The sequence below is a fragment of the Artemia sp. Qi Xiang Cuo genome, chromosome 9 (genome assembly GCF_049724085.1).
Source record: "Artemia sp. Qi Xiang Cuo chromosome 9, ASM4972408v1, whole genome shotgun sequence".
Lineage (NCBI taxonomy): Eukaryota > Metazoa > Arthropoda > Branchiopoda > Anostraca > Artemiidae > Artemia > Artemia sp. Qi Xiang Cuo.
The window spans coordinates 39,750,504-39,894,682 of NC_142802.1; the positions used below are offsets into that span (position 1 = coordinate 39,750,504).

The following is a 144,179-nucleotide window of genomic DNA, read 5'->3' on the forward strand; positions in this document are numbered from 1 at the left end:
GAAAGGAAAGCAATTTTCTGCTCTGATAAAGCCATTTTATTTCAATCTACTAGTTTTATATAGCCCTCTCGACCAAGTTTTCCAGCGACAACCGGTTGTTGTGAAGTGTATTCTATGGTATTTGAGTGGTGTAGTCGTAGATGCATTTATTTTCCCTTTACAGGGGAGATAAACTATGGCCCTAAGGTAATTAAACTTTGGTAGCGTGCCATAGGCTGTGACCGAACTAATGAGGCATACCGACTGGGTATGTTCGAGGCGCTAAAGGTAGATCGTAGAGAGGTTGTCTAAAATACAATACTTTAATTCAATTTACATATAATATTCCAGATATAGATATTCTACTAGGACTGGCTGTCCCAAGTAGACTAAAAGTCTCAGAAACTACAATAATAGATAATAAGATACAGACACTTACAATGATCCGACAAGATCCCAAGGTATTTCTAACAAGATAATAAACGGGCAGAGGTTCGCCCTGCAAGTCAAATAGTCTGTCTTAAGTCTCAAAAATCTGGGTATATATATAAATAACCAACCACGTCCTTCCGGTTCATTGACGCATTTAGCCAGGAAATTGGTTATTGAGCAAGTTCCCTCCAAGCTTACACATTCCACGATTTGTATCTTTATCTTAATAAAAAGTGGTATTTTGAAACTTTGTATTTGCGTCTTAATATATTTTTACTAAATTAATAATTAACTAAATTAGAAAGCTTTACCACACCTACATAGCTATACCAGTCGATTTATGTTTCAAATGTCTGTAAATAAAAGTGAACACTGGCCCACTATATATTTTCTTTGCTTAGCCTAACAATTAATGACAATTATTTACTACAAATGTCCTTGCTTTTGTGCGTGGCAGCCGGGATCGAATCCCAGGTCTCGTATTACGAAGCAGAGGTCCAATCCACTGTGCTACCTCAAGCATAAGTATCGCTACCTTCTCTTGATTTTTCTCATATTATTATACTTTGAAGAAATAGAAGATCTTTCAGTTCGTTGAACCGTTATTTAGCTGAGAGCCTAGCTAATATTATTACTGAAACTGCTTAAACCGGTTCTGACTGGCTAGCTGATTTAGGTACTGGTATTACACTCATGCTTTTTCTTAACCAGATAAGATATTACGTAAAGTTAATAAGTCTTTGTAATTTTTCTTTTGGAGTTTTGCTTAAAACCCATGGTTGTCAAGTTTTTTGGTTTAGCTTTGAACCAGGCCTATGTATAAACCTCAATAGTGGTAAAGCGGGTGACCCAATCCCCCTATTGTGCAAACATATAGCCAGAGTTTTATATTTCTGTTGTGTTTTTCTGTTGCTTGATTTTGTCAGTGTAGCCTATATTCAATTTACTTGTAGGCTAGGCTACATGGGTTGAAACAAGATCAATGCATTATGAAATATATAATTTGGGTTTAATCCTGGTAAAGGTAAGATTCTAGTTTAGCTACGTTTTGCTATCTTGGAAAGGGGTTAGGTTAGGAAAAATGAAACTTTCAGGGATTGGTCTATGGACTATAGTGTGGGTAAATATCTACCAAATCATATTATTGAGTTAGGACTAAAGTGAATATACCACTTGATGCCTTTTTTGGTAAATTTCTACCAAATCATATTATTGTGTCAGAAATAAAGTTAATAAACAATTCGTTGCCTTTTTTTATGATTATTATAAATATAATAATCATTTATATTGGAATTGATTTTCCGCCCCCCCCCCTATATATACCTAACCTAACCTAACCCTCCATTGCCAGATATCGGGGGGGGGGGCTGAAATTAATTTCCGATAGAAATTATTATTATATTTGTAATCAGCAAAAAAAAAGGCATTGAATGGTGTATTCACTTTTGTCCTAACTCAATAAATTGATTTGGTAGAACTTTACCACCTTTTTTTATGCTGATTACAAATATAATAATCATTTCTATAGGAAATGAATTTGGTCAATATATACCAAATCATATTATTGAGTTAGGAATAAAGTGAATACACCGTTCAATGCCTTTTTTTATGCTGATAACAAATATAATAAGCATTTATATTATAAATTAATTTCCGATAGCCCCCCCCCTCAGACGCCTATACCTAACCGAACACGGACGGGACATTGATAGGGGGGGGGGCTGGAATTCATTTTCGATGGAAATGATTATTATATTTATAATCAGCATAAAAAAAGGCATCGAATGGTGTATTCACTTTAGTCCTAACTCAATAATATCATTTGGTATATATTGACCATGAATTTTAGCCCCCCTATATATGCCAATTCAGGGTATATATTTCTACATTAGGGGGGGGGTTGGGGGTAAAGTTTAAAATTACTCCCATTTACATAAGAAACAAAATTTGCCCCCCCCCCTAATTTAGAAATATATAACCTGAATTGGCATATATAGGGGGGGGGGGGGGGCTGAAATTCAATTATGATAGAAATGATTATTATATTTGTAATCAGCAAAAAAAAAGGCATTGAATGATGTATTCACTTTATTCCTAACTCAATAATATGATTTGGTATATATTTACCAAAGTGTGTCATGGGAAGGTATTTTGAAGTACCTTCCTCCACTTCTTCTCCCTCTAGAGAGTAGTGACCATTGATGACCCTTCCACTTTTGTGTGTTATAAAAGAGAAACATTGCAAAATAGATCTTCTGATTAAATTAAGTAGGCCTACAACAAAACTGTTTTCAGGTTCACGACTTTGCTCAATCCCATTTATGATGTTTCAAAGATCTGAAAATACATTTCCTAAATGTATTCAAAATCTGTTGATATGGCTTAAAATTTGGTTAATATTTACCAAATCATATTATTGAGTTAGGAATAAAGTGAATACACCCTTCAATGCCTTTTTTTATGCTGATTACAAATATATTAATCATTTCTATTGGAAATGAATTTCAGCCCCCCCCCCCTAACCTAACCCCCACCCCCATATATGAAAATATATATCCTGAATTGACATATATAGGGGGGGGGGGACTAAAATTCATTTCCGAAAGAAATGATTGTTACATTTGTAATCAGCATAAAAAAGGCATCAAATGGTGTATTCACTTTATTCCTAACTCAATAATATGATGTGGTAAATATTTACTGTAAAATTCTACTCAAATAACAGGAATTGTATTTTCAGAACTAAAACCAGAGAAAAACAAAGTGATTACTGAAAATAAAGATAAATGGTGTCTTGTCAAAATATCAATAGGTTTAGACCTGTCAAGCAGGCACATTTCAAAGACTTTAAATCACAAGAGGATAAACACAGAAGCTTGATAATACCTTCCCAGAGTATATCTTGGGCTGGGATTCATTACTGAAAGTTTCATTTTAATTAACTAATTCCTTTCCCAGGTAGCAAAAAGTAGCTAAACTAGAATTTCACCCCTGGTAAATATTGAGCAGGTCATATAATTGACCTACAAATAAAGTGAATATACCATTTCTTATGCTCTTTCTGAATTTAATAGTTGCTTTTCTTGCAATTTCAATTTTAAGCCCTTTTAGGACCCTTGAAAGTAATAATTTCTTTCTGTATTTTTGGTTATAAAAATGGGTTTAAACATTTGTTTCAAAGTTACTATTTCATTATAAATCCATTTTGTAAAAGTTGTATAATTCACAAACATTGGTTTGTCAAGATTAAGTTTAATAAAAAAAAATCAATACAATTCTGCCATGTTTTCTTCTTATATTGTTTTCTTCATATGGCAGATAGAAAATGGAGAAGTTGTTTCAATTTTTTTATCCAATTTAATTGTGACAAATCAATGCTTACAGATTATAAACTTTAACAAAATGGATTTTATAATGAAATAGCAAGTTTGAAACCAATGTTTTAACCCAATTTATATACAAAAAAACATAGGAAGAAAATATCATTTTCAAGGTTCCAAAAAAGGCTTAGAACTGAATTTGCAAGAAAAGTAATTATTATATTCAGGAAAAGCATAAAACATGACATCTAGAGGTATGTTCACTTTATTTGTAGGTCAATTATATGAACTGCTCAATATTTGCCATAGTCCCAGAATTAGGGCTATTGGGAACAAAAAAAAAACAATTGTTACTTCACAATATGCAGAAAAATTATTTGTAGCAAGTTTTAAAAGCAGTTCTACTATATTTTACCCCCTATTCCTAATGTGCAAACATATAGCTTAAATTATATATTTCCCATTCATTATCACTCCTGTTTCACCCCATGTGCCTCTAAATACAATCAACACTGACAAAACAAAGAAATGGGAAATGTACAATTTGGGCTATATATTTACATATTAGGGGGGGGGGGGGAGTAAAGTATAGTGGAATTACTTTCAAAACTTGTGAGCTATAATTCTTCTGTATATTATGAAGTACAAATTGTTTTCTTTGACATATATACTTCTCAAAAGCCCCAATTCTAGGCTTATGTCTATATTTGCACATTAGGATGGGGGAAGCATAATGGAAACACTTTTAAAATGTGTTAACTACAATTTTTCTCCATATTCTGAAGTAAGAATTGTTTTTTAACATTATCAATAGCCACAACTCTGGGCTCATGCCAAAGTAAAGTTTTTGTAACCTAAAAAATTTCATTAAAATTTATATATCCTAAAAAAATTTGGTGAATTTTACTGACAGCCTAGGACATAGCCTAAATCAAATAAAGTTAACATCCTAGTGTTACATCTATTCTGAAAAAAAAAACACTATAGTAAAAAAAGGTATTAAAGTTAATTCATTTTTATTTCTTAGCTAGGTAGAATATGAAAATACCTTAAATGCTCTTTACAACAAATGCTAGTCACTTCCTTCACAGTTTTTTTTAGTCCTTAAAATGACACCTTCCTCTTTATTATTTACTGGTAGAAAATAGGGTGCATTGGCAGGTTAGCAACAATTATGCTGTGAGGAGAATAAAGTAAGAAGTCTAATGGTAGAGCTACTAGGCTTTTTTATTTTATTAAGATGTTTCCTTCTGGACAGCCACTAATATATACCTTTACCTTCTGAAAATTACTTTAAAATAATCATAAATAGCATACTTACACATGTCAGTAACAAAACTGCACCCCCATCCCTTGATGGGTAAATATACAGCCCACTAAGTATTCACACATATTTTCAAAATAGGCCTTGTGCAGCTCTTTTCTTTCTGCTGATTGGTTAGTGTTAACTGTAAAATAGGCTAAAAAAGAAAAGAGTTGTGCCATTGAAAAATTTTGCTTCAATGTATATAAAATATGATAGACTTTATATTTGTATAGCAAGAGGGAAGGGCAAAGTATTACACTTTTACAAATAATATAAATAATTACTTATAATTATTTAAGGTAGTCTTCACAATTTCTGGTAATCATTTGAGGCTTTAAGGGCTCAAAATCAAATTTCAAAAGAAGCAATTAGCCTAGTATGTTTAAAAAGAGAATAAAAAATACATCCACTGGTGTGTTCACTTTCTACCTAGCTAAGTAATAGAAAAATTCCTATTTTACCAAGAGTGATACCAGTTGATTTCCTAGTTAAAGCTTTTTCCAAATGTAAAGGTTGTATCTCTGACAATGTACCTCATCTCCCCTAACAGCCCCAGACATAGCCCTAGGTTATGTACAAAACGAAAAGAAAACAAAGAAACGTGTACTTTACAATATGCAGCATGCCTCTATTAATGGGATCAAGCTATCATGTATTCTTCCATTACTATCTATGCTTTTAATTAATAGTTGTTTTGCAATCAAGTAATACTTTTGACAGGTCAAGAATACAGCTATTAGTTAATAATGAAATACACTCATTACAAGATGGAAAACAATAGAGGCATCTATTATTTAGGACTATACCTGGGACCATTTTCGGGGGGGGGGGGGGTGCATTGTCAGAGTAGCACTTCAATACTTGTCAAGGGTCTATTTGATGGTTGGAAATAGACAAAAATTATGATTTTGTATATATTACCTTATGATAAGGTAGGGTAATTTACATCTATCCACATACTCTTGCAAACATCTAACTTGGATTACATTGTAGTTTCTTCTAAAGGTGGTGTAGTAAGTATTTTTGCTGATTATAAGTTATCTGACCTTCTACTAATAACATGCTCAATTCCAGTGCCTTTTCCAGGCTACTAAAATATTCTATCTGGTCTCTAAGCACCTCAATCTTGTCATGATTGGTGAAAAATCCAACCAAGCCTTATTCACTGAATCATTGCCTTTATTCTATAATAAAATTCAATTTGCCATTTAACCCCATTTGGAAATTGCCAAGAAATGAGATCCAAACCTTTTTAGATTTGTACTATGTTGGTATTTGCCTTGCTCCCCATTTTGCAGAAAGATAAGCAGTTCATTTGCATCAAATTTGGAAATGAATCATTCCTGGGCCAAACTTCAATCTTTAGACTTAATGTACTCAAGTAAATTATGGTTTTCTGTGTGAAAAGAATGTGGTCATCCAAATTCTGGGTTTATCAATAGGAAAGGATATTCACAAAAAGAAATTATTCCAGTTGGCTTGAAACTTCCAAGTATTGCTTATTTTGTTAAGGGAACCAAACATTTTGTTGGGAAGGAGAAAGCCATCAGGGGTCCATAAATGGGTTAAAAACTTGTTGCACCTGATTAGTTTTAAAGTTGTAGGCACATGTCCTTGAATCAAGGCTAATCTACTATAAAAGGAACAGTTTGAGGACACATTTCCCTAAAAAAAGAACCAAAAACTGTTTGGTTTTCTATTGTCTCAAAAATTCTATCCTCAAGTCTTTGGGTCTAGAGGACCCCAATCAATGGTATCAATAGGGGGTAGTACAGGCTTCCTAAATCTCCCATGAAAAATGCCTTTTTTGGGGTGTTGTCTTTGATAAATGATTTTTTATTATTATTTCACTGAAGAAATGACAATTTTGCCCCCCTGGACTTTGAAAAGCATTATTTGCCCCATTCCTACTAAATTTTTGTGAATTGGTGCTGCTGACCCCAATGCAGAAGAAAAATAGTATTAGCTCCACCAAAAAGGGTCAAAAACGTTTTTCTCCCAACAGCTTGAAACTTACACCCATAAGTTCTTAGGCCAAAGGAGCTGTCATGTACAAAAGAAGTTTAGGCTGGGGACATGGACTCTCAAAAACTGGAACCAGAAAATGTTTATTTTTAATTTGGGTTTAAACTTACATGATTTAGATGTATATCGGTTTTTCTTAGTTTTTCGCAGCTTTAGGCTGCTTTTTAGATGGTTGCTGTTTGGCATATAATGACCTTTACTTTGGGGTAGCTAAAAATTACATGGCAGCATTGTTTATGTAGGAGTTAGATTGTTATTGTTTAAGCCAGAAGTTTCAAAATTTCTACTGTTTCCAGTTTTCAATTATATGTGTTTCTTGAACTTTTGTAAGCTGCAAGTCATCTTTTTACAGTCAATACCATATTTCTACTTGCTGGTATCTGGAGTTTCACCTTGAATCAGTTTTTATATGCAGGCAATATTCTGTTGTAATGTTAATATTCTTCTTCTAATTCACAGCAGGCAGGCTATTCAGTTGGTACTATTTAGCCCTCTTCTTTTTGCTTCACTCTGTGGGCTACAGAGCTACTGTCTTGGTTGTCTCTTATTTATTAGATATTCTCAGATATCTTTCAGTAGATCTTTTCACTCAAGGAGTTCAAATATAAGAAGATAGATATTGATTTCTGTGCTCTGTGTCCAGGTATAGCTGGTTCTTGGCTGATAGTGAGATTTTGTGGTGTTTGAAGCATTTTAACAGTTTACAAAGCAAGGTATGTTGTGCTGACGTCAGCATATTACATTCAAATAGGCAATGGTCAATTGTTTCATTATTTGTATTACAATGCCTGCAAAGAGGGGACAGGGGAATTGAACCACTTGAATTAGATAAATTATATGAGAATGCAAGAAAATTTAGTCCATTTGTTCCAGAACGAATTCTATGATAAATTTTAGAAAGATACTTATTGGGAAAGGGGGAAAGGATAGGATTAATATTATTAAAATTAATATCTGATAGTCTTCATCGGTAAATATCTCTAATTGGGATTGGTCTCCCACTTGGCTGATCAATATTTATAGCATTTTTTGCTATTTCATCAACATGATGATTACCACTTATGCCAGAGTGGCTAGGAATGTACTGAAAATAAGTTTTTATGCCACTTGAAGCAAGATTATCAATAATACGGAGACAATGATAAGTGTCAATGTCCAACTTATATTGAGGAGCTGAGGCCAGCAACTCAAGGCTTGATAGAGAGTCGGAATATATGATAATATTATTTGAATTTGCAATCAAAGGTTGGTTTTCCTTAAGGTGTTCTAATGCCATGTTATGGCATTTAACTCAGCAGACATTATAGATAAATTATTATATAATCTCTTGCCCATTGCAATTTTCAGGTGAGGAAGGAAAACACCACTTGCAAGCTTCTCATTCATTTTTGACCCATCAACAAATATTTGGAAGTTATTTTTATAGGTAATTGTATTAAGTTCTGTAAATTTTTTCTGGACAAGAGCAATGGGGGTTAAATCTTTATTCCACTTTGAGAATTCATTATTTATTATGGGACTTGACCAATTCCATGGGGAGGGGATCGGGGGAAAGTGGGTGCAATAGACTTTGCTGGTATGGCGAACTTCTTCTGAATATTGGCATACTCATCTGCAATGCCTCTATACATGGCTGGATTTCTTAACCAATTATGTAATTTAGGTGAGCTATTTGATTCAATTTTTGTATGATGTTTTGTCAAGAGAAACCTACATCTCTCCCTTATTGTTGTTAATCCACTCTCCGTAAGCAGAAACTTGGTGCTTGTGGGTTTCCTATGACCAAATATGAGACGTAGTATATCATTTTTTATTGTTTCAATTTTTTTCATCTGGGTCTTTGCACATGCACCATAGACGATGAGCCCATAGTCAATATGGGGTCTTATATGTGATTTATAAAACTGGATTAACGTTTTCTCCTTACATCCCCAGGGTGTGGAAAGAAGTCTTTTTAGTATAATTGTTTTTCTATAGCATTTTTTTATTGTGTTCGAAATGTGGAGGTGGAAATTAAGTTTTTGGTCAAGCATGAGACCTAGGTAATTAATATGATTACCTTCTGGAATAGTTGTTTTATTTAGAGTTAGTTTTGCTTTAACATGGTTTTGCTTCCGGTGAAATTGTATTATTTTTGACTTGGTGGGTGCAATGGGTAAATCTGAATGTTGAGAGAATTTTTTAAACTGGAAAAGTGACTTTTGCAGATTTGACTGTGCTATCTGAAAGGTGTTGCCAGATGACCATAGCACCAGATCATCAGCATATTGTAGATTCGTGTGGTGTAGGTTCATGTCCCAGAGATATAGGGCAAATAGGAGGCAACTGAGGACTGCTCCCTGAGGTAGGCCTTTGGTTATTGTCTTTTGGGGTGAAGAGGCTGGACCAACACAAACGATGAAACTTCGCACTTCTATGAAGGATTTAATAAAAGATACTAGCTTAGGGGGTACTCCAAGGTTTGCAAGTTTGTTTAAAAGGATTTGGTGGTTCACATTGTCATATGCCCCTTCAAAATCTAGGAAAGCTCCAACTAGGACATTATTTTTTTAGAAAGATTCATTTATTGCATTTGTTAGCAAAATGAAAGCATCTGTTGAGGAGTGGTGTTTCCTGAATCCAGTTTGAGTGTGAGGGATCATATTATTTTTTTCAACAAACCAGAGGAGTCTGTGATAGATCAATTTCTCTATTATTTTCACCATCACAGGTGTAATCATTATGGGCCTATAAGACTCAGGTTTATATTTTGGTTTATTTTTCTTTAGGATTGGTAGGATGGATGAACATTTCCATATATTGGGGAACCTAGAAGATGCCAAAGCGTGATTGTAACAATTTAGCAGTTCTTGTTTGTATGAAGGTGTGAGATTTTTTATCCATGTAGGGTCTATATTGTCATAGCTGCTACTAGTTTTGGTCCTAATATGATATATTGCATTATTCAATTCCTGGATTGAACATGGATTAGTTATGTACTCGGATCCTGGGCGTGGTTGGTAACTTGGGTTCATAGGAATTGTGGACAGTTTGCTTTGATTATTTGATGTTAGCTTATTAACAAAAAGAGTTGCAAATAGGTTAGCTTTTTCCTTATCATTGTCATAATGGGTATTATTATATATAAATATGTAGTAGGTGATGTTTTTTTTATGAATTCTGTCCTAGCTGCCTTTTTTATCCTCCATTTATTTAGGCACTCATTTGTCCACCATGCTTTATGAATTTGTTTAGGGAATGTTTTCTTAGGTGTTGTCCTCTGGATAGCATGATTAGCTGTATTTATTAGTAAATATGTCAAGGCTTCAGCATGTGTGTCAACTGTTGTGTTAGAAATGCATGAACTTTGGGTGAAACTTGTAATTTCATCATTTAGCTTAATTTGGAACATAGACCAATTTGCTTCAGTGTTGATATATTTGGAGGTATGAGATAAAGTTTCAGCAGGTTCATTTAGGGAGCAAACTATAGCAAAGTGGTCAGTACATAGACTATCAATTTTATTTATGTAAATTTTGTTCAAAAAATTTAATGACACAACTTGTAGGTCAATTGTGGAGAATCTGCCACTTTTGGGGTTGAAATATGTATTCAGGTTTGGAGGGGTAGCAACAGCTAATCCATTATTATTTGAAATCATATGCTCAATGAATTTACCAGCTTTATTTGCTGGTTTATTCCCTCACAAAAGGCTGTGGGCATTGAAATCTCCACAAATAATGATATTTTTTAACATATTAGAATTATTTATATAATTAAAGAAATCCGTGGCATCTGTAGTTTGGCCATTAGGGTTATAAAAGCTTATTATGTAGGTTTTTAAATTATTCAGCCAAACACTGATGCCAATTACATCAACATCATTTGCAAAATCTGGAAAATTGATGCCACAAAATCTTATATTATTTTTAACTAATAAAGCTTTAATATTATGGTAGCAACTATGGCTATCTTCTTCTTCTTCAGTCTTGGCTGTAGTCTCTGTGGTTTAACTATTTAGCCAGCTTTTTTTGGTGGGCGTAGTCCCTCTTGTAACATGCTGCTGCTCCACACATGCTGAAGTGCAGTAGCCTAGTGGCCTACGTACTTTGACAAATACACTGGAAGAGACAGTGCCATGTGTTTCATTGAACTGTTGTTCCCTAGGGGATAGGATGGGATGGACATAGCTCAATATGCATTTTAGAAGAAAATGAGGATAGCTTGAGAGGGATGTTATTAGCCAGAACCCCCCAACAAACACTAACAAAAACCTAATCAGAATAAGACTGCCTTTTGCTTGATCAGAAAATACTTAATTTCTACTGATGGAAAAGCGTCATCTTCTGGTTTTTCCTCGTTTTGCATCTATTATGCTACTTTTATGTTGAAGTAATCACCTTTGAAACTATGTGCACTATTATTTTAGATACTGCTTGAAAGACATTTTTATATTTTAACAGCAAGCGTACAAACTATTTAATAACATATTTATTTTCCTCTGGGGGTTAGTAACTATTCTGTTGATAATAAAACATTGCTATTGGGGTTTCTAAAGCTATTAGTCTCTGTGAACTTTGAGCTATGTATTCTTTATTTTCAGACCAATTTTATTATCTCCATGGCAATTGTAACAAAGAATCCCATAGAAGCAACTGGAAGCCCCAAAGCAACTGAAGTCAGGAAAAGGAAGGGGAATAAAACAGAGCCAGAAAAATCAGCTCTAAATGAGCAGAAAACAGAAGAAATAGAAGAAGTGTCCGTAAAGGTAAAGATGCTATCGAAGAAGTAAACAGAATTATTTCCAAAACTTTGCTGAATTTGCAAAACTTTGTTGAACAGCAACAGCAACCGTACAAGAAAATCGAAATATATTTTCTTGATTATTATCGCTTCTAATCAGTAGTTGTGCCAAACCTATCCTGCTCAAGTCATCCTCAGGGCTATACTGTGGTGTTTATCCTTCCCATAGTATAGTGCAGACGGTTTGATATCATCTATTTTCCCTTCTTATTTTAGTCTTATATTTGTGCTTAAAGCTTTTTCCAATAGGCAATGTTCAGAAGTCCTCCAAAAAAAACGTCCCCCCAGATCCCAAATCAAATTCTATAGTGAAAGATACCCATCCTGGCTGGTCAAGCACATTATCTGAAAGTTCTAATGGTGGCTCCGATTCGGAGAATAGGACAATGATAACTTTAGGTCCTAATGCAACCATAAATGATGATAATGGGTTTCAAGAGGTCCTATCTAGAAGCTCTAAAAAAAGGAAAAAAATCTCCCCAATTAAAAGCATTTCCCCTCTCCCTGCCCAATATCCTCCCTCCAAAACTTACAAATTTACCTTAAAATTACACCCACTACCCCCTTTGAAATAAAAATGATCACTGCAATAAGAGTTGCAATTTTTAAATTGCTTAAATCAATGTTCTCTCTTAACATTAACCATGATGGATCTCTGCTTATAGCTGTAGAAGATCAGAAATCAGCAGATACAATAATTAACCTTAAATCCCTTCTGAATATCCCAATTATTGCATCTAATTGGAACCCAAAACAATCACCAACAAAAATTGTAGTTTATAATGTTCCCCCAGAGATATCTACTCAGGAGTTAAAAGAAGGCCTCTCAGATAGGGCTGGAAACACAATCCCAGTTGAGGATGTTACCCAACTTGGAAAACCTAACTCTACTGGCCTAAAAACTAGTAGATCCTTCTTATTCACACTAAAGGATAAAATTGATATCCCAGAAAAATTAATCCTATTTGGGCAAATCAAACCACACAAGGAATACAAACCTAAGCCTATTCAGTGTCAGAAGTGTTTCAAACTGGGACACACGACAAACAAATGCAATTAAATTCTCCAAGAGTGTAGTAATTGTAAATCTTTCCATCCTAAAGAGCTGACAACTTGCAAAAACACCCAGCCTACATGCATCAATTGCAAAGGTCCACATGAATCTACAAATAAATCATTATGCCCTGCATACAAGAAAAGAGCTCTAACACTCCAAATATTAACAGAGAAGGCCATCCCATACCCCTTGGCAGCAATGGAAGCAAATGCTGCCCAACAATACCAAATAAAGCCTGTAATGAAACCAACCAAAACCCCCAAGTCAACTGCCCCAAATGCATCAAGCACCCCATATAAAACAACATCTTCTAAGCCCCCTAGCTCAAATCCCTATCAGAAGGAATCACCAAGCCAGCAAGCCTTGTTTTCCGGTGAGATGAGGCCAGCCTGGCCCTCCCTCCCAAGAAGAAACAAACCAGAAACACTACCAGGAATCAATCCCTTAACCAACAAACAGGATGCACTACTAAAAATGCAATCCCCAAATATATGCTTATTCATTCTAAACTGTAATGCAGTTCAGGCCATGAACATACATCAACTACAGAAAACAAAAATTATTGCAGAATTGGCAAAAATCTACATCCCAGATGATATGCTCATTCAAGCAAAAAAAGATCTTGCGTTACTTTTAACAAAGCTGAACATTGATACACAGTCATATGAAGAATAAATCAACAACACAACATTTATCAATACTCCAATGGAATGTAAGATCACTGACAGAAAATAAGCTAAACGAACTAATATCATTTATGAATAATAATTCCATTAATATTGCTTGCCTCCAGGAAACTCATTTAACCCAAAATCAACAAATTAAGTCTCTGGGATACACTATCCTGAGAAAGGATAGATCTTCAGAGAGAAAAGGAGGTGGTGTAGCTTTATTAGTTAATAATAATATAAAATTTTGTGGCATCAATTTTCCAGATTTTGAAAATGATGTTGATGTAATTGGTATAAGTGTTTGGCTGAATAATTTAAAAACCTACATAATAAGCTTTTATAACCCTAATGGCCAAACTTCAGATGCCAAGGATTTCTTTAATTATATAAATAATTCTAATATGTTAAAAAACATCATTATTTGTGGTGATTTCAATGCCCACAGCCTTTTGTGGGGGAATAAACCAGCAAATAAAGCTGGTAAATTTATTGAGCATATGACTTCAAATAATAATGAATTAGCTGTTGCTACCCCTCCAAACCTAAATACATATTTTAACCCCAAAAGTGCCAAATTCTCCACAATTGACCTACAAATTGTGTCTTTAAATTTTTTGAACAAAATTTACATAAATAAAATTGATAGTCTGTGTACAGACCACTTTGCTATAGTTTGCTCCCTAAATGAACCTGCTGAAACTTCATCTCATACCTCCAAATATATCAACACTAAAGCAAATTGGTCTATTTTCCAAAATAAGCAAAATGATGAAATTACAAGTTTCACCCAAAGTTCATGCATTTCTAACACAACAGTTGACACACATGCTGAAGCCTTGACATCTTTACTAATAAATACAGCTAATCATGCTATCCCAAGGACAACACCTAAGAAAACATTCCCTAAACAAATTCTTAAAGCATGGTGGACAAATGAGTGCCTAAATAAATGGAAGATGAAAAAGGCAGCTAGGACAGAATTCATAAAAAAACCAACACCTACTACATATTTAAAAAAATTACAAGCAGAATCTAATCTAAAAAGGACTATAATAGATGCTAAATATAATTACTGGAATAATTTTGCAAATAATCTCTCCAGAGAAACACATGAGCCAATTATACATAAAGTCATAAGCCACATATGTGGGAAAAAGACTTCTCCCAACCCACTCCTGTATGAGCTTATACATAATAATACCCATTATGACAATGATATTGAAAAGGCTAACCTATTTGCAACTCTTTTTGTTAATAAGCTAACATCAAACAATCAAAGCAATCTGTCCACAATTCCTATGAACCCTAGTTACCAACCACGCCCAGGATCCGAGTACATAACTAATCCATTTTCAATCCAGGAATTGAATAATGCAATACATCATATTAGGTCCAAAACTAGCAGCAGCTATGACAATATACACCCTACATGGATAAAGAATCTCACACCTTTATACAAACAAGAACTGCTAAATTGTTATAATCACGCTTGGGCATCCTCTAGGTTCCCCAATATATGGAAATGTTCGTCCCTCCTACCAATCCTAAAGAAAAATAAACCGAAAGATAACCCTGAGTCTTATAGGCCCATAATGATTACACCTGTGATGGGGAAAATAATGGAGAAAATGATTTATCACAGACTCCTCTGGTTTGTTGAGAAAAATAACATGATCCCACACACTCAAACTGGATTCAGGAAATACCACTCCTCAACAGATGCTTTCATTTTGCTAACAAATGCAATAAATGAATCTTTCTCAAAAAATAATATCCTAGTGGCAGCTTTCCTTGATTTTGAAGGAGCATATGACAATGTGAACCACCAAATCCTTTTAAATAAACTTGCAAACCTTGGAGTACCTCCCAAGCTAGTATCCTTTATTAAATCCTTCATAGAAGTGCGAAGTTTCATTGTTTGTGTTGGTTCAGCCTCTTCACCCCAAAAGACAATATCCAAAGGCCTACCTCAGGGAGCAGTCCTCAGTTGCCTCCTATTTGCCCTATATCTTTGGGACATGAACCTACCCCACACGAATCTACAATATGCTGATGATCTGGTGCTATGGTCATCTGGCAACACCTTTCAGATAGCACAGTCAAATCTGCAAAAGTCACTTTTCCAGTTTGAAAAATTCTCTCAACATTCAGATTTACCCATTGCACCCACCAAGTCAAAAATAATCCAATTTCACAGGAAGCGAAACCATGTTAATGCAAAACTAACTCTAAATAAAACCACTATTCCAGAAGATAATAATATTAATTACCTAGGTCTCATGCTTGACCAAAAACTTAATTTCCACCTCCACATTTCAAACACAATAAAAAAATGTTATAGAAAAGCAAATATACTAAAAAGACTTCTTTCCACACCCTGGGGTTGTAAGGAGAAAACCTAACTCCAGTTTTATAAATCACATATAAGACCCCATATTGACTATGGGCTCATTGTATATGGTGCATGGGCAAAGACCCTGATGCAAAAAATTGAAACAACACAAAATGATATAATACGTCTCATATTTGGTCTTAGGAAACCCACAAGCACCAAGTTTCTGCTTATGGAGAGTGGATTAACAACAATAAGGGAGAGACGTAGCTTTCTCTTGATAAAACATCTTACAAAAATTGAATCAAATAGCTCACACACATTACATAATTGGTTAAGAAATCCAGCCATGTATAGAGGTATTGCAGATGAGTATGCCAATATTCAAAAGAAGTTCCCTGTACCAGCAAAGTCTATTGCACCTACTTTCCCCCAATCCCCTCCATGGACTTGGTCATCTCCCATAATAAATACTGAATTTTCAAAATGGAATAAAGATTTAACCCCCATTGCTTTTGTTCAGAAAAAATTTGCAGAACTTAATACAATTACCTATAAAAATCACTTCCAAATGTTTGTTGATGGGTCAAAAATGAATGAGAAGGTTGCAAGTGGTGTTTTCCTTCCTCACCTGAAAATTGCAATGGGCGAGAGATTATTTAATAATTTATCTATAATGTCTGCTGAGTTAAATGCCATAATCATGGCATTAGAACACCTTAAGCAAAACCAATCTTTGATTGAAAAATTGAATAATATTATCATCTATTCCGACTCTTTACCAAGCCTTGAGTTGCTGGCCTCAGCTCCTCAATATAAGTTGGACATTGACACTTATCATTGTCTCAGTATTATTGATAATCTTGCTTCAAGTGGCATAAAAACTTACTTCCAGTACATTCCTAGCCACTCTGGCATAAGTGGTAATCATCAAGCTGATGAGATAGCAAAAAATGCTATAAATATTGACCAGCCAAGTGGGAGACCAATCTCAATTAGAGATATTTACCGATGGAGACTATCAGATACTAATTTTAATAAGAACAATCCTAGCCTTTCCCCCTTTCCCAATAGGTATCTTTCTAAAATTTATCATAGAATTCGTTCTGGAACAAATGGACTAAATTTCCTTGCATTCTCATATAAGATTTCTAATTCAAGTGGTTCAATTCCCCTGTCCCCTCTTTGCAGGCATTGTAATATGAATAATGAAACAATTGACCATTGCCTATTTGAATGTAATATGCTGACGTCTGCACAACATACCTTGCTTTCTAAACTGTTAAAATACTTCAAACACCACAAAATCCCACTATCAGTCAAGAGCTTAGCCAACTATACCTGCACACAGAGCAGAGAAATCGACATCTATCATCTTATATTTGAACTCCTAGAGTCGAAAGATCTGCTGAAAGATATCTGAATATATCTAATAAATATGAGGCAATCAAGCCAGTAGCTCTGTAGCCCACAGAGTGAAGCAAAAGGAAAAGGGCTAAATAGTGTTACTGAAAAGCCCGCCTGCTGTTAAAAAGAAGAAGAAGGATGCTATAAAAAGTAAAAAAGAAAAAAAAAACATACTTTGATTTGTAAGAGTAAATATATGTCCGTTTTTAATGCACTGTCGTTTTCTGCTACTTTGCAGCATGACTTGCCCACAAAGTAGGCTAAACTGCAGAGCATCAAGAATGCACAAAAAGCCCAGAGAGCTGGTTTTTAAAAAATAAATGACTTTGCTACTCTGTAGCAGCTGATAGTGAGTTTATTACCATTTAAAATGAAGCTTCATTTTAGCTTTTTTTTATTACTGTCACATGCTGGTTGATATATTATAACAAGGAGGTGAAAGAAACTTCTGTATGCAATCAATTTCAATTTTGAAATTGATTTTGGAATTGAAAACATTTTTCAATTCTAATAAGATTTATTACTGTTAAATTATATTTAATATTTTTAATTGTTGTCTTAATTGTCTTTATTGAGCAAAGAAAAAATCTTTTTCGCTTTTTTATTGTATTTCAATCTCCATTGTAATCCTTTTATGAAGTAGATTCAACACACATTGAGAGATGAGTTAAAATATACATGTCTTCTGGTTATTGTGCTTAATCTATTTGAAGGTGTTTTTTGTTTGTCTTTTGAAGGGTATGATTGATTAGAGTAATGTAAATACTCCTTTGTTTACTGTCATTTGGGTGACAAAACTAATTCCACCAAAACACTATCACTGTCTTTCTTGATTATGAGAATAGTAGACTATTACATTTTCAAATTCAAATTGGCTTTTGATCCTAAAGTGCTTATTGGTAAACTTTACATTAATTTCGTGTTAATCATTACTGTGATTCATAGCATTGGTGAAAATCCACTCTGTAAATGGAAATACGTTGATATATATCTGTTGGAGAAGTTAGCAAGAAATCTATAAAAAGCTCGCATTTAATATTCTGGGTGACATTCCCAATAAAGCTTTATCTCGCAAGATGAAACTTAATGCAAATAAGTCCTTAATTCTCACATTTAATTTCCTGAACCCCCATTTTTTTTAACCGTATACCACCCAGATTGACTACTTTTCAAATTAGAGTTCTTAGTATTAGTAGGCTAACCTATTCCTTATTCTATTCAAGTCTTTTTTTTTAAGTTTCGATGCCTGCTAAATTATGTTGTTTGTATTCAAATATATTTTGCTTCCCTTTTATTGGAATGTGAATATAATTCAAGTAGTTCAAAAGAGAGCTCTAGAGATTGTTTACAAGCACAAACGACGTACGGTATGCTTATTGTTTAAAGAGGGTGGATTTAATCACCCTACATGATAGACATGATACCCGTTATGTCAGCTTTGGCCAAAAGGCTTTAATTATCTTGTTGACCCAGGAACTATTTCCTCCCCTCCCACAACTTAAACCAAAGTTGTTTTCCAAGGAAGAAATGTCCAAAGACCCAATAATTAGAAAGGTACAAGACAAGTTTTATGTTAACTTTTGTTTTGAATGGTCATATTTAACTCTATTGTTAATTATTTTAGTCCTTTTTAACTGCATATGCTCTATTATTTTTAAGCTTCATCCTTTATCATGTCACAAATGTTGTAATATATTCGATTTTGTGGGAAGGGGAATATAGGCCTAATGATTTAGGGAGTAGATTTATATCCAAAATATGCTGATTTTCATGTTTCTTAGCATGGTTTCCTGAGTAATGCGGTTTTGCACGTTCCTGAATTTCTTAGTTCGGTTTTCCGAATAGCATAGATTCTCTGTTTTGCGGGTTCTTCTATGGAGGTATGCTTGAAGGTATTGTTATTTTACTTTGAAATACTTCATGTTGTTCAATGGATGAGTTGCTTATTCTTCCCTTTTGTATTTCTTCAGGAGCATGAAAAAGAAAAATTGAAAAGGAGAAACTCAAAAGAATTGCCACTCTCAACAATATGGCGGCCAGGCGTCATGATGGTTCTATTATTTGCCATTGCAGCAGGGCTACGTTTTTATCGACTATCTGAGCCAAACAGCATTGTGTAAGTTTTATTTTTTCTTGAGCTTTTTATTCTTATTATTCCAAATCAAATGTTGTAACTGGGCGGCATCCAATTTTCTCCTTTGAGTTGGAAGTTCTACTGGTTTTCTTTGAATTTCTTTTTATGAATTTTGATGTAAGACATTGCTGAGTTCTGTACTGACATAGTGTTCTGCATTTCTATTTGTGGCTTTTTTATGACAAAGTTTGTATCTACAATGAAAAGAGTTTACTTATATGCAACGTTTGGACAGAAATAAAGGAATAGTTTGGATGCTGAGGAGCAAAACCTATCACATAGACTTGGTTGAATATCCTTTATTTTTGTAATGATTGGGACATGCTCATCCTATACTAATAATGCTCTACTTCTAAGATGTTAACTAATAAGGCTCTAATTTTAAGTGTTGTCCTAGCCAAGTGGTTAGATGCTAGAATTGATTTCCTTTGTTCCTGAGGACAAGGCTCGAGACCTGGTATCACTGATTATGTTAAAAATAACATAAATTTATGTTAAAAATGAATATTTGTGCTTTCTATGGAATAAATCAAGCCTTTTTTGTGGGGGGCTCCTCGTCAGGAGTTTAGATTTTGGGATTTGGCGGTGTTTTTAGCCCCTCCTTGTGCCAATGTTTGCATCCATGATTCAATAAGTAACATAACATGCTTGGCTAGCTACGAAGTTTTGATATAATAAAAACACGGGGCGCCGTGGAAATTATTTTACTTAACAATTAAATCACTATTGAAAACAAGATGTACTTTCATAGGCATGGCCCAAACATGGTATCTTTAAGAAAAAAAATCCAAAAATTTTAAGTTTTAGCCAAAACTATAAAAGATACTATAATAATTAGAATTGGTCAAAACATAAAAAATTACCCAAAGTAACTAATTATTAAAAATATGAACAATACTCGGCAGAAAGCTGCGTGAATAGCGCTGGGATCTGGAGTAAACCTGTGTCAATTTCGAAACTTTCGCAGCCCCTTTTCTGGGGAGTCAGGATCTAATAGGGAGAAAAGGAGACGATAGGGTTTTCCTATCACAACAGATATTCAGGGGTTCAAATTTAAATGCCTTTAGATAAAAAGAGTAAGGTAACAGGAAAGGAGGGTGGTTATATTTAACAACTAGTAACTGAATTAACACCATGAAAACTTTTAAGTGTCACTATCGTTAGAAATTTGAATATAAGTGTCAGGCACCTATAAAGCCCCCCCCCCCCCCCAGATTCTTGTGATTTCTATTTTACTTGTAATATTTTAAATTTTTTAAATGATTCACCACTTTTTTCTTTGAAACGCCCCTTCTTTCTTCTTAAATAACAAACTGGACATGGGAATCATAATACTATGACAACTTCCTTTATGCTGTTTATATTGGAGGATTGACCTTGTCAGATATTTGTCTCAGTTTTGGGGTCTTGGGACTATTCTATTGTTCTCAGAGTAAGAACTTTGAAATGTTCACCAGCTCTTGACTTGTCAGGTACACAAAAAAGATCATTAGTTTTCTGGTGACCAAATAATAAGACAAATTTGCTTTTTGATTCAATATTAGGTGTCAAATAATAGACTGATCATATTTCTTTATGAATTAGAGAGGTATTTCTTTAATAAATGTGGATACCATGATATAAGGATGAACTAAAAGAAGTAAAATTGAGTGCCCTGGAGTGACTTGAGCCTCCATTGGAAGACCAAAAATAGAAATATAGAAGTTTTATTTCAAGGAAGCCTTTTTTTTAAAGCTCTGCCCCCCGAAACAAATTATACAGCCCCTCCTCTTTGGAGTTCTTCCAGAAGTAGTTTAAATGGTGCTTGGTGTTTCTCTGCTACTTTGTCTCCTAAAAAGCTTTCACTGTAATTTCTATGGTTGCTTGTTTTGTTTGTTTATTTTTAACCACTTATAAGAAACTGTTTACAATTATAAATTCTTTTATTAAGCTGTTGAGTATAAGTGAAGTTTTATTGAAATTTTACTCCAGGGATACTTCTTACATTCATAAAATACTTCATAAAATGCTTCATGCATGGAAAAATAACTGCTAAGAAGAATAATCACAGCTCATTGATCTGAAAGAGGAGGGGATTCAGAGATTTAAAGTAAGGGAAAAAGAGCCGTTGATAACCGAGGAGATTCACAAAAGACGTTGGAAGTATTCGGCTGTATGACTTAAATGATGGAAGAAATTCCACCTTTTCATCTGTGTAACTGGAAACCGCCTAGCCGGCCAAGAGGTGGTAGGCAGTGGACCACATCAGGTACCTCCCTGGAAAGGAGGCTGGTACTGCAAATAAAGCACTTGGAGAGCTGTGTTATCTAACCCAGGATCTTGCAACTTGTGGACAACCGTTGCTGCCTTATTTGCATCAAGACTTGGGAAGACCTAAATCTTAATAATTAAGTTTGTCTCATTGTCGTTTCTGCCTTCACCTTTATTTTAATTTTAGTCTAGTCAGGATAATGAGGTATGATGTTATTTCAGAAGCCTCTCTTGTGCCTTTTGAAATGTAGAGTGTGAAATTTCTTGATCATTCCTTTGTACAATTTTGTTTGTACATTTCTCAGCATGAGTTTGAAGGTATTTTCTATTGAATTACAATAATGAAATTGTTTTGTTTTTGTAACGGTCGTAGGTAGTTATTTGTTTTTTATTTGACAGATATCGATCTTCTGGATGGAGTGATTTCTTTCGTTTAGAAATTAGTGCCCCAGTTTTTGTTTTCTAGCATCTAGAAATTCAAAATTCAGAATTATTTTTGTTAGTCAGTAGCCTACCATGCTTGACTACATTCCCTGAAAGGGCAACCTCCACTTTTTTGGGTTGCTAGACATTAGTGAGGAGTTACTCGTTTCAGGGATCAAGTACCATACCCTCGGAACTTTGGAGGTCGTCCTTTAAAAGTCGCTGGTAATGAAGCGGCTGATATTTTACCCCTGGAGTCCTGAGAGCTTACGTGCTGATTCATGCATTCTTGTAACTTTTTTTTTGTTTTTAGGTTTGATGAGCTGCATTATGGTCGTTATGCTGGTTTATATTTGAAAAAAACATTTTTCTTCGATTCTCATCCACCCCTTGGGAAGCAGATGTTGGCTCTTGCTGGCTATCTAGCTGGCTTCAATGGTAAGATACATGAAAAATATCAAGTGTGGGCTTAAAGTTGTATCTTTGATTAAGATATCCTTTATATTTTGTGTCATCATTTATGTTTAACCTAGACATTAAACACCAATAATTAGGTCATAAAAAGTTTGTTGATTCAAATAGAAATCTGAGATTTAAAGGTCTCTCACAAATGGTGTATATGGTCTTTAGTTGTTTTTTTTTCTGAGTGGGGACGGGGGGTGTCAGAAAATATATCTGGATAAGTCTGACACTCCCCATAAAGTTCTTTTGGAGACTAACATCCGAATTAAATAAGTCAGTGTCTATGTCTCATAATTCTTCTTGTAAATTCTCTTCTCCTCTTCGTAGCCCCTGTGTGAAGATAGGGACTACTTATTAGAGCTATACTTAAAAAATTAATAACGTTGAGATAATCTTGCTACTTTTTCGAGGTGCCATCTTATGCAGTATGATTTTTCTTTTTGTCATTACTACTTTTAGATGATTAGATTAGTGGTATTCCGCTAGCTTATTCACAAAATCTGCAACACATTTTTTTTTCTCAATTATAGCAAATATTCAGGTTGGTCTGAAAGAAAAGTGTAAGTGACTCTTTTAATTCATCAATACCCACTCAATTCTTTTTTTTTTTTTTTTTTTAGCTACGGAGTATAAATTTGAAAAAATTGGCAACGCCTATAATGAGTCAGTTCCAGTATTTGCGATGAGGATGGTCCCAGCCCTCTGTGGCTCATTGGTTGTTCCGTTAGCTTACCAGATCATGTTGCTTCTTGGGTTTCATCATTGGACGGCAGCTTTAACTGCATTCCTGTTTACATTCGGTATGTTAACTTTCTTCTTCTTACTTGATTTTATATGTATCATAATAAAAAAATAAATGTCAGTAGTGCGTAATGTTTGATATCTAAATATCTGGGTAGATGTTAATAAAAAGCATCAAAATGAAATGTCTATTCTGATATTGATATTGCTTTCACAGATTTCGCTGTTGATTGAATAAATAAGCAAGTTGCAATAAGAGCAACATTAAAACTTAAATAGAAATTAGGAAAGAAGATTCAATTCAAAATTTTTAGTAATACGAACATAAATTATCCTCTATATGAGGGAGATTGTACCCCTTCCCCCCTCACTATCTCCCTTCTCAACCACTGGCTCTTAAAACTCAAGGCTGACTTCTTTTTTCTACGCTCTAATGACGAACGCTCAATGAGCAGTGAGCAGTGAGAAATTTTCTTTTTTTATCACATTGCACCAGGAAGTACTTACAATTGCTTCAAATTCACAGTTCCAACATTTTGAAAGGCAATTGGTATATAAGCGCTTGCAATTATCAACTGGCTATATTGTTTGTAGTTTAAAGTCTACCAATTGGACTTTATCGTAAAAACAAGGAGGTGAGGATCACAAGAGCCCATCTCAAATAGACATTTCTTTTTGTTTAAACTTGAATGTTGCTTGTTACTTTCTTAGATGTGGAGAGGACTCTCCCCTTATTTTTACTTTTTAAGGGCATTTTTTCGCACAAATTTTTTATGCTACATTCACAACATTCTTTTAATAAAAGAAGAGCTCTATTGCAGCTGCTGTATTCCTTGGGCTCTGACTCTTGGATTCCAAGAAAATGGATTGAGATCGAGCTTAGGTTACAGTAACGAAGGAGTGATGTATTGTCCAATTGTATTCCTCTTAATGAAGAAGGCTGGGGGGATGATTTTCCTCACCTCTCCATACTCTCTCAAAAACGTCGCATTGAAAAGTTGTAAATGGGCCTAAAATACCCTTTTGAGATCCCCTCCCCCTCTCCTAATACTTGGTTAGCAGCTGTAGACTCATGGGTAGAATCGAGAAAACCTCAAATGAATCAGCTAATTTGAAGACACCTTCAAAATAATTTCTACAATAGCTGTTTATGTTTATGGATGGCATATATGTATAAGGACGAATGTGCCACTGCGTGGCATTATGGCTTTTGCGACTAGGACGAAGAACAAATAGCAAGGCCGTGCCCAGGATTTTTTTTTCGAGGTGGTTTTACTCAAAAACAAATTTCTGGGGAAGGTTTTACAAAAAAAAACTCAAAAAACGCATACAAAATTTGTTTATGTTCATTTTGTTACGTTTTTACGAGCCAGCCAAACATTTCGGAGGGGGGGGGTACAAAACCCCCCACCCCCCCTGGGTACGGCGCTGACAAATAGGCTTAAAAAGGGGAACAAGAGGGTTTGTGTTGACAGGGTTTAGGTATTATGATGGATAAGGCAACTTTTATAACCTGTTAATGATCTTAAGCTATGAGTAACAGGTTAACGTTAGCAAAATTTCAAAGAGTGAGAGATAGGGATGAAGAAACACGAGTTTATATTCATGTGCAAATATAATTGTGAAATACGACCGTTTAAGAATCTTCAATGAGGAATAAACATTAGAAAAAACATAACAAGTTGACACCATACGTTGAATAATAAGCTACACCTGAGCTATAATACTTGATTTTACTGTTTATAAGAATGGAGACTTTCACGTAGACTTCAATTTTCAGGGTCATCTATACTTTGACTTCGTTATTCCCGTGGTTTAACTGCATGACTAGAAAATTGCCCTGTATATGGATATGGCTTATTGTTATTATTATTTGTTATTTTTCTTTGTCTGCAAACCAAGATCAGAATATTAGAAGCTATAGTGATCAGGTATGGTTCTGAAGCATTGGCGCTCCGAAAAACCAATGAGGAATTGCTAGATGTTTTCCAGCGAAATTGCCTGCGGGTTGTTTCGGGTAAACGACCGACTGACGGTATCTCAATCAGCAAGCTGTGCGAGAAATGTGGGTCAATCGCACTTTCAAGGGGAAAGGTTAAGATGACTAGGATACGTTCTGCGGGTGCAGGATGATAAATTGCCCAAGATCGTCCTTGTTGAGCAACTATCTAGGGCCAAACGAAAAGCAGGTCGCCTCTGAATGGGGTGGGAGGATGTCTTAAGGAAAGATTTAAGAGAAATGAGAATTTCTTGGGAGGGTGTAAAGGAGGAGGCTTTGAATTGATTAGGATGGAGGAGGTGCGTGCGTAGCTTTGTTGGCCTCATGTGGCTTGGTGCTGCAGGGAGTTGTTAGTAGTAGTGTTAGTATTATTGTCGACATTGTTTATAATAGTATATTATTATTATTAGTGTTATTATTGTTTGTTGTAACTGTTATTGTTTTTATGTTTGTTATTATTGTTGTTGTTTCTACTATTTTTCGTTGGAACAAGTGCTTTTCTCATTATTTTATTTTTCTTTATTTAGACAACTCCCTTGTAACTCAGTCCCATTTTATGTTGATGGAGTCAATTTTGATGTTTTTTTCTCTGTCTGGAATTATGTGCATTTTGAGGTTCCGACAAAATAATACAAAGGAATTTTCTTTTGGATGGTGGTTTTGGCTATCGTCTGGCGTTGCACTTCTTACTTGTGCTAATTGGTTAGTATTCTTACTTATTTAGCCTCCTGTTTTTATTACTTTTTAGTTTTTGAGTTTCAGTTTTTGGCTTGTTTTCTTATCCTTTTCAATATTTATATTTGTGTTGTCTTTGTCTTTGTTGTTGCGTATTGTCTTTCATGCACTTTCTTAAACCGTTCTTCTTTTAGGGATTAAACTCCCTCTTGTAGAATTTTGAATGATTTATTGTAATAGCCGGAAATTGGTAAATGTTATTGAAAACGTAAGGAACATCTGGCAGAATCACAAAAACCTCTAGAGGTAGGGAACAGGCTTGAAGTAGTTAAAACATTTTGTAGGCCTTTGAAAGGTTTATTTTGGTATCTAATCTGTAACTTCTAGCAGAATGAAAGTCTAATACGGGGGTGTAGAATCATTGTATTCTAAAGTAGGCAAAACTTTTGAGAAATTCGTTTCAAATATAAGTTTGTTGAAATAGGGACTTTAATTACTTAAGGTATACTTTTATGTTTTACTTTACTTTTTTTTTTTCTGTGCCGAAAGAAGCCGGTGTTGTCACACTCAATTGTGGTTTCCTAGGCCTAGTCCGGTATAATCTTCTTGAACAGAAACATTTCAACTGTAAAAAGTCTACCTGTTAAAAATACAGTGTAATGTTGAATATCATTAAACATTTTCTTTTTACACTCATGTCTTTCGATCTATATAATTAATAGGGTAGAAAACCTATGATCTTTTTAAGTTTTGACATCACTTAAGTTTAATATATAAATTAATTTTTCTCCGTTTTTTTTATCATTCAGGGTTTATGAGTTAGGCTGCCGTTCCCTTAACCCATACTCTTTACGCTAAAGTTTAACTTTTGTATAACAATGCTTGACAATGAAAATCACCCTAAAAAGGGTTTGGTACTTTTTGTTATTTTTTAAGGGAAGGGGGAGGGAATATCAAAAACGATTTTCCAGGTTATGACGTTCATATTTTCCAAAGAACTGGGGGGGGGGGTCATCAGACAAATACTACTCATAGGGGATGTCTTCCACCCGTTGTATTGGTGAGCATATGAATGTGATATTTTACTTTAAATATTTTGCAATAAGGGGTGAGGTTTTAACCTCTCAACATCCATATTGCACGCTGAGGTTAAATATGTTCTTTCAAACGAATCAATTTTAAGGGGTAAAGCCTCGATTCATATTGACCTGAAAAACCTCCTGGGAAAGCGTGCATGCATTAGGCTGAAAAGGGCACTTTGAAGCTTCAGGTGCCTTCACCTCCCACAAAAAGATCTACTGATCTCTCTACCCTTCCAACAATAGTTGGCTTCTAATTATGCAAAGCAGTGAAACTTTTAGTAATTCTGCATATGCGTGCTATGATAAATGTGTCACAAGCTCTATAATTGTACTGGTTTTATAATGTATAGAAACAAAAGGGCCACCGTGTGATAGTAAGGCCTCTGAAACAGAAGGCTGTGTAATTAGTCGTCTCAGAATTTGTTTAGTGGGACAGAATCGTTGAAATCGGCGTTTGAACTTAGAAAAAGGGCAATAGAACTTATATTTTCTCTTCGAATTATCCCCCTCCCGACATACCACGACTAGTAGTTCTTTGGGTGTGAGTCCGCATCCATGCGCACTCATCCTTCTCGGAAAAAATGCAAAATTTCTTCTTTTTTTCACGTAGGAACTTGAAATTTTAGGCTCCTCAACCATGTCCAGTTTTATAACGTAGGCTATGTTTCATTGACATCGTTATAAATATTCAGAAACACCAGGAGACGCTGTTTATGTACATCATGTATCAAAATATTTTTCGGTGTACATTTGGTGTAAAAATTCGTATTAATTTTGGCTAAAATTGCCGCAGGCTGCTCTTAGCTCAGCTGATTACGCTGAAATTGAGCTTAATTAAGCGTTATACCAAGAATTGATGCACTCAATGGGTTATTCGTTGTGTGGGTTGGGTACATTCTGCATAACTGCGTCCTAATAAGACCTATATACTTTTTATATAACTTTAGTCTGCTTTTTGTGTTTATGTTTAGCTGCTTATTTTGTTTTTGTAGTGTGAAGTACGTTGGATTCTATTCACTTGCACTTGGCGCTGCTTTGGTCGGTCACGAATTTTGGGTTCGAGTTCTTGCCCGAAAAGACATTCCTCGTTATTTGTTATGGAAGCACATGATTACACGTGGACTTGCTTTTTCTCTGATTCCGTCTTTTATTTATTTGGGAGTTTTCTATGTTCATTTAGGCATTTTGACTAATGCCGGACCGCATGACTCTGCTATGTCTAGTGCATTTCAAGCCAGTTTAGAAGTAAGCGCTCCTCATTATCCTTTAGTCTCTTTTAGACCTCTCTTCTCTTTTTTGCCTATTTCCTTGCACTTTTGTTCTTTATTTGCATGTTTTCATTATTGATTGTGTGCAGTTTTTGTTGTATGGTGTGTTACAGTAGAAAGAGATTACATTTTCTTGATTGTTAAAGATAGTTTAGTCTCAAGCAAGTACGTGCATAAGGGGTGGGGAGGGGGTGTGGTTCTTCGATTATTACCTTCTTTTATTTCCTGCTTAATTTCTTATTTAACCTTATAATTTCCCTGTTTTTAGAATGTTGACAAGCTCTCCGCCCTGTTTGGAATCAATTACGACGTATGCGATTGCTGTAATTTCTTGCTAGAAAATGAGTTGAGAAAAGAAAAGAAATGAGCCGCTTTTGATGAGTAACTAAACAATAGTTATATCCTGCATATCTAGAATCAGCATAAATAATAGATTTTATTGCTGCTCTTATCTTAATCAAAACTTTAGAGTTTCGGCTTCTGTTGATAGTAGTTGTTCTTAAATTACAGTTTTTTCTTACGAACCGTTTGATCAAAGACTCTTGAATTTGAAAGAGGCTACCTCTCCCTCCTAAAACCCTCTTTTTTACATTCAAGTTTGATATTTGTGTAACAATCCTTCGGGAAATGACAATCATCTCTAGAAGTGTACCCCTCCAAATATTTGTTTGTAGAGAGAGGGTCTGAAATATCAAAAATGAATTATAGGATCATCATTTCTATGGCCTACAAGGTGAGTTCTTCATACAATATTTTTTTTTATAGGAGTGTCTCCCATGGATATTAGCAAATCAATGCCTATGGCTAACAAGAAGACATCAAACAATATAATTGTTTGATTAACAATTATATAATGTATATAATTGGGAACGAGAGAAATATTTTCATTTGAATTTAAACAAAATTACCGCTAGTAGTCGCCCCCTCCACCTCCTGGGAAATTTCCTGTTGGTGCTCATAATGTCCTCTTCCCCACCTCTACTATTTGTGCTGTTCAGTATAAGAATGTAATCTTGTATCACACAGAACTGCAATAAAAGGGGGACATTACCCTTCAGTACCCATGTAAGAGACTTAGTCCGAAAATATTTTCGGGAATGAAGGGAGATTAGAGATTAATTTTTAACAGTTTGTAAACACGAACTGTTTGATAAAATGAGGCAAATTATTATGGCCTATAGTAATTAGTCTTAAGACTTCAAAGAAAGAAGAGAAAACAAGATCCAAATAGGAAATTCTTGGGCTGGTGGGGTTCGATATTTTAAACAAGAAGTTTGTCTCTGAGAGGTGTGGCTTGTAATCATGAATTCGTAATTTTACTGGATGTAATGTTAGTGCAGGAAGATTGGAGGCGCTCTAATTGAGTCTGTCGCTGTTAAGGAAACTATGGCGAGTTTAGAGTTAAATTCATGATAGTTCTGCATATTATAATACGCTCTGTGAATTATAGGAGTAGTTTGGAACCAAAATGGTAGGAATTACATATTAATACTCAGACTCGCATCTGCAGTGGGGTGTATTCTGCTCCAAACCCAGTGCCATGAAGTCGATTTTTTTATTATTTGGTTGACTTTACAAAGAAAGATGACCTCGATATTGCACCCCCTAAGGACACATATCTAAAAAGAGAAATTTTTTCAACCATTCGCCATTTCTACCCCTTTAACTGTCTTGCACCAAAAAATGTATGTCGGACGTGAGATACTGGTGATTAGATTAGCAAGTGAGGCAGTTTTTTTGCCACGAGCAGAATAGGAAAAAAACTTTTGGTATCTTATGATTCTGAACATGATCAATAATATAATATGTATGAATATCCAGTTGCATCAATTCACGAAAATATAAGGAGAGGGGACAAAATGAATTTTTTAATACCTAAGGAGGGATAAATTTGTCTTTTTTAAAATAAAAGTACTAAAAAAGGCATTCTTCAATGAAGATATCCCAAGGAATTATTTTTTAACCTTACAGGACACAGCCCCCCCCCCCCTCCTCTCTCAATTGACGCAACTGTGAATACCACTGATATTCATTGACGCCACTGGGACTCAGGGCTGAGCCCTCCTGTAGGCATTCAAAAAAGTTCCTTATCTGATCTTGTACAGTATTTAGCCGACTTATATCTTGACGATGCTATAAATTTTTCTTCTAAAGAAAAAGGGAAAAATACTCAGCATGTGATGAATTTTTTTGTAAGAAGAATGTGTATTAGCTGCTTGGGAAAGCTAATTGCATTACCTGTAGGAGGTGACCCCTCCATCCTTATTTGAAGTGGGCTATTAGGGAGTAGCTTCAAAATTTAAACTGGCAACGACCCCTAAAATGTTGTGCATTTAGAATCAAACGACAAGTATTAGCCTACTTTGTATTTAGTATTTTTTTCATTTAACTTGTATTTTTGCTTGGTGCTTAAAATTGCCTTCATCGAATTCCAGTGCCAATTTCCTTTAAAGCTCGTATTTTTTTTATAACTATTCAATGCAATTATTTTCCAGACAATTATTCTTAGCCTATTTCACTGTATAGGTTCCAAATACGTAACATAATAGAGTGTTGCTGTTGCTTGAAATTATCTTTAAGTCAAGCTATTATCCTTTGCCCCCCTGTTGCTGATAAATGTTTACTTTAACAAAATGTCCATTCATTTACTTTTAATAAATGTTTAATAAGAATAATAATTGTTTATTATTGTAAGAATAAGTAACAAAATGCACAGAATTAGGCTAGTTTATTAGTTTCCCCTAATGCAATTGACTAGTCTCTAGTTTACTAAGCTCAATGATTGTCATCAATCATATCAAAACAAATGAAGAAAACCAAGCAGAACTACATGCAAGGAATTTGACTTAATACATTGGTGTATTACTCTCTTTTCTTTTCCCCGAGCTGACTATTTTTGGAATTTCAGGGAGGACTAGCTTCAATTGTGTCAGGGCAACCATTGGAAGTAGTTCATGGATCTCAAATCACTCTCAGACATACTCACGGAAACCCATGTTGGCTTCACTCACACGATGGCAAATATCCTATTAAGTAAATGTAGTATTGTACATAATTTATAGCTTGTTGCTTTGTCAGTCTTTTTTTTTTTTTTTTTTTTTTTTTTTTTTTTTTTTGAAAAGCCTTGAATTTGGGCTTTTAATGCTGGAAGATAATTGGCTTTATATGCAATCAGCAAAACTTAAGGAATTGTTTGGGATACCCCTTCTTTTCTTCGGTGTAAGTGATTGTGTTATTTTTTAGACGAAATTTTTACTTTACAGCAATTACTTAGAATATACCTGTTTATTCTATTAAGGGGAGATGATCATGGTAGTGTAGAGGTAGAATAATAGGAACCAGTCCATATGGCTCTGCTGAACTCAAATAAGGCTAATTGTTGAGTCAGTGGGTTGGGTTTATTTTAAACTGCTTCACTTTAGTCTGTTTTGTAGTATTATTGAGTTTAAAAATGAAAAGTTTTTTTACTTTTTTAAGGAGGGCTTTAAGCCCTCCTTATCTTTTAAGGAGGGCTTTAAGCTATTATCTTTCATTCACTCCAGAAAGAGAATATTTCAAGATTTACTACCCTTTGTTTATTCATTCCTCCAGGGGAGAACATCTGTTGTTTTTTTTGTGTGTTTGTGGGGGGGGGGGGTCCCTGGTCTTTCAAATATTATAACCTTGCCTATCTTGGTCCTCCTGGAATCGTAGAGGCCTTATGCTCATGCATCCTCCCTTCCTGTATCCTTTTCTTGCGATGTTTTCTCGTTTTTTTTGTATATATTTTGTATATATAAGAAGAAGGTTTGGTTTATATAAAAATGTGCCACAGCACACTGTCTATACGCAAGTCAAACAATCAAGTTTTTTTTTTTTTTTTTTTTTTTTTTTTTTTTTTTTTTTTTTTTGACTGGTTCATTGCCATCAAAATGGAGTCTTTTTTGGCAGTATCAGAGACGACGCTGTAGCGTTGCCTATAGTAAAGGCCATACGGCTCCAATGTTTTATTATTATCATTTATTTTTTTTCAGAGGAACTTCATATGGAAGGGGTCGTCGTAGAAACTTCAAAGGAGGCTCATTCGATTGGAAATCTAGTGCCCTTTTTAATAGTCGAAAATGATCGGAGGGCAACTCGCCCCCCCCCCCCCTCCCACGCCCATCATTCTCCCGAACACATCCAATCAGAATTTTGAAATAGCCATTTTGTTGAGCGTATTTAATTTCCAGATAAAAAAATATATTTTTGAGGAGGACACTCCCCCAGAAACCTCAGGGCAAGGGTTTTAAGTTATGCCCTGGGGGCATATAAGATTTTTATAGAAGACGTTTTCGTAGAAACTTCAAAACAGGCTCATTCGATTGGACATTAAAGGGCTAGTGTCCTTTTTAATATTCGAAAGTGATTGGAGTGCAACTAGCCCTCCCCCCCCCCACGTCCATCATTCCCCCAAACACATCCAATCAAAGTTTTGAGATAGCTATTTTGTGCAGCGTAGTTGATTTTCAGATAGAAAATATATTGTTGAGGAGGACAACCCCCACAACCCTCAGGGCAAGGGTTTTAAGTTATGCCCTGGGGGCATGTTAGGTTTTTATAGAAGGCGTTGTCGTAGAAACTTCAAAAAAGGCTCATTCGATTGGAAATTTAAAGGGCTAGTGCACTTTTTAATAGTCGAAAGTGATTGGAGGGCAACTAGCCCCCCCCCCCCCCCCTGCGCCCATGATTCCTCCAAACACATTCAATCTAAATTTTGAGATAGCCATTTTGTTCAGCGTAGTTGATTTCCAGATAGAAAATATATTTTTGAGGGGGACAATCCCCCCAACCCTCAGGGCAAGGGTTGTAAGTTATGCCCTGGGGGCATATGAGGTTTTTATAGAAGGCGTTGTCATAGAAACTTCAAAAAAGGCTCAGTCGATTGGAAATTCAAAGGGCTAGTGGCATTTTTAATAATCAAAAGGGATTTGAGGGCAACTAACCCCCTCTCACGCCTACCATTTCCCCAAACACATCCAATCAAAATTTTGAGACAGCCATTTTATTAAACGTAGTTTTAAGGTCTGGAAATTAGGTCTTTGAGGATGACAACTCCCCCACAGTCCTCAGGGCAAGGGTTGTAATTTAAGGATTCTTCGAATCCTTCATATTATTTTTTACGGAAGGGATACTCGTATAAACTTTAGAGAGGGCTATTTTGTTCGGAAATTGAACTTTATTTTTCAATTTTCAAGAGACAAAAGAGATTTGAGTACCATTAGCCCCCCCCCCTCCTCCACGTCCCAAATGCCTCAATGACACTATTGGTTCACAAAATTTTGTAGTATAATTAACGAAACTTTGGCGGGGCAAAAACCCCCCAGGACACGGGGGCAGGAAGAGACTCTCATATAAACTTCAGAGATGGATTAATTGATTGGAAATTGGAAGTTCTAGTCCAGCTTTTACGAGTCAAAATTGATCGAAGGGCAAATACCCCCCCCCCTCACGCCCTTTTTCCCCACCCCTCCCTTTGAACTAATTCTCTTTATACCTGAAGGCCCAATGAGAGTTAGAATGTTTTGGTATTAACCCACACCTATTAGGCATCTGCTCTCCTCCCTAACAAGGAAAGAAACAGAGAGTGTAAGGCAGTGGCGGATCTAGGGGAGCGGCGAGGGGGGCGCCCCCCCCCCCCTTCCCCTAACGTAGTCTAAAGTAATGTAATTTACTTAATTAACGCAAGATTGCGTTAATTAAACTTGCTCCTAACGCAAGTTTATTCGATCAACCTATTTTGCGCCCCCCTCCTAAAGAATCCTGGATCCGCCCCTGGTGTAAGGGCACTATAAATTTTAATTTGTAATTCAATAAACCCCGTTCCAAAGTTTATGCGACCACCTTTTCCATATAAAGTGCCCCTGGAAAAATAAATAAGTATTAATCCATTCAACCCTTATGGCTCTTTACTTAGGTCACGCTATAGCATTGCTTCTGACCTAAAAAGTTGAGTAGAAATTTCAGCTTCCATTTTTATGAATATCCGAAATTATCTGAGGGGAATATGTTTGGGGAGCATATTCCACGGCTGGGAAATTTCTGCTGGGTGGAATTTAACGCGGGGGAATTATCAGCAGGAAAAGAAAAGGTTCTTTGAGGGGGGAGGAATTTCCCAGGGGTGGGTTTTCCAAATGTGAATTCTTCAGGGAGGGGACGACTAAACCCATTCGATAGTATTCTAAATTTTACATCTGAAAGTAACGGGAATAAAGAATCAACGGAAATGTCAGAGATAGCACTTCAGGTTCCTTTAGACGATTTTGTTCGTGTCTTTTGAAAAAAGACATTTTCAAAAGACAGATTAATTTCATTTGTTTTACTTTCTCTGTGGCTGCTCAATTATGCATGTGAGAGGGGAGACTTTCTCCCACCACTGTCTCCGCTAAGGTTTCAGTCTTTATCTCAAGCCTTAAAAATGAACACAATACGATAAAGGTATACCTCAAAATAGCATATATAGAATAACATATGCTCATAACACGGAACAATGAATCAAAATTACATATTAGGAATTGGGGCTCACCAAAATCATGGGCTAGAGGACTCACCATTCCACAATCTATGAAATCAATCCTGCAATAACTTAAAATACAAGGTATTTTTGAATATTTTAACGTCTTCTACAACTCAAACGGTCCAACATTCTACAGCCCAATGAGTCTGTCTAATCTCCTAAATCGGGAACGGAGGAGATAAGTGAAGTTCCGTCCCGTATTGGATGAGTCTCCAACCTCACCCTCTCCTACTGTCTACGCTAAAGTTTTCTACCTTCTGCCAACTACGCCGCCCCCGCCCCAAAGACTTTAATACAGGAAAGTTTTGTATGGGAAGAACACATAGTAAATCTATTATAATTATCCAATTGTAAGGTTAAAATACATACTCTGTGATAGATGCAAAATTGCTTTGGCACACAAAATCATATTAAGGTCAATTCCAAACACTCGTGATCCCTTTGTGTCAGCAAGTGAAATGGTCAAAACACCCTTATATGGAGCTATTTTTTCAGTCCATTCATTATTGCCAATCGCTGTCCACAAGTTATGCAATGTGTCTATTGTTCATATATAAGGTTTTTATCAAAGAGGTAATCGTATAGATTTTGAAAAAAGCCTCATTCGATTTAAATTTAAATTTCTAGATCCGTTTTTTAAAGTCAAGAATGATTGGACAGTAAGCACCTCCCCCCCCCCACGTAATACAAACTTGAAACTTTTCGCAGTCGAAAACGAACAAAAATTAATAGAAAAAAACTTTCCGAAAAATAATTTTTTCAAAGAAAAGTAAAGGCCATTTTAAACTTAAGCTCAGGAGATATGAATACCTGTTAAAATTCAAACTCAAAACGACCAGAAATTACTATTAAAGAATAAATGAAACCCAAAACGAACAGAAATTAAATAAACAATCATAGCAAAAAACATACAAAAAGTAATAATATAAATGAATAAATAGATTTTATAGCGAGTAATGCTTAGGTTGAATATGAAAATCAAGCTTAAAACGAAAAAAAATATTTTGCTATTAAAGTATAAATGAAACTTCAAAGGAACAGAAATTAAATAAACAATCAATGCGAACAAACATACAATATATATTAATAGAAATGAACAAATAAATCTTAGAACGAGTGAAACTTAAATTGAATATGCAAATCAAGTTTGAATCGAATAAAAATGACTACAAACAAGAGTTTGGGTATTGCCTCACTGCAGAAGTCTCAAACCTACTGCGTCATTGGCGCTTTACTGAAAACGAATTATATTACAAATGTTTTCTTTTGTACTTAATACTGAAAATAAATATTAAAATTACAGTAAAATTTTGAACTGACGAGCTTTCAGCAATTAATATCATTATACATCAAATATTCAGTTTAATTTAATAGTTCTTTTCAAGATTAGTCAAGACAAATATATTTTCACTACAAACAATATTTGGATACTGCCCCCTTCTTTAACTGCAAAAATCTAAAACCTTCTGCGTCATTGGCGCTCCACTGAAAACGAATTACTCTTATATTACAAATTTATTCTTTTCCAGTTCTTACAGCATTGAAAATGAAAATAAAAATTACAGTAAAAAAAAAATCTTGAACTGATGGATCTTTCAACAATTAATATCATTATATATCTAATATTCAATTTGATTTTGTTCATACTTTCCAAGACTGTTCAAGACTCATATAGTTTTCAGTAAGGCGCCAATGACGCAGTAGGTTTTAGGCTTCTGCAGTGAGGCGATACCCAAACTCTTGTTTGTAGTCATTTTTATTCGATTCAAACTTGATTTGCATATTCAATTTAAGTTTCACTCGTTCTAAGATTTATTTGTTCATTTCTATTAATATATATTGTATGTTTGTTCGCATTGATTGTTTATTTAATTTCTGTTCGTTTTAAGTTTCATTTATACTTTAATATCAAACTATTTTTTTTTGTTTGAAGCTTAATTTTCATTATTAAATCTAAGGATTATTTGCTTTAAAATCCATTCATGCATTTATATTATTACTTGTTGTATGTTTTTTGCTATGATTGTTTATTTAATTTCTGTTTGTTTTGGGTTTCATTTATTCTTTAATAGTAATTTCTGATCGCTTTGAGTTTGAATTTTAACAGCTATTCATATCTCCTGAGCTTAAGTTTAAAAGGCCTTTACTTTTCTTTGAAAAACTTATTTTTCGGAAAGTTTTTTTTATTAATAATAGTAAATGAACCATGGATATTTAAAGTTGTGAGGAAAATAAGAAAAACTGCGAGATATCGGGATCTATATATGTCCAAGATTTACCCATATTGTGATTAAGATTAACTACAGCAAAAATTAGCGATAATAAATTAATGATTAACTCTTGTTCGCCCATAACTACGCAGGGGCTATATGGAGGAATATTTCCATCAGAAAAAAAAATTATAACTTACAAACATCAGATAAGGCTAAAAAAAATGTTGGAACGTCAGATCGTCAAACTTTGATACCCAGATGGCATCCCCTGATAAATTTTCCACGCTAAAGATTTTTAAATGTGTTTTCTTCAATATCGTGTCCATTCTGTAATTAGTTTTCCTTTTGTTAATACGAGACCATCTATAGGTATTCAGATGGCCGTGGATCATCCCATCAACAACAAGTAACATGTTACGGACATAAAGATGTTAACAACTGGTGGATTGTCAAGAGACCAGAAAGGTACATCTTCTTTTATTGTTCCTTTGTGTTTTTATCTGCCTCTTTTCGGACAAACTTTCTATCTTTTTGGGAAGATATTTAATGATAATGTCTACAGGCATTTAAAATATTTGACGAGGAGAGTCTTTATTTTATCTTTATTATGAAATAATTTATTTGAATGTATCATATAACCTAATAAGCATTATGCCTAATAAGCAAAGTTTTTCATTGGTGTGGAGAATATCTTGTATAAAAAAGCAAGAAAAAAAAGCATATTTTTTTCTGCAGTTCAGATACGAAAACCAATCCTAAATAGAACATACTATCATACAGAAATACCCTATAAAAAAAAGTATTTAACTCATATCTTGAGTGTAATGCTTATCTTAAACTGTATAATCTTAATCTTTCCCTCATCTAAATTTTTCTATAAGTAGAAGAAAATGTTGACCTGGCTGTTGGGATTTGACCCGATGAGGGTGAAAACTACCCTTTAGGCAGGTATCATACAACTACTACTACTAGCAACTCATCCCACCACACTGCCTTAGGTCAACACAGGTGTACACGTTCATCCACTTAAATTTGTTCAAAGCCTCGTCCTTAGGACTTTTCATGAAGTTCTTTATCCTCTAAATCCTTCCTTTTGACCTTTTCTCACTGCATCCGAGGACGTCCTGGTGCATATCTTCCTTAAAATTTACTTGACAGCTATTGTTACCGTGGCTTCTAATATCTTAATCTAAGGGCAAAGAGGTATCTTGCTATTCTTCCAAACCTCTTTCGAATGCAAAAAAAAAAAAAAAAAAAAACCTTTCCACTGCATTTACACTTACTAATAATACTGCATAGGTAAATGAAGCTATCCACCTGGTTGATCTTCTCGTTGCCTAACATTACCTCTTCACTTCTCATTTGTTCCAAATTGAAGGTGTTTAGTATCCTTACCATTAATTTTCAATCCCTTTCTCGCACCCTGGACCCTTGATATTTCTAAAAATATGCAAAGCACCCAATTTTTTTTCAGCTAGGTGATTCAAATCATATGCATAATCCATATCTAGGTGAGTTTTCCGTTCCTGTTTCATACTATATTTCCCCGTAGCTGTTGCTGGATACCTTGGTGCAAAGACCATCAAAATAATCATATGAACGGGGATAAGACACGACCCTGCGTAACCTCTGATGCCAGATCGAAGCAACTGCTAACCTAACAATCCAACTTCTACTTTGAAAAAGTCATGCTGATGGTAAATCTCAAAAGTATCTATAACACTACATATGGAACTTGGCACTTTCAACTCTCTTCCCTAGAAGTACCAGTGTAGGTTTATATAGTCTAAGTGTGTATGGTAATCAGAGGATCCTTGAAATTCCGACGCTTAAACACATAATAAAACAGGGCAAAAATTAGGCGAAATATCTTATTTGTATGCTGTAGAAACGCTGAACTAAAAACAAAGCTGTAATTAGGGTCTGCGTTAATTAAATTTTTTTTTTTCTCTTGTAAACTAAGCTCTCATTTTATACTTCATTTAATGTTTATTTCCTAATTTTAGAGACGACATCATGGTTTCAGCACCTTTAGACAGAATAAAACATGGAGATATTATTCAGTTAGTACATGGTTTAAGTGGAAGACCTTTAAATACACATAATGTCGCTGCACCGCTTACTGCAACAAAACAGGTATCCTTTTTTGGTTTATTTTGCATTAGTATTGTCCTTTATCTCACCATATTCTTATAGAGCTGGAGTAAATCTTGGCTCCGAAACAATTCCGAGTCCAAGTGTGTTTATAATTTTTTTTAAAGAGGATTTTCAAAGTAAAGAATAAAAGTTGGTCTTTCATTATCTAATCGAGTTTTGTCTTAGATACAATTTGACTCTATTAATTCACTGGGTAATGCTGATTTTGTTGCCGCCGATTGATTGATTTTATAGGCATTTAATGAGCTAAATTCAAATATGGTATAAGTTCTTGACTGGGAGCTCAAATTTGTAGGGTACAAGAATGTGATGCGACACAAGATATACTATTTTAAATGAAAGCTAAGTATAATGTGGCAAAAATAAACGATATATTTTAAAACATTATTTTTATTTTACAAACAATGGAAAAAAACAAAAAACCATAGAAATCATTACAGAAACTAAACTAAATGCACAATCATCCGTTAATCTTAAGAAGTTGATAATAGAAGAACATCTACTTGAAACTACGAAAGCTTCTTTTACGTGACACTATTGAGTGTACTTTGTTGAAACATTTTCTTGTCCAACTCCGGCAATAATCTCCCGTCATATGTGCACACCATATTCCTTGGTAACAATCCTCCATAGTCTTCATGTCTTTCTTAAATCTTTCACCTTGTTCTTCACTCATGGCGCCTAAATTTTTTGGAAGACAGTTCAAGTGGGTATATAAATAGTGAACTTCAATGCTAATGTTGCAACATTTCTGAAACTTTTAAGCATCTCGTTTACCAGCTTAACATAGTTTTTAGTTTTGCAGTTTCCCAAGAATATTAAGCAAATGATGTCCATGCTTTTTGCTTAGCTTCATTCGTGGAATCAACAACTGCAGGATATTTCCTGAGTTGTCTTGTTTGCCCATCGAAAATCCCAGCTTTACTGTTTTCTGTGGTCGCATGAGCCCTCTTCTTTCTTATATATGCAAAACATGATACATTCTTATCTAGAGCCTTTACAAACTACTTTATTAGGCCTAGTTTAATATGCAGTGGAGGGAGGATGATTGTTTCTCGTGCAACTAAAGGCTCATAAATGGTATCTTTTTCCCAAGAATCATTTTGTCTCTCTAAAGCCACTCCTTTTCTACCCAGTGGTTTTTCTTGTTTCTACTGTCACGAACACTCAAGAAACAAGGGAATTTCATGTAGCCACTTTGCTGGCCATGAAGAAAATTACCATCTTCAAGTCCACATGAATCACTCACTGGTCCTCAGAGTGCTAAATTTTCTCCAAAACTTAGGTCACGGTGTCGTTTTCACCTTTCATTTTTGTCAAGTGAGCAATTCGTATGGATCCAAATTCGTTGCCATGGTGCAAAAGAAAGCATTTTAGACTTCACTTAGAGCTGTCAACGAATAAGCGCCTGTCATTCATATAATATTTTAGAATGCCCATTTCTTCTAGAAGATTTTTAATAGCATCATAGAGTACAGGATTGTGTTCATGATTGAAAAAGCGTAAGAAATTCTTTGCTCTTATACGGTTAAGTGTGATTTTGGTTCCTTTGCTCTAGTAAATTTCGTCTTGCAATCTAGAAGCAAAATGCTAAAGCTTCCTTTGACAAGTTGAGGTCTCTAACAAGGTCATTCAACTCTTCTTGGTTAAAACGTTGTAGAAATGATGAAAGTTTCTCAGTCACTGCCTTCATTGTTATCGGAAGGGTCATCAAAAGAGCAGTATTCTTCATCACTGAGCACTCAGTGGTAGCTGATGAAATGCTGGTATTAGTATCGCGCCATCGTGAGTGACTGGTCGTCTTGCAGAGGATAAATCAGGATAATACGACTTTCTGCGATTTTTCTATTTATTCCATTTACGGCAGCGATATAGCACTCATCAATATGGTTTGTCGGTACCCTCCAAACCATCCAAACTTGAGAATTTTTTGTTTTTTCATTGTAGTCCAGTGTTGCAAATTTTCCTTAAAGCTCTTGCAGACTGTAGGTGGTGCCCATGTCTTATTCTGGTCACGAAATTTGACGCCAAAATACCCACAGTTTGTTTTTCTTTAAAAAGTTAGTAGGTATGTTTGATGTTTCCTTTAAACGTGAACTCTCCACATATGTAGCAACTGTCTGGATGATTCATACAACTTCTTCTACTTGAACCAGAAGTCATTTTGTAATTCTAAAGTAAAGCCGTAATAAAAACACATCAACCTATGACTCTTTCTTTTATATATATATATATATATATATATATATATATATATATATATATATATATATATATATATATATAAACTATATCCTGGTCAAAAATGTTGCTTCTAAGACACATTCACCTAACCACAACGGTAAGAACTCTCCAACTAAGCAACTTCAGATGCTAAACTCCTCCTGGATCTTTCTGGAACTAACTTGACTTGGTCGCCAGAGAGCAGCACTAGAAATGAACATTATTATTGGGTATATGCTACAATTGCACTATGAAATACGGGGATTTCAAGTTACATTTATTGGAAATGTAGCGCAGTAACACAGTTTGGTCCGTTTTGTAAGTATAATTTTTTTTTTAAATTAGTTGCGGCAAACCGTATTACTAATAGATAAAATACAGGAACTAGTTAATATATCATCATACTTTATTGATATATAGATTGATTTAACAGCAAACTTAATGTTAGATGATAGTATTATATTTAGAAAATAATAGCTTATACAGAATAAATGATTTCATATTTGGTTTCAGCATCCCAAAGCTAACATGAATTAGGTTAAAAAGCCTTGGCAAAAAAAACAACAAAAAAAAAAAAAAATTTTGAACTGTTTGGCCCTGTTTCTGAGTTTTAGGATTGCAAAGAACCTAGTTGGACCCTTGGCGTTAAATTTAGTTCTTTATGCTGCCAATTATTTAAGTAACAATTACGTTTTTCCTAGCAGCATTACCTTATATTTGAAATAGTACCTGTTTCTAAACTTTCCGTAAGTTTGAAAAATTCAAGGTGCCCCAAAATGCCAGGATCAGGAATTTAAAATCATGTAAAGTCCCGTTGAATTCATTTGAATTCAAGGAATTGAATTCTTTAAAGGAATTTGAGTTTATTGCTGATTTGATGCGTATCATAGAATCTCGTTGTATTCATCAATCATAAGTTGTCTTAATTCATGAATTTCTCTTAGTACTCTATTAAATGCATCTGGGGAAGCTTACGTATTTATACCTATTACCTCTCTCATAAATACTGAATTTTAGCTTTCGCCTAATTGGATACTCAACCTAATTAGAATTACTTTGTTGACTCAATTTTGTTCCTCGGACAAAAATCAACCGGATTCGGAATTGGAAGCATTACAGTAAATAGTAATAGGCTTAAAGTCATCTTATAGGCAAGGGCTTATCCATAATTTTTTTTTTTGGGGGGGGGGACAAAAAAACATAACGCATCAATATGCAATTTTGTTATTTTTATGAGCCGGACGAAAATTTCAGGAGGGAGTTCATACCCTGAACCCCGCCCTGCTTGATATGGGTTTACATGTTCGTTTAGAAGTGCAGGTTTAGGTTGTTTTAGTAATTCCGCCTAAAAAGTTTTAAAGTATTGACTTGTACAGTCCCAAACTCAGAGGTCTCTTGTTCTTTTGTTTGTTTGTTTTTTTATGTTTTTCTTCGTTAATGTTGTCAGTGCGGATCATGTACTCTTTAAATCTTGGATGAGCCGTCTGAAGTCAGAAAACAACCACTATTTTCTAAGGTGTGGATGCAAAAAAAAGCGTCCCGCCCGAATCTTTCTTTTTGACCTCTTCCCATCCCATTTGAATATGTCTCGCATTTCGTTTGACCCCAATTGAATTCCCAAAAAGTGCGGTAACCTATCATCTATCAACTAAACTCTATCAGCCAAAAACACTTTCTTTCATTATAACCCTAGACGGGTTGGAAGGAGCCACAGTAGGCCGTACTGGGACCGTACATTTCGTTTGTCCCCAACTGGATTAACAAGAAGCTCGATCTTTGGTAACCAATCTATCAACCAAACTCTATCAGCCAAAAATACTTTCATTATAGCCCTAGACGGTGGGAAGGAACCACAGTAGGCCGTACTGGGACCGTACATTTCGTTTGTCCTCAACTGGATTAACAAAAAGCTCGATCTTTGGAAACCTGTCATTTTTCATCCCTGAAACGAGATCTAACGATCATAATCTTTCATTCAATGAAATCCTTGATCTTGGGATGGAACCAATTTCTTTCGCACAGCATGCTATTTAATATGAGGTCCCTCAAATAAGTATTTACAACTGTCCTGAGGCAATAAGACTGTATCCCTGTACAGTTTTGGTTTGGGAGTAATTAATTTACTATCGATATTCCTATCCTGGCTTCCTAAAAATGGTTTTGTTATTAAAAATGATAAAATTTTACTAATGAAAAAAATCGTGTAACTAATTGACTATTTCGTGCTGCAAGGGAATAAATTACCTAAAATGGTAAACTGGACCCTCCATCCTTTGTATAAAATGTTCATGTCGAATCTAAGCGTATGGATCGTTTGTCTAAATCCCTTCAAATAACCATATTCTAATAGGGACAAACTAAGGATGCAATGCGAACACCTTGTTTTTTGTTGTTGTTTTTTTTTCTCGTTTTTTTTTAAGTTTAGTTGATCTTCATTATTTTGACTTCGAGAAAATGTCAAAACGGGCCTGACCGTATTAAGATCCCAAGGACGAATGCTTCTGAACTATTCCTTGCTCTCCTGTAAAATTGGAACTTTTGAATGTGTGCCTTTATCTTGCTTAAGTTCACGAGTTATTTTCAGCCCTTATTCTTGTGAGCATTTCTGGTTGTGATAGAATATTTCTTTCCTTTCAGGAGATCAGCTGTTACATCAATTATAATGTGTCTATGGATCCACAAATTTTGTGGCGTGTCGACATTGTCAATAAAAATGAAGTTGGAGATATTTGGCATGCTCTTGAATCTAATGTAAGATCATTCTTAATCCATAATTTGTGATGCTTTAAAATTTTTCTTTTTTCAGGTTTTTAAAAATGAGATTAAATTTAAAATTATTTTTCTAGATAAGTTTGCCCTTTTGACATGTCACTATAGCTGATGTTTGTTTCTCAATAAAACTCATCAAATTGCTAAAGCTTAATCTTTAATATCCTTTCTTCTTCTTCTTCTTGTTTGGATTACTATGGAGACGCTTTGGCATAATCACCGGCACTGAACTGTGGACCCTGCGGTGGGTTACTGCAGATGAGATCGAACTCTTGGTCTCGTATTGCCAAGCAGATATCAATCTCAGTACGCCATCTCACGGTTTCCAAAAACTTTAATATCATTCCTTTTGAGATTTCAGAAATGGTATTAATTTAGAATTGATTTTCATCTCCTGCAAAGGGGGTTATTTGTCACGTCATCCTAGTCTTAAAATTCCTGGTTGTTGTATAAAACAAGGAGTTTGGTGGGCAGTTTTCTTCCTTTCCGCAGCTTGACCTGCGTAGTGACCGAATATGAACTGTTGTTGATCTGTGGCTAGTTGTACATTGTAATCTAAAGTGCACTTAGTATTTCATCTGGCTTTTCCACATATAACCAGAAAAGACAAAATCCTACCATATCCCGGCGCTTTTCTGAGCTATCCTGCTCAGGACAAAGGTAGATCATCACATGGAACTTTTTTTAGGAAATATCATTAATGAAGGAAACCTAGCTTTGACTTCTTTTATACAACACAAATAGCGACGAAAGTTCTGGTTGAATTTCCTTGAAGTAATGATATTAGGGCTGTTTTAAAAATTTTTTAAACAGTTTTAATGATTGAATTTTAATGTAAGTTTCTTTTATAGTGTTTTTATTCTCTTCGTCTGTTTTGCTGAGGACGGCCCTTGGATATAGAGGCGAAATATTCATTTAAAGTTGCGTTCCACTGTCTTGTATAAAAAATTTCCCTGTTGTTCTTCTTATTTGTTTATGACTTCTTTTATCTAAACGATTTATGAAGACAGACTCCAATTGGCTATGTTAAAAATAGGGTCAATTTAGGCTGAAGTAGTAGGTGAAGATGGCTTGTAGAACGACACAGAAAGTCCAAATTTCAGGATGGAATCCACAAACCGTTATTAAATACAAACTTTGATTTGTCCACAAACCAAAGTCATCTTAGATTTTATGTTTCCGCCTCTTGTCTCTAGGCTCTTAATGCTGATAATTCTAAAATGTTCTCATATTCAAAATAAATGCCTAGAACATGGAAGGGATGTCAATTGCTTTTTGGACAGAGCCGTGTTTGAGCAGAATTCAAGATGGGTTCTTTAATCGCAAGAGAACGCTGAGAAACAAACTAAAAGTGTCCCAAACACCCAATAAGTCAGTTGTGGTACGTTTCTGAAGTGGTCTGTTTATCTTTTTCGTTGCTAGATTCTTTTTTTTTATCTTTCCGTGTGAATTTTATTTCCTTAAGCTAAACACTTAACTGTTAGTTGTTTATTTCATTGGGCGACACATTTTAATTTAGACAGTATTTAAGGGCTTCAACCTAAGTAAAATCAGTCGTACACAGGAATGTGTTGCAAAGGAGAACCAAATTTTGAAGAGCCAGAAAAGGCTTGGTTGCAACGCATTCATCAAATTCAATTTTTTAGATCTTGCTGACTCCAAAAATCCATTGTGCAGTAAGTAATGAGCACGGTGAGTCATTGTATCAGGATTTTAAGGGGGTCGTCGAGGCCCGATAAGGTGGATATGTTTTATATATGATGGCTAACTAAGAACTAATTCTCTGTTTCCTAATTCTCTTTGCCTCAAATTCCGAGTGAAAAATTGCCATCAGTTCTAGTCTTTTGTCTGTTACTAACACTCACTCATCACTTGTTTTCTTGGCTCTTCCTAGTAATATTTTATTAATAGTAATTTGAACGAGTATTTGTACAAAATCTGTTTTCTCTGTCTGATTAAAGGTTTTTGGATATATGATCCTTTCGTTTAAATTAAACTTGAAATTAAAATGAGTTACATTAAAATAAAAAGCTAAAGTGCAAAATAAAAACTGACGGAAGCGTTTCAGAAAGCTTGCTTATTCTTTTCAAAAAGCGCAATTTTTTCCTAGTCTGGAGATTTCTTGTTAATTTATGCTGTGATTTCTTTTACCCGTGGGAAGCTTGACTAAAATGTGGATAGTTCTGGGAGTTATGGGAGACTGTTTGTCAATATTGAGAATATTTTAGAACGTAGAATTAAGATGAATTGAGTTTTGGAGGAAAAGTGCGCTCAAAATAATTTCCTATTTTATAGCTTGGGACTCGTAGATACGGTACTGCTTATATTTCTGTTTATGATTCATATTTACGATTCTTTTTCAGTAGCATCGCTTTATTGCTCATAAATTTACCAAAAAAAAAATGTGAGGAAGCTATCGGCTTGTTAGGCCAACTCCATCATCGGACATGTATTTTTATACACAAATAAAACAAAACAGTACCCCTCCCCCACCCCTTCTCGACAGGCTACTAAAAGATCTTAACTATCATTTCATTTATGGCACTACTTAAACAACAAATCAAATAAAGGAAGATTTTTTTTTCCCGAATCTTATGGAATATTGACAAAATATATATGTTTTATAGGTCTTGAATTATTATATGATCTGATTATTTGCTTACTCTTTCTATTCCATTTCCAGGTTCGCCTTGTGCATGTAAACACAAGTGCTGCCCTTTCATATTCTGGCCGCACTTTACCAGACTGGGGTTTTCATCAACAGGAAGTTGTTGGTGATATACAATTAAGCAATAAAGACAATAATTGGAATGTTGAAGAGCATCGTTACACACGTAGTGAGTAATTCCCTTTATTTATCTGTTACTGAAATATTTTACCAATGTCCACTTGGTCCTCCACCTTTTGAATTTAAATGAAACCAAAGGTAAGATTCCTTGTGGCAGTTTCAGACATGCTGGTAAAACAGTCTTGTAGCCTGTAAAAAATGGTCATGAAAAAACATAGTTGTGTTCACACTTTAATGGTGAGATATTTGAAATCAGAATAAAAGTTGCTGTTGAGGATGGCGGATATTGCATTGTTTATATAAGTCATGATGGGAATTCACTTCTGCTAGTATTTAGCTTATAATGGCTCTTCATTTTTCTTTGAAAAACTCCTTTTTAGGGGAAAGTTTTTTTTTTAATTAATTGACTTTAAAGGCTAACATAACACTGGCAATATCCAGCTACATGGCCAGGCACTGAATTTGTCAAGTCCAGAAATGGTTCCTCCTTGTGTAAAAAACGAGTTGGATTGTTCCTATTAGACAGTATGTGTCCAATAAGAGAGTCATACTTGCTCCCGCCATTTACCCGTGCCGCAGCCATTTAAACATTTGCCTCTCAATTAATTGGGCTATCTGTCTTGGCTTTTCTCTTTCTATCTACAATTAGCCATGTCTTGATGCAACCTACTGCAAAATACTTGATAATTTCAATTTAAAATTTTTCTTGAAGGATACAACCATATATTTTTTTTCATTTTTACTTAATTACTGCATACAATACATTTTCTACACTAATTAATGCAAATTTATGCAAATACACAGGGTATATATGAATTATTTTTGATATTTTTTTTCTCTTCAACAAAGAAGTGTTTTACATGAATGTAAAAATAGGACTGATAACCGTTTATCTAGACATTTTTTCTATCAAACTAAAACGGTGAACGTTTTTTTTTCCAGGCAAAGAAACTCCTGAACAGGCGGATAGACCGTTTATCCAACATACTTGAATGTACCATTCAATGGAAATAAAATCCTTGGTTACATATACAATAAATCCAATTAATACATTCAATAAATACAATTACTATGCAATAAATCCTTATAAACCAGAATATAATTAGGCTACCTTTGTTGTATGACATATTTAAGCTATGCTTGTTTTATTGATTCTCTGACAAAATAACATTCGTTAAAATTTCTCATGCTCTCTCGGAAGCTTGCTGCTTTCCTTTTTTTCTTTTTGATCCGCGATCTACAGCTGGGTAATGTTAAAATATATGTATGTTAAAGTTCTTTCTTGAAAGGATCATGAAATTGAGAAGAAAAAGTCTTCTGAAGGTTGCAAATGTCTAGTAACTTTCTAGAAAAAAAGGATTTTTTTTCTTTATTTTGTAGCTGTCTAAATAGTAAAAACAAGAAGCTAAACGAAACTGTCAGTAATGTTCTTAGGGATAATGGGACGCCAGGCTTGTGTAGAATAAAGATTTTCTATTCGAATCTGGTAACAGAAAATTCTGCATCTTTCCTTGAATTTTAGGGGATAATTCCAGAAAGATCGATCTTGAAAGCCCAAATTCCAAATTATTTTTTTTTTCTTTTATAAATATTCGATTTTGATCGAGTTTAATGAAATCGGGTATGCGTTTAAGGCTCGGACCCACAAGTTGACTCAAGTAAGTATTGTTGCGATATGATTCATAGGTTTGAAGGAAGACAGATGGGTTTTCTGTAATCTTGTCATTTAAATATCTAACAAAAGGGACTATTACATCTTAACCAGTCTTGACAGGAAGTAAAACCGAGTGCCTTAATTGTGCATTGGGGCTCTATGGGCACACTCTGACCTCTGCTGTAGACGTGGGGGGGGGGGTCACGGAATTCTCGTTATCTCGACATGTACCACAAGGAATACTATGATCGTAACCGAACTTGGTGGGAACTAGGGTCATCCTGTTGCATCTTTCAGGATCTTACCCAATCTCTGGGGGTATGCAAGGTGTCCCTAACCTCTGTCATCAGGACATCTAGTAGAAGAGGATGTTGGATCTCATTTTGATTCAAGGTTAAAGTAATTGCCCTAGTTTTACTTTTTGGTGGTCCATGTCTGATTCAGCCTTTGTGTTTGGGGGGGGGGGGTCCAAATTTTTGCCATCAGAACGTCCAGCAAAACGGGCTGTGGAATCTCAGCCAAACTTTATGAGAGGTAAGAGTAAGCGTCTCAGTTAGGTCTTTTGAACACTATCCATCCTATACAGAGGGAGGAGACGTGGCTCCTAAATTCGGTTTATCAGGACGTATATAAGCAAAGATTGTTGGGTCTCAACCAAACCTTGTTGATAAAAATGAGCTAGTGTCCTGGTTATGCTTTTGGAAATATCAACCCTGTACGACCGTAGATATGGAGGGAAAGGGGAAAGATTTCAATTTTTGTGGTCAAGAAATTTAGCCGAAGGGGTTATCAGTTTTCAACCAAAATTGGGCAGAAGTATCTTATGTACATAATTGTATCTATTGCAAAGTTTGTATAGGTATTTATTGCATATACGTGTCTTTGTTTTTCTTATAACGATACTTCAGTATTGCATTCCCTTACTAACATATATGATCTCATATATAAAACATATGAGAACAGGTGTGCACATGCAATTTTTATTGATATAGTTTAGATTCATTAATTTACCTAAAAATACAGGAAGATACGCTCGGCAGTTCGGGGCGTCAGTCCTCACAGATAACAGGGCTTGGTTTTAGGACTCAACAAATATAGCCTGACATCACCTTGCTTCTCTCACTAAGGTCGGTAGCTCGGACCTTTTTCCTGTCAACTTCTTTCTCTTTTTTCTTATGGTTCTTCAATTCTTTTTCGTTTTGAAAATGCTTTTGGCCCTCATTTTTTTAGTGGAATTGTAATACAGCTTTCTTTTCACCATCTAATGTGCAACGCATAGGTCTATCGCCTGATTTTATGCAGATATAACGTTTTTGCATACAATATGTTTTATCATGAATGATGAGGAAATATAACGGATCAATGTTACTCAGAGTATTTTGTAGGATGTGTCATTCCAAAAATCACGATGGTTTCCCCATTAGGCTTTACTTTCAGGTTATATATCCGTACTACCTTTATTTGTAAGGCTTTTGTAAGTGAGCACAAATTTTTATTTTGGTCTGATTACAATAAAGTTTTTACCGCTAGTGTTACCTTCATTAAAAAGGATTTGTGTTGAAAATGTTTATTTCCCTTTTGACTTGTTGCTCTTGTGTATGTTTTAGAGATGAATTATTTTTTTAGATGAAGAAAAAGAGGACTTGCAGCGAGAATTAATGAATACAGATTTCATCCCGCTCGAGCCAGTCAAATTGAACTTCATTGAAAAGTTTTTAGAACTCCAAATCCGAATGCTTTTCATTACCAATGAAAATGTTCCAAATCACATGTACACATCAAGTCCCTGGGAATGGCTCCTTTTAAACAGAGGAATAGCCTATTGGATATCACCTACTTCAAACGTAAGCTATTCAACAAACATTTTGACCTTAATCGTTTCTAGGAGCTTCTTGAAATTGGACTTACGGGCGATTCTTTTAGCAAAAAGATCCATAGGGTCCTTTTTTCTGATCTTTTTAGGTTCCAGCATTGCTTTCCACCCTTCTTTGAAATACTTTTGGGACAACATTTTTTTTAAATAAATTCCAGTTATAGCCCATCTAGTGCTTTGTCATAAGTGACCCTAATCTAATATGGTATGCGAATAATTTAAGACGAGTAAGGTTTTTTCTTTATGGTATTATAGATCGAAAACTGGCTGGATTGATACCGGAGATTAGAGATGTTTAGGAATCTATTAGTTATTTTGAAGTTAAAGATCGCCATCGAGTAATGTTTAGAGTTAATTTAAAGCTAACATTCTGGAAGAGTGATTGCTTACCAGGTATATGGTGCTTCTAGACTTCAGGATGAGTATTTGAGAGGAAATTTGGAATTCCTAAAAGAGTTTTATATGAAATCGGAAAGAATAGAATTTGATAATTTAGGAGATAGATAGGACAATTTTAGGAAATTATTCTGTAGAGTTGCAGACCGTGTTTTATGAAGAAAATTGAGAAAAGCAGCTAGGAATATCACCGTAAAAGTTTTTAAAGCTTCCAAGTAAAAAAATTGAAAAAAGCTTGTTCAAAGAAGAGAAAAATTTCGTATGAGAGGTTCATGAGTTATAGATTTTACGAAAACAAGGGAAAATTAAGGGAAATGGAGAAGACATTAAAGCATAAATTAAGAGGATGAGACAAGGAGACTATTGTTGAAGTTGTTATGGATCTTTTGCATGCAGCTAGATGGCATAATAAGATCTTAGCCATCCATAGCAAGATACTCTATTGACCTGCTGAAGTACCGAGAACAGGGAACTTAATATCTGATTGTATGAATTGGTTAAGTGGAAACTATCACAACCACATATACCTTAAAAAATTAGGAACAGTTCGGGAATCCAATTTCTAACGAACAAACCTCCATGTGCAGTTATGCAGATTTTGTTAGTAGCTGGTCGCAAATTAAAAAAAAAGCGGGTGGAGAATCACCAATACATAAGCTAAAACCACATGGCATCAAATAGCTTAAGAAGCTGTAGCTTTCTATAGACACAGACATATTTTATTAAACTTACTCTTTTTAGCGCTAAAAGTACTAATACCGAGGGTTTTTACAAATACGACAAAGTTAAATAACAAATACGACAACAAAAAATGAATAAAACCATATTATAGTTGCCTGTGGAAATCAATATATTCTTCATGTTCGGATTTTATGGACGAAAAGCGCTGTCAAATACAACTAATTAATTTTGCTTATTTGTTTTCTGGGTTCAACATGGCAACACTGAAGAAAATGTGTGTGATATTGTCTTAAAAACTTTGTTGTAATTATGTAACAACAAAAAGAAAGTATTAGAAAATCACAGTTTTTAGGTATGAATAGACCTAAAATGTGTCCGGGGGGGGGGGGGGGAGTAAAGCATTTTTGTTTTGATGCCTGTGTACTTCAAGAAATTTCAGGGGAGTAATCTGTCATCCCTAGTCCCAGGTAAAGCTAGCAATAAGGACTCAATTAATGATAGAGAGTGTTAAGCTGTTATGTGTTAAAGTGATGGAGAGAATTATGAGATGAACATCTGGAGAATAGGTTAAATCGTTTTAAATTTGTAGGAAAGGATATAGAATGCAGCGAGATCATATTTGGTAATTTTGAAGGGAAGAAAAAGTTGTTTATTTTTTTATTATTATTATTATTTAGTACAATTGAAAAATAATAAGGCTGCAGGTCCTGATCATATATAAGTTTTGAAATATAGTGGTTACGAATTTTAGATACTGATACTGAATTATGAATAGGATTTCAGGCAAAGGGGAAATACATATTTTAATTAAACCATTTTATAAAAAATGAGTGATGAGTGTTTTTAAAAAATTATAGATTCAGCAGCTTGATTTCGTGGTGAGGCAAGTTGCTCAGTACGATATTAAGCAGTTCTTGCATTGCTTAGACTAAAGAGACTGTGCTTGACTATGTGTAGAGATTTAAGACGAGGGAGTGTGGTCTTATGAAAGGGAAGATTTGAACTGGAAAATACTGGCCAAATTTTGTTACTGTTGTCTTATATCGTCTATGCTAAGTTCTTCATCCATTGACGCACTGTAGAACTGGTTTCTTCGGCAGTTCCTTTCAGCTCAGTGCGAGACAACACAAAGACAAGAGACAGAATAGATGGGAAATATATAATTAGGGCTATATATTTGCACGTTAGGGGGTGGGGGAGGATAAAGTATTTAGACGGTGTGAAGTTAGAAAACAATTCTTACTTCATTATATGCAGATTACACGAGTACCTAACACATTTTGCATGCAGACCGGCTATACTTTACCCCCGCCCCCCTAATGTCCAAATATGTAGCCCAAATTTGTTTCTAAAGTATTGTAAAGTTTCTGAAGTATTATATTTTCATCATATTCTGTGATATTCCATTAGGATTACTGGGAGAAACAGGTTTTACTTAGATAAAGAACTTAACGTAGGCGCTATAACAGAACACTACCTAAATTTTCAGGGTGAAATTAATAATTAAGAAAGTGTCTATATTATCAGCCACACCTTTAGAACCGAGTTTATTGAGTATGATCGAGTGTTTGATTGTGGCAATAGAAACGCTTTGGTGAAGGCCCTGTCATAATGTTTGATCTTAAAGAATCACTTTAAAGCGGTAAATAGGCACTTAAAAGTGATCAGTGGTTTCGATAAAATTAATATTTCTGTGGTTGAGGTATTCAACGACATTAGTAGCTGAGTTGAAATCAGGTAATAGCCAACGTTGTGTTTTGTAATTCTATATGGATAGTTTTTATGGATTTCATCCTAAGATTATTTGAAAAAAAACTACGTTTTCTAAATAGTTAAAGAGGCTGAGTCACAAGTTCTAACCTTAAAACGTACAGGGATTAGGAGGTACAGTTGGGGGGTTGCCGCCCCCCAAACCCCGCGCTTTTGCAGCTTCTTTTGTTAAGGTTTTTTAAGTCCTGTAGCTTGCAATCAGTTGGTCGTACCAAGTTCATCACATTTGTGATCGCTTGTGATCGCTTTTTAAGTCCTGTAGCCTGCAATCAGTTGGTCGTACCAAGTTCATCACGATTGTGATCGGTTAGGGAAAAATCTCCTGTAAAAAAAACCAGCAAAAAGACTTGGTACAGTTTCTAGTCGAGATGAAATAGTATGCCCTTTAGTTTAAAAATTAAAGCAGACTCTCTTTGTGTTTAATAGTTTTTCTTTGCTAGGCAAAAAGCAAGGACTGAGGGGGGCGGCACCCCCCCTAAATAAAAATCTTAACACATGAGGCTGCAAAAGCGGGGGGTTTGGGGGGCGGCAGCCCCCCATCGTACCCTCTAACCCCTGTACGTTTTAAGGTTCGAACTTGTGACTCAGCCTCTTTAACTCTTTAGAAAACGTAGTTTTTTTCAAATAATTTCTGCACGTTTTTGTACAGTTTGTTACTTATTATTGCTTGACTAACTGTTAGCTGATCGTGTCAGGAGTTAAAGTGGGGGGGCTGCCGCCCCCCACACCGCCCGCTTTTGAAGATTCTTATGTTAAGGCTTTTAATTCCTGAATACTCAAATCAAATGCACAGTAAGATTTTCTTTTTTCAACTTTTCTTCGAGCATGCGGGTATACGGAATGTTATCAAAACACTGGAGACTTACCTGTAAGCTGAAGGCCGACTGTGATATTCTTCTGGAGACGCCTGTTGAGTCGAAGGATTTAATAGATTGGATTTAAAAAAGAAACTGAGTTTCTTTTTTAAACTTTAAATTTAAGAGATACTACTTTAAATTCAATATATAAAAAATTTACTCTGACAGGGAATCAAATCCGGGTCTTCCGCATGATAGACAGAAATAGTGACCACTGTACTATCAGAGACTTATTAAGAGACTGTACTATCAGAGACGTGGCTGATAAAAAAAAAATAAGTGGCTATATTTGGTTTTTGGAAAACAGGGAAGGAGTGATCGGATTGAGCTGAAATTTTGAGTATAAGCTCTAGGCCCCAGGAAAGCTTATCCTCTAAATTTCAGTCCGATCGGACAACGTTAAAGGGGAACTGTGGTGGGAAAAATTAACATGGGCTCTTATAGGAAAACGAGGTTTTTCGTAAATGTAAATTCGGGGGATAATTTTTTCGGTCTGAAAATATCAAAAGGCCCTAACAGGTCGAATTCCGGTTCGAATGAGTCCTCATTCACCCGGATCCGTTGCCAACTCTGGCCTGTAGGCGTGGCTAACAAAAAATAACATGATGAGCATTTAGTAGATATATTTGGTTTTTGGAAAACAGTAATAAGGTTGAGCTTAATTTTTAAAAATCAGCTCCTAGGCTCTTGAAAACTTTATCCTCTAAATTTCACTTTAATTGGACAACTTAACCGTGGGTCTTTGACGGGTGGGTTGACACTGCCGGCCCCCTTTGCCCCATGATGACAAAGTCAGCGAGGAGTAAAATTTTGTATGTTTTTTAGTTTGAGCTTAGGCTACAAAATGCGATCACCGCCGTCTCTCTTCCACAGCTTGGACCGGAAATCGCTTAACATTGTGGTGGGTCGCCTCTTTAAAGAGGCACAAGTGTGCCTCCTTGAAACTCAGCAAAGTACGTAGCGAAGCACGTAAAATAACCAACGGCAAAAATTTTGAAAGAAACTGTATTGTTAGTTTTGATATGTCATTCATCTGTTGGGAAAAATTTACTAGCTGTATCTTGGCATTTCCTTAGAGGTTTTAATAAACACAATGTGTTTAGTACATTTTAGTACGTACTTATCACTATTGACTTCTAAAGAATTATTGAATAATGCCCAAGATATTTCTTGTCATTGATTTTATTTTTAACGCAACGTTCAAGAACGCCATATACGTTGATGCTGATTTTTGATCAATTTTAAAAATTTGGCTTACGGCTTAAGTAAGGAAAATGTTCAGCATAAAAATAATAAACAACAATTACACATATTCGTTCTATGTGTGGATTCTAAATTCAAGTACTCGTTGGGGCCCTGATGTTTATCTGGATTGGAGTTACGAAATATTAGTTTGATCATGACATATTTTTTAATTTAGAGCAACAAGAGTCAATTGTAATTAAAAGTTATTTTAACAAGCTAAATGAATTATATTTGTACTGCTTGGGTTATGGGAAAGCTTACAGACTAAGGAATCAGAACTTACTGAAAAGTTTATGTGTAAAAATTTAAAACTTTGTTAGATCAGATTATAACTTTTCTTAAATTTTATAGCCTCATCTTACTTTTTCTGGGATATACTTGTGTTTCACAAGAGCTATGAGTGACATCTATTCCAAGAATATTTTATTGTGATACATGGCGTTTTATGACTTACCTAATTTAATTTATATCATGAACGATGTCTTAGTTCCAACTTGAGCTTAGGATTAACATGAGTATAGAACAATTTACTTTGAATTTTCTCGCATTTTAACACCATAGTTAAGAATTAAAAGTCTTGAAACGAATGAAGTTACCTGATTCATTCAACTCTCACCAACTTTTCCATGCAACGTAAAAACACTGCAGTCGCTGCAAAAAAATGGAATTTAGAGTTGTCTTTTCAGGTACCGGGTTTGAAGCGTATTTTGAGCGGGTTCGACAAAAACCGTTTTCAGGTTCTTCGTGTTCAATCCAGCAAAACGTTAAGGCGTTTGGCGTTAAGGCGTATGTGGGTCATCATAATTACTCTCTCTCTCTCTATTCGTAAATTCTTGAAATAGCTAGATAGGCTATACCCATTTCTGTTTAAAATTGCCCAAAAGACAAAAAATTTTCTAAATTATTTATAGCAAGGAATGTATTAGGATTTTGGATGGTCTCGCTCAACTGTTCTACGGTTGTAGACAATTGATGAGTATGCAATGTATTTTAAAATTAAGTAACTCTTTAATACATTGCAAAAAGGATTATGTTCTTTTTTTTATCTCTTTTGTGCCCTAATATATTCTCTGTTGTCGCCACTGCAAATAGCTCAGATTAACTTTAAAGGTTGCGTTTTAGTTTCTACCCTGATTAACTCTTGATTTTTCCAGAATTTACGGGCTAAATATGAATAACCTTGGAGCTATGAAAGCTATGCAATGGAGCTAAGCCTGGCCAACTCTACTATTTATAAGATTGGTTCAGGGTATTGGCATTAAATATTGTTAACACTAAATATTTAAAGTAATGGACATGTGTTGACAGAAATGTTCTCTGATAGCGAAAAGTAATATAAGAATTGGGGATAATAATTGGGAAGGGTTACTCGAGAGTCAATCAGAGTTAAAACCTTAAGCTGAGGGACACTTACAAATACTCAGAAAAGTAAAGAACTTCTACCGACTGCGTTACCCAGATTACAATTGCAATTTCTCGAAATAATGTCATTCAAACGTAACAAAATAAACAAGATGTCTAAGTAAAAAAGATCAACCTGACAGGGTGGCTGGATAACCTCAATGGGCATTGATCTCATCCTAAACAATAGCTATTAATCTTAGTTTAGCAGGTATTTATCGTTGGGTGTGTTTTCGGGCTAACTCGGGTTAAATCCAAAAATTCTGAAATTATAACTGAAAAAGTTACGGTAAAAGTATTAGCTTTGCAATTGATTCTAAAAATAAGTTTCTCTAATAAACTTCTTCTACCTGATTTTCCTTTTACCGTGACTTCAAAAGACTCCAGCCTCAAAACAATTTTTTTTCGTAAACTCGCTTTTTCTCAGAATTCGTCCTGTAGGTCTCAGGTATGTATCTTTATGGCATCCCTACAATAAAGGTTGTTATCTTGAGTTATCCGCTCAGTCAAAATTGGGCACTTCTGGCAATGATAGGAGGTAGACCAAAAATGTTGTAAAGCGAAATAACTACAGAGCCAGCTCTGATCAGTGAGGTAAAATCGATCGGTATGGAGGCCCTATTGCCCAATTGCCAATGTTGTATTTTCGTTAGCTAAATCCGTTGTTTTTTTTTTCAGGCACAAATTCAGCTATTAGGAAACGTAGCTATCTGGTACACTTCCACGGGTTTGCTGACATTGTATGCTGTATTGCTTGTCATTTATTTGCTCAGACAGCGAAGAGAGTGTTATGACCTATCTGAAAGTAAGATGTTATTTTGTGCCCTTTTTTCTATGTGCAATAATAAAGGCTTGACGACCGAATGTTTATGGACTTCCATTTCGTCGCGCATTGTTGAAAAACTTCGTTTAATTTAGATCTTTCTTCGTGGAAGACGCAATCTTTTCATTCCTATGTGAAAATATGTACCTTTAAGGTATTATTTAAGTTATGTTATCAAACAGTCTGTGTTAACGAACTGTAATAAGGAGCGACGCGGTTCAATAGTAATGGAATCTATGATATGGAATTTATATCAATTGATACATCGAAAGAATTGGGTTTTTTATACTAATTCCAAATGTATAAGATTCATTAAGTTTAGTGTTACCCATCAAAAGCTACGAGCCTCAGAAAATTTATCTTATTTTTGACAAATGTGGGAAACATCGCCTAAAAGTCAAGGAATTTTAACGAAAACCACACCATAAGATTCAGCGTATTAGAAAACCCTACTTTAGGGGTTTCAAGCTTCTATCTACAAAAACACGGAATTTTTGTATTTGTGGATCACGGATGTGTATTTGTTTTTTTTGTGTTTTTTTTCAGGGGGTAATAGTATTGAACCAATGGTTCTAGAAGATCGGAAGAGGGCTCATTCGAACGGAAATTAAAAGTTTTAGTGCCCTTTAAGTTTAAGTGACCTAAAAGATGGGGGTGGGGGGTTGCTATCCCCCCGAGCCTCCCCCCCCCCCCCCCCAAAAAAAATATCGTCTCATCAAAATTTTGAGATAGCTATTTTGTTCAGAACTGCTGTTTGGTCCAATAAATATGCCTTTGAGGATAGCTTGACCCCCACAGCCCCCTGGAGAAAGGGTTGTAAGTTGTGAAATGTACCTATATTATCCACATACAGTACAGTATTCGTAACTGACGTATATAGCTCATAGCCTTGTGATGCAGCGTTTGCCTGTAAATCGCGAGATTATAAGTTCAGAAACCGGTTGTTCTTCTTTTTTCGGAGAAAATGAAGATCTATGAATTGAGTTTTGACATAAAATAATACACAGGCGGTGGTGGTATTTCCAGGAAATAATTTCAAAGAGAGGGATTTCATGCTTTGTAAACGTCCGCGAGAAATTTCCCTAGAGGATTTTCAGCGAGAATAAAATTGTCCGGGTGGTATTCTCCAGCTGGGTTGAGGAGGGAATTTTCCACGGAGGGTAGCTTGATTTCCCGGCATTTTTTCAGAAATATAAAAAAAAAACAAGTTTTATCAACCGAAAGTTAGGAGCAACATTAAAACTTAAAACAAACAGAAATTATTTTGTATATTAGGGAGGTTGTCCCCTCCTCAATACCTCGCTCTATACGCAAAAATTTGAGTTTTGTCCCGATTCTTTAAGAACGACTCCTGAAACACAAGGGCTCTTTAATTAGAATAAGAAGCTCTTTTAATAGTACTAAAGAACTTTAGCATTAAGAGTGAGGTATTGAGGAGGGGGCAACCCCTCCAATATAGGATATAATAAGTATACCTAAGTTAGGCTAGCAACAGCAGTTATTAGGCCTATTATGTTTCAAAGTAAATTGAGTTGGGAATCAAATGGTATATTTATTTAATTTTTATCTAATTTATGTCCTACAAATAATATATTCCATGGAGGGTAGCTTGATTTCCCGGCAATATTTGAAAAACGATCAGATTTTTTTTTTTTTTTTTTTTTTTTTTTTTTTTATATATATATATATATATATATATATATATATATATATATATATATATATAAGTTTTGTCAGTTTGGTGCAACATTAAAACTAAAAACAAATAGAAATTATTTTGTAGAATAGGGAGGTTTTCCCTCCTCAATGCGTAACTCATTACGTTAAAATTCGACTTTTAGTCCTGATTCTTTAAGAACAACTCCTGAAACACAGGGGCCGTTTAATTAGAATACAAAGCTCTTTTAAAAGTACTAAAGAAAGTACTGAAGAGCGAGGTAGTAAGGAGAGGGCAACCCTCCTAATATAAGAAATAATAAGTATATATAGGTTAGGCTAGCAACAGCAGTGATTAGGCCCATTATGTTTGAAAAGAAAGCTGAGTTGGGAATCAAGTGGTATATTTCTTTAATTTGTATCTATTTTATGTCCTATAAATAACAAGAGATAGGCTACTGTTCAAAGATGCTGTTATATCTCACATAACATGGTGACCTTGAACTGGGATTCCGAATATGAAATAAGCAGTGTGAAAACGAAATAGTAGCTTCATTTGATTCCTGACTCAGTATTGTTTCAAAGTAAATTTTCACTTCCCTGGAAATCCCTTAATGTTTTTCCCAGGTAATGTTTTTTTTTTTTTTTTTTTTTTTTTTTTTTTTTTTTTTAGGAGTTGCACCAAGTTGGAGGAGTTTGTGCCGTGCTTTTTTTTTATTTTTTTTATTTATTTATTGTTTTACGTTGTTGATAGCGATGTATATATCAGGTTTTTTTTTGAAGGGTGTATAGCCTAAACAAGTTTGCTTCTGGTGGTTGATTTATTTATTTGTTTGATTTTAAATAAAAACCCTTATTACTTAAAAAAAAAAAAAAAAAAAAAAAAAAAAAAAAAAGCCTAAGGCTATAAATTTTCTTTTTTTCTGAATTGGTATTATTTTACAGGAAGCACCAAGGGTATGTTAACAAAACAATTCTTACTTTATAATATGAAAAAAAAAATTGTTTTCAACGCATTTTTAAGGCACTTCTTCTATACCCTATCCCCCCTTCCTTTGCGTGGAAATATATAGCACAAACTATATATTTCTTGAGTGTTTTTCTGTTTCTTGATTTTGTCAACTTTGATTCAATTTATGAGTACACAGTGAAAACAAGAGTGATATATGGCAAAATGCATGGGACATTAAGGGGGCTGGCGCAAAGTATAGTGGAAGTTCAAGCTTTTAGTTTTTTTTGGAAAAAATATTAGAAAATATTGCAAGAGTATAATGAAAACATTATTTTGAAGGTTGAAATATGCCTCCAGACCCCTTTTCCGAAAATTTTAATGTCTGTATGTATTTAATAGTTTATGCACATTTGATAATTATAACATAAATAGTTGCCGAAATGGATAGAAAAGAAAGATCAAGAACATAGTCTGAGTTTGGTTATATCAGTCAGTTCTTCATGAAAATTGGAATAAAAGAGAATTATTAGCCCGGAAACTATCCAATATTTTTCTTGCTTCTGCCTTTTTAAGTTACATTTTCTTTTGCTTTTATAGAGACTTGGAATCAGTTTGTTACAATCGGAGAAGTTTTCCTTATTGGCTATGCAATACATTTTGCTCCATTTTTCTTTGTTGACCATACTTTATTTTTACATCACTATCTACCGGCATACGCCTTCAAATTACTTTTGGCTGGAGCAATGGCGGAACATGTTCTTAATGCTATTAGGTAAGTGCTTCGCAATTTTCTTACCTTAAAAAATTGTCTTTTGAGACAATGGCAACGTCATAATGAAAATATAAGCCTCATACATTTTCCATTGCCCTCTTTTGTATTTATTTTAAAAATAAAAAAGAAAGGAAAAACGGGATACTTCACTGGTAATTAAAATAAGCCACCTTCTCAAGCATTATATTTACTGTATTCCTGAACCTAGAAATAGAAATCCCTAATAGATGAAAGAAAATGAAAGGACTAAGAATAAATGAAGCCATTTCTGGAGTACCGTTTAAAATAGACTTAGATGATGCTCATCCTCGGGCAAGTCCTCTTTCCACTGGGAATGTTTTTTTGTAATCTTACTGATTAAAAATCCTAAGAGGGTAAGGATTTGATAAAACTAAGCCTAAAAACTAGGCTAAAAATGGAATAAATTAGGAATGTTTGTACGGTTTGATGTTTTATATTATGGCGTTGAAGAAGAAGAGAATAATTTTAAAATGTTTGAACCTGACCCACAGGGTGGGTAAGTCCGGACAGTAGCTGAGGTGGTTTGAACCAAATTGAATAATATAATATCCATAACTTCCTTCATAATCTGTCCTAACTAACTAATAAATATCATATATAATTAAGTATCAGGGCTGAAGAAAAGAAGAATTTAATAAGGCGTCAATTACTTGAGATTAAAATATAAGTAATATAATTCATTTATCCTTGAGCCTCGTTTTAAATTCATTCTTTTTGTTGTCTCTAAACGGAAGTCATATTTAAACTGCAAACCTCGCTTTGTCCCTTTTCCTTTAATTTGACCAACCTAAAAAATATCGAGGGTTTTAGAGGTGCTCAAAGTAACAATTGAAATATGGCTCCCCTTATAGTTTTATCAATATTATGGAATTGGCCGACACTTGTTTTCGATCCATGAGTAAAATTTCTTTTTTTTTGTGTTAATCTGAGGAAATTTGGAAAACCCAGATTTCACTGAAATAAAATCCAGTTCTTCCCCTTAACTGGTTTGAGTGTAGTGGAGAGTTTATCCGTTTTCATGACAGAAACTGTCTTCGTAATTTTGCACTTCAAGCAGAAAAGTGAAAGAAATTTTATTGCTTTTCTGATTTTCAAATTTTCTATAAATTAAAAAAAAGGTTGAAAATAATAAATACGACTAATGTTTTCTTTCTTTCTATTCAAACTGTTGTTCAAACATCTTTAAAAAGAAACTTCGTCTTGAACTTGGAAATTGGTTGAAAATAGTTTCCATGTTGAATTGTTTGTTGTTTTTTTTTCTTGGCGTGTGTGTTTTTTAATTTTAAAAACAGTATTGTAAAAGTTTTACTTTTTCGAGACGTCCAGTCGTGGTATTATTATGGGAAAGGTGCTGCAAATAAAACTACTTTGCCGCACGTCATAAAACTGCAACTGTTCAACTTCTGGTACGCTGCCTTAAACTGCTACAAAAAACTCGCCTATCCAAAAACTATTTTCCAGTTTTTGTGCTATTTTCGAAAAGATTTTTCAGTGGTGTCAATGAAAAGAAATAAACTGGAGGGGGGGGGAGGGGGCAAAATATTTTTTAAAGATATAGATGGGCAATTTTGTTCTTTTTCCAATAAAAGTGTCAAAAAAGGCTTTTTTCAACGAAAAAAAGGTGTGCATATTTTCTTATGAATATATCCGTGATTTCGGTCGGCATTTCTACCCTTCAACTAATGGTCGAAGAACTGTGGTTAGGTGTCACGGGTTCCCTTTATGTCTCCAATAATGCAGCTTATGTGATTACTGTGTGTGATTCTGTTTCAATCAACGGATAAAATACTTAACTTTGTCACGAAACTCTAGAAGAGATGTTGGGGGAGCCACGGGCCCATTTTGCTCTTCTCAACCGGCATATTGAAAATTATTTACCTTTCTAATAAAATTTTGGCAGGGTGCTGGGGGGGGGGCTGACTGAAGCATGGATTAAGCCGATTTATTAGATTTTTTCTTATCGCTTTACTTTCTTATTCGTTTTTCACTTGTACCGCAGCAAGGAAGCTGTCGACCCCTCAAGATTTTTAAATAATGCACTTCAATGCGCGTATTTTCGTACGGAAAAACTAATGCTCAGCTCTTAAAGCATTGACAAAGGGATGATCAATAATTATTGATCAGCTATATATATATACCCACTACCGCTCAAGTTTTTCATGTATTGACGCACTCTAAACCGGTTCCTTTCACCTTAGCGTGAGAAAAGACAAAGAGAAGTGAAGGAATAGATGGAAATATATAGTTTGGGCTATATATTTGCACATTAGGGGTGGGTGTGGGGGTATAGTATTTGGACAGTGTGAATTCAGAAAACAATTCTTACTTCATAATATGCAGAATAATTGCGTGCAGCAGGCAGACCCGCTGTACTTTACCCCCACCCCCATAATGTGCAAATATATAGCCCAAATTTGTTTGTAAAGTATTATATTTTTATCGTAGGCATATTTTATATCTTAGGTATATTTTATTAAGATTAACCTAACTTCTCTTCTTGAGTGGTAGTGGGTATATCATACAATTACTTAATATAGGAAAAGAATTGGACGATATCCAAATGCTGCTCTCACAAGACAATAGCTCTTAAACTTGCCAAGATTCGAGAATATAATTAAAGGTGAAAACGATATGACGCATAGAAGTCTTCGATCGCCCTACCATGGGGGACCTCTTTTTTATAATTGTTAGGTAGGGGCCTAATAAGATATGCACACTCTGCATTGAATTACAGCATTGCTTTCAAATTGGGCCAAATGTTCTTTGGGTGTGTTTTGATCCATTTTTTTTTTTTAATGTTAGTATTGTTCTTATTCCAGGATATCTCTGGTCTTGTCTTATTCTGTTCGTTCATTTCTAATTCATGCTCAGTATACACCCAAATACAGCAAATAGCGTACGTATTGGAAACTCCAAAATAAGGGTAATAAAGATACTAACACAAGGGTCATTAAGAAAGTAAAGAACTTTTTGTACATACTATTTGATACTTGAATAACTTTTCCACATAGGCGCTGTTACAATTTAGGCACTTGTCATAACGTTAAGTTCTTCTATGCGTCCTCTATACAGGGCTGCAACCAAGCTTTCGAACCAATTAATAAAAGCTTTTTAAGTTTGTCATCATTGCCATAACGGTTACTATCTGAAAAATCTTTCAACTGGTGGAGTAAGCGACAGTCATTTGGGGCTAAATCTCGACTATGGAGTGGATACTCAAAGATATCCCGCTTGGACTGCTCAAGCAATTCTTTCGTCAATGCAGGTGAGTGAAGACGCGCGTCTCAGGAGAAAGATGCTCTGGAATCTACACATTTGGTTTTGGATCGCGCGACGAGTGACATCTGACAGCAGTCCTCTGAATTTGTCGTCTAACCTCTTGACCAGTAGTCAACAAGCAAAACCCCTTACGATCTAAAAACACCGTAGGCATAACCTTTCTGGTGCTCAAAGTTTGTTGGATATTTTTTTTTCGTTTTGGGCTGGAATTTAAATTGTCTCATTCCGCAGATTGATTCCTTTGTTTCCGAAGATATATATGAAATTCCAGTCTCCTTACCAGTAATAATATGATTCAAAAGCTTATCGGTATCCTTATAATAGTGGGTAAGAAAATTCAATGCAGTTTTTGTGTTCTGACAACGTTTGAAGAACCCACCTTGTGGGGTTGTTGTTTTGTAAACAATGGTAATACTAACAATTTTTGTATAACGCAACTCTTCAAATTTCAGGAGGAGCGAATTCAGCCCGTTTATTGGGAATGTCGCCTATTCTTTTAATCCTTCTTTCAATTCTTCCTTTGAGTTCACTAGTCATAACAGAAGGCCGGTCCTAGGACTTTCTCATCGTACATATTCGCCTGTCGGGCATCCAACATGACACACCATTTGTGAACGGATGCTTCCTTCATTGCATTTCCGTGAGCCTCAGTGATGTGTCTTTAACTTTCTATTGGTCTCAGTTTTCTTGTATTCAGAAATTCTATAACGCTACGAACCTCATACGTGGTGGGATCATAAATTGTGCCACGTAGCTGAGCAATAACCAACTGTAATCAACCGCGGCTAGTGCAAGGGTGAAGCAAAACAACGCCGACGTCAATAACCAGATGACAGCAGTGGTAGGGAACGCGTTCACTCGGTAGCTCAAAATGTTATTTATTTTCCGAATCACGCTTGTACCTATTTTGTAGCTGAAAGGGGACAAAATTCCTGACATTTCTAGGTCACTGGAGTATAGGTTCTGAAATGTTAACCTTAGCAAGAAACATTACCAGGTTTTTACTACAACTTTCATTAATGTAGATAAAATATAGCCCTTGAGCGGCAGTGGTTAGTTGCTGGGACTGAAGGATGAAGAGGCATTGAAGTGAATAGCTCCTTGACCGATGTTTTCTCGCTTATGCTTGGCCACTTTGACCTAAATGAGTCCAAAAATTTTTCACAAAACTCAGTGATTGCTACTGTTTACCATAAGTCTCAGCTTCTTTGTTGCTGTTGAAAATTTGTTGTTGCTCCTTTTATATATGATGGTGATAAAATGAAAATAGGCCTCAAAGGTTGTCTGCCTAATGAAATGATGATTCTTATAGTTCTTTGGCCCCCCCCCTCCTCTTCTATATATGTTTTCTTTGTTATTTATTAAGATAATAAGTGGAAGGAGTAGTTAAACTTTCCTATTAAGATTCTACTTTTCTGCTTTTCATGTTCTGATTTTTGTTATAAGCAGCCTCACGGAAAAATATTGTGGATTCTTCCTTCCTTTTTTGAAGAAAACTTGATACCATACCCTTCACTTATTTTGTAACTCGCATTTTCTCTTCCCTTTCTTTTCTATAATTCTGTTTCATAATTATGTTGGTATTTAATATTTAATCTCTTTTTTTTTCAGGGATGTTTATAATCGAAAATGGTTGCGACAACTTGTTGTTGGCCTTATATTTGGTTGGATTGTGTCTTCTGTGTATATATTTAACAAGTTCAAAGTTTTAACTTATGGAATTGGTAGTGGTACTGCAACCGAAATTTTGGACTTGAAATGGAAGGATTCTTGGGATTTTATCATTCATAAAAGCTAGATTCACGGATCAGCATTGGTAGTGAACATTCCCGCATTATTACAATTTTTCAAATACCATTAATTGTTGAATTTGAGCTGTTTTTGGTGATTGGTTATTAATCTGTTTGTTTTCTTAGCATTCAATTTGTTTTAGGTATTACCTTAGATAAATGAGCCTAAAGGTTCGAATCCGTGTAATTAGAGAGGATCTAATAATAGATGCGTAGTTTGTTAGTAGAAGTGGACTATCTACCGCTTTGTCGATTCTAGGACATCAACTACCATGTCTGTGTTCGTTAATCAGAGATGGCTGATTTAGGTATTATCCGTGCGTATTTTTTCTGTATTGTCAATACCAATTGTTTTTATCATTGGAATTTTTTTAAGTTGTAATGTTTTATTGTCTGTTTAATTGTCATTTTTGTCGTTCTAGGAAATACTGCTTTCGCATATTGCCAGTAATTGTTAGTATTACCTGTTCTTTAAATATTTTTACCGAGAGAACAGTATTTGTTATGTTTTTTTTATCTCCTGTTGGGTGACAATCTGATTACGATTTTACATGCGCTCAGTATTTACGAACAAATTTGATTGAGAAAGCATTGGGTTTAGGATAAAATCATAAAAGATAGGGAATTTTCAGTTTCAAATTGGTCAAAGGAACTCTTCTTTTTTTGGCTATCAAGCTTTTACGAATTCTTTCGTACAATTGTAAATCATCTTTTTTTCGTATAATTCTTTGAATCTCACTAGAAAAAATATACAATCCTATGATAGTATTGAAATTAAAATTACTCTAGGCTTCTTTTTTTATTATTTCTTTCTTTCTTGTCTTCTAATCGTGACTCTTAATATTGTTATTCCTTATTGAATTAATGTGAAAATATTGATATTCTGTTGAAGTGCCATTAATGAACCAATCAAGCTAGCATAAAATGTTTTATTGAAAGTTGTTTTTACTATTTAATTCAGGCAGCTTAAGTAGATTTTATATATACATACGTATATTTATTATATATGTATATATATATATATACATATATATATATATATATATATATATATATATATATATATATATATATATATATATATATATATATATATATATATATATATATATATATATATATATATATATATATATATATATATATATATATATATATGTATATATATATATATATATATATATATATATATATATATATATATATATATATATATATATATATATGTGTGTATATGTATATGTGTATATATATATATATATATATATATATATATATATATATATATATGATTTTCTCTTGTTTTAGTGATTATCTGTTTTCTGTTCTTGTATTTGGAATGGTTGGTTACATGCTATTTTCATGTCTTGGCAATAATTATCTTAAAATAAAAATTTTCTACTGGTTTAAATTAGTTTATAAAGCCATAGAAGTCGCGGGAACGGTGAAATAAGACGGGTAATAGACCCGGCAAACCTGCAATTAAATACGTTTAGCTGCACGTATGTCTTGTTATTAGTTGTATTGATCGCGAGGACAAAGAGTCTCTTTCTCAAGTGAATCCTGTTTCCAACTATCGTTTTCATTTATGAGCAAAGTTATAAATTATTGTATCTTGACGAAATTAGCCAGAAGCATTAAGCCCCAACTCCAAGGCTTCCGAGCTCGCACACTTCTCGAATTATGATGCATGAATGAGACCAACGGGGGTAGCTACAAAAAAAAACGCGTAAAAAATTGTTTATAATCAATCAATCAATCATTTTATTAATACTAAACTCTATTACAAACGTAAAGAAAAATTATTTCCCCCAAGAAGCTTGGCTTGTTGTGTGCCATACAGCACAATAATAAAGCAAAAGAACCATAAATATTACCCTAAATCAAACAATATATATGAAATAAAAATTAAAGAGAATAAACACTACCATACAGTAAAAAAAAAAAAAAAAATTATAATAATAACGATATATAAGGGGAAAACACAAAAAGGAGAAACTAAGAAAAGAGAAAACAGGGAAAATAAACGAAGGAGAGAGAGAAATTGCTAAACTGGAAAGACACGACGAAAAACTGCCTTTGCAGACAGAAATAACGGGACATCCGGTGGGATTGAATTCCATAATAGAATTGATTTATAAATAGGAGACCTCTGAGCTGCTGTAGATGAACGTTTGGGCAAAATAAGTCTACGAGAAGAACTACGTAAAAAAGTAAAGTACCTACCTGAGTCTGTCCGTGAAAAAAACCATTGTAGAGGCGGTGGATTTGTGCCTAGAAAAGTAAAATGTGCAAGATAAAGATTACCTTTACCCACAATACGACCCAGCGGAGCTATTCCAGTATAGCTATACAGATCAGAAGAAGGGTAAAGCCGAGGGAGAAGAAAAGTAGCCTTCACTGCCCTACTTTGGGCTCTTTGAACTGAGCAGAGAAAAGATTTATTAGTATTACCCCAGACAGAGCAGCAATAAGAAAGGTAAGGAAAATAAAAGTATAATAAAGAGAAAGTATAACATCTGGGGGAAGAAATGAGTTAACCCGGTGCAACATTGAAGACTGGTGGAGGATAAGGAACGGGTGTGAGTTATATGAGGTTTAAAAGAAAGAAAATAGTCAAGATACACACCAAGAAATTTCATCATAGCAGCTTGCAGTATAACATCATTCCTATAAGTCAGTGTGATTGGCTCCTTTACGTCTCTCATACGATGAGGGGTCCTGAAGTGTACAATGGCACTTTTTTGGCTGTTGAGAGTCATACCATTTGACCAGCACCAATCTTCAACTTTATCAAGAAGACCTTGAGCTAGGGAAGTGCAAAATATGCATTTTTGTTACGTTTTTGAGTCGGAAAAATTGGGGGGGGGGGGTTCAAACCTAGTGGATACGGGGTTGGGTCGGGGGTTTGGCTTTGGGTCCAGTGGACTAGATCAGGTATAGGGAATTCCTCTTACCTTTTGCACAAGCATGAGGTATTAATATGAAACATTTGTAATAAATCAGATTTCAATATCTTTATGTCAAACATCAAAATTATCTTAATTACTTAGGCTTCTTTGTCGTAACTAAAGCCCCAGTATGTAAAATTTGCAAGTAATGTTTACAATTATTCGACGGGCAAGTATTATTTAAAACTATTTAAGTGCAAAGACGTTAAGAGTGCAAAATGTTAATTTATACGTGAATGTCGAATTAAATACGTTTGTTGCATTTACGGTATTCGAAGTATTACGAGGTGTTATTTATCACTATTTCTAGTAATCTTTTTTTATTAGTGATTCTTTCCTGAGTCTATTGATTTTTTATTGTATAGCGCATATAAGTTTAATATCACAGTCTCAGAGTTTTATTCATCAATAAATTTACAACAAACACTTCAACTTAGTCTCCCCCGCAAGGCTTTATAGCCAGGAAAACATAGGGGAGAAACAAATACATCCAATAAAAATTTTTAACATAATGAATTCACGTCGCCAACCTAAACAATCCCAAAAATCACAAGCTAGGTAGGAGAGTTACATGATCCTACCAACTTAAATAAGCAACAAACCCGATACAGAGACCTCAACTCCAAGGAAAACCGGAGAAAACTTGATTATTAACCAGAAATTCTTTTACATACTTTTTGAAGATGCCAAACGAGTGGCAGCTCCGAGCAGACTTTTTGAGTGCTCCATATCATTTTGTAAGCTATCAGAGGGTTGAAGTCAGACCGTATTGGTGAAGTATAAGGTATCCGTAAGTAATTGAAAGTGTGGAAACGGTAAGTCGATTGCTCAGCAATAAAAGATATATTACCACATAGGGCAGCAGGAAGCTGACCATGTAACTTTAAAACATTGAAAGAAGCACAAGGCAGAAGATAAAGAGATTCAAGTTTAGCAAGGGTTTATGTTGGGAACGGTTAGTGTCCTGTAAAAGAGTGTTTGTTTTATCATATAGTCTTGAAAGGGGCTTAATGAGGAAAAGTTCACATCCAAACAATAGAACAGTGGGAAACGTAATGCTGAACTAGGCTGTAGAACAGAATACTAAGAATTCACCCTGGAAATATATGTTTTAAGTTTTTGAAGAATCCCGAGGCTTCTGGAGATTTTAATGAAGTCAGTATAATGCTTGAAAGATATATTTTCATCAAGCAAGATGCCTGGGAATTGAACGCATCGATCCCTAGGTCTGATAAGGGATTAAGGGAACCATTCGATAGGTGTATTTCATTTAAACCAGCGCAACCACTTGGAACTATTGAGGACATAAGAAAACATGACTTTCTAAGATTCAAGGCAAAATCAAACCACTGAACGGAGATCAGACTCAGTTCTAACGATTGTTCCAAGAGTACTGTCATCCGCAAAAGCGATGTGTATCGGAAATTGATCATCAAAAGCTACGGACCTGAGATAACAAGCCTGATTTTCAAAAAAGGGGCAAAACACCCATAAAAAGACAAGTGATCACACTGAAAATCATAGCTTCAGATTTGGCATATAAGATATTGAGATCACGGATTCAATCTTATTTTATTTTTTCTCATGGATGATCATATCGAGCAAATGGTATTAGAAGATCGAGAGAGGGCTCATTCGAACGGATATTTCAAACAGTTCGTGGTAACGAACTGTATAGTAAGAGTTAAAAGTTATGATGCCCTTTTTAAGTGAATAAAGAGATTGGAGGGCAACTACCCCCTCTTACGCCTTTTTTTCCCAGAAGACATCTGACCAAAATTTTCAGATAGCCATTTGGTCACCATAATTGAAAGGTCCAATAACTAAGCATCTGGGAATGACATGACCCCCACAGCACTAGGGGGTTGTAAGTTATGAAATATTCCCATTATTACATAAAGTATTTGTTATTGTGAAATATAAGGAGATTCTTTTCTTTGGAGGGGGGGGTCTGTAGGGAGGAAAGCTTCCGAGTAGAATTTTACAGGGTGAGGGAATTTTCCAGAATTCATATACCAAATTCTACAAATTTGTCTTACTTTCTCTCTGGTTGTTTGATTTGACATCTGGGGAGAATGTTCCGGGGGAAATTTTCAGCGAGGAGGGAATTGTCTAGGGGGATTTTTCCCTGGGGCGGAGAATTTTTCAGGGAATTAATGCTGATTTTTTTTTCTTTTTTTTTAAAGAAATAGAACCGTCCACTATGAATTCGTTCTTCCAGGACAAACTAATAACCATATTTTCATAAAGCCGTTCTTGAGGGCTCAGAAAAAGTGCTATTCACGTAAGACCCGCAATTGCAGAGAAATAGTTGCTCCATCATGACAATGCCCCGTATCACACTGTCTTCTCCACCAACAGAATTTTTTATTTTAAAGGTATTCCTGTGGTTCCCCACCCCCTTATTCCTCTGACCCTCAGTCCCAGTAAATTCTTCTTTTTCCTAAACTAAAAAACTTCCTCAGACGCCATCATTTCGGGACTTTAGAAATCATCCAAAAGACGACACGAAACGGACATGGTGAAGACCATAATGGTTAAAGACTTCCAGCGCTGCTACGATCAGTGGGAACAACGTCTCCTTCGATGTGTAACTAACCGCACAAGCATTGCTTCAGGGAATCGATGATGTATATATTTTTTTTTTTAATAAACCCATTGTTACTAATTGTTACTAACCAAAGGAATTAGTTTGAAGGGGATAACATTGATGTTGGAAAAGAACTGAAAACTTTGTTAAGTAAAAAATCAGTCTCTTTACTTTTCTATCATACCTCGTGTATCGGTCAACAGCATATCCCAATCGTTTGAGTTGTATCCCACACCTGAATCGTGCGTGAGACTCACGGTTGAAAATTCCGACTCCTCCTTTGGTTGAGAGACACTTTATGCTTCTCGAATAAACTCCCCTTATATTTGAAAGCTGTTCCTTCAAAAAAATATGGCATATGCTTTCGTCGCTGCGTCGACAAGAAAGACTAAGAATACTCCCTTTATAGACCTGGAATTATTTTTTTCTGGAAAAAAGAATACCGAAAATGGTAGAATATTCCCCCGTGAGATCCTAGCGTTTCTAAATACACATTCTTTTGCTTATGTTCAAAAGGGATTTTTACGATTTTGTCTATTGGCGCACGATCTCGGGTTTTGTGTGATTTTCGAGGAAAACAGGCCAAGATGACCTCTTAGAACAAAAAATATTTGCTACGCGTATTCCAAAGACCCCTAAGAGTATTGCAGGTGAGTCGTTAGCGTACACAATGCAGAATCAGCTCCTTAATAACCACACTCGTAATGAAGAATTGACCATACTTCGGTTTAAATATGTGGTTGTGGTCGTTCACATTGATTTTACCCACAAGAGAACCATTTTTGATAATAGAATACGTTGGATAAAGATTCTTCAGATAGCAAGTATTGTACGTAAGAAAAAACCATCGACTTTTTTTTTATTTCACTGGAATATTAAAATACAACTGAAATACAACCTTTTCATAAAATAGTTTCGGACGTCATTGTTTTTGTTCTATTTCTCTGGGATTTTCCGAACAAATATATAATATCTCACTTTTTATTTTAATAGATTATATAAAATTGTGTCGGACGTCATTGATTTGTCTCTGAAACACCAATTAACATGGAGATTTGTGGAATAGCTAAGTATACCATTAGTTTTATGAAAACCAGATGTGGACCCCTTGCAATATATATTATTCACTTGCAATGTACCATATATTTGCCTCCTATATTACCCAAAATAAACTTACTGATACCAACTTTACTCTTCTTTTCCAGTTTTGTTTGCAGATTGAATATAACATTACGGTATGTTCTGCTTCTACTGGTTAGTTCCTTATCTTACTAATTTGCTTTTAAGAGCCGTTCGAAAAGAGCTGATTACAGATAAAAAAAAACTTAGGAAAAAAAATCACTTCCGTAAGATCCCCGATAATGTTGCTGAAGGGAACGTTCAAATATAAAATGGGCCGTGCTTGAATATTTCAAGTTATATATTCTGAGTGAAATGTGTAGGGCTAACTTGCCTTGATGCCCTCAACAAAAAAATGTTTTGAATTAATGACTCTTGAACCAATTGATGAGCGACAGTTTTCTTGTTCAAATGTAAAACAAACAATGTTCTATTATTTTTATATATTTTGAATATATAAAACCTGAAGCCAGAAACCTTAATACTAACCTTTAGTTTTAAAGTTCAGGATATCTGGGCACCGGTAGACTATAGCCGATAAAAGTTAAGCAGACGGTGAGGTACCAAGTCCAGCCCCGTCAAGCGTATATAAAAGTAGGTTTTTCGTAAAAAAAAAATATATATCTTTATAAGAGAAAAAGGCATCATGTCTGCTTCTCTTTGTTGAAGTATCTAGAAACATGTTCTTTCAAGATTGGTGAACGACCTTATTTGTCTTTGCTGCGCAATTGAATGAATAGCTAAAATAAGTGATGTCTTTTGTGTAATATTTTATAATCTACAACTTTTTGCATAAAAAACTGTATTTTCATATGCACGGTGACAAATGACGTCATAGCTGTTGGTTATAATCTATGACAATGTATAATTTAGATATTTCAGGGTACAATTAAGCCAACAGCTGCAGGTACAACTAAGATAGCAGCCGAAGGTAAAAAAGCCAACAGCTACAGATATAACTAAGCCAAGTATTGTTGCGTCAGTGCCTCTAAAGGTAGAATGGATTTCTGTCGATTACATGACGAATCAGATGCATACATTTCTAAACTCCAGCAGTCAAGAAAAATACCAGCAGCCGTTGGTTAAGTCGTAACTGCGACTGTTGGCTCAGTTGTACATGCAGTCGATGGCTTTGTTGTATCTGTTGCTGTTGGCTTAGTTGTATTTACAGCTGTTGGCTTAGATGCACCAGCTGTTGGTTTAGTACCTGCAGCTGTTGCCTTAGTTTTAGCTACAGATTTTGGTTTTCTTGTACCTGCAACTGTCGGCTTAATTATCTCCAGGTATTGGCTATCCATCAAAGAATAATCTTTGAGACCTCTCTGATAAGAGCAACCTCTAGGAAACGAAAATTTGAGAAAAACGTCAATTACCATGCACTTATGTGAAGATAACGCAATCTAGCCACAAATATATCCAGCTACTCCTGCTAATGCAAATTCCATGACATCAAGAGAAGCAATCGAAATATCAGGAGTTCTAAGTCATCATTCAGACGTTGTAAACTAGAGTAATATAGAGTGTTCAAAATGTGTTGTAATATTTTTGTGCAAAACATGATATAAACCTTCAAACGGGTAGTTAAAAATGTATTGTAATCTGTTTCAATGAAACATGATGAAAATATGCAAATTTGTGGTTTAAAATGTGTAATCTGTTGTAATTCAAGGAGAAATAATAGGATTGTTGAAGTCGAATTCGTCTGGGAGTGATGGTCTAAATCTGCAAACTTTTAAATTAGTAATGGTATATCTGTTGGCCTGTCATGCATATTTGATAAACTTATCACTGAGAAAGGCTGAGTTTCCTTCGCGATTAAAAGAGGCCACGGTCATCCCTTTATATAAGGGAGGTGTGAAGACAGATCCCTCTAACTAAAGACCGATTTCGATGTTGTCTTTATTTTCAAAGTTATATGAAAAGGTTATGAATAGAAGATTGCCTAACCATCTGAATCTATATGGATTTCTCGCGGAAACACAGTTTGGAATCAGGAAGGGCTATTCATCAATGCATGCAGTCCATCATCTCACAGATTTTGTCTACTCTGCGTTTGAACATGATAAGTTAGTGCTTTCAATTTTCATAGAATTTATCAAAGCTTTTGATGCAGTTGCTTTGAAGACTTTATCAGAATCAGTTTAATGAAAACAGCTGTCATAGACACATTAAGAAAAATGCGCTAAAAGTCGCTGTTTTTTTACATAAAAAACACTTCACTACATTTTATTAAAAGCACTTGTAAAGAAAGGAACAAAGGAGTTACTGAGTCTGTTTGTGCGGCACGAGACGGGCGTAAGCTTGCTCTTGCTTCTGGTACTAGCGCGGACAGGCTTTCGAGGTGGTAATATTGTCCGATGTAGAGGACTAGACCATAAAAACTGGCGAAAACGAATCATCAGCTGAAAACGGCGATCACGAAGGCTTGGTATTTCAAGCGACTTCAGAGCGGAGCTGTAATCTACATATTTGTCACAAAGAATGACCTTTACAGCTATTTTCTGGATCCCCTCCAAATCATCACTTAAATAATCTATGTGATGGACTTGCGGGCTCCAGACGGGACACGCATATTCAAGGATGGGTCGAATAAAAGTGAGGTACGCCGTTTTCAGTTGATATATTGGAAAACCTAGGCGGTGCATCGCCACTAGTGTCCGCATAGCATAATGCCCCTTCTTTACCAGCTCTTGTACGTGTTATAAGAACGAACAGTCCACATTAAAGGTGACGTCCAAGATAGTCGCACATGAAGCAGAAGGGAACAAAGTCACGGGGCAGGTAGCAGGCTGCGTTATTTAGGTGTTAAGGATGTATCTTTGAATTGGTTCGAGTATTATCTTGGAGGAAGAATACTTAGAGTGAATATTGTTGGCTGTAAATCAAGAAGTTATAGAGTCTGTTGCGGAGTTCCACAAGGTTCGGTGCTTGGGCCCCTACTGTATCTAATTCATGTTGATGACCATGTGATTTTATATCCCTGAAACATTAATGACGTCATTTGCTGATGACACTGCGTTGACAGTAGCATCATCTTGCGAAAATATTTTGACTGAAAAGGCTAATAAGGCACTAAATGAATTGGCTGGCAAGTTTTATGAGATTTAGCTGTCTATCTATAATATTTTTAAGACGAATTTCATGACTTTTAGTAGAATTTGTACTCCAATTATTTAAAAGATAAAATTTGCCTAATAGTATATTTTTTTTTTAATCAAGCTTTTAGTGTCAAATATTTATGTCTTTATCTTGATTACAATTTAAGTTAGAAACTGCACTGTGATGTAGTAGGAACAAAAGTGGCAAGAGGTTTGGGCCTTATAGGAAGACTAAGGAATGAGCTTCTGCCAAGAATTTTAACGGTCCTCTATAATTCTCTTATCAATCCATATCTGTCTTATGGCTGTTTGCTGTAGAATAGTTCTTTTGTGTCAAGTTTTAAAAGAGTTCAAATTTTACAAAATAAAGTTATTCGTGTCTTAGGAGATTATGTGAGATTTTAACTAAACTGAAAATTCTAAATGTTTATAAGTTAAGAGATTATCAACTAGCTGTTTTTGTTTGTCAATGTTTGAATCGTTATTCATCGGAGTGCTTTTGAGAAATTTTTAAGTCTAATTCTTCTTATCATTTTTATGAAACTAGGCACTCTTCAGCGATAGTGTCTGAGACTCGGAGTACTCAAAGAGGATCTTTATTTCGTTTTTCGTGGGACCACAGCTGTAGAATTATCCTCCGGTGGGCATAAAGGTGGCAGACAATGTTAGCCAGTTCAAGAGTGGGTTGAAACATTACCTTTTGGGAAGTTGTTAGTGATTTAAGTTTTTTTTTTTTTTATTTATAGGCGAAGTGTGAATTTGTATTAGAAGATTATTGGAACAACCATCATATACTACCCAATTGGTTTCCCCGATGTTGATGAAAGGTGATACCGTTATTTTTGTTAATAAATTTATTTCTCTCTCTCTATCTTTCTAAAAAAAAAAAAGACCAAAAATGAAAATTGCAATACTATTGCTCTACACTTGGGAAATAAAATATAAACTGCGACTTTTTCCAGCTATGACAAATATATTTTATTCCATAAATATAATTTTACCTTCTTCAAACGTGCGTATTTCAATTAAAGTTTCAGTCTAAAGCAACTGAAATAAAATTATGACAAAATCTCCGAAACTTGAAGATGAAAGAATTATTGCTAAAGACCTTATTGTTCAAGGTGATAAGAACTTAGCACTCAAGGGAGGCTTTTTTAGCGATTTTAGCAAATCTAAAGAAGAGAAACCGTTCAACCTATACCAAAGAGCTGCCAACATTTTTTTAAGTTTAGAGAATTGGGAAGAAGCTGGGAAAGCCTGTGAAAAAATTGCGATTCTTCAACAAATTAACAGAAATTTCATTGAAGCAGCAGAAAATTTCGTGAAGGCCAGTTACTACTACGGGGAAGTGAATAGCCCGGAGGCCATTTTTTGTCTACTTAAGGCTAGTGACATACAAATTGATAACGGAGATTTCGAAATGGCAGCAGAAACCCAAAAAAAGATTAAGACACACTATCTAAAACTTGCTGTTGAGCACAAAACTTCCCATCTGGAAAACTCGATAACTGATAGTTCGAATCATGTAATTCTGGTAACTGAATATTTTCAAGAAGATTATATAAAATTTTCGTTAAAAAAATTATTTAAGATTCCAAAAAGAAATATGAAAAATATACTCCTAGGCTATAGCCATGTAGACAAACTAACACGGATTGCTACCTGCAACGATAAAACTTTCCCTAAAATTGAAATTATGGCGGAACTCGCTCGATGTACTCATGATGGTGTTAATTTGGACCGAATAATAGACGTCATCAGAAAAAGAATGTTGGACGCCAATTATTGGCGCCGTGTCCACAAGGCATTAATTCTCCTTAATTACTTGATTACGCATGGAAGCAAAAAGGTTTTTGAGAGGTGTACTGAGTGGAAAATGTATAACATAATAGTTTGCTCGACAAGCAACAGTAAGGACACAATTATTAGCGAAATAAGACAGACAGTATTAAATAAACTTAGTGAATGGGTTTTCAGATCTTGCTCTGATCTTCTAGTCACTAGCAGAGATAAAACTGAGAGTATATTGCCTTACACTAATATTGACGATAATGCGATCCAGCCTCAAAGCGATTCAGGTAGAACTGGCAACGGGAATTTCATGAGATCAGGTGAAGAAATTGAAATAGTGGGAACTCAAAGTCCTCACTCAGACGTTGTAAGCTCTTTGTCAAAATTGATTCTATTTTAATAACTGTTTTATTTTTAAATACAAAAGGCACTAGATGTAGCAATTTCCTTTAAAATGAGCCATTATACAGCTCTCTATGGTTTTCCAGTGCCCAGCTAGCAGAGGAGAGAAAAAATGCCTTATGTGGAGAGTATCGTGGTTTCAGCCACTTTTCTTGATTTTCAAGCCAATATATTTTCCCTGTTGATCAAGCCAAGTCATGGTAAGTTTTGTATATAGAGTTTTTGGACAAGACGGTTCTAATAGTCTACTTCTTGTTTTGATCTGACTCTATTTTTAGGAGTTATGGGTTACTTTAGTTTTTGCTATGGGGTGTGGTCGTCTCTTTCTAAGTTTCTAGCTACCGCTGAAACCCGGATTATGCTAAAAATTTCAGTTGGTATAAGCTAGATATCGTTTTATATTGTAAAACAATTGAATCCTTCAAAAATATTTTTTTACCATGGTTTATTTTTTAACATGATAATTTTATTTTAACTTTTTACAAGACTTAGAATGACATAAAACATACTTAAAGCATAAGAAATCCACATTTAAGCTAGATTTCTTAACGTTACTATTTCACACTTTTCTGACCTAGGTGTCTTAGCCTGTCGTAGATGTGTGTTGTCTGAAATCTATGATTTGGAATGTTTGGTTTACTATTTTAGACATTTCTGAGCTAGGTTTCTTGACCTTTCGTAGGTGTGTGTTGCATGAAACTTCTGATTTGAGATATATAGTTTGCTATTTTAGACTTTTCTGAGCTAGATTTCCTATCCTTTCGTAGGTGTATGTTGTCTGAAACCTATGATTTGGGATGTTTGCTTTACTATTTTAGACGTTTCTTAGCTAGATTTCTTAGCCCTTCGTAGGTGTATGTTGTCTGAAACCTATGATTTGGGATGCTTGGTTGACTATTTCACACTATTCTGAGCTAGGTTTCATAGCCTTTCATAGGTGTATGTTGTACAGCCCTCCCTCTGGGGACTTCGGAGGATTATTAGCATATTTAACCCTTTATTATTTCCTTTCAGTTAGACAAGGAAAGGTATGGTGTTCTTAGGAATTATCTGTCTATAGACTACAAGTGGTAAAAGACAAACTATATTTTTGAATTATTCTTTTTGTATTTTGGAAAAAAATATTAGCATATTTAACCCTTTATTATTTCCTTTCAGTTAGACAAGTAAAGGTAGGGTGTTCTTAGGAATTATCTGTCTATTGACTACAAGTGGTAAAAGACAAACTTTATTTTTAAATTATTCATTTTGTATTTTTAAAAAATATTAGCCTATTTAACCCTTTATTATTTCCTTTCAGTTAGACAAAAAACGGTAGGGTGTTCTTAGGAATTATCTGTCTATAGACTACAAGTGGTAAAAGACAAACTATATTTTGAAATTATTCTTTTTGTATTTTGGAAAAAATATTAGCATATTTAACCCTTTGTTATTTCCTTTCAGTTAGACAAGGAAAGGTATGGTGTTCTTAGGAATTATCTGTCTATAGACTACAAGTGGTAAAAGACGAACTATATTTTTGAATTATTCTTTTTGTATTTTGGAAAAAAATATTAGCATATTTAACCCTATATTATTTTCTTTCAGTCAGACAAGGAAAGATAGGGTGTTCTTAGGAATTATCTGTCTATAGACTACATATGGTAAAACACAAACTTTATTTTTAAATTATTCTTTTTCTATTTTGGAAAAAATATTAGCATATTTAACCCTTTATTATTTCCTTTCAGTTAGACAAAAAAAGGTAGGGTGTTCTTAGGAATTATCTGAAATATAGTTCGTCGTAAAAGACGAACTATATTTTTGAATTATTCTTTTTGTATTTTGGAAAAAATATTAGCATATTTAACCCTATATTATTTCCATTCAGTTAGACAAGGAAAGGTAGGGTGTTCTTAGGAATTATCTGTCTATAGACTACAAGTGGTAAAAGACAACTTTATTTTTAAATTATTCATTTTGTATTTTGAAAAAATATTAGCCTATTTAACCCTTTATTATTTCCTTTCAGTTAGACAAAAAACGGTAGGGTGTTCTTAGGAATTATCTGTCTATTGACTACAAGTGGTAAAAGACAAATTATATTTTTAAATTATTCTTTTTGTATTTTGTAAAAAATATTAGCATATTTAACCCTTTATTATTTCCTTTCAGTTAGACAAGGAAAGGTATGGTGTTCTTAGGAATTATCTGTCTATAGACTACAAGTGGTAAAAGACGAATTTTATTTTTAACTTATCCTTTTGTATTTTGGAAAAAATATTAGCATATTTAACCCTTTATTATTTCCTTTCAGTTAGACAAGGAAAGGTAGGGTGTTCTTAGGAAAGAACAACGAGGAAAGATCTCGTTTTGTGTAATTTGTTCTAAGAGCTGATTTAGATCTTAGCTCCAGCGTTCGTCACTAAAAACCATATGTATAACTCCAAAGTTTATGTGTATTGCTTTTTTTTTTACTTATTGCTCCGTCTTTTCCTTTTTTGTATGACGGGTTTTCCAATAAATAATATATATATATATATATATATATATATATATATATATATATATATATATATATATATATATATATATATATATATATATATATATATATATATATATATATATATATATATATATATATATATATATATATATATATATATATATATATATATATATATATATATATATATATATATATATATATATATATATATATATATATATATATATATATATATATATATATATATATATATATATATTTTCTTATTGACATAAACGAAAAGGCGGCTCAAACTGTTTTTCTTATTGAAAAGTGTCTTTCATGAGTAGAATTTCTGTTTGCTGGTTTTTAATTATTTCCCCTGCATCAGCATTGAAAATCGAGCTTTTAGCACGTTGAATGATTTCCCTTCCGATTATTTCACCTCTAGCTCGCTGTTATAAAAGAGAAAGTCAAGTGCTGAGGGGAACTTCGAAGAGACATTGATGAGAAGTACTTTAAGAGGGAGATAAATTCAGAGAGCTGACATCTTCTACCAAGGAAAAGGGATGAATTTTTTTTTTCCCAGTTTGTTTTTATGCGGTTATAAGTCCTGTTTCTGACTGGATAGCTGTTTGATGAATGATTATGGTTCGTCAACGGTTATGCTAACAAAAGCGGGAAAGACAAACGCATAATTTCAGCATTATGATGTCAAACCAGTTGAAGACTGCAAGTGTCGAAACCACAAATTTCAAACAAATTCTCAACTTTTCTAACGAATCAAGCCAAGCAGTTAACAAAAGGTAAAAAAACGAGAAAGCTGATGACATATTAACGATTTTATTTTCATTCAACAATGTATACATACAACAATATGTATATATATATATATATATATATATATATATATATATATATATATATATATATATATATATATATATATATATATATATATATATATATATATATATATATATATATATATATATATATATATATATATATATATATATATATATATATATATATATATATATATATATATATATATATATATATATATATAGCTCGTATATATATATATTTAACGGTAACCTAAGTTTGCAAAATGATACACATCACGAACAGATATTTAACTATAAATACAATCCTTATTAGGTTTATTATTATAAACGACATATATCCACGATTTTGTTGCATCAATATTCGCCAATGTCTGAAATTACACTGTTTTGAATTTGATATTAAATAAGCTATAGTAAATTTACTGTGTCTTTGGATTTCTGCCAATCTTTTACTGTAACCATCAGAAATGATAAGTTTATAATTTAACTTTACACTACTGTCATTCCTTATGAAGGGGTGATATTAACGGTCCTTTATTAATGTAACTTAGTATTAAAAAAAGCAAAACCAAAAGCTGACATTCTTTATTCCTTTCAAAAATTAAAAGCAAATTTGTATAACCAAACTTCTAAAAAATATGGTTTGTACGTCATTTTAAACACGATTCATGTGTCGTTTTATTATTGTTTTCATTAGAAGTAGCTCAATAAACCAATAATTTCTGTCCCGGCACGGTTTCATAGTGCTTTTAAAGCAATCGATCCAGAAACAAGATTGGGATAAAAGCTAGACAACTTCGGTCGATAGAAGATCTGAATGGACGTAAATAAACCGGTCACCGCGCCATGTGGATCTCCTCGCTAAGATCAATGTATTGAATTTCCCTAAAAAAAAGAGCCTTTGGAATTTTTAGCATGACGAAATTTAATGGCCCTTCTGCTTAGTCACATCCTACGGAGTGAAGTGACAGTCAGAATAGGAAGTTGTTGTTTTTTATCTTGTTTTAAGTCAACCATTTTAAACTAAAAGTGTAATGATAAGTTTCCCAATTACCAAAAGTCAAAGATAATAATTGTGTGATTCCCCATGCCCTTTTCAAACAGTTCGTTGTTATGAGGTGTAATTAAGGAGCGACCGGAGCTAGCAGTAGTTGAAACAAAAAAAAGTATGATAACAACTGACATCAAAAGAATTGAATTTTATGCTGATTCCAAATGTATAGAATTTATTAATATTAAAGTTTTACAATTTATTAAGAAGCCTGAGGAAATTTGTCTGATTTTCAAAAAAAGGAGGGAAACATTCCCAGAGAGGAAAATAATCTTGATGAAAATCACACTACCAAATTCAACATATAAGAGGGCCATATTGTAGAGCCCTATTCCTCCTAAATACAAAAAAGTAGGAACTTTCCATATTTTTTTTTCCTAGATGAGATTTTTTTTTTGTTCTTCCTAAAGCTGGTCGTATCGAAGTAATGTTCCTAAAAAGTCGGAAGTGTGTTTATTAGAACATAAATTTAAAGTTGTAGTGACCTTTATGAGAATAAAAAGTGATTGGATTGGAGCAAAATGCGATTTTTCAAAAACTGTATTGTTTCGGTATCTTTTGCTTTTTATTTTAAATAATGCTCTACTCTTTAGGGCTTTCGAGTTATGTCACGAAAATTTTTAAAAACAATAAAACTGAACAATCACCTGTGTTTTCAAAGACAAAACAGCTAAGAGTTGACGTGATGTCATACAATTGTCAAAATCTGTTAAAACTAAGAAAAGAGAAGGAGGAGTTAAAGTATGTGTGAAAACGATTCGACTTATCGACTAACAACTATCAAGTCACTCCACAGAAACAACAAAAAAATTGCCATCATTGTTCATACTGGCATTAATTTCAACTCAGGTCTTTGCGTCTACAGGCAAATGTTGGAAGGTTGATTGTGTATCTGCAATGATTCGGGTGCAAAATGGTTGGCAAACAAACAATAATCTTCGGTACTTGTGTACTATCTGTAACACACGCGCAATATTATATAGGAAAGATGCTTAAGAAACTAGTCAAATGGGTTTCATTCAATAGACAATTGAACTGGAAACCGTGGTTTGTCATTGCGTTTACAATATTTAAACTATTGTTTTTTGGGGTTTAGGGGGGGGGGGAAGGTACCTAGGTTGGGTTAGGGTAGGTTGCGTATTTAATATATGCTATGCTTTATCCCCCACCCCCCCCTTCCCAATTTGCAAATATATAGCCCAAATTTGTTTCTAAACTTTATATTTTCATCTTCTTTTGTTGTATTTCATTAGCATTAACCACACTTTACTTTTCGCGTGTGTTACAGATAGTACATAAGTACCTAATCTTCCAGTATGACTTTGGCTGCTCTTCAAAAATTTACCAGAGATTTTTTGTTATGCTTTATATGCTTTCTATTTCTACTTTTATCTTAATTATAGCTTAATTATGACTTGAAAGAATCCCCTGGGTTTAAAAAAATTATAAAATAGGGGGAAAAGTTTCACAACTCAGTTCTTTCTTTCGTGAATTGCCTGACGTTTCAAATTCATCCTAGCTAATCTTATGCCGCTGGTTTCTTCTTTTCAAATGTATTTGATCGCTTTAATTTTACTAAATGAAAGAAATTAGGTGCCAGAGAAATTGTTTTAATCTTCATGTATTTTTCCCGCTACCGCCTACTAATCTAGGACATTTTCAATCAATTAGATGTAATGATCTATACAATTTAACAGCAAATCAATCAGGGTTTATGAGATAGGCCTAAGGCTTTCATTATATATTGGATAGGCCTGGGTATTATTTGAAAAACCATCATAAACTAAATTTTAAAAAAGTTTTTGCTTCAACTTTCTAAAAAGGAATTAGGAGCTGTATTAAACCTTAAAACGAACAGAAGTTATTCTGTATAGGAGGGGGCTGTCCCTTCCTCAACCCCCTGCTCTTTATGCTAAAATGTGACTTTTGTCTCAATTCTTTAAGAACGACAGCTCAGACGCAACCTTACACAATGAAACTTTAGCGTAAAGAGTGGGAGGGGGGGGGGGGCTGTGGATGGGCAAATTACTTAGTATGATTATACGTTTTAGGCTCAGATAATGCTGTAGATAAAATTTAAAAAGGGTGGTTTTAGGAAGGGGAGTGGATGCAAGTAGTAATAGTGGTAAAGGTCCGACGAGTGATTGCGTAATATGACTTACCACGAGGCAGTCACCTATGGATCCGACGAGTGATTGCGTAATTTGTCTTACCACTCGCCTGAGGCATGAATATACAGTGTAGTCTAACCGGTACATTGGCTTATCACGGGTCAAGCACCTATTACTACGAACGATACTTGTCCTACCAGACGGGTTTTCTAATGTGGCACTCATTTTTTTGAGGTCAGTCGGTTAGAGAGAGCGGCGGTCACACTAACTTGATTAGTAGTTGGATTCATATATAAGGAGTAATTTTCATTGTAGTTCATATTAGTAAGAGAATTGAATTCAGTGAGAGAATAGTTTATTTGAGAGGATATTGGTGGAGAAAAAAAAATGAGTGTTGCATTTATATTTTTGGAAATTAATAATGGAACTGACAGCAGCAGCAGGAACAATATACGAGTACCCAATGCGGCTGTGGAAATAACCGCTGGATGTAGATTATGCCTTGAATGGGACAGTAAGTATGCTAGATACGTGATATCATTAAGCAATTTTAAGCAGGAGGAGCAACTATGTTTTGCTGGAAAAGTGAATATTCTCCATATAAATAAACTTCGGTCAGCATTAAATGTCCTATCGAAATATAATGATGAGAACAAAATGCATCAGTGACTATAATTATTATTGTAACTATGTTCAATAAAATTGTTTCTAAATCAATGGTATTTTTTCTTTCTTTCTATAGAAGACTAGCGTACATTTTCTAGAGTGCAAAAAAAAATTCTGGTGAGTCTAAAGTTGGTTGTTAGAGAGTTAGGACTCTAAAAAAATGGATAGATTCGAAAAAGAGCGAATCATGAGGAATCTAGTTCTTATAGACAAACGTTTGATTCTAGATGACGATTTTCTAGAGCTTTCTATTCAACGGAAGATATTTTCTCGGGGAATGCTTGTTGATATAATGAAAACTGATTTTCCATCATTAGACTATTGTATGAAGCTTCTACATCGTGGTCCAAATGCATTTACACAATTTATTGATATGTTGATCACGACACGGCAAAATGATATTGTGGATATGCTTTTAAACATTAGTTTTGAAATTTAGGACCTTTTTCATGAGAAAGATGGTTCTCAAGGATGATTTACTCCTCTCTATCTCTATCTCAGACAATTTATTTTGTTGCTAGCTCAGTTTCATTGTGGTAGTGAGAGTGTCAACACATAACAAAACGTTCAATACATGTCCGTTATGTATGTACTCAATGGGCAGTTGGTCCTCATCATGCGAAAATTGTACAATGATTGAGGAGTATGATGAAAAGTGTAGATTGTGCAACACGTGTTAATTGCATAGAGAATATGCAGTACAAATTAAAGGTTGTAATTCCTGTCTTGAAGAGGTGTGTGACTCTCATCCTAGAGGCCACCTATGCTCCAATTGTCATTATGATAAATGTAATCAGTGGGAGAATACATAACCCGGTCTGATTCGAAAGAATCCTAACTGTGATTTTAGTTTATTACTAAGAGATTGGTATCGTCGTGGTTTTAGATTGTTCTGGTGGGAAAACCAGGGTCAATAACTCAACTGTTTGAAAAAGAAAAGAATATGGTTTCTACGTCATCGTTGTCAAGACATTGGATGTTATGATTCTAAGACCGCTTAGTTTTATTTGGCTGTGACGGAATGTGATTCGATACTTGAGGACATTATTTGTGAAATTGCTTCTAATAAGCAAATTGAAAAACATTAATTTTATAGAATGAATGAGAATAGTATTATTGACTATACAAAGAGATATGACAAGAGTGGAGTCATGCTCTGCTGTAGAAAATGTGACCCTGACATTGCACTACATCAGGATCAGTACACTGTGAATTCAGATAATCTACCTGCACTAGTTGTTGTCGACAAATACCTAGTAGTGGATGAAATCTAAAGAGTAGAAAAGTCGTTTTTATCATGTATATACTTTTTTTTTTTTTATTAATAAACAATTTCACATACATCTTTATAACATTTTATTCTCAGGGCACTAAAATCAATATTAAATAAACTTGTAAGTATATTCTCCAATAGAAATTCGTTCAATCGAGGTAAGTCAACGTAGATATCGAGAAACTGCTTGTAGGTGTAGCCACGACATCTGAACATGAAAAAGAGTAGTGCATGAAAGCCACATGTCTTAGTTGCTAAATCCTGTACTCTTCATTGATTTTGAATAATGGTCTTCCCCCTGCTTTCAATAAAGTTGCTGATGTATGGTGCGTAGAATTTATACGATAGGCCAAGAGGATCAAAAAATTCAATATTCTTCGCTGTTTGAAAGATGCAGAGCCAATGGCCGGTTTTCAAAGTCGATGGACTGCTATTAACAATGATTAGGGTTTTGTTAACACTTGGAATTTTTTCAATGAAGTCCGATGGTATTCAATAGGACTTGTACTGGGACCTGTATGGATCCATACTAAATACGTTGAATATTTGGTTTGTGTTCATGGTGCAAGGTCTAGTAGAACACTGCCGTCGGGGAGGATTTCCCAATAGGTTTCAAATTGACTCAGTGATATTAGCGTGATACTCTCGGTCAGAGTATTGGCAAATGTACACTCTAAACGTACATTCCCTGTTCGTACTATGGTCATATCCTGTGTGCCAGAAAAATCCAAAACAATAACCCCATGATTTTTTGAAAACATTGAATCGGTTATTCCATTTTCAAATAGTTGAGAGTCATGATCTAGGGATTGCATAGTCAACTCGTACAGAGTTCTATAGGATGTTTTGTCAAATGATAGAGTGTATAGTGGAATACCATTCACTTTGCACACAAGGCTAGATAGACCGAAAAAATTAAAATCGTGGGGTGATTCAGTCCAGGATTCAACGGCACTGTCACTCTTCACAAAGGCCAAAGCCAATTTTGATGGGATTTCTCCATTGATGAATGATGAATCGCTATAGCTACGAGAGCTGGTGGCAATGTGACGTTGATTGGTGATTGTAAGAAGAACATAAATTTTAATGTTGTTACCATTGGCTATTGGCTTGCTCAAATCTACTGCAACCGAGATCAGTACCTATCGTTGCTGAACGGCGAAGAATGCCATAGAGGTATCAAAAGTTGCACAAGGATTAGCTGGAAGTATTTTCCTCACTAAAAAATCTGTTTGAACTAGCTGCAGTTTTAAGTCAATCTTGAAAATGGTGGGGAGTCATTGGGATATATTCAATACCTCATGATTTAATTTTCCAACTAGAAGATACCCTTGGGTCACTGCAGTAGCCAACTCACAGTCAGCATCAACACCTGAACGATATTCATAGCCACATGATTATCTTCTCAACTCCTTGTAAGCCTTTGGTGTCATCATCATAAATTGTATGTAGCTTTCATAGTTTGATAAATTATTGCTAGTGCTAACCAATGTTCCATTAATAAATACATTAATTTGTTTGAATAGGTTATGTAGAATACAGTAATTGTAAGATAGACCATCACCAGTATGTGGGGCGGTCTTGTCATAATTTTTCTGAGGCGTGACATTTAAATGAATAAATGTTGACGCAAAATAAATTAAATAGACTTAATTGGAAAATATTTGAAAGTTTATATTCTACGAGAGGGGTTGTTGAGGGTGAAACTGTTCATAGTAGCCATACATGACACTGACATCAACATTTTCAGCATTGAATAGATTCAATGAGGAACTAATTGATGGATATGATTCCTTGTGAGGGAGATAAGTCATCTTAAGAGAAGAAATCTTTCTTTGATCTAACAATCTTTTTCTTTTTCTTCTTCTTCTTCTGCTTATCGGGCTTCCTTGTTTTATTCCTCAAAATCCTTGTTGATGACCTTTGCTTCCTGCCTGGGTGAAGACTGATGAGTGAATGACATGAACGCATCCTTTTCAGTCCCTTCACAATTCTTTAAAGTTTGAGTTGCTCACCAACGTCTCTTACTTAAGATCTAATATTCTCCTTGACGCTTTAGTTGAAATTCGGGACCGAACCCCAGTCCTGCATTGAGAAGTCCCCACAATTCGATACAGCAGGCACTAGATATTTTCTGGCAAGGGGTAGTGCAGAACAAAATAGCCTAGCAAACCAGCTACCAAGACCATAGCCAGACATTGTAGTACGCCCCTTGTAGTAGTCCAATCTATTGCCTATTTGACGTGGACTCAAAGCACCAACATAACAATCGATATCGGGACAGACAAATGGAATTCTCCTATTGTTCATTTTAGGTGATTGTACTGTCGTTGACAATGGGTCGAAAATGACAAGTAATCACTGCTAAGCCTTTTGTTATTGCTAGAGGATCACCCAATTCACTTCTTAGTGTTAACTGACAGAGTTCCAAATACGGAGTGTTTACAGGAACATACTGAAGATGCTTTATATTATAGTGATGAACAAGTTCATGAGTTGTTTTTCGTTCAAGAACACGTTGGAGGGGGACATTTGAATTACCGACTCTTGATGTTTCCAAAAAGGATGCATAGAGAAATAAGCAAGAGTCCGAGGCAAAACCAGGTGGATAATCAGCAAAAATAACTTGATTCATACCGTAAACGGTGTCAGCATTTTCCCCATTGATCATATTCTGTTTAAAGACAAGAACATCTCTTAGATTATCATGGAGAATAATTGTCTTAATGTCAAGAGGTGAGATAATGTAATTCCTATCATGTTCCAATGAATAAATAAAATAGAATTTACCATTCCTGCGATATGAGATTTTTCTATTGATTGCACCACACAAATCCCCCATATTATCATATTCAATATATTTCAATTTGGCATGTGGATATTCACGAGATTTAAGTGCTTCAACCCATTCATAGTCGACATAGTTAAACCCTTTCATAGTCCAATCGAGTGGTATAACTTTTATATCATACACACGATGCTTTCTCAGGATGTCATAGGTATTTTTGAGAATACAGTCGACAAGAGCCACTTCACATGCACCGTCAAATTTGATGGCAGGGGAGAGTTTTGTCCAAAAATCACTTGTCGTATTCAAGTCATTGTTGAGAGGATCGGAAACGTTGGACATGAATGTTACATAGAAATCATTGAGCATTGTTAATATCTTCAACACCGATCCAAGAATCAAAATCAGAGTTGTATCCTAGCCACCGAACAAGTAACTGTTTTTACCCCTGCGAGTACGTGTCTTTAATATCTTTTCAATTTGATAGATTTCACTAGCATTTTTAACTTTTTGTAGTTCATACTCGTAAAAGCCGCCAAGAATCTCTTCATCTTTGGTATCACGCAGGCGATAAGCAATGGGCTTATTGTCTAGGATTTTTGCCACTTTAAAAAGTTCGGTGGACCACAAGTAATTCCCCTTTTCAAAAACATTAGTTGTTCTATTAATTCGAACAGTATCACCGACATTGAATTTATTTTTCATCTTCTTGACAGCCGACGATTCATTGGAATACTGTTTAAGAAAGGTGTCAATTGTATCATGATCAGAATGAACTTCCGTTGGCGTAGAGTTGGACAATGATCGATGAGGTCGTTGATTATAAATCCACATGATTTATCAAGATCATGAATAAAACTCGGTGTATTTTTCAATGAACAATATCTTGAAATTAAAAGTCGAATGGTTCTTATCAATCGTTCGGCCATTTCAGCCTTTATAGGAAGATGACGATGATCCAGTAATTTACTATATTTCTCTAGTACTTTTGCAACATGGGGATTAACAAATTCACTCCCGCGATCCGTTTGAATTTTTTTATACGAGTCCTGTTCAAGAATACTTTCAATGGCCTGAGCAACTTCAATGTCTCTCTTTGATCGCAATGGAATTGCATATGCAGAGCGACTATAAACACTGATTGCAAGTAGAATGTACTTGTATGGTGTATTGTGACGTCTTTGAAGCTCATCTAGAGTCAGGAGATCTGCTTGCATCATATGCAATGGGTAAAAGGCTTTAGTTTTTCGATATTGACTAGCACGAAGTCTTTGATATCTATGCAGAGTGTAACTTGATTCATTCTATAAATAGTCTTGTAAAATTTTATTGTGAAAACCAGCGACCTTTTAAAGAGTGGTTTGGGTATTTAAACTCCCCGCCTCACCAATATTTTCATAAACACCTTTCAGAACTTCAAACATCTTAAACGTAAACACGTTATGTAACGACCGCTACTCTTTTCTATACTAGCCATTGGTGGTGGTGGTAGTGTTGATGGTGACGTTGACTCGTTACATCTTCGGTCCTATCTAGTTATCAGTGGTGTGCTAGTATGTTCTAAAATTGATTTAAAATCTTCTTCTTCAAGTTCTTGTTTTAATGGTGTCAATGTTGTTGTTGTTGATGATGACGATGATGCATGTTTATTTAATTTTTTTAGAATTTTTCTATTGCCAATAAGACTTTTGGGGAAGTTTATTGTATTTAGAAAGTTGTATAGGTGAGCGTCAAATGATAATAGCCCTTTGCGATTTATAATCATATCATAGATTAAATCAAGTAGATTATAGCTCTTGCCCTGAACTATAATCCCTTTCCCATTGCTCTCAACTTGAATGTGATCTTTACCACTTTCCAAGAGATAGACTAGGAGTCGTTTACTTTGTTCAAGATATGAGTGGGGCATTATATTTCCAATTTTCAATACAATTGAATTCAATTCCTCCTTCTTCAATGGTGTTCCAGAAGCAGACTCCTGAGGAGATGATTCTTTTTTGGAATCAGCAGCAGCAGCAGCAGTGGACTTCGACCGATAGGACTTGTGTTTGTCCACTCGGCGAAGTGCATCTTGAAGTAAAAGCAGTTTTTTATCATCCTCAATATTTTCATTGTCAAGGAATTTACTCAGATTTTTCTCAAAGTTCTCGACGGGTGAGAGAGCGAGTTCTATTGACGTCGATTTATAGTGTTTTGACATTCTCTGTCTTTAGAGAAAACTGTTTATAAGTCCTGCAATTATTGGCAGTCAAAGTGTGAAAAAGTTACCGCCCGCCTGAAGAAGTCGTTTCCTTCTGAAATTCTTTCCTTTCTTTTTAGAGGCCAATGTACGTACAATGGAACGATGGTGCTTTGCCTGTTGCTTAACTACTTCCGGCACTTGAACATTACCCTCGGTCAAATTTAAACAAAGTTCGGATATTAGATTAATGAAATCGTTGTCAATACCGTCTTTGAGTATTGCTTTCCTGAGCGGAGGTTTTGAAGTGCTTAGAACTGAAAATAAATGTCTATTTCATCTATTTTCTTCAGTGCCATCATAGCAACTAATAGGTCTTTTTAGTGTTCACGGGGAAATATAGTGTAATTTTATTTTCTAAAATATCTGTGACAAAACGGAGATCCTCGGGTATTTTTTGATTAATTTCCTAGAATATGTAGACATAGGTTTCTCGAGGGTAATGTGTGCTTGATGAGAGCAGATATTTGGGGGCGTTTGGATATAGCTTCTTATTGAGGGTTATTAGCGAGCTGGAATCTTGAACTACTCTGTGTATGAGATATCCGGGACAATTCAATACTAGTGTTCAAATACACTTGAGCTGATGATCTAGACTTTACATACAGAGAGTAACGTAAATCTTTTCGTTATGAGAGCAAACAGTGAACATTTTTAGCCTTTCATGTGACAATTGTTAAATAGATTCAGCCATATCGTCAATAATAAACCAAGAGTTTTGTTCAATAATGTTGAAAACATCAAGTCCCTGTATGAATTGTATCTGCACCAACCCCGTCGTGGCAGCAATTGCTCTTATTTTATCATATGACTCCTGCCAAATACTATAGCAATAGTAGATTTTTTCGGCTTTTCCACAAACATTTTATCGCAATTTTTAATTATTTTAGTTAATAGTGTTGTTTTGCCCGACATTGACGGTTCACACAGAAACGATGTGAATGGTGTTTTAAATTGATAGATGTTCCCTTCAACAGTTCACCTGGACAACTAACTGTAGACTATGGCTGTCTAATGACTAAATAATTTCCCTATTACTACTACGCCTTTCAAGAATAATAATTAGAAGAAGAAGAAGAGGAATAATTTTTTCTTTTATTATATACATAAAAAGGTAACAATACTTTTAAAAAAATACTACATTGAAAAAGGCACATTAAAAAAGAATAATAAAAAAAAAATACCCTTTTTTTTATTTATTTATAATAAAAAATACAACATTTACATAACCACTAGAAAAAAAAAAACACTTAAATAAACACATTTTTTTTTTTATTTATTTATAAAAAAATACAACATTTATTGGACTAATGTGCACACTTGTGAAATAATATCATACACTTTTATTTACAACATTTTAAATTTTTGGGTCCCCCCTCCCCCCGGGGGGTGCCGCTGCGGCGGCCGGGGCCGGGAAGCGCCGGGCGCCGGAAGCGGGGGGCCCGCTGCGGCGGGCCCGGGCCGGGGCCGGCATTAAATACTGGAAATTGATCTGCCTTGCACACACACACACATTGAAAATTGATTGTGATAAAGAAAAAAAAAGGAATTAAAAAAAACACCTAATTGCCCAAAAAACCCTCCCACCCAATTTATACTTTTTTTTTGTGAATTTATGTTAATTTTTCTAGACCGAGTTGTTTTCTGTACTCTATACGTTCAACTCGGTCTGAGATTAAATAATGACCATGTGGTAGTACTTTCACACCATCCTCAATTACATAGACTTTGTCTGATATGGCCGACATGGCGTTTTTCTCAACTCTAACTGTGTAGTTTTTAAATTGTAAAGAGCAAATCACCATGACTTTCGTCCTTGACACTAGACTACAATCCACACAGTTTCTATACACACTCATGTCGAAATTATTTTTTAAAAAGTGTGTAGGTACCCCCTTGCAAACTTGTTTGACATCCTTGCCGTGTGCTTCCACACAGTATACCATCGGTCCAGGAAACACACCACTGAATATCAGATCGCAACCGGTTTCAGATTTTAACATTAACAATTGATTTGGAGCCTGGCGTTTTACTAACTCCGAGTAGAGGGATTCGTCCCAGTTGGTGTAGTCTATTCATGAGTAAATGTACTCGCCATTTTCCAAGTCATTCAATAGATCTTCAATTTTGACTTTTAACAGGAGTGAATCAGTGTCCCCGTAGTACACTTGAACTTGTCCCTCTATCGGCCACTGTACCTTGCATACATTATAATAAAATGACAACATGAGTTTCTTTGATATTTCAGTTATTGCACTTCCGCCTGCAATATTTTTATTTAATACAATGTTTGTTTTCTTGCGATGTAGGAGCACCATATTAGATTCTATGATTGTGAACGATGTGAAGTTTGTATCCGAAATTATTCGAGAACAATCTTAGGGGTTGGTTACAATGTCAGATCGACTTCTGTGTCGCACTGTCTCACACATTTTACCGAAAGCTGAGTTCAAAATGAGTTTATAGACTTCTTTTTCAACCTTCGTTTTCGCTTGTGAACGCTTATTGACAAAGGCGTCAATAAACATTTTCATGCAAGGCTTTTGATCAAATTGGAGGGCTCTATGAATCTTTTTGACCTTGAAACCATTGGACACCATCCATTTCAATAGCACGCGATGAACAACGATATTCTGTTTCGGGTTGAGGTCGGCAATTAGTTTTTGTTTTAAAGGTACCCAGTGCATACTCCCGTCCTCTACTAAAGATAAATTGTAGGGGCTCAGAGAGTCCCTACCCACCGGTCTATTTATGCACGGAACAACAAAGTCTTTTACCGAGTCATGGATTTTCATGGGTATTTCACCGTCTAGTTAAAAAAACCATCCCTGTGCCCCATTCTCCTCAACACTGGCAATGTCGGGGAAATTCGAAGCACAGGGTTTGTCAAGTCATTTATAATTGCCCCACGGCAAACACTGCGTCCGACTGCGTCCGACTGCGTCCGACTTTTCATCGGTGTGCTGTCCAGTCAGATCAGTTTTCAAGATACGGTCCCCGTGGAAAGCATACCCACCCATCATTGACCTCTCTACAAACAGAAGCTGATCCACATTGGTGATCAGACCTATTTCTTCTTTGATGATTTTAAGTATCCAGTCCATCACCAAATGAGGAGTGGAAAAATAATAACCTAAATCCAACCCAAATTCCCGATAGATTTCATCCCTATTTTTTCACACAATGTCCAGAAGAGTGATTACGTCACTGGCCAAGTAAAGTTTACAATAATCCCACCCATTTTTACATCCGCCCTTTGCCCAAACCCTCTTAGCAAATTCGTAGTCGCTAGTGGCGCACTCACTTTCAGTAAGAGAATTGTAAAAAGCTTCAATGGGCGGTAGTGACACCTCATCTAGCCTCGAGCCAGAGTTGTAATAATCATATGGATATATACCCTTTCAAGTTAATAAATCATACATTTCATCATTGGGGACGCGCTATTTAAGGAGGAGGAAGCTATCAAGATTATCACTTTTCTGCACCTGAATCAATTGACTTAAGGATTTGGGGAAGAAGCTGAAAGAGTCTAAAAAACAGATTTTATTCAGGCACGTGTTACCCTTGTCAACTGTTTTCCACATGAGTTCTAGCATCAGTAACTTTTCCGATGATTTGGGTATGATATAATATGAAAAAGAGCCATCTATCCATGTGCCATCTACAACTCCCCCCTTGGCAATGCGGGCCAACGTTGGAAGAACAAACTTCTAGTCATAGTTTGAATTATGTATAAAAACAGGTACGAAATATTGTTGTCTAACGTTTAAATTGCATGACTGGTGTGCTACCCCTCTAAAGTTACTCCCTCTCGATGTAATTTCCTGTCACAAATGATCATGGTCGATCACCTTCCTCCTCCCCCCATTCCCAACCCCATCATCAAATTCTCCCTTGCAAACCCAACACATTTTACGATTTTTAATGGCCATTATGTCATCTAGTGATAGGAACATAGGATAGGTTGTATAAAGAAGGTGCGAAATTGCACCGTTCCCTGTTTTGATTAGACTGACAAATGCCGAGCGCATGCAGTCTTCACCGTCATTCAACATTTCAACTACACCCAGCACTTGCACGGTATTATTGGAATCTCGTTGCGCGTGCGCGTAAGAGACCCCTATGGCTTCATGTATTTTAACACGATTTGAATTTGACGGATCGTACTCGTTTGTGAGTTTCGCTTCGCAGTCGAAAGTGATTTTATTGCTCTTTACGATTGCGTTTTCGGAACTTTATGCGTGTATGTATGCCTAATCTTCACTGACCGTTTACACAATCTGACATCCATGAATTACGTAGTGTGTCATTATCTTTTCCAGCTATACATCAGTCGGAACTATTGAGAGGCAAGTCAGACCGTAATAACGGACATTACGGTGTTTAACCTACATCGAAAACCTCCTAAGATCCGTACTCGTATTAAAAAGGACAATTAAATTGGAGTCTTTGGGCGGAGCGGATAAATGCCATACCCAGGGTGCTACTGACTCATTTGAAGGATCCTGTAATGGAAATAGTACATCCTTCTGATCGGAATGCTGACCCTCTTCAAATTCTGTCTCATACTGTAACACCGTGACACCAATTTTTAAATGTCCATTAGCCCGCTCAAAAGTATCTATCCCTTTTAGTCTCATGGGAAATTGACCATTTAAACAATTAAAATTTACTTTTGGGAACTTTGAACCCACCCTACCATTAACTGCCATTCCATCCAACTTCTTGATAGTTGCATCATCGCGCAGAGGCCTGTATGCTGCAATCAAAATGCATACTTGAAACACTGCAGGCTCGTATCGAAACAGACTCGTTGTATCCCCTGACAACCCTCTAAATCTGAATAATATTTTAATTCTATATTCCCCGCTCCCCCTCTTACGATAAAATCCTTTTTAAACCTACAAATATTAACATTTAAACTTTCAATAAGTAAAACCACAGATCCACTACCCCCCTCGTTATAATTTTCCCACTTACTTTGAATACTATTAGCCCAATTTAGAAAAACCTCCCCATAATTTGATAAATGCGGGTGTATTGCCAACATCTGTGTGTGCAAGTATTTCGAATACATCTCACCCGCACTTTCATTTAAAAAAAAATTTTTTTAGTGCTATTGATGCTTTTAAACTGACCCCCACTCCCCAGACCCTCATTTGTTGTTCAAGAATGGCTTGAATCTTATCAGTATATGAATGTGTAATGGCCAGAGGATCTGTTATTATATCCCCCGACACTAGAGAGTTAAAGGGGTCAACAAATTTGGTGCTGTAGACCAATGTGTGGTACAAGGCAGAGTTGGAGAGAAAAAAATCCAGAAGAGGGGATACTGTTGCTTTTGTATTACTACTACTATCTATATCATTAAGTGGAATGGTGGCGGGTGACAGGGAATTGTCAATAACACCACCACCACTCCCAGTCTGTTCAATCACATTGGTTGGAAATGGCATGAGGTCCCCTAGTACATATTCCAAGGTGTTTGGGGACAATTTCTCGAGCCAGCCTGTATTGTCCTGTGATGGAATTTCCTTATGAGTACCCGGTTTAGATGCACTAGTGGCATCACCTAAATGTTCACGCATAAAACTATCTGTCCACTCCGGATCCTCAAGCATGTCAATATCACAGCTTAAGTCATCTAGGCTAGCCGTTTCCCCAAAAACATTATTAAGGAACCCCCAATGCCACTCCATATTCTCTAGAACTAGTGTAGGTTCATCACTGAACTCCGGTGGTGGTGACAGAATTGGTCCTGTAAATACACTTGGTTCATCACTCAATGTTTGTCGGTGGTGGTGCTATATCTTTAATCTGTAGAAAAAAGTTTTATTTTTTATGCGAAATAAGCATTATTTCATAAAGTTGAAATATCATGTTCATTTCTACTCATATGTTTCCCGAATATTTAACACGTACCATTTTTCCATACCATCCAACAAAACCCAAGTCCTCCTAGAATTATTTAAACTAAAAAGTTACCCCCTCCTCCCTCAGAAAAACACAATAGCCTTATCTGTAGTGAAGCGTTTTTCTTTTCACAAACACATTTTTAAACTAAAAAGTTACCCCCTCCTCCCTCAGAAAGACACAATAGCCTTATCTGTAGTGAAGCATTTTTCTACTCGTATGTTTCCTGAATATTTAACACGTACCATTTTTCCATAACCTCAAACAAAACCCAATTCCTCCTAGAATTATTTAAACTAAAAATTTTCCCCCTCCCCCTCAGAAAAACACAATAGCTTTATCTGTAGTGAAGCGTTTTTCTATTCATAAACAAATTTTTTAAACTAAAAAGTTACCCCCTCCACCCTCAGAAATACAAAAAAGACAATGAAGTAGTGAAGCATTTTTTATACTATTATGTTTACCGAATATTTAACACGTACCATTTTTCCATGCCATCCAACAAAACCCAATTCCTCCTAGAATTATTTAAACTAAAAATTTACCCCCTCCTCCTTCAGAAGCTTCAGAAAAACACAATAGCCATATCTGTAGTGAAGCGTTTTTCTATTCATAAACGAATTTTTAAAACTAAAAAGTTACCCCCTCCTCCCTCAGAAAAAAACAATAGCCATATCTGTAGTGAAGCATTTTTCTTCTCGTAAAATAATTTTTTAAACTAAAAAATTACCCCCTCCTTCCTCAGAGACACAATGGCCTTATCTGTAGTGAAGCATTTTTTCTACTCGTACGTTTCCCGAATATTTAACACGTACCATTTTTCCATACCATCCAACAAAACCCAATTCCTCCTAGAATTATTTAAACTAAAAAGTTACCCCAGCTTCCCACACAAACACGCACTATTCATAACTGTATTCTAGTGTTTTTCTATTCATAAACAAATTTTTTAAACTAAAAAGTTACCCCCCTCCTCCGCCCTCAGAAAAACACAATAGCATTCGCTGTAGTGTTTCGTTGGTCTCTTAAGCATAAAATTTTTTTAACTAAAAAGTTACCCCCTCCTCCCTCAGAAAGACACAATAGCCTTATCTGTAGTGAAGCATTTTTTCTACTCGTACGTTTCCCGAATATTTAACACGTACCATTTTTCCATACCATCCAACAAAACCCAATTCCTCCTATAATTATTTAAACTAAAAAGTTTCCCCCTCCTCCCTCACAAAAACACAATAGCCATATCTGTAGTGAATCGTTTTTCTATTCATAAACAAATTTTTTTTACTAAAAAGTTACACCCTCCTCCATCAGAAGGACACACGAGCCTTATCTATATTGAATCATATCATCTACTCGTACGTTTCTTGAATATTTAACACGTACAATTTTTCAATACAATCCAACAAAACTCAATTCCTACTAGCCTTATTTATACTAAAAAATTAAAATTTTAATATCTCTGACATACACTTTTAGGTGTTGAAAAATGGCGAAAAGAAAATACTTAAAAAAAACAAAAAAAAAAAGTTGGATAGAAATAGGTAGAGGCTAGAGGTGAAAATACTCACATTTCCAAATTCAGACTGCTGTTGAGTACCGTCCGTTTCTTGCATAGATGTGGATTCGTTCCGTCTTGGTTTCTTTTCCGGAGGGGTGTAGTTGCAAGAATCCTTTTCCTTAAAAAGGAGGCAAAATTTAGCATGGAAAAAAACAATTCCCTTTTCTTACAGAAGAAAAAATTAGTCTGCACAAAGAACCCCCTCTAACCACACGGAATCAGGGAACAGAGTCTCTCTCAAACCCCTAAAGCTCATTTAAAAGATACAAGAATTACTCATTTAACACAAAAATTTCGTTTTTAACGGATACCAAGTAAAGAAAAACTGTGTTAGAATTGATTCATTACTCTCTTCCCTGTCACATATTTTTATAAAAGCCTTTTAATCATCAATGAAATCCATTTAATTTCATCAAATACAATTGAAAAATATCTGTCTTAATTGGTCAGAAAACAATCTCTTGTTTCAATGAGCCTTGAATCGCACATATCCGTCTTTTTTTTTCTTAATCCCGATACGACGCATACCACGAACAGATCACATCAGACCGATAACAGCTAGAGTAATTAGATCCGGGTTGCAGCGGAATGTTGTTTTGAAATCATCCCCTCTTTGGTAACATGTTAAACACAGATGGCTTTATTTAGAGCGGAAGAAGATAGTACATTTTAAATGCGGGATTGGGAAAGGATTCTTTTGAACGAAAAAGAACTAAAACTACAGAATTATGCGCCTAACAGAGCAATGGAAAAGGGAGTTTTTTGTTTTACATAATAGAAAAAAGCGTGCTTTGCCCTTTCTATCGAATATACGCATCATATTTTAAGCTTTGTGTTGTTGGAGGGGGGCTAAGCCCCCCCCCCCCCCATGAAATTTGAATTTACTAGTAAAACGATTTTTTTTTTTTTGAAATAAAGAATGAATGTTTACTCACATTGAAAATAGAAATATCCATTGTTTCAGAGTTAATAAAATCCAGTGTACTATGCTCGATATGCTAATACATAATGAAAATTGAATTCCAAAGCATGAACACTTTATAAAGGGTTTAAATGACTATTTGTTAAGCATTTATCTTATTGGCTGCATAAAAAACAGGTGTCATATAAAAAAAAAACCACTCTGATTGAAAAAAAAAACTTGGAGTTGAAACGTAGTTTTATAACGTGTTTAATCACGTGTAGTTTTAAGAATGTGTATGTGAACTCATGACCTACATTCATTTTGTAATTGACAACAAAAACAGAGAAAAAAACCTGTTTGAGGATATTATACGCTGACAAATAACCGCTGGCTGTAGACTATGCCTTGGAAAGCCTTATAAAAGGTTTCAATGACGAATTGTTGAGCAATTCTCTGATTAGCTGCCTAAAAACAGGTGTCAGCTCGAAAAAAAAACCCACTCTGATTGAAAAAAAAAACTTGTATTTGAAAAGTAGTTTTATAACGTTTTTAATCACGTGTAGTTTTAAGAATGTGTATGTGAACTCATGACCTACATTCATTGTGTAATTGACAACAAAAACAGAAAAAAAAACCTCCCGTCTAGTAGGACAAGTATCGTTCGTAGTAATAGGTGCTTGACCCGTGGTAAGCCAATGTACCGGTTAGACTACACTGTATATTCATGCTTCAGGCGAGTGGTAAGACAAATTACGCAATCACTCGTCGGATCCATAGGTGACTGCCTCGTGGTAAGTCATATTACGCAATCACTCGTCGGACCTTTACCACTATTACTACTGATGTATCGACGAAATTTTCACTCTTAAATCAATAATTGTGAAGTGCCTAGTTCTTAGTTTTATAGATTACGAACAAGTGTTTGGTTTAGCTGATAGAAGCGGTTTATTGAAGGTGTACAAGAAATGAAGGCTATGTACAAGAACAAAATTACTGCGATTAAGGTAGAAAATGAGGTTAGTAGCTTGTTTCATATTAAATTAGGAAATAAGTATGGTTGCGTTCTATCCCCACTTACAGGGATCGTTTTGGTGGACTTTGTCCTAAGGAACACGGTAAAGATTATGGAACCAAATGGGAAGGTAAATCTCTTCTAAACTTAGATTATGCAGATGTAGATGATTTGATTGTCCTTGATAAAATGTCTGAAAAAGGAATGATTTTTTTTTAGGTTTTGAGAGTTCAGGGGGCAAGATTATGTTTGAAAACTAATTGTAAGAAGCCTAAGTCACTTAGACCAGGAATAAAGAGACCAGGAAATGCAAATTAAAATTAGAATATTCGAAGCTACAGTATGGTCAAGTATGGTACAGAAACGTGGGTGCCTCAGAAGATGTTTGTTAGATGTTTTCCAGATAAGTCTTTTCCAGATATTTTGGGTACCCTATTGGTAAACCATATTTTAAACAGTAAGCTTTTTGAAAAATGTGGTTATATCACACTTTCTAGGGTTATACTGAGAGAAAGGTTGAGATGGCTACGTCACTTTTGTGGATTAAGAATGACAGATTGCCAAGATCATCATTTTCGGCCAACCGTCTTGGGCTAAACGGAAAGCATGTCGTCTGCAGTTGGGGTGGGAGGATGTTATAAGGAAAGATTTAAAGGAAATGGCAACTTCCTGGGAGGGTGTAAAGAGGGCGGCTTTGAATAGATTAGGATGGAAGAGGAGCGTGCGTAGCTGTGTTGGCCTCAGGTGGCTTGGTGCTGCATTGAGTTATTAGTAGTAGTATGTCATTTGATGAGAATGGGATGGGAAGAGGTGGTAAGAGGTGGAAGAGGTGGTTTTAATGTTCATGGGAGGTGGAAAGAAGCAATTTCTGAACGTTTATGTCTACACATATATTTATAATATTTTTTTCTTTTTTGTATGTAAAACTTCCCGAGATTGGATCCTCCACTCATCAAATGGAAAAAATTGATTAAGATTTTTTACATGCAACAAGGTGGTTTGAAAAAATCGGGAGAATTTTGTTTTTTCTTGGTAAAATTTTTGTTGATATCGTGCTTAAATGATCCTTAACAGGATCAATCAATCAGTCATTTAATGCATACTAAAAATCAAACTAAAATCAAGCCTTTGTCTTCCCCTATTGTCTACAATTAAGGGATATTTGATAACTGTGTCAGTGGATACGTCGGAGGCGGACCCATGGAAAGGTTCGTCGGTATATGATGGGGTGCTATTTAGATATATATATATATATATATATATATATATATATATATATATATATATATATATATATATATATATATATATATATATATATATATATATATATATATATATATATATATATATATTGCTTTAATCCTCAAGATATTTGTTAAGGGAGAACAAAAACTGTCATTGCCAACGATGACGGGAAAACCGACTTAAACCCCTGGTTACCCCTACTTTGCCGCCTTAAATTAAAGTAGTCAAACAGGTGCCTTCTAGCATGTTTTATGCCACTAGTCTGTCCACATCTCTCAGCTCTCTCCAAGCGTTTTCTTAAGTTTAGTACATTTTGTTAAGGTCGTTATCTCCTAACCTTAGTAACCTAACCTTACCCCACCTCTAATGTGCAAATATATAGCCCAAATTATACAATTCCAATGCATTCTGTTACCGTCTTTTGTCTTTGTGGCTATGAAAACGTTTGTTTTTTTTAGATCTTTCATTCAGCAAACTTCTCGAGTGTGTACTGACTTATAAGGAAGTACCGAAAATGGTAGGCCTATATGTCATATGATCAAGATCGTCTTATATTCGTGATGAAACGGTTAGGCAAAAGACCAAATCCCCCCCCCCCACGAAGGTGCAATACCAAATGCGATAGATGTACAATTGCTACACGACGCGGAACAATTAGTAACAAATTCAGAAAAATATTCCGGTACTTTCCCATTATATGGGCACTTCGGCTATAGACAGTCGAATGAATGCAGTGATGGAGACTCGTAAGGCGGGTAATCATAGGCAGTGAGCTAGCGCTACCTAAGTAAAGAACGATGTGGGCACAATGTGTTTTTTTTCAGCCGGGCACTTCGTATCGAAGGAGTTGTCGTAGAAACTTCGAAAAGGGCTCATTCGACTGGAAATTTGAGTGGCTAGTGCCCTTTTTAATAGTCAAAAGTTATTAGAGGGCGACTAGCCCCCCCCACGCCCATTATTCACCAAAACTCAAACAAACTAAATTTTGAGAAAGCCATTTCGTTCAGCGTATTTGATTTCCAGATAGAAAATATATTTTTGGGGAGGACACTCCCCCAAAACCCTGGGGGTAAGGGTTTTGAGTTATACCCTGAGGACATGTATGAGCTGGCACAATGTATCCTTTATTTTTTTTCCTTCAAAGCAGGGCACTTCATATGGAAGGGGTCGTCGTACAGACGTCAAAAGGGGCTCATTCGATTGGAAATCGAGAGTTATAATGCGCTTTTTAATAGTCGAAAGTGATTGGAGGGCAACTAGGTCCCCCCACGCCCATCATTCCCCCAAACACATCCAATCAAAATTTTGGGATAGCATTTTGTTCAGCATAGTTGATTTCCAGACAGAAAATGTGTTTTTGAGGAGGACGCTCTCCCACAACCCTCAGGGCAAGGGTTTTAAGTTATGCCCTGGGGGCATATAAGGTTTTTATAGAAGTCGTTGTCATAGAAACTTCAAAACAGGCTCATTCCATTGGAAATTCAAAGGGCTAGTGCCCTTTTAATAGTCGAAAGTGATTGGAGGGCAAATAGCCCTCCCCACGCCCGGCACTCCCCCAAATACATGCAATCAAAATTGTGAGATAGCCATTTTGTTCAGCGTAGTTGATTTCAACATAGAAAATATGTTTATGAGGAGGACACTCCCCCAAAACCCTCAGGGCAACGATCTTATGTCAGGCGCTGGGGGCATATAAGGTTTTTATAGAAAGTGTTGTCGTAGAAACTTCAAAAAGGCTCACTCGATTGGAAATTCAAAGGGCTAGTGCCCTTTTTAATAGTCGAAAGTGATTGGAGGGCAACTAGCCCTCCCCCCCCTACGCCCATCATTCCCCCAAACACATCCAATCCAAATTTTGAGATAGCCCTTTTGTACAGCGTAGTTGATTTCCAGATAGAAAATATGTTTATGAGGAGGAAACTCCCCCACAACCCTCGGGGCAAGGGTTTTAAGTTATGCCCTGAGGGCATATAAGAACGATGTTGGCACAATGTATCATTTATTATTTTTTTCCTTTAGAGCGGGGCACTTCATATGGAAGGGGTCGTCATAGAGTCTTCAAAAGGGGCTCATTCGATTGGAAATTGAGAGTTCTAGGGCCCTTTTTAATAGTCGAAAGTGATTGGAGGGCAACTAGCCCCCCCCCATGCCCATCATTCTTCCAAACACCTCCAATCAAAATTTTGAGATAGCCATTTTGTTCAGCGTAGTTGATTTCCAAATAGAAAATATGTTTTTAAGGAGGACACTCCCCCACAACCCTCAGAGCAAGGGTTTTAAGTTATGCCCCGGGGGTATATACGGTTTTTATAGAAGGCGTTGTCGTAGAAACTTCAAAACAGGCTCATTCGATTGGAAATTCAAAGGGCTAGTGCCCTTTTTAATAGTCAAAATTGATTGGAGGCCAACTAGCCCCCCCACGCCCATCATTCCCCCAAACACATCCAATAAAAATTGCGAGATAGCCATTTTGTTCAGCGTAGTTGATTTCCAGATAGAAAATGTGTTTTTGAGGGGGAAACTCCCCCAAAACACTCAGGGTAAGGGTTTTAATTTATGCCCTGGGGGCATATAAGGTTTTTATATAAGGCGTTTTCGTAGAAACTTCAAAACAGGCTCATTCGATAGGAAATTCAAAGGGCTAGTGCCCTTTTTAATAGTTGAAAGTGATTGGACGTCAACTGCCCCCCCCCCCACGTCCATCATTCCCCCAAACACATCCAATCAAAATTGTGATATAGCCAATTTTTTCAGCGTAGTTGATTTCCAGATAGAAAATATGTTTTTGAGGAGGAAACTCCCCCACAACCCTCGGGGCAAGGGTTTTAAGTTATGCCCTGGGGGCATATAAAGCATTCATAGACAGCGCTGTCGTACAAACTTCAAAACAGAATCATTCGATTGGAAATTCAAAGGGCTAGTGCCCTTCTTAACGCTCGAAAGTGATTGGAGGGCAACTAGCCCCCCCCCCCACGCACATCATACCCCAAACACATCCAATCAAAATTTTGAGATAGCCATTTTGTTCAGCGTAGTTGATTTCCATATAGAAAATATGTTTTTGACGAGGACACTCCCTAACAACCCTCAGGGCAAGGGTTTTAAGTTATGTCCTGGGGTATATAAGGTTCTTATAGAAGGCGTTGTCGTAGAAACTTCAAAAGGGCTCATTCGATTGGAAATTCAAAGGGCTAGTGCCCTTTTTAATAGTCGAATGGGATTGGAGGGCGCCTCGCCCCCCCCACGCTCATCATTTCCCCAAACACATCCAATCAAAATTCTGAGATAGCCATTTTGTTCAGCGTAGGCTAGTTGATTTTAAGATAGAAAATATGTTTTTGAGGAGGACACCCCCCCACAACCCTCAGGGTAAGGGTTTTAAATTATGCCCTGGGAGCATATAAGGTTTTTATAGATGGCGTTGTCGTAGAAACTTCAAAACAGAATCAATCGATTGGAAATTTAAAGGGCTAGTGCCCTTTTTAATAGTCGAAAGTGATTGGAGGGCAACTAGCCCCCCCCACGCCCATCATTCCTCCAAACACATCCAATCAAAATTTTGAGATAGCCATTTTGTTCAGCGTAGTTGATTTTGATATAGAAAATACATTTTTGAGGAGGACACTCCCCAACAACCCTCAGGGCAAGGGTTTTAAGTTATGTCCTGGGGTATCTAAGGTTCTTATAGAAGTTGTTGTCGTAGAAACTCCAAAAGGGCTCATTCGTTTGGAAATTTCAAAGGTCTAGTGCCCTTTTTAATAGTCGAAAGTGATTGGAGGGCAACTAGCCCCCCCCCCCCCACGCCCATCATTTCTCCAAACACATCCAATCAAAATTTTGAGATAGCCATTTTGTTCAGCGTAGGCTAGTTGATTTCCAGATATAAAATATGTTTTTGAGAAGGACACTTCCCTGCAACCCTCAGGGCAAAGGTTTAGTTATGGCCTGGGGGCATATAAAGTTTTTATAGAAGGTGTTGTCGTAGAAACTTCAAAACAGGCTCATTCGATTGGAGATTCAAAGGGCTAGTGCCCTTTTTAACAGTCGAAAGTTATTGGAGGGCACCTAGCCCCCCCCCCCACGCCCATCATTCCCCCAAACACATCCAATCAAAATTTTGATATAGCCATTTTGTTCAGGGTAGTTGATTTCCAGATAGAAAATATGTTTTTGAGGAGGATACTCCGCCACAGCCCTCGGGGCAAGGATTTTAAGTTATGCCCTGGGGGCATATAAGGTTTTTATAGAAGGCGTTGTCTAGAAACTTCAGAAAAGGGCTCATTCGATTTGAAATTCAAAGGGCTAGTGCCCTTTTTAATAGTCGAAAATGATTAGTGATATTTTTTACTGAAAACGAGCAGAAATTAGCATAAGTTCGGCGCAAAACCCCTATGCCTTCCCAGGGCCAGAACAAAATTTGCACTTTACTGAAAAAATAAAAATGAATGTGCATTGTCAGTTTAATATACATGTACTGATATTTGGTAATCAAAATGTTAAAATTATTTGATTTAATAAAGATATAAAAGTAAAAACATTCATATTTTTTTCAGTAAAGTGCAAATTTTGTTCTGACTTTGGGAAGGCATAGGAGTTTTGCGCCCAACTTATGTTAATTTCTGCTCGTTTTGAGTTTGACTCGGTTATTTATTGTAATTTCTGTTCGTTTTGGGTTTCATTTATTTATCGATGCTGATTTGTGGTAGTTTCACGCTTGGTAGATTATTTGATTTTATTTTTGCTCATTTTTTGTTTAATGGAGTTCTTTACTTTTCTTTGAAAAACTTATTTTTTGGAAAAAATTTTTTTAATTAATTGTTATCTAAATTGATCGAAGAGCGTGGTCTCTCATTGAATTTACAATATTTGACGTTTTAGAAGTGCCCATATAATGGGAAAGTACCAATATTCCTTGATAAAAAAATCCATGTATTTTATTATCTTTTACATCGTGGAAACAAATTGGCTCGCGCTTAGAATCAGTGAATCCGCTCACCCGCACCTCGCTAATTAACAATAAAGGTCCCCGTGACAAACACCATCTGCGCTTTTACAGACAGATGTTGGTAATCTCGTGCATCCGGATCAAAAGAAAATTCACCAGCCTTTTACCTCATCTCATCTGATTACCATCTGCTTCTGCTATACCCGCACCCTATGCCCCTATGATAAAATTGTAACGGTCTTTATACTTATGACAATAGGGTAGAGTACCCCTTACATATTCATGGTAGTTTATCGGTAGATATAGTGACTATTATCAAGTAGCTCAGAAAGCTTCAAGATAGTTCCGGTTCTATCTATTTCCACTTTTTCTCTATGCAGCTTGAGACGACGGGTAACCGTATTTGTCTTTAGTTGATCCACTGACGTTGCAAGTACACCGAACAAGTGAGGAGTAAACGTCGTCCTCAGTACCTCTAAACAGCTGGAACCTTGAAAGTAATTAGTTATTCAGAAGTACAAGCTTTTGAGGCTGATTCCAAATATGTAGTAATTATTAAGTTTAGAGTTACGGATACGAATTTTTTGTATTTTCATTTTTTTTTTTTTTCGCATCAAATTGATAATCCTAGAAGAATGAAATTTGGCTCACTATGTAGAATTCTTTGAAATCATGAAAACAGACAGAGGCTATAAAAACCTGAAAAATACAAAATTAAAAAAAAAAAAAATCCGGTCATTTTTTAGTCTTTTTTTGGATTTTTATCGCCTAATTGCATTCTCATTTTACAAAATTATTTTTTATAAATTTTGAAATGTCTGGCTGGACTAGTTAGATCATATTCGAGTTTAAAGGAACGAGTGTATACGCTTGATTTTATAAACAAATAAAAAAAATAAAAAAAGTTTTTGCAACTGAAAGCAAGGACTAATATTAAAAACAAACAGAAATTATTCCCTATATGAGGGGGGCTGCCTCCTCCTAAATAGCCTCTCTTCACGCTGGAGTTTTTAAGCAATATTAATGAAGTTTCTTGTTCTAACTGAACAGTCCTTGTGTTTTGGGGGAGTCTTTCTTTAAGAACTGGAACAAAAGGAAACCGGCCTCCCCCTCCATGGAGATTACCCCACCCACGAAAAATTCCACCATGGAAAGTTCTACCACAAAAAATGCTCTATCCCCCCGGGATATTACTCCTGGACAGTTCCATCCTCACTGCAAATTCCCCCCATTTCTTGCGGACAGTTTCGCCTGAAAAATTCTCCTTAGCATATTGTCATTAAAAAAAAAGCACTTGTTTTTATTTACTTTCTGATCGTTATTACATTCATACCGGAAAGCCCACTATTTTGAAAAATTTTCCCGGACCTAATACAAGAAAAGGAAACGATCAAAAATGGGGTTTTTAAGGCCAAACGATATTACTGAATAAACAAACAAAGCGAATATTTCGAGAGGACAACCACCTCTCTTCTTCAACGCGAAACGAAATAATGTATTTAAGAAAAGTGCCGAAAAAAAAAAAAAAAAAAAACAAACGCAGAAAGTCAATGTGAAAATAAACCAAAAAAACAATGAAAAAAAAATTAAATTTTAAGATGAATAAAATTCAAAAAAAGCTAAAAATTACAAGAATTAAAACCAAATACCTAATAACCATGATGGTTGTTACCATAACAACCTTTATGGTTGTAAGGTATTTAATTCTTGTAATTTTTGGCTTTTATTGAATTTTATTCATATTAATTTTTTTTTTTTTGGTTTCTTCATTGGTTTTTTGGTTCTTTTCACATTGACTTTCGTCGTTTGTTTTTGTTGTTTTTTTTTCTTTGGCACTTTTCTTGAATACATTGTTTCGTTTCGCGCTGAAGAAGAGAGGCGGTTGTCCTCTCGAAATATTTGCTTTGTTTGTTTATTCAGTATTCTTGTTTGGCCTTAAAAATGCCCATTTTTGATCATTTCCTTTTTTTATATTATGGCAGGCCAATGCGGTTTAAGAAATTATGTTTCCCGGACCCCCCCTCCCCACTCCAATGGAAAGTTTCTCACGTGGAAGGTTTACCAGGGAGAATTTCTCCTGGTGATAATACACCGTGGAGAATTTCTCCTGCGGAAATCCCCCCCCCATGGAAGAATCCCCCAGAGAATTGCAGCCTAACTGAAAATTTCCCCCAGACAATTCCCCCGGAAAATCTCCACGTGTAAAATTAAGTCGCTAAGGGGAAAAATAGACAAATAAAACGAATTTCGTACAGGAATTTTGTCAAATTCCCCCCGTGTAAAATTTATGCTTGAAAGCTCACCATCAGCAGCTTCCCTCCCAAGACAAAATCCTCCCCTTAGAAAATGTACCCGCAAAGAATTCCCCCTCCGAGAAAATATATGTATACTTCCCAATAACAAATACCATGGTTGAACAATGTGAAAATTCCATAGCTTGCAGCCTTTTCCCAGTGGGCTGTGGGGAATCTTGTCATCCCCAAAGACACAGCTATTGGACTTTCAACTATGCCGAACAAAACCACTATCTCAAAATTTTGATGAACCGATTTTGGGGAAAAGGGGCGTTAAAGGGGGGCTAGTAGCCCTTCAATTACTTAAAAAGTACACCAGAACATTCAATTTCCTTTTAAATTAGCCCTCTTCCGATCTTCTAGGACATTTGATTCGATACGGACCATTGGTTCGTTTTTGTTCTGACAATAAAAAAAAAAAAAAAAAAAAAAAAAAAAAAAAAAATCGTAATCTTTCTTCTGGTAGAAAATACGAAATTCACATTTGTGTAGACGGGAGCTTTAAACCTCTACAATACTGCTCTGTCATACATTGGATCGGATGGTGTGATTTTCAATCAGATTCAATGACTTTTGGGGGGTACGCCCTTCCCTTTTCGATATTATGGCAAACTTTCTCAGGCTCGTAGCCTTTGATGGGTAACATTAAACTGAATCTTGTATTTCGGAATCAGCATAAAACGTTAATTCTTTTGCTGTATCTATTATTATAAGAATTCCGTGATTTAGAGTTTGGTTACTATTTGGGCGAGTCGCTCCTACTTACAGTTCGCTACCACGAACTGATAGTTGTTAACATTTGATTGATTACGACCATTCCTTCAATAATTCCTGAACGATCATGAGCTGCAAGAAGTGCAATATGTATATATGAGCAAGTTGAAGATTGGGAGGGGTGGTGTTTGAAGAGAAATAAGGGAAGAGGCTCCAATTTGAGCCCTGGCATGGCTTAGATATTGAATAAGGTGTAAATGGCCTAAAATATGCTCTTATTTTGAGGTTGAACTTCAATATCGGAATAGTAGCCATAGATTTATAATTGTCAATTTTAATAATCCTTAAATACCAACTTCGATTTGCCCCCAACCACGCACCACACTCCCGGCCAAAGGCATTGAATCAGGAGATCGGTACCTGCGCAACGCAGACCATTGGTCAGCATGCGAAAAAGTTTTTTTTTTGTTTAATACCAACTTGGGTGACAATCAACCACTTCTGGTGAAATAGATATATTCTAACTGCGTTTTGATTTTGACTTTTATGGCATTATTTGCCTCATTTTTTTTATTAATAATTTCACCGGAGAAAAGCCCCCCGAGGAAAATTTCTCCCAGGAAAATGGCCCCACGAAAAATTATCCTCAGGCTTGAAAAATTCGATCCAGATGTTAAATCGAGCATCCACAAAGACAGTATGACAAATAAAGATTATGGGAAAGGAGGAATTTTGGAATTATCTACCAATTTTACAATTGTAGGCAGAATATGTGGTGTAGAATAGCCTATAGTTAGGTTTATATTTTTTTTTCTTTTTTCGTGTTTCTACAAAACTTTTTTTCACCGATTAATTTAAAACTTACAGCTTTAAGTCCTTGGGCTAAGGAGACTGTGGAAGAAAATTTTTTCAAAGGATTTGTCCCTTTGAGATTTATCCCTCCAAAAAAGCCCCGAATTTATTTCGATTGGCCAGAAATTTACAAAACTTACTCGTATATGAAACCTTGGGCTAATGGTAGTCAATGCAGAAGGAAAATAAACAAAAGCGTTGCTTCCCTTCAAAATACAGCCCAAAAAAAAGTCAAAAGGGACAAAAGCTTTTTCCACCAACTTCAAATTAAAAGGGCTATATTTGAACCTTTGAAGGGGGCTAATTCGATTGGAAATTGAAAGTTATGACGCTCTATTTAAAGGCTGAAAGCAACTGGAGGTCCATCAGTTTCCCTTCGGTTTCTTTTCTGCTACCAGGCGTTCCTCTAACATCTATGATATCAAATCAAAATTTTGAGAAATCTATTTCGCTCAAACTCATCGAAATGCCTAATATGTTTGCCTTTGGGGCTGATATCACCCCCCCCCCACCCACAGTCCCAGTATTAAACTTTATCTTCATTGTGATAAATCAACCCCCAGGAATGCAAATTAAGGAAATAAAATTAAATTAAACTGTGAAAATAAATGCTATAGGACACTAGGGGTTGGCAACCTTTTCTGGCCCTGGGCCAAAATCATTCACAATGTGAAAATTAAAGGGACGTTTGGGTTCGTGATATTTTCATTTCGAAATAGTCTTTTAGTGAAAAATAAGAAAAACTGTTTTAAAAAAACAATTACAATGCGCTTTTAAATTTTAGTTGTTATAATAAAAAATAAAACTTTTAAAAATTCTGAGGGGCGCCCCGTGGGGATCTGGGGGTCATAGGCTGCCAAACCCCTATTATGCACAATATATTCTGCCCACGCCTTTGAAAATAGGTAGAATATTCAAAAATCTTTTTTTCATTTTTTTTATTTGCCATACTTTCTCAGTGGCTGCTCAGTCTTACACATGGGAGAATTTTCAGGGGGGAATGAGCCAAGTACCGTCAAGGGCACTTTAAGGCATTTAATCATATAGATTGTATACCTTCGTATGACTCCGAGTTCAAAAAAGTTTTAACAGGTTTAACGTTCTATTAAGTTGTATATCTGAAGCCTTGCCCAGGGATTACACTTATCATATCACCTAAATTTGCTAGAGACAAATGTGGAATCGTCAGGCGTTTCAACTCAAATGACCGTCTTGAATTTTTGCACCCGGCCCCATGTAGGGCTGGGTGTGCCTATGGAGTTATCGGGATTGAACGAATTGCAAGTTACTCTCTTACCTGATGTTCCAAAAGGGCACTAAGAATTCCAGTTTGCGATGGAATGAATCTTCCCTTAAGTTTCTACGACAAACTTTTATCTATTCTATGTGATGAGGAAGGGGGGGGGGGGTTCATGGGAGATTCATGGCCGTTTACAAAGTCAATGCGATTGCATCTGTTGTAAAAATAGTACTACCCTGTATAATTAGGGAGGGTCCGTAAATCTTTTGCCACTTTTGGGGAAGTCATATATATCTTTTGATGCCTGTTATTTTCTTTACATCTTTTAACACGTTGAATTGATTGATAATTAATTTTTGGTACAATATATTCCATGTTTAGTGTTCAGTCGATACAACTATATGGTAAAGCGACAATACTACTTTTTCCAAGATTAAAGATTATCTGTCGAACCGGCCCGGGAAGATAATTTTTGTTTTACTGCTTTTTTTTCTTTTTCTTCTTTTTTTTTTTTGATTTGCTGGGTTATTATCAATTTTATATTGTATTTATTTGTATGTATCATTTAAAGAGGTTTACCACTCTAGGAGTGGCTTACTTTTCCGAATTGTTTGGCTTATTCGAGTTTTAGTTTGTACGTACTTGCTCCTGTTCCTGTATTTGTTTTTTTCTTTTTCTTTCTTTTTGTTATACTTCATCATCATACCTTGTATTTTTGATGGGCTATAAAATAAATAAATTAATTAATTAAAACTATAAATACTGGAGTTGAAAACTCGAGCACTTTATCTGCATTATCCAGCTTATAGTCAGCTATGTCGTTTGTTTCGGCCAACACATTGTTTGGCCAATGCAATGGCCAAACAATGTATTTATAGTATTTATAATTATAGTATTTATAATAGTATTTCTAATACTATAAATACTGGAGTTGAAAACTCGAGCACTTTATATGCATTATCCAGCTTATAATCAGCTATTTCGTTTGCTTCGGCCAACACATTGTTTGGCCAATGCAATGGCCAAACAATGTATTTATAGTATTTATAATTATAGTATTTATAATAGTATTTCTAATACTATAAATACTGGAGTTGAAAACTCGAGCACTTTATCTGCATTATCCAGCTTATAGTCAGCTATTTTGTTTGTTTCGGCCAACACATTGCTTTCCATCATTATTTGTACCTCTATCCTTGCACTCTCTTAGTGGGAAGGCGCGTCAATCGGCCGTAAACACAGTCAGTCACAACCCTCTTTTTATATTTTTGTGTAAAGTTCTTTAACAACTATCTTAACAACGGAGCCAAACAGATCCAAAATTGGACCTTATTTCGCTCCGAAGTGCGAATTAAGGTAATTAAAGCTATACGTTAATAATAATAATAATAAAAAATCTACTAGAATAAAGTAAGAAAATGCCTGAAGTAAAGCAACCACTGAGTGAAAATATCACAAATTTAAAAATAAACAAGTTTTACAAGGAAAAATAAAATAGAATGTTCTATTAAAAGAATCCTGGTCCTTGAAACACACACAATGATCTAAATCATTATTCTCGTTTGAATTTATAGTATGTTTAATCTACAATGATTTTTAAAAATGTTTTGCTTATAGCGCAATTTTGAAACTGGCCGCAACTATTCTATAACAAACAGAAGAGAAACCATGGAAAGCTTTAGTAAGCAGGAGCTTTAAACACCCCTCAATAGTCTCTTATAAGGCTACAAGTGACGTAATTTTTCCTAGTATCGATCCGTTCCCCCGATTTCGACGAGGGGAAGGATGCAGATAGAAACACATATCTTGGCCTTCGGAAATCGAATAAAATAGTATTAGAACGTAATCAATATATCGACTTACACATTCCAACTAATTAATAAGCAAACAATGACAAGGATTAAGTAATCAGGTCGCACAAGACCTTCAAAGGAAGCGAGTTGTAAAAGTAAAGCTGATCCTTTGTAATTTGTGGTTCTAAGTATATTTTACACTTAATGTAAATATGGTTAGAAATTATATTTTTGAATAAGATTTTCTTTATTTCATGAGTTTCACGAAAATTTTGCTTTAAACTTATTCAAATCTTATTCTAGAATATAGCTTTCAATCTTGACACATGTGAATTTGGGCTGAACTCTATCTACGATAATTTATTAAAATCTAATAGAGTAAAGTTTAATTCACCCAGTTGAACTCTGTCCAAGTGTTATATCATTGAACGCTAGTGAACCGAATACCTAAGTTGTTGCTCATATCTACGTGCTTTTTTTAATTATTTAATTATAAGACTTTTTCCACAAAATAAGTTTTTCAAAGAAAAGTAAAGAACTCCATTAAACAAAAATGAGCAAAAATAAAAATCAAATAATCTACCAAGCGTGAAACTACTACAAATCAGCATCGATAAATAAATGAAACCCAAAAACGAACAGAAATTACAATAAATACCCGAGTCAAACTCAAAATGAGCAGAAATTAACACAAGTTGGGCTCGATACCCCAAGGCCAGAACATAATCTGCACTTTACTGAAAAAAATATAAATGTTTTTACTTTTATAACTTTAATAAATCAAATAATATTAAGATTTTGATTACTAAATATCAGTATATGTATATTAAACTGACAATGCACATTCATTTGTATTTTTTTTCAGTGAAGTGCAAATTAAGATCTGGCCTTGGGAAGGCATAGGGGTTTTGCGCCCTTTCTGCTGGTTATGAGTTTGACTCGGTTATTCATCGTAATATCTCTTCGTTTCGGATTTTATTTATTTATCGATGCTGATTTGTGGTAGTTTCACGCTTGGTAGATTATTTGATTTTATTTTTGCTCATTTTTGTTTAATGGAATTCTTTACTTTTCTTTGAGAAATTTATTTTGTGGAAAAAGTTCTTATAATTAATTTCTGTTCGTTTTATTTTGACATAGTCTTTTCAGAGAAAAAGGAACTAATATTTTAAATCTTTTCGTTTTTTTTAAAGATTTATAGTTTATCCTGCTATTTGTATGCTGGAGAAAAATTTTCAGCAATTTTTAACAACATACACCCTCTTAAAAATCTGGACACAAATAGAAGTGTTTAATTTAGTTTCATACCTCGTCTAGTTGACCTGAATGGAAAACTTGATACCATTCGCAGAAAAATTCTGTTTACTTTCTTTGATAGCCTGAATAAACTTACGCTATTTTGATTTGGTTAAATCTTAATAGCAGAAATAGCCCCAAAAGTTTGAACATAAAACCCTCAGTCGTTCTTGGGATACTGCTGAGATGCCTTATCGGGAATTAGTATTAACACAGTGCATTTTGATTTAATCCTAAGGCAACATTCAGTTTTAAACATAAAGGCAAATTGGAGGGTGGGCGTGGTAGGGGGATTAGTTTTCCTTCAATCACTTTCGACTACTAAACAGGGCATCAGCCCTTTCTATTTTCAATCGAATGAGCACTTTTTGAAGTTCATACGACTATTCCTTCAATACAAAGTGCCTTGGTCTAAACAACAACAACAACAAAAAAATAATACTCTATACCCACATCGATCTTTACTTTATAAATATCATGTCTTCCTATCACTTTTGACAATTAAAAGGGCATAAAATCCCCTTATTTTCAATCTAATGCGCCATTTTTCAGTTTCTATACCAACAGTTACTCCAAAAGCCTTATATACCCCCTCGGTATAAATTGCAACTCTGACACTCAAGACTCTAAGGGTGGTTGTTATCAACTAAGACTTAATTTCTAGAAATTTCAACTACGTTAAACAAAATGGCTATCTCAAAATATTGAGTGGATGTGTCTGGGAAAAAGTTGGGCGTGAGAGGGGCATTAGTCTTTCTCCAATCACTTTCAACTATTAAAAAAGGCAATAGCCCTTTCAATATCCAATCAAATGAGCCCTTTTGAAGTTTCTACGACAACGCTGTCAATAAAAACCTTATATGCCCCCAGGGGATAACTTACAACCCTCGCCTGAGGAATGGGGGGGATTGTCATCCTCACAGACCTGATTTCGAGAACTTTTTACTACGTTGAACAAAATGGCTATCTGAAAATTTTGATTGGATGTGTTTGGGGGAATGGTGGGCATGAGAGAGGGGTTAGTTATCGTCTAATCACTTTCAACTATTAAAAAGGGCACTAGCCCTCTAAATATCCAATTGAATGAGTCCCTTTTGAAGTTTTTACGACAACTCTATGATTAAAAACCTTATATACCCCCAGGGCATAACTTATAACCTTCGCCCTGGGGACTCTTGAGGGTTTGTCATCCTTAAATACATAATTTCCAGAACTTTCAACTACGTTGAACAAAATGGCTATCTCTAAACTTTGATTGAATGTGTTTGGGGAAATGGAGGGCGAAAGAGGAGGGGGGGGGGGTAATTACTCTCCCATCAATTTTGACTATTTAAAAGGGCAATTTCAATTTCTAATCAAATGAGCCCCTTTTGAAATTTCTAAAACAACTTTCTATATAAACCTTATATGCCCCTTAGGGCATAACTTACAACCCTTGCACAGAAAGCTCTGATGGGGTTATCATCCTGAAATACCTAATTTCCAGAACTTTCGAATACGTTGAACAAAATGAATATATCAAAATTTTGACTGGATGTGTTTGGGGAAATGGTAGGCGTGAGAGGGGGGTTAGTTAACTTTTAATCACTTTTGACTAATAAAAGGGCAATAGCCCTTTCAATATTTCATTGAGTGAGCCCTTTTGAATGTTTTTACAACATCGCCTTCAATAAAAACCTTACACGCTCCGAGTGCATAACTTAAAACTCTTTCTCTGAGGGTTGTGGGGGGGAGGGGTAGGTTGTCATTCTTAAAGGCCTAATTTCCAAAACTTTCAACTACGTTGAATAAACTAGTTATCTAAATACTTTGACTGGATGTGGTTGGGGAAAGGTGGGCGTGAGACGGGGATTAGTTGCCCTCAAATCACTTTCGACTATTAAAAAAGGCACTAGCCCTTTGAATTTCCAATCGAATGAGCCCTTTTTGAATTTTTTATGACAAACATTTCAATAAAAACCTTATATGCCCCCAGGGCATAACTTATAACCCTTGCCCTGAAAACTGTGGGGGGAGTGTCCTGCTCTAAGGTATAATTACCTGAAGTTTAACTGCGTGGAATAAAATGGCTATTTCAAAATTTTAATTGGATATGTATGGGGAAATGGAGGGCGAAGAAGATGTGTTAGGTGCCTTCCAATCACTTTCGACTATTAAAAAGGGCACTAGTCATTTCAATTTCCAATCAATTGAGCCCTTTTTGAAGTTTCTACGACAACGCGTTCAGAAAATACCCTATATACACCAAGGGCATAACTTACAACCCTTGCCCTGAGGGCTGTGGTGGAGTGTCCTCCTCAAAAACATAATTTCTATCTGGAAATTCACAACACTGAACAAAATGGCTATCTAAAAATTTTAATTGGATGTGTTTGGGGGAAAGGTGGGCGAAAAAGGGGGGATAGTTGCCCTCAAATCACTTTCGACTATTAAAAAGGGCACTAGACCTTTGAATTTCCAATCGAATGAGCACTTTTTCAAGTTTCTACGACAAAGACTTCAATAAAAACTAATATGCCCCAAGGGAATAACTTATAACCCTTGCTCTGAAGATTGTGAACGGAGTGTCCTGCTCAAAGTTATAATTTCCTGAACTTTAAGTGCGTGGAACAAAATGGCAATTTCAAAATTTTGATTGGACGTGTTTGGGGAAAAGGTGGGCGCGAACGGGATGTTAGATGCCTTCCAGTTACTTTCGACTATTAAAAAGGGCACAACCCATTTCAATTTCAAATTGACTGAACCCTTTTTGAAGTTCCTACGACAACGCTGTCTCTAAGAACAGCATATGCCTCCAGGGCATAACTTAAAATCCTTGCCCTGATGGTAGTAAGGAGGGTGACATCCTTAAAGACATAATTTACAGAACTTTCAACTACATTGAACAAAATGGCTATCTAAAATAGGTTATTGGATAGGTTTGCGGAAATAGTGGGCATGATAGGGGGGTTAGTTGCCGTTCAATCACTTTCAACTATTAAAAAGGGCACTAGCCCTTTCAATTTCCAATTGAATGAGGCTTTTTGGAAGTTTCTACGACAACGCCTTTTCTTATATCTTATAAGAAAATCTTATATCTTATATCTTATATAAAAATCTTATAAGCCCCCAGAGCATAACTTAAAACCCTTGCCCTGAGTGTTGTTGGGGAGTGTCATCCTCAAAAAAATATTTTCTATCTGAAAATCAAATAACATGAGCGAAATGGCTATTTCAAAATGTCGATTGGATATGTTTGGGAAACTGAGGAGCGTGGGGGGGGGGGCTAGTTGCCTTCCAAACACTTTCGACTATTAAAAAGGGCACTACCCCTTTGAATTTCCAATCGAATGAGCCTTTCTTGAAGTTTCTACAACAACGCCTTCTATAAAAACATTGTATCCCCCAGGTCATAACTTAAAACCCTAGCCCCAAGGGTTGTGGGGGAGTGTCCTCCTCAAAAACACATTTTTATCTGGAAATCAACTACGCTGAACAAAATGGCTCTCTCACAATTTTTTTTTTATAGGAGACTGAGTGGTGTGGGGGGGGCTAGTTGCCCTCCAATCACTTTTGACTATTAAAAAGGGCACTAGCCCTTTGAGTTTCCAATCGAATGAGGCTTTTTTGAAGTTTCTACGACAACGCCTTCTATAAAACCTTATATGCCCCCATGACATAACTTAAAACCCTTGCCCCGAGGGTTGTGGGGGAGTGTCCTCCTCAAAAGATATTTTCTATCTGGAAATCAACTACGCTGAACAAAATGGCTATCTCAAAATTTTGATTGGATGTGTTTGGGGGAATGATGGGCGTGGGTGGGGGGGCTAGTTGCCCTCCAATCACTTTCGACTATTAAAAAGGGCACTGGCCACTCCAATTTGCAATCGAATAACCCCTTTTCGAACTTTCTAAGACAACTCCTTCGGTACGAAGTGCCCGGGTATGGATAAAAAAAAAAAAAAAAAAAAACACAGTGTGCCCACATCGTTCTTTACTTAGGCAGCGCTAGCGCGCTGCCTATGATTTTACCCTTCGTAAGTACGATATAGTACTGAAAACAACACTTTTAGTGCCACTTCTAAGTTGAAAATCTTGGAAATATAAAACGGTATCATTGTAATAATTATGGTCCAAAACCCTTAACTAGATGTTTGCAAAAACACCTCCTGCGTGTTCCTCCTCCAGGCCCCCTTAATAAGCTACGCAATTAAAGTCCTACAAACAGTATTGTAAAAGTACTGTTGTAATAGTTATGTTCCAGATCCCTTAACTGGATGTTTACAAGAACCCCTCCCGTACACTCCCCCTCCCACTCCCCTTAGTAAGTTCCATAAATCGTCTGGTCACCAGTAAGCTACTGCAAAGTTAGCAGGTTACCACACCATAGTAAATACATGTTTAATGGCTCAATTAAAAGCTATTGCTTATATTTACTAGGTTTCTACAAATTCTACCCTCTATTAGATTTCACAGATGTTAATGTTAGCTAGTTTCTTGGGACAATTTGCAATGAACTCTTTGTCTAGGTTGAAACATTAGCTGCAACCTAGTAAAGAGCGAACCACAGACCATTGTAACTAAAAGTTAAAAAACGTTAAAACGGTCTTTTTTTTCTTCTTTTATCCAGGCCTAGCGGGGTACTAGAACGTTACTGAGAGATGCTTAAGGGCTCATTCAAAAGCTGTTTCTCATATCGTATGTACGTGGATTACATAAATTCCGCCACCTGCTAGTGCCATATGGCACGAAAAAGGCACTTTTTATGCCGTTTCTTGAGGGGCGTGGCTAGCGGGCTACCAGAACGTCGTAGATAGATCTTTGATAGCTCAAATACAAAAATGTTGCTCATATCTACGTTCTTCCTGTAAATTCCACCATCTCCAAGTTTCAAATGGCATTAAAAATGGCACTTTTGGTGCCATGTCTCAAATGGAAAATCTGGGGCTAGTGGACTACCAGAACCTTTTAGAGTCATGTTAAATAGCTCATTTGAAAAATTTTACTCACATCTACGTGATTTTTATCAATTCTACCATTCGTAAGTGAGATATAGCACTGGAAACAACACTTTTGGTGCCACTTCTTAAGTGTAAAATCTTGGAAGCATAAATCGATATCATTGTAATAATTATGGTCCAAAACCCTTAACTGGACGTTTGCAAGAACACCTCCCGCGTGTTCCTCCTCCAGCCCCCCTTAATAAGCTACGCAATTAAGGTCCTACAAACACCAATATATTATTAAATTAGATTAAAGAGGCACCTACAAACACCTAAGAAAAGAGAGTCCTTTTTTTACCTTAAAGCGAGTCCTACGAACACCAATATATTTTAAATTAGATTATTAGAGGCGTTTTTCTGTTAGTACAGCGCTGGACTTCAAATTAGATTATCATGCGTTCGATTCCTGCTTGGACTTTTTTTTTTCAATCATGGTTTGAGTAGTAACCGTACAATTACTTGAAAACCTAAATGCAAACTTACGCCTGAAGGCATAGATATGTGTGTAAGTTTTCAAGTAATTGGGTTACCAGGGTCATTTGCAAAGAGGTATCCTTTCTATAGTAATTTGAAAAATCATATGGAATTTGCTTGAAGGTATATACTGTGCGTACGCGTCCGTACCAAACTGGTTTGTCTGGTAATCCTATTCTACAGGTCATTACACCTTTGCCAAGAGGGACGAGTATAACTTGAGTGTTGATTAGGATTTGAATAAAAGGAAGTTTTCTTTACAATTCATATTAGTAAGAGAATTGAATTCAAAGAGAATAGTTTATTTGCAAGGATATTATAGAAAAAAAAAATGAGTGGTGCATTTACACTATTGGAGATTAATGATGGACCCGACAGCATCAGCAGTAACGATATACGGTTACCTACTGTAGCTGTGGAAATAACCTCTGGCTGTAGACTATGTCTTGAATGGGACATTATGTATGCAAGATATGTGATATCATTAAGTAAATTTAAGAAGGAGGAGCAACTGTGTTTTGCAGGAAAAGTGAATATTCTCCATATAAATAAACTTCGGTCAGCATTAGATGTCCTATCGAAATATATTGATGAGAACAAAATGCATCAGTGAATATTATTATTGTAATTATGTTCAATAAAAATGTTTCTAAATCAATGGTATTTTTTTTTCTATAGTAGACATGCGTATATTTCATAGAGTAGAAAAAAAGAAATTCTGTTTAGTCTGAAGTTGGTCGTGAGAGAGTTAGGACTAAAAAAAATGGATAGATTTGAGAAAGATCGAATCATGAGGAATATAGTTCTTATGGAAAAACTTTCAATCTAGATGACGATTTTCTAGAGCTGTCTATTCAAAGGCAGATATTTTCTCGGGGAATGCTTGTTGATATAATGAAAACTGATTCTACATCATTTAACTATTTCATGAAGCTTTTACGACATTGTCCAAATGCACTCATACAATTTATTGATATATTGATTACGACACGAAAAAATGATATTGTGGATATACTTTTAAACATTAGTTTAGAAATTTATGACTTTTTTTCATAGGAAAAATGGTGCTCAAGGATGATTTACTCCTCTCTCTCTCTCTCAGACAATTTTTTTTGTTGCTAGCTCAGTTTCATTGTGGCAGTGAGAGCGTCAACACATGACAAAATGTTCCATACATGTCCGTTATGTATGTACACACAGGGAAGTTGGTCATCATGTGAGAATTGCACAATGATTGAGGAGTATGATGAAAAGTGTGGATTATGCAACCCGTGTAAATTGCATAGAGGATATGCTGTACAAATTAAAGTTTGTAATTCCTGTCTTGAAGAGGTGTGTGACTCTCATCCTAGAGGTCACCTATGCTCCAATTGTAATTATGATAAATGTAAGCAGTGGGAGAGTACATATCCCGATATTATTGGAAAGAATCCTAACCGTGATTTTAGTTTATTGCTACCAGATTAGTATCGTCGCGTCTATAGATTGTTTTGTGAGGAGGAACAGGGTAAACAATTCAACTGTTGGAACAAAAAAAGAAGATAGTTTCTAAATCATCGCTTTGAAGATAATAAAGGTTATGATTATAAGTACACTTATTTTTAGTTGGCTGTGACAGACTGTGATTTGCCACTTGGGGAAACTGTTTGTGAAATTGCTTCAAATAGGCCCATTAAAACATGTGAATTCTATAGAATGAATGAGAATAGTCTCAATGACTATACAAAGAGATATTAAAAGAGTGAAGTCACACTCTACTGTCGAAAATGTGACCCTGACATTGCACTACATCAGGATCAGTACACTGTGAATTCAGATAATCTACCTGCACTAGTTGTTGTTGACAAATACCTAGTAGTGGATGAAATCTAAAGAGTAGAAAAGTCGTTTTTTATCATGTTTATAATTTTTTTTTTATTAATAAAAAATTTAACAAACAAGTTTAGAACATTTTATTCTTAGGGCACTAAAATAAAAATTAAAAACATTTGTAATTATATTATCCACTAGAAAGTCGTTCAATTGAGGTAAGTCAACGTAGATGTCGAGAAACTGCTTGTAGGTGTAGCCACGACATCTGAACATGAAAAAGAGAAGTGCATGAAAACCACATGTCTTAGTCATTAAATCCTGTACTCTTCGTTGATTTTGAATAATGGTTTTCCTACTGCTTTCAATTAATTTGCTGATGCATGGTGCGTAGAATTTATACGATAGGCAAAGAGGATCGAAAAATTCAATATTCTTCGCAGTTTGGAAGATGCTTAGCCAATGACCGGTTGTCAAATTCGACGGACTACTATTAACAATGATAAGGGCATTGTTAACACTTGGAATTTTTTCAATGAAGTCCGAAGGTATGCGATAGGACTTGTACTGGGACATGTATGGATCTATACTAAATACGTCGTTTATTTGGTTTGTGTTCATGGTGCTAGGTCTAGTAGAACACTGCCGTCGGGCGTGATTTCCCAATAGGTTTCAAATTGACTCAGTGATATTAGCGTGATACTCTCAGTCAGAGCATTGGCAAATGTACACTCTAAACGTACGTTCCCTGTTCGTAATATGCTCATATCCTGTGTGCATGACAAATTCAAAACAATAACCCCATGATTTTTTGAAAACATTGAATCGGTTATTCCATTTTCAAATAGTTGAGAGTCGTGATCTAGGGATTGCATTGTCAACTCATACAGAGTTCTATAGAAGTTTTTGTCAAATGATAGAGTGTACAGTGGAATACCATTCACTTTGCACACGAGGCTAGATAGACCGAAAAAAATTAAAATCGTGGGGGGATTCAGTCCAGGATCCAACAACACTCCCACTCCTCACAAAGGCCAAAGCCAATTTTGACGGGATTTCTCCATTGATAAACGATTAATCGCTATAGCTACGAGAGCCGGTGGCTATGTGACGTTGATTGGTGATTGTATGCGGGACAAGAAGTTTAATGTTGTTGCCATTGGCTCTTAGCTTTTCCACTGCCAATGCAACAGAGCTCATAACCTGTTTTTTTCGGACTTGGAGAATTGCCGATGTGATAATGACATTTGCATCGGGTGCTGCAGGAAGTGTTTTTCTCAAAATGAAATTCGAGGGGGCCATCTTTAACTTTATGTCAATCTTGACATTGGGGGGTAGCCATTGGGATATATTGAATATCTCTTGATTTAATTTTCCAACTAGATGATACTCCTGGGTCACTGCTGTAGTCAACTCACCGTCAGTATCAACACCTGTTCGATATTCATAGCCCAATGATTGTCCTCTCATCTCCTTGTACGCCTTTGGCTTCATCATCATACATTGTATGTAGATTGCATAGTTGGATAAATTATTGCTACTGCTCACCAATTCTCCATTAATATGTACATTAATTTGTTTGAATAGGTTGTGTAGAATACAGTTTTCATAGGAGAGACCATCGCCAGCATTTGGAGTTGTATTATCTAACTTTTTCTTCACCACAACATTTAAATTAATAAATGTTGACGACAAATCAATGAAATAGTCTTCATTGGAAAATATTTGACAGTGTATATGTTCTGAGAGAGGTTGTTGGGGGTGAAATGGTTCACAGGAGCCATACTTGACACTGACATCAACATTTTCAGCATTGAATAAATTCAATGAGAAACTGATTGATGGATATGATTCCTTGTGGGGGAGATAAGTCATTTTAAGAGAAGATATCCTTCTTTGATCTAACAATCTTTTTCTTTTTCTTCTTCTTCTTCTGCTGCTTATTGGACTTCGTTGTTTTATTCCTTCTCAAAGTCCTTGTTGATGTCCTTTGCTTCCTGCCTGGGTAAAGACTGATGAGTGAATGACGCGAACGCATCCTTTTCAATCACTCACCATTTTGTCTAGATTTTAGTTGCTCGCCAACAGTTCTTGCTGAAGATCTAATATTTTCTTTAACACTCTCCTTGAAATTCTTACCCGACCCCCAGCCCTGTATTTTTGAGGCAGAAAAATTTGTTGCAGAAGGCACATGATATTTTCCGGCAAGGGGTAGTGTAGAACGAAATGGCCTATCAAACCAACTACCAAGACCATAGCCAGACAATGTAGTACGCCCCTTGTAATAGTCCAATCCATTGCCTATTTGACGTGGACTCAAAGCATCAACATAACAGTCAATATCGGGACAGACAAATGGAATTCTTCTATTGCTCATTTTTTAGGGGAGTTGACCGCCCTGGTAAGTTACACTGGGCCGAAACTTGCGTGTTATCACAGCCAATACGTTTGTCAATTCTTATGACTCACATAATAAAGTTAGTCGCTGTAAAATGAAGATCTAAAGATATTAATTGGGTAAATGACTATTATTTAGATGCGTTATATTGTAGTGGTGAACATGTTCTTGATTGGTTTTTCGTTCAAGAACTCGTAGGAGGGGAACATTTGAATTACCATCCCGAGATGTTTCCACAAATGAAGTGTAGAGAAATATACAAGTGTCGGTGGAGAAGCTGGATGCATAGTCTGCATAGATTACATGGTCACTACCACTGAAATTTTCTTTCTTAATAATACGGTTTTTAAAACCAAGAAACTCAAGTAAATTCTCATTGAGGAAAATTCTTTCATTCTCAAATTGATTATAAATATGCAGTCTCATTTTTTCCATCGAGTAATTCAAAGTTAAACCGCTTTATTTTCGACTTGTAATTTTTTTGTTGATAATTAGACAGAGTTCATGTATTTGATTGTATTACCTCTAGAGGAAGTTAGCAACACGATAACACCGAATTCAAACGGTCGTATTTTTATTTCATATTTACGATCCTTTCTCAGGATGTCATAGGTATTTTTGAGAATACAGTCGACAAGAGCCACTTCATACGCACCGTCAAATTTGATGACGGGGGAGTTTGTTATAGAGATCCATTGTCACATTCAAGACGTTTTAGAGAGATTCGGGATTGTGTGATATAAATTCTAAATAGAAAGCCTGGGGCACTTCAAATATTATTACCACAGGTCCAAATAGCAAAATTATGTTTGAATAATATAACGCATACACGCAACTGTTTCTTACAGCTACGAGTATGTGTCTTTAATATCTTTTCAATTTGATAGATTTCACTGGCATTTTTAACTTTTTGTAGTTCATAGTCATAAAACCCGCCGAAAATCTCCTCATCTTTGGTATCGCGCAAACGATAAGTTATGGGGGTAGTGTCTAGGATTTTTGCCACTTTAAAAAGTTCGGTGGACCACAAGTAATTCCCTTTTCAAAAAAATTATTTGTTATATGAATTCAGACAGTATAACCAAACTTTAATTTAATCTTCTTCTTCTTGACAGCCGATTCATTGGAACACTGTTTAAGAAAGGTGTCAATTGTATCGTGAGCAAGATGATGAGATACCATTGTTATGTAGTTAGATACCGATCGATGAGGTCGGTGATTATAAATCAACATGATTTTATCAAGATCACGAATAAAAGCCGATGTATTTTGCAATGTACAATATCTTGAAATTAAAAGTCGAATAGTTCTTATCAATCGTTCGGCCAATGCAGCCTTTATAGGACTGTGACTATGATACAGCAGTGTACTATATTTTTCTAGTACTTTTGCAACAAGGGGATTAACAAATTCACTACCGTAATCAGTTTGAATTTTTTTATATGAATCCTGTTGGAGAATACTTTCAATGGCCTGAGCCAATTTCAACACCTCTCTTTGATCGCAATGGAATTGCATATGCATAACGACTATAAACACTGATTGCAAGTAGAATGTACTTGTACGGTGTATTGTGACGCCGTTGAAGCTCATCTAGAGTCAGGAGATCTGCTTGCATTATATGCAATGGGTAAAAGGCTTTAGTTTTTCGATATTGATTGGCACGAAGTCTATGATTTCTATGCAGAGTGTAACTTGATTCATTTTGTAGATAGACTCTGTGTCGTCTCTGTGTCGTCTCTGTGTCGACACAGAGACGACACAGAGAGACGACACAGAGTCTATCTACAAAATGAATCAAGTTACACACTGCATAGAAATCATAGACTTCGTGCCAATCAATCTCGACAAACTAAAACCTTTTACACATTTCATATAATGCAAGCAGATCTCCTGACTCTAGATGAGGTTCATCGACGTCACAATACACCATACAAGTATATCCTACTTGCAATCATTGTTTATAGTCGTTATGCATATGCAGTTCCATTGCGATCAAAGAGAGGTGTTGAAGTTGCTCAGGCCATTGAAAATATTCTCGAACAGTATTCATATAAAAAAATTCAAACGTATCGCGGTAGTGAATTTGTTAATCCTCATGTTGCAAAAGTACTAGAGAAATATAGTACACTGCTCTATCATAATCACAGTCCTATAAAGGCTGCATAGGCTGAACGATTTATAAGAGGTATTTAACTTTTAATTTCAAGATATTGTACATTGAATAATACACTAGCTTTTATTCATGATATAGATGAAATCATATTGATTTATAATCAACGACCTCATCAATAACTGTATAACTCTAAACCAATGGAAGTTCATCATTCTGATCATGATACAATTGACACCTTTCTTAAACAGTATTCCAATGAATCGTCGGCTGTCAAGAAGACGAAAAATAAATTCAATGTTGGTGATACTGTCCGAATTAATAGAACAACTAATGTTTTTGAAAAGGGGAATTACTTGTGGTCCACCGAACTTTTTAAGGTGGCAAAAATCCTAGACACTACACCCATAACTTATCGTTTGCGTGATACCAAAGATGAAGAGATTCTCGGTGGCTTTTATGACTATGAATTACAAAAAGTTAAAAATGTTAGTGAAATCTATCAAATTGAAAAGATATTAAAGACACGTACTCGCGGGGGTAAGAAACAGTTACTTGTTCGATGGCTAGGATACAACTCTGATTTTGATTCTTGGATCGGTGTTGAAGATATTGACAATGCCCAATGATTTCTATGTAACTTTCATGTCCAACGTTTCCGATCCTCTCTACAATGACTTGAATACGACAAGTGATTTTTGGACAAAACTCTCCCCCGCCATCAAATTTGACGGTGCATATGAAGTGGCTCTTGTCGACTGTATTCTCAAAAATACCTATGACATCCTGAGAAGCGACGGTAAATATTAAATAACAATAATAGCGTTTGAAGTCAGCGATGAATGATCAGTGCAAAATATTGACTCTCCTGATTACCCTATTTCTAATATTCCCTCTAAGTAATACAATAAAATGCACGAAGTGTGTCTAGTAATAAACAAAAAAAATTGAAAGTCTAACATATAGCGTTTTCACTTTTAATTACTCGACAGAACAAATGAGAATTTATATTACCAATTCATTTGAGAATGAAAGAATTTTCCTCAATGAGAATTTACGTGAGTTTCTTGGTTTTAAAAACCGTATTATTAAGACAGAAAATTTCAGTGGTACTGACCATGTTATCTATGCAGACTATGCATCCAGCTTCTCCACAGACACTTGTATATTTCTCTACGCTTCATTTGTGGAAACATCTCGGGATGGTAATTCAAATGTTCCCCTCCTACGAGTTCTTGAACGAAAAACCAATCAAGAACATGTTCACCACTACAATATAAAGCATCTTCAGTATATTCCCGTAAACACTTCCTATTTGGAACTCTGTCAGTTAACACTAAGAACTTAATTAGGTGATCCAATAGAAATTTCAAACGGCTTAGCAGTTATTACATGTCATTTTCGACCCATTGTCAACTACAACGACGTTACAATAACCTAAACAATGAACAATAGAAGAACACCATTTGTCTGTCCCGATATTGACTGTTATGTTGGTGCTTTGAGTCCACGTCAAATAGGCAATGGATTGGACTATTACAAGGGGCGTACTACATTGTCTGGCTATGCTCTTGGTAGTTGGTTTGCTAGGCCATTTCGTTCTACACTACCCCTTGCCGGAAAATATCATGTACCTGCTGCAACAAATTTTTCTGCCTCAAAAATACGGGACTGGGGGTCGGGCAAGAATTTCAAGGAGAGTGTTAAGGAAAATATTAGATCTTCAGCAAGAGCCGTTGGTGAACAATTAAAATCTAGACAAAATGGGGAGGGATTGAAAAGGATGCGTTCGCGTCATTCACTCATCAGTCTCCACCCAGGCAGGAAGCAAAGGACATCAACAAGGACTTTGAGGAATAAAACAACGAAGTCCAATAAGCAACAGAAGAAGAAGAAAAAGAAAAAGATTGTTAGATCAAAGAAGGAGTTCTTCTCTTAAGATGACTTATCTCCCCCACAAGGAATAATATACATCAATCAGTTCCTCATTGAATCTATTCAACGCTGAAAATGTTGATGTCAGTGTCAAGTATGGCTACTATGAACAATTTCACCCTCAACAACCCCTCTCGGAAAATATACAATTTCAAATATTTTCCAATGAAGACTATTTTATTGATTTGTCATCAACATTTATTGATTTAAATGTTGTGGTTAATAAAAATTCATATAATACAACTCCAAATGCCGGCGATGGTCTCTCCTATGAAAACTGTATTCTACACAACCTATTCAAACAAATTAATATATTTATTAATGGAAAATTGGGGAGCACTAGCAATAATTTATCCAACTATGCAAGCTACATAAAATTTATGATGATGATGCCAAAGGCGTACAAGGAGATGAGAGGACAATCATTGGGCTATGAATATCGAACAGGTGTTCATACTGACGGTGAGTTGACTACTGCAGTGACCCAGGAGTATCATCTAGTTGGAAAATTAAATCATGAGATATTCAATATATCCCTATGGCTACCCCCCTATGTCAAGATTGACATGAAGTTACAGATGGCCCCATCGAATTTCATTTTGAGAAAAACACTTCCTGTAGCACCCGATTCAAATGTTATTATCACATCGGCAATTCTCCACGTCAGAAAAAAACAGGTTATGAGCTCTGTTGTATTGGCTGTGGAAAAGATAAGAGCCAATGGCAACAACATTAAACTTCTTGTCCCCCATACAATCACCAATCAACGTCACATAGCCACCGGCTCTCGTAGCTATAGCGATTAATCATTTATCAATGGAGAAATCCCATCAAAATTGGCTTTGGCCTTTGTGAAGAGTGGGAGTGCCGTTGGATCCTGGACTGAATCCCCCCAAAATTTTAATTTTTTCGGTCTATCTAGCCTCGTGTTCAAAGTGAATTGTATTCCACTGTACACTCGATCATTGGACAAAAACTCATATAGAACTCTGTACGAGTTGACAATGCAATCCCTAGATCACGAATCTCAACTATTTGAAAATGGAATAACCGATTCAATGTTTTCAAGAAATCATGGGGTTATTGTTTTGGACTTGTCTGGGACTCAAGATATGACTACAGTACGATCTGGGAATGTATGTTTAGAGTGTACATTTGCCAATGCTCTGGCTGAGAGCATCATATTAATATCACTAAGTCACTTTGAAACCTAATGGGAAATCACACCCGACGGCAGTGTTCTACTAGACCTTGCACCATGAACACAAACCAAATAATCAACCTATTTAGTATGGATCCATACATGTCCCAGTACAAGTCCTATTGCATACCCTCGGACTTCATTGAAAAAATTCCAAGTGTTAACAATACCCTGATCATTGTTAATAGCAGTCCGTCGACTTTGAAGACCGGTCATTGGCTATGCATCTTTCAAACGGCAAAGGATACTGAATTTTTTGATCCTCTTGGCCTATCGTATAAATTCTACGCACCATACATCAGCAACTTTATTGAAAGCAGTGGGAAAACCATTATTCAAAATCTAGGACGAGTAAAGGATTTGGCGAATAGGACATTTTGCTGTCATGTACCACTCTTGTTCATGTTTAAATGTCGTGGCTACACCTACAAGCATTTTCTCAACATCTACATTGACTTGCCTGGATTGATTTATTGACTAGGGGAAAATGTACTTACAAGTGAATTTAACATTGATTTTAGTGCCATGATAATAAATTTTTAAAAAGTTTTATGTGAAATTGTTTATTAATATAAAAAAAATTATATACATGAAAAAAACGACTTTTCTACTCTTTAGATTTCATCCACTACTAGGTATGTGTCGACAACAACTAGTGCGGGTAGATTATCTGGATTCGCCGTGTGCTGATTCTGATGTAATGCAATGTCAGGATCACATTTTCTACAGTAGAGTGTGACTTCACTCTTTTCATATCTATTTGTATAGTCAATGATACTATTTGCATTCATTCTATAGAATTCACATGTTTCAATTTGCCTATTTGAAGCAATTTCACAAACAGTGTCCTCAAGTGTCGAATCACATTCCGTCACAGCCAAATAAAAATCAGTGGGCTTATAATCATAAAACCATGATTATTAAAAAATATTACTTATAAACAATTTTATTGTTTTTTTAAATATTTTTATTATCTTACAAGTGTACTAATCAACTAAAAATATTAAACAACTAATATAACAATCTCGTAACAATAAACTAAAATCACGGTTAGGATTATTTCCAATCATACAGGGATATGTACTCTCCCACTGCTTGCATTTATCATAATGACAATTGGAGCATAGGTGACCTCTAGGATGAGAGTTACACACCTCTTCAAGACAGGAATTACAACCTTTAATTTTTACAGCATATCCTCTGTGTAATTTATGCGGGTTGCATAATCTACACTTTTCATCATACTCCTCAATCATTGTGCAATTCTCACATGATGACCAACTTCCCTGTGCATACATACATAACGGACATGTATGAAACATTTTGTCATGTGTTAACGCTCTCACTGCTACAATGAAACTGAGCTAGCAACAACAAAAAATTGTCTGAGAGAGAGAGAGAGGAGTAAATCCTCCTTGAGCACCATCTTTCTTATGAAAAAAAGTCCTAACTTTATAAACTAATGTTTAAAAGCATATCCACAATATCATTTTGTCGTGTCGTAATAAATATATCAATAAATTATTTAAATGCATTTGGACCACGATGTAGAAGCTTTATACAATAGTCTAATGATGGAGAATCAGTTTTTATTATATTGACAAGCATTCCTCGAGAAAATATCTTCCCTTGAATAGACAACTCTAGAAAATCATCATCTAGAATCAAATGTTTTTCCATAATAACTAGATTCCTCATGATTCAACAATTCTCGAATATATTAATTTTTTTAGTCCTAACTCTCACAACCAACTTCACAATAATAAGAATTTCTTTTTTCTACAATATTAAATATACGCTTGTCTACTGTAGAAAAAAAAAATACAACTGATTTAGAATGATTTTTATTGAACATAATTAAAATAATAATATTAACTGATGCATTTTCTTCTCATCAATATATTTCGATAGGACATCTAATGCTGAACGAAGTTTATTTATATGGAGAATATTCATTTTTCCAGCAAAACACAGGTGCTCCTCCTGCTTAAACTTGCTTAGTGATATCACATATCTTGCATACATAATGTAACAGTCAAGACATAGTCAACAGCCAGCGGTTATTTACACAGCTACATTATTTAGTCATATATCGTTACCGCTGTTGCTGTCGGTTCCATCATTAATCTTCAATAGTGTAAATGCACCACTCATTTTTTTTTTTTAACTAATATCCTTGCAAATAAACTATTCTCTTTGAATTCAATTCTCTTACTAATATGAATTGTAAAGAAAACTTCCTTTTATTCAAATCCTAATCACCAATCAAGTTATACTCGCCCCTCTTGGCAAAGGTGTAATGACCTGTAGAATAGGACTACCAGAAAAACCTGTTTGGTACGGACGCGTACGCAAAGTATATACCTTCAAGCAAAGTCCATATGATTTTTCAAATTACTATAGAAATGATACCTCTTTGCAAATGACCCCTGGTAACCCAATTACTTGAAAACCTAAACACATATCTATGCCTTCAGGCGTAAGTTTGCATTTAGGTTTTCAAGTAATTGTACGGTTACTACTGGTTTGTCCCTTCATATGATTGCTTTTCAGATAATTCACTATTTTGCAAATGTGATGCACCCATTTTTTAAAGCATATCCCGGGAAGGCTCATTTTAAACCTATTACTCATATATATGTGCTTTATATCAATTTGTCCATCCATAAGTGCAATATAGCCCTAAAGACGGCCCTCTTGGTGTCGCTTCTTATGTGGAAGAGTTTGGAACTATTAAACGGTACCATTACAATAATTACGATCTAAAACCCGTAACTGGAGGTTTATAAGAACCCCTCACGTATACTCCATCTCCAAGCCCTCTTAGTAAGTTTTATAAATTGCCTACTAATCTTAAAAGTAGAAGATTATTGCGAAAACAAATTAACTAAAACTAAAAACTTTTCAACTATAAATCTACCAAAAATTAAGCTTGAATGATCAACAGTTTTGAATTAAACCTTCAAACTTCACTCTGCGAGGAACCCTGTGTGCTAGTTCTAACGGCGGTAATTGAGGGGAAGGGACGTCCTTTCTAGAGATCTTTTCTGCAGTGTTTTCTACAGGCATCTTATCTCCCCTAGATCGGCGATGACCAGAAATTATTATAAAAAATATGTTTTCAACTGAAACTAAGGAGTGACATTAAAATTGAAACGAACAGAAATTATTCCGTATAAATAAAAAAAAGATCATGGCGGCGTTGTTCCTACATCAAGTTTTAATCAAAAACGAGTAAAGATTAATTTAAAAAGAAAAAACAAAGTTTTCCGAGGGAAGTAAAGAGCGAAGTTGAAACTTAAAACGGACAAAAATGATTAGTTCACAGCCTATCTAACATCTATGAATAAAACTAGTACGAATAAACCAATTAACTATGTTTCCCTATGTTTCTAGGATTATAGAAAACTAGCGCTTTACTGAAAACATAAAATAATATAGGAGTTTTGGTACTGTAAAAGCAAACCAATTAAAGACACATTTTACGGAATAAAAATAAAGTATTCTAGGATTGCTGCTTTATTTTTATTTATTTATTTTTTTTTTTTTGCTTAATTTGGTATCACTTCTGCACAATGGGTCAGTTCAATTACTGGCTCTCGTTTTGGTTCTGAAAAGGACATGTCATGATTCATTTGTCGACAAGTTCGAAGTAAAGCCGTCTTGATAGTATTAGGACTATAGACTAGCTTTAGATTTTGTATCATAGCTTGAAATTCACTGTTGAATAGGGAGAAATAACCAGATTTCCGGAGTTCATATTATTTATTATTTGATCTTTATTTCAAGCAATAATGAAGCATATTTCTTACAAAATAAGATTGTATATTACTCACTATTGGTATTATAGCTGGCGAGACCAAAATGCTACCTGATTAATCAATCAAAACAACTGGTGTAAGACTATAAGCAAACTTTAAATATTAGTTTATTTTTGTCAGGCTACATACTCATTTTTGACTCCCAAATCAATATTCCTGTTTTTATACTTGACTTTTGTGTTTTCAGTAAAGCGGTATTTTTCTATCCTAGAAACACACGGAGACATAATTAATTATATTATAGAAAACTATCGCTTTACTGAAAACACAAAACAATATGGGAGTTTTGGTACAGTAAACTATTTAAGGGTACTTTTTACAGCATAAAAATAAACCATTTTAGGACTGCTCCTTAATTTCTTTTTGTTTAATTTGGTATCACTCCTGCACAGTGGCTCAGTCCAATGATGGGCTCTTATTTTGGTTCTGAGATGGACATTTCATGATTATTTTGTAGGCAAGTTGGAAGTGAAGTCATCTTGATAGTATTAGGACTATAGACTAGCTTTTGAATTTGTATCATAGCTTGAAATTCTCCGTTGCATAGGCCTAGAAAGAAATAATCGAATTTCCAGAGTTATTATTATGGTTTATTTCTTCTTCATTTCAAGTAATACTAAAGCGTGCTTTTTACAATCTAAAATTTTATAGTACTCATTATTAGTATTATAGCTGGTGAGACCAAGATGTTACCATATAAATCAATTCACTATTTTTGTATGCTGGTCAATGACTTTACGGTTGTTAAAATAATATTTATTTTTGTGCTTATATTTTTAAGTTAATTTTAATTATTGGGCAAAACTTACTGATATCACAGCTAGTTTAAGACTATGAAAAGTGATATAGATAAGTTTGTTGTTGTCAGGTTACGTACTCACTTTTGACTCCTAAATCAATACCGTACTCTTGCTTTTTAAATCTGGTTTTTGTGTTTTCAGTAAAGCGCTAGTATTCTATAATCCAAAAACATAGCGAAATACTATTAGTTCGTTTATTTGCACTAGTTTTATCAATATATGTTAGACAGGCTACGAAGTAATAATTTTTGTTCCCTTTTTTTTAAGTCTCAACTTTGCTCTTTACTTCTCACAAAAAAACTTTGTATGTTTAAACTAATTAGCTCTCTATAAAGTCCATTTCTCTGGCCCAGCCTTTCCATTCCAGAAATGTCCCAAATTACACTTTTAGGGCTCCATATGGAATTTTATGACGGCTTTATCAAGTCAAATTTGTAAAAAAGAAAGATATAAGAATTAGCTGTTTTTTAAATTAATATTTGCCATTTTCGAATAAAAAAAAAGTCGTATGGTGATTCCAATGGTGCACTTTTCATTTCGATCCGATGCCATTTTTGAGGGATTTCAGGCTCTTTTTTAAATCAAATCATTTAGGTGGATAAAACATCGATTGAAATAGGAAAAACACAAGATTTAACAGGTAAAAGCCAGACAATCAAAATGTTTCAGTTGAGGTGGGGAAGGGGAGCCAAAGGTGCTATTCCTGTGTCAATCCCTCAAATTTTAATTCTAATATTAGTGTACTTTCTTAGAGCGAAACTTAGAGTGTATTTTTCTTTTTGTTTTTTCCAGCTCTGGGAGGCAATTCCTAATCTTGATTTGAGTGTAATTTTCACTAATATATGACACACAAAATAATCTTCCAATCCCAAGCTAAAAGAATCTAACCAGGGTTCAGTCTGGGCCCTTGTTTTTCTCACCCCTAACCCCTATCCTCCGCAGCCCCCTTTCGGTGGCCTTTGCATATATATTCTACTAAGTTTATTTGCTTCTTGTGTTGATGTCAACTGTAGTTCCCGGCTGCATAAATGATTTACTCTTTTCCTCGTTTTTTTTTTTTTTTTTTTTTTTTTTTTTTTTTTTTTTTTATTCAAGGACTGAAACATTAAAGTAATTTTGAATACATTCTATAAGAATTCTGGATACTTACGTATTTTATCGACCACACTTGGACAGCGTCACTTGGAATATTGCCATAAATCTAATCTATTTTGCAATGTCCAGTGATAGTGGAAAGCTTAGGTTAGGTTTGATCAGTGCACTGGGTTACTTTGTACGGTGGCCGGCGTTTACCCCTTCCCCCGGATTTTACCCCGCCCCCGGAAAATACGCCCCCGTGGAAAATTACCCCTCGGTAATTATCCCCCCCCCTCGTTGAAAATAAGGCTTTTCAAATTTGAGAATTTTATTTGAGTTTTATTCCCGTAGGAGGAAGGGATTTTGGTACTTGTGTATTATGGGCCACTCACTCAAGTTTATGCTGCGTAAAACTCGAGTACAAACCGGTTTCTTCGTTGTTTTTTTGGCTTAGCGCGAGACAAGACTAAGACAAGCGACAGAATATATGGGAAATATATAATTTGGGCTATATATTTGCACATAGGGAAGGGGGGGGGGGGTAATAAATTTGGACAGTTTGAAGACAGAAGAAAATTCTTTTTAGGTATATAGCCACTAACAAATTACAGAAGAATAGTGAGGTATCTGGAAATTTTTATAAATAAAAAAAAAAAAAATAAATAAAAAATCCCAGTATAAAGTAAATGTAATGTTTCATTTAAGTGTTTTTTCCAAGTTTTAAGTGTTTTTTTTTCAATGACCATTTTTCAAGTATTAAGTACCATTATTAAGTTAATGTAGTGTTTCATTTAAGTGTTTTATGATGATCGCTAGTCAAAGTTTGTTATTTATGCCTTTCATTTATGTTATTTTACTGTGTTCATGGCCGTATATTTGGCTTTAAAATACACTTATATATTTATCTATCTAATATGCAGAATAATTTTACCAAACACATTTTGCATGCAGACCCGTTATACCCCCCCCCCTTAATGTGCAAATTTATAGCCCATTTTTTTTTCTAAAGTAGACAGGAAACTAAAGAAAAACCGGTGTGTTCTCGAATTTTACACAGCGTTAACTTGAGTGAGTGACGCATAATACACAAGTGCCAAAATTCCTTGGAAATTAAAAAATAAAACTTAAATAAAAGTCTTAAATTTTGAAAGCCTTATTTTCCACGGGGGGGGGGGTATTTTCCCGGGGGAGGGGGTATTTTCCGGGGGGTATTTACCGCGGGGGGTATTTTCTACGGGGGGTATTTTCCGCTGAGGGTATTTTCCGAGGGGTGTTATTTTCCGGGGGGGGGGGTATTTCCGTGTGGGGTATTTTTTTTTTTGGGGGGGGGGGTGTTTTCCATGGAGGAATATTTTCCGGGGGTCATTTGTTGCGGGGGTGGGGGTATTTACCGGGGGTATTTTACGCGGGGGTGGGGGGGGTAATTTCCGGGGTATTTTCCACGGGGGGTATTTTCCAAGGGGTGGTATTTTCCTCGGGGTGGTATTTCCCGCGGGGGTATTTTCCTGGGGATAATAACCGGGGGGGGGGGTAAACGCCTAGAACCACTTATTACACATTTATGCTATGTAGGAAAGGAAGAGATCTAGTCAAAGAAGAACTCAGTAGTAGTACCGTCATAGGCACTTCTATGAAAGCCCACCCCCTTCGACTCCCGATCCGGACACTTTTTTCTAATTTGTAACACAGGGAAATTAGCATAGGATTTTTGGATGTTGTTTGTTGGATATGTGATTTGATGTTTGTTGGTTACGTTGTTTGCTGGTTATATTATGTTGATGTTATGTTATGTTGTTATGTTATCTTGATGTTGTTTGATGGTTATTGTTGGTTTTATTATGATGTTTGATGTTTGCTGGTTATGTTGTTATGTAATGTTGTTTGATGTTTGTTGGTTATGTTGTTTGATGTTTCTTGGTTATATTGTTTGATGTTGTTTCATGTTTATATTATGTTGATGTTATATTATGTTGGTTATGTTATGTTAATGTTGTTTGATGGTTATTGTTGTTATATTATATTGATGTTGTTTCATGGTTATGTTATGTTGATGTTATATTATGTTATGTTGATGTTTGTTGGTTGTTGGTTATGAGTGTTGGTTATGTTGTTTGCTGGTTATGTTATGTTGATGTTGTTTCATGGTTATGTTGCTTCTTGGTTATGTTATGTTTGTTGGTTATGTTGTTACGTTGATGATTGTGCTGTTAGATGTTATGTTATGTTATGTTGATGTTGTTTGATGGTTGATGTTTCTTTGTTTGATGTTTCTTTGTTTTTTGATGTTTGTTATGTTTGCAGGACATATTTGAAATAAACGATGTTTCTAGGCAAAATCATGTCTAGAAACATTCCCAGATGGCCGAAATCCCCCATGATGCCTTTCCAGATATAAACCCGGGCTAGCAAGACTCCCCCGCATTGCCTTTTCTAGACAACCCCTAGCTAGCAAAACTCCCCTGCGTTGTTACTAGACAAAAACATTTCTAGACACGTTCCAAGGTGGTTGAAACTATTGATCGAGGATCAGTTTCTTTCTGGAAGTTGAACCGTCAACATGGATACTTACACACTCTTGCGTATTGGAAGTGCTGTTGAAACGGAACCTACAGTGCCGAAAGTGGTGGTAACAGATAAACGTGGCTCTCAATCAACCCTTAGACGTGGCTTAATATGTATGGTGGGAATATTAAGACATTAAGCAAATTCAAGTTGGAAGAACAATTGTGCTTCGCGGCTAAGGTGAATATAGCGCATATATTGAAAAGAACAATTTATAGAAAACAGTCTGTATTTGACAGTGAGAGGGATGATTTGAGAAACAGAAAATCATGCGTAATCAAGTAAAATTGGAAAAGTGGTTAATTTTAGATGATGAATTTCTGGAACCGTCTCTTCAAAGAAAGATATTTTCTGGAGAAAACGATATAATGGGAACCGATTCCCCTTCCTTGGAATATTGTATGAAAATATGTCGTTCTGGTCCCCAGGCTTTTATTCAATTTATAGATATATGGATTGAGACAAAACAAAATGATATTGTTGTTTTATTCTTAACCACTACATAGACGGCTATTTTGTACTGCATCGGGCAGATGTTGTTTGAGATTCAGTTGTTTTTTGGAAGTGAGAGTGTCAAAATCAAAAAATGTTTTACACATGCCCATTATGCTTGTATACTTTGGGCAGCTGGTAATCCTGTGAGAATTGTACTTTTGCCGATGAGGATAATGAAAAGTGTAAATTATGCAATCCATGTTAATTGAATAGAGGATATGCCATGCAAATTAAAGACTGTAATTCGTGTCTTGAAGAGATTTGTGACTCTCACGCTAGAGGATTCTTATGCTCCAATTGTCACTATGCTAAATGCGATCAATGGGAAACTTCTTAACCAGCTATGTTTGGAAAAAAAACCAAATGTGAGTTCAGTTTATTTTTAAGAGACTGGTATCGTCGTGGCTTTAAATTATTTTGGGAAGAAGAACCAGGTCAACGCTTCAATTGTTGGATAAACAAGATAGTCTGGTTCTAACGATATCGCTGTGAAGACAATGTTTATTATGATTATAAACCTACAGACTTTTATTTGGCTGTTACAGAAAGTGATTCTACATATGAGAATTTTGTATGTGAGATTGCTTCAAATAAGCAAATTGAAACACATAAATTTTATAATATGAATCAGAGTAGTATTATTAACTTAACAAAGAGAATTAACAAAATGAAGTTACCCTATATTGTAGAAAATGTGACCCTGACTTTGGCTGCCAAGATCAGTACAAGTTGAATCCCAATGATCTACCGCCACTAATTGTTGTTGATGATCACCTACATGTGGAAGCAGAAATATAAAGGACACAGTTTTTTGTATACAAATTTATTACTAAACAAATTTACATTCATTTTTAAAGCATTTCACTTTTAGGGCACCGAAAGTTATGATATAGACGTAAAAAAGAGTATTTTCAACTATAAAGTCGTTCAATCGAGGATTGTCGCAATAAATCTTGATAAATTCCATGTAAGTATGTCTACGACTTCGGAAAATAAAAGTTTAGTTTAGAGTTTTATTTTTTTATTTTTTTTTGGTTTAGTTTAGTTTAGTTTTAGTTTAATGTTTAGTTTTAGTTTAGTGTTGTAGTTTAGTTTAGTCTAGTTTAGATTTTTACTTTAGTGTTTAGTTTTAGTTTAGTACTTAGTTTAACGTTTAGCTTTAGATTAGAGTGATAGTTTAGTTTTAGTTTAGTGTTTAGTTTTAGTTTAATTTTATTTTAACGTTCTAGTTTAGATTTTAGTATAGTTTAGTTTAGTTTTAGTTTAGTGATATAGTTTAGTTTTAGTTTAGAGATATAGTTTAGCTTTAGTTTAGTTTTACTTTAGAATTTCAGTTAGTTTAGTTTTAGATTAGAGTGTTAGTTTAGACTTAGTTTAGAGTTTCAGTTAGAGTTAGAGTTTAGAGTTTTAGTTTAGTTTTAGTTTAATGTTCTAGTTTAGATTTTAGTAAAGTTTAGTTTAGTTTTAGTTTAGTAGTTTAGTTAGTTTAATTTTAGATTAGAGAGTTAGTTTAGTTTTATTTTAGAGTTTTAGATTTTTGTTTAGTTTTTTTTAACGTTCTAGTTTAGTTTTAGTATAGTTTAGTTTAGTTTAGATTTTTATTTTAGTGTTTAGTTTTAGTTTAGTGTTTAGTTTAGCGTTTAGTATTAGATTAGAGTGTTAATTTAGTTTTAGTTTAGTGTTTAGTTTTAGTTTAACGTTCTAGTTTAGATTTTAGTATAGTTTAGTTTAGTTTTGGTTTAGTGTTATAGTTTAGCGTTTAGTTTTAGATTAGAGTGTTTGTTTAGTTTTAGTTTAGTGTTTAGTTTTAGTTTAGTTTTGGTTAGTTTAGTAGCTTAGAGTTTAGAGTTTAGTTTTAGTTAGTTTAGTAGTTTAGATTATAGTTACTTTAGTTTTTTAGTTTTTTAGTTTATTTTTAGTTTAGTGTTTACTTTTATTTTAGAGTTTTAGTTAGATTTTCATTTTAATCTAGTTTAGTTTTATATTAGTGTTTAGTTTTAGTTTAGTGTTTAGTTAAGAGTTTTAGTTTACTTTTAGTTTAACGTTTTAGTTTAGATTTTAGTGTAGTTTAGTTTAGTTTTAGTTTAGTGTTATAGTTTAGTTTTATTTTAGTTTTAGTTTAGTAGTTTAGTTTAGTTTTAGTTTCGTTTTACTTTAGAATTTTAGTTAGTTTAGTTTTAGATTAGAGTGTTAGTTTAGTTTTAGTTTAGAGTTTCAGTTAGAGTTATATTTTAGATTTGTAGTTTAGTTTTAGTTTAACGTTCTAGATTAGCTTTTAGTATAGTTTAGTTTAGTTTTAGTTTAGTAGTTTAGACTAGTGTTTAGTTTAATATTTAGTTTTATTTTAGAGTTTTAGTTTAGAATTTTAGTTTAGTTTTGTTTTAGTTTTATAGTTTAGTTTTAGTTTAGTTTTAGTTAAGTTTAGTTTAGATTTTTATTTTAGTGTTTAGTTTTAGTTTAATGTTTAGTTTAGCGTTTAGTTTTAGATTAGACTGTTAGTTTAATTTTAGTTGAGTGTTTAGTTTTAGTTTTTTTAGTTTAACGTTCTAGTTTAGATTTTAGTGTAGTTTAGTTTAGTTTTAGTTTACTGTTATAGTTTAGTTTTACTTTAATTTTAGTTTAGTAGTTTAGTTTAGTTTTAGTTTAGATTTTCAGTTAGAGTTATAGTTTAGATTTTTACTTTAGTTTTAGTTTAACGTTCTAGTTTAGATTTTAGTATAGTTTAGTTTAGTTTTAGTAGTTTAGTTTAGTGTTTAGTTTTAGTTTAATGTTTAGTTTTATTTTGGAGTTTTAGTTTAGATTTTTTGTTTAGTTTTAGTTTGGTGTTATAGTTTAGTTTTAGTGTAGTTTAAAGTTCTAGTTTAGTTTTACTTTAGTATTTTGTTTTAGTTTAATGTTTAGTTTTATTTTAGAGTTTGAGTTAGATTTTTAGTTTAATTTAGTTTAGTTTTAGATTAGTGTTTAGTTTTAGTATAGAGTTTTAGTGTAGTTTTAGTTTAACGTTCTAGTTTAGAATTTAGTATAGTTTAGTTTAGTTTTAGGTTAGCATTTTTTTTAAAGACCCCTACTTTGGCTGCCAAGATCAGTACAAGTTGAATCCCAATGATCCGACACCGACACTAATTGTTGTCGATGATCACCTACCCATGGAAGCAGAAATCTAAAAGACACAGTGTTTTGTATACAAATTTGATTAATAAACAAATTTACATACATTTTTAAAGCATTTCACTTTTAGGGCACCGAAATTTATAATATAAAGGTAACAAACTTCTCGAAAAAGATTTACCGGTGGCGAGAGAGCGGGATTCTTTAAAAGCATCCATCGCGTTTAAAATTATTTTTTTTATGCAAGTTTGGGTGTTTTGTGTGACCACCATATTCAAACAAGAATGAGAACGCTACACCCAGACCTGCATTTAAAAAATTATTTTAAAAGCGATGGATGCTTTTCAAGAATTCCGCCCTCCCGCCACCCATAAATGTTTTTCAAGACGTGCCCGAATCATGCTGACAAAGTGGTGTGTAGTTTCTATGGGATCTGTTTGAATAGTACCACATGACAGGGAATTGAACGGGTGACAAAACTCGGCCATATGGACAAACTAAAAATCTAAACTATAACTCTAACTGAAACTCTAAACTAAAATTAAAGACTAACCTTAAACTAAACTAAATTAAACTGAAAATCTAACTAAAACTCTAAAATAAAACTTAACATTAAACTAAAACTAAACTAGACTATACTAAAATCTAAACTAGATCGTTAAACTAAAATTAAACTAAAATTAAACACTAAAATAAAACTAAACTAACACTCTAATCTAAATGTAAACTCTAAACTAAACACTAAACTAAACACTAAAATAAAAATCTAAACTAAACCAAACTAAAACTAAACTCTAAACTACTAAACTAATACTAAATTATAACTGTAACTAAAACTAAACTAAAAAAATGCAAAACTAAACCTAAACTAAACTATACTAAAATCTAAACGTTAAGCTAAAACTAAACTAAAACTAAACTAAAACTAAACTAAACACTAAAAACACTAAACACTAAAATCTAAACTAAAACGTTAAACTAAAAGTAAACTAAAACTCTTAACTAAACACTAAACTAAAACTAAACACTAATCTAAAACTAAACTAAATTAAACTGAAAATCTAATTAAAACTCTAAAATAAAACTAAACGTTAAACTAAAACCAAATACTAAACTAAAACTAAACTAAAATTCTAAAATAGAACTAAACATTAAACTAAAACTAAACACTAAACTAAAACTAAACTAAACTACTAAACTAAAACTAAACTAAAACTAAATTATAACTCCAACTAAAACTCTTAACTTAAACTCTTAACTAAAAAAACTAAAATCTAAACTACTAAACTAACTAAAACCAAACTCTAAACTCTAAACTACTAAAATAACTAAAACTAAACTCTAAACTACTAAACTAGCTAAAAATCTAAACTGTAACTCTAACTGAAAGTCTAAACTAAAACTAAACACTAATCTAAAACTAAACTAAATTAAACTGAAAATCTAACTAAAACTCAAAAATAAAACTAAACATTAAACTAAAACTAAACTAAACTACTAAACTAAAACTAAACTAAAACTAAACTATAACACTAAACTAAAACTAAACTATAACTCTAACTAAAACTAAACTATACTAAAATCTTAACGAGAACGTTAAACTAAAACTAACCTAAAACTAAACACTAACCTAAAACTTAACTAAATTAAACTGAAATCTAACTAAAACTCTAAGATAAAGCTAAACATTAAACTAAAACTAAATACCAAAACTAAAACTAAACTAGAACTCTAAACTAAAACTAAACTATAACACTAAACTAAAACTAAACTAAAAATCTAAACTAAAACTCTAAAATAAAACTAAACTAACACTCTAGTCTAAAACTAAACTAACTAAACTACTATACTAAAATGTAAACTAGAACGTTTAACTAAAACTAAACTAAAAATCTGAGCTATAACTCTGACTGAAACTCTAAACTATAACTAAAATAACACTCTAATCTAAAACTAAACTAACTAAAATTCTAAAGTGAAACTAAGCTAAAATTAAAATAAACTACTAATCTAAAACTAAACTATAACACTAAAC

General features: G+C 35.0%; 1 protein-coding gene across 1 annotated transcript; it reads left to right on the top strand.

Moving 5' to 3' along the window:
- Positions 1-1,003: 1,003 nt before the first annotated feature.
- Positions 1,004-67,174, top strand: rt (Protein O-mannosyltransferase rt). Its single transcript, XM_089094548.1, has 16 exons — positions 1,004-1,087; positions 11,645-11,809; positions 19,282-19,427; positions 22,432-22,556; positions 23,201-23,380; positions 25,848-26,022; positions 28,070-28,322; positions 31,254-31,378; positions 37,463-37,558; positions 39,100-39,229; positions 44,111-44,224; positions 46,926-47,079; positions 50,311-50,528; positions 57,586-57,712; positions 60,936-61,110; positions 66,022-67,174. Exons 2-16 carry the CDS (start codon positions 11,663-11,665, stop codon positions 66,206-66,208), a joined length of 2,352 nt encoding a protein of 783 aa, XP_088950674.1. The 5' UTR covers positions 1,004-1,087; positions 11,645-11,662; the 3' UTR covers positions 66,209-67,174.
- Positions 67,175-144,179: the final 77,005 nt, after the last annotated feature.

Coding starts and splice junctions, on each gene's coding strand:
- rt (XM_089094548.1), top strand. CDS start 11,663: ATGGCAATTGTAACAAAGAATCCCATAGAAGCAACTGGAAGCCCCAAA. Junction 22,557..23,200: donor CTATCTAGCTGGCTTCAATG/GTAAGATACATG, acceptor TTTTTTTTTTAG/CTACGGAGTATAAATTTGAA. Junction 57,713..60,935: donor GTGTTATGACCTATCTGAAA/GTAAGATGTTAT, acceptor TTGCTTTTATAG/AGACTTGGAATCAGTTTGTT.